General features: G+C 49.9%; 1 protein-coding gene and 1 pseudogene across 1 annotated transcript; both read left to right on the plus strand.

Moving 5' to 3' along the window:
* Positions 1-13,300: 13,300 nt before the first annotated feature.
* ERICH1 (glutamate rich 1) lies at positions 13,301-68,646 on the plus strand. The gene is made up of 6 exons (XM_012458688.3): positions 13,301-13,376; positions 27,190-27,336; positions 45,537-45,671; positions 61,901-62,590; positions 65,267-65,461; positions 68,166-68,646. The coding sequence occupies exons 1-6, from the start codon at positions 13,355-13,357 to the stop codon at positions 68,237-68,239; spliced, it is 1,263 nt and encodes a 420-aa protein (XP_012314111.2). The 5' UTR covers positions 13,301-13,354; the 3' UTR covers positions 68,240-68,646.
* On the plus strand, positions 68,392-72,645 carry LOC135271797 (uncharacterized; annotated as a pseudogene).
* The last annotated feature ends 70,419 nt before the right edge of the window (positions 72,646-143,064 follow it).

The raw sequence follows: 143,064 nt of genomic DNA on the forward strand, positions 1-143,064 counted from the left end.
GAAGTTTGTTCAGAAACCGTCAAAACATTACACAGAATGTTACAAAATGGAAATTATTTTTTAAAAAGCCAAGGTTTCATATTAAAGACCAAGAAAAAAGGTCTGTGCTTGCAGGGTGTCCTGTCTCGAGCACACACAACTTGGAAGCAGTGGGTGACATGCGGAGGCGGGAACGGAAGCCTCACGAGGAGCGACTGTGTGTGTTTATGAGTTCACACAACCTTCTATCCAGCGACAGGGACTGAAACCCTGCGGCAGGTGTGGGGATGCCCTCAGCACCCCTTCCTGCCATCTCTGCTACACCGATGACAGCAGGTGGACAGGCAGGGGAGGTGGGGGCCGGGACCCAGCCCCAGTGAGGAACTCGGGGGCTGGGAGCACGACGTCGCTCAGGCATCAGGGGCCAGGGAGGCAGCATTCTAAGTAGATTTGAGAGAACAAATATGAGGAAAACATGGAACAAAAAGCACTGTTAAGTGTGGGTGAAGCCAGAGTCTTGCTGGGGCACAATCCAGCCAGGGAGCAGGGTGTGACCGTAGGCAGAAGACAGCCAGCACCACGGGAGGGCGACATGGCTGGAGAAGAAGCAGGGACACAGGTCGTGCTGGGGAGTCTGCACCCCGAGGAGGCCTCAGCCCCTCTTCTGACCCCCACCCATTCAGATGGTTCAATGGGAACTGGGGCTAGGGTTCAAGGGCGATCAAGACCCTTCCTGAGTGGTTGTTCAAAAGCATCGAAGATGAGAGTGGGAATTACAAGGTGGTGAGAAGTGTCACCCTAACAGCCAGGGCACAGAGAAACCCGCCCGTTCAATCTCCTGGGTCAGGGAGGATGTGTGGAGAGGAGACGCTGCCTCTAAGCCTGCTGAGCAACCGAGCACTTCTTCCCAAAGCAAAAGGCGAGAGAGAAGAGGGAAGTGGTGATGGGTCTGCGAGAACCACTATGACGGCTCCGTCCACAGACTGCCACTGCCACCTGAACAGCAGTCACTTACCTTCCTCTAAAACAGGTTTCTGTGCATTTATGTGCAAAGACTCCTAGGAAATGTGAAGGCACATAAAACTCAAAACGATAGCTGTTGTCTGTAAGACACACAGCATGAATCCACATCTTCAGCCCGAAACCACAGTAGCTTAGTGAGTGATGCAGACTTGAAGACCTGGCAACAGAAATCATGTGCAAATACCAGCAAAAGGCCTGGCACAGTGGCTCATGCCTATAATCACAGCACTTTGGGAGGCTAAGGTAGGCTGATGGCTAGAGCCCAGGAGTCCAAGTCTAGCCTGGGCAACATGGTGAAACCCCAGCTCTACTAAAAATACAAAGAATTAGCTGGGTGTGGTGGTGCATGCCTGTAGTCCGAGGTACTCAGGAGGCTGAAGTGGGAGGATCGCTTGAGTCCAGAAGGTCGAGGCTGCAGTGAGCTGTGATTATGCCACTGCACTCTAGCCTGGCAGACAGGAGTGAGACCATCTCTAAATATGTAAATAAATACCCGGAAGAGATTATCAGTGTTGAGTGTAGGCTGTGCATGTACGTTTTGCTTTCAGTTTATTTCAAAGAAACCAAATCAAGACACAATCATTAAAAAATACTTCTGTATTTTTAACTGTTGTTATATGTGACATGACCCCAGCCCCTGAATATAAGCTCTACCCTCAGAACATCTGAGTTAGTGCTAGAGAAAATTTGTCTTCACCAAAAAGTGAGTATGCCGTGTCCATGCTGACAGCATGATCAAGTGAGGGTGATCATGGTTTCGGGGCTTAGGGTTTTTGTTGACTTGACTCCCTGGAAGCTCAGTGTCCAATGTGACGCCCAAAGAACTATGTTAACCCTCATGGCCACCACATTTGCTTCTTCTAACTTCCTATTTCTATTTTCTAATTAACATTTTTTCCCTTGTCCTTTTGTGGTTGAGTCAAAACTTTCTGGAAAGTGGTAAAAGAGATACACAAAAAAGTAAAAGAAGACCAGAAACAATAAGTAAAACAGTTTAGGGAGAATTCAGAGAGTAGCTTATCAGTTCCATTGTGGACTGGCTCAAAGTGGGCCTGGATTGCATCTTTTCATGATAAAAATAGTCAAGACTAATCGAGCAGTTACTACGTGCACCATTCCTCTCCCTTTATAGTCACCAGTTCATTTAATCCTCCATAACCCTATCAAGTTAATGTTGCATTGGTCCCACTCTTAGTGATGGGAAAACTAAAATATGGTGAAGTCAAATAAAGGGCTAAATGCAGCTGGAAACAGGCTCACTCCTGTAATCCTGGCACTTGGGGAGGCCAGGGCAGGAGGATTGTTTAAAGCCAGGAGTCCAGGACCAGCCTGGGCAACACTTCAAAACTTCCATCTCTACAAAAAAAAAAAAAAAAAAAAAGGTAAAAATTAGCTGGCTGCAGTGGTGTACACCTGCAGTCCAGAGAGGCCAAGGTGGGAGGATCACTTGTGCCCCGGAGGATAGGGCTGCAGTTAGCTATGATCACGCCACTGCACTCCAGCCCGGGTGACAGAGGGAGACCCTGTCTCTCAAAAGCCACTTGCGATACAGTGCAACAGTCACAGCACAAACATTCGTTACGCACAAGAGGATGTTTCTTAACACAGCCTAACTTAAAAGATACACTCTGTGGGCCCCTGGGGATCATTTCCATTTTCTTCTTTTGTGCAGAGCATGAAACATCATTTTAAAGACAATCATCGGTCAGATTCACAAGGTTACCTTTAAAATTTTAACACAATTTTACAGATGGGCTGGTTCCAAATGTTTATTCATTGTTTAAAATGGTTGATTTAAATTTTTCCCTTTTTTCCTGCTGATACACAAAAGAAACCTACCAGATAAAAAACACACAGTACCTGAAGATGAACAAGTGTTTCCCTGCAACAAGGGGTTTAACGTGGAAATGTTTGGAGAAACAAAAAGCCATATAACCCATTTGCTTGTCAGGTACAGAAAACTCAATTCAAAGAACCCTGGTTTACATAACTGAAAATTACGATGGTTCAGGGGTAACTTAGCTCAAAGCTTCCAACAGCGTCTTCGGGACAAAACTCTCTGTATAACAGCCACCCTTCTTCTCCTCCACAGACAGAAGATGAGGGTGCCATTTCCAGACAGGCCATCCCCACAAGGCTGTGCACTGACGCAGCAGCTCCAGGCCTTAACCTTTCCCGCCGTTTTCCCCAAAGCTTTCCTCTTCTTGAAAGTTTCCCCTCTTCACTGATCAAATTACTCTCAAGAGGGAGATGGGGCCCCATCCAGTCAAGAGCCACCGCTGATGGGAAGTGGGGTTCACCAAGCCAACCCCATGAAGGGCAGGTGTTCCCCAGGGGAGCTAGCTGCTGCCCAGAAGGGCAAGCACACAATGAATTGCAAATACACCAGAAGTCTGCAGTAATGGGTCTGGTAAGCTCAGCTCCTGAAGGTCCACCAATGAACACAGACAGAACAGTTCCAGAACTAAGGCAACTGGACATCCCACATGAAGACACTGCCAGTAAGTCATGAGAGGTATGTGGCTTAGAGCACCTGCAGCAGACACCCATGTGACACGGGGATGCCGCAGCAGCCAGGCACCTTTCATGGAGCTATAGGCAAGGGACTGCATGGCGAAGCCCATGACCTGAGGATTGGGAGAGGATTTTCCTAGTCAGACGAAGTCACTGCACAGAATAATGACATGGAAAAAGAAAAACAGAGGTTTACAGATGAACTCCTACTGCCTTTGCTGAGGAGATTAATTTGTCACTGCTGTTAAGCCCTGGAAGGGAAAGGTGGCTACCAGCAAATGCAGGATTTAAGCTGGAGTTTGCACAGCCCACAACCCCATGCCTGGTCAGTGCCAAAGCGCACATGCTTACCTTCCCTGGAAATTAAAGTGAATGAACACACATGAAATCACCATGCTCAGTTTTTGTACACACAAGTACCTAGGAAACAACAAAACATGTTTAAGTTGTTGGAGGCGCTAGGGAGCCTCGTATAATGAAAAATACTTGGTAAAACTACGGTTGATTAAGAATAATTTTTAACTGCATGGAATGTGTGCCCACTAACTTCCTGTATGGCAGCCTATAATTCTTTTATAACCAACATGCTGGCAATGCTCTAAATATGACTCCCATCTGGCCAAAATGATGAATCATGGTTATTTTTATTGTATCCAATGAATGGCCATGGAGCATCCGTCCTGAGGGTCAATAAACAGAATATTTAATTAACTTCACTTCAAAATCTATAACCAAAGTATACAGCATTCAACTCCTTGGACAACTGAGGAGTCATGAAGGTTTTCCTCAAATACGTCTGTATAATAAAAAATTACAGCACTTTCTTCAGTTTCAACATTGTGGAAGATAACGTGTTGAAAACAAACAAAAAATCCTCTCACGCTTGAAAAAAACATAAGAGCACTTTAGTTTCAGAATCAGTTGGGTTGCCAGTACACAGAATCCAGTGTAATTTAAATTCCATGAAGCCTATTTTTGCTTTTAGTATTTAATTTGGAATTTCTATCAATTTCAAAAATGAAGTAGACAAAAATTGGAGAAGAAACAGATTGCCACAGAAGAGTATGGATGTCACTGGGGAGAAATAATGCAAGGTGATCTGAATTCTGTAAAAACAAAAATTGTACTAACCCATTTAAATCACAAGTAACAAAAGGCATACAAAAAGTTGGTAAATAAATACATGTTTATTTCTGTCTCAAGCTGTACCACTTTGGACAATCTTAAGTGCAGAGTTCTTTTGAAGGATAACAAACTGAATCCTCTGAAAAGTTGACTTACAATGCTTATCTGAGAAAACACATTTGTGGTGAGAAAACTTTCATTTTAATTACTTCATCCCTTTGGATTACTTGACAGAGTACTCATTTTGATTACTAACCTTACCCTTTAACCTGAAATTATAATATACAGATCTGACGCGATAAACCAACAAAGGAAGCCCTTCTGTGTCTCTCGGCTTCTTACCCAGGAACAGAGAATAGTGTTCCACCTACCTAGGTTCGCTACCACCAAGGAGTGACAGCGAAGGGGCAGGAACGGCCTCAGAGGCAGGACCGAGTCCCAGGTCATCATTGAGAGAAGATCTCAGGTCCCAGGTCATCTCTGAGAGCGGATCCCACACACGTGAGCTGCAGCGCTGGAGAAGACTTAAGACAGAACCCAGGACAGGGCCAGCCCTGTGTTCCCTGGTTCCCTCCACACCTCCCCGTCCAGATGTGCTTGGACAGAGCATTCCCTGCAGCCTGCTCACCATGCTGCCAGATGCGAGGGATAAAATATTCTAATGTGTTCTCTCCCAAGCAATGAAAAAGTCACATCATCCAGAAGGAAATGGTACGCACACTCTACAATTACTATTGGAGCCAAATCTGTGAGTCACCCAGCTGCCGGCACAAGACGATTTGGCTACTGGAAAATCCTGATTAATGATATTTTTTTAAACCCAGAGTAACAACCTGACCTGCCAAGAATTACCATTTTTTTATCATTTCGCCATTTTTGCCTCGGTTATCTACTACCTTTCTCGGAGAAAATGAAGGGAGTAAAATGAACACGGAGTAAGGTGCGTTCACCTCAGGCCAAAATGTTCCTTCCAAAGTGCTCTGTGGCCAGGGTTTAGCACAGCCTCCGGACCTGGGGAGGGTCCTTGGAGAGCTGCCTGGACTCCTGGGGCGACGCGAGGTGCCGGGTGGTACCCTAACGGCAACAGAATTAATTCACCGGCTGTGAACGGGAGTCCTCCTGGCCTCGCAGATCGCCGGGCTCCTCGAGTCCCGCCAAGCGCTGGGACCGGGTCTCTGTCTGTGGCGCCCTAGACCCGGACCCCGCCGGGAGGTCCCCGCCTTCGCCCGCGGGAGCCACCTTCAGCCTCGGGTCCGGGAGGATGGGAGACCCGGCGGCGGCGCTCTGTAGGATATTCCCAGCTCCAAACCCCCACAGGCCGACTGGCAGAGTCCATCCCCACCAGGGAACCGAGGACGAATTCGCCGCGGATTGCTTTATCGTTAATCGATACAAACAGGCGCCGCCGATATGTCACAAATTTCGAATTCCCAGCCATGGCCGGGATCGCCATTCCCCGGAGGCGGCGGCATCGCGCAGGGGCTGCAGGACCCGGGTTCCGAAGCGCGCGAGGGCTGGACCCGGGGCCGCGAGTTTCCGACGCGCTTCGCAGCCCTGCCGCGCGCCCTCGCCCCCGCGCCCGCTCCGCACCTGCGAACCTCCGCCTCCTTCCGCCGGCGCCGCCTCTGCGAACTCCGTCTACCCGAGACCCCTCCCAGTGCCCAGTCCAGCCCCGGAGCCTCGAGCACCGCGCACGCTGCGCACCCAGGGAGGCCGCCAGGAGAGCGCCCAGCACAGCCCAGCCCCACCTGCGGAGGAGCCCGCGCCCGCCTCCCCCCAGCCCCCAGCGCAGGGCGGTAATAATTACATCTTCATTATTTCTCTTGCCATCGTTAGCAAAGGAGCCGGAGAACAGCAACAGCCGCTGCTGGGGGAGGCTTAGTTACAAAACCCCGCGCTGGGTAGCGCCTCGCTTAGCAACCACCCGAAAAAAGCCCCCGTGCTCCTCGCTCGCACTTGGAGAGCCGGGCGGCGGCCACCCCCTCCCTCGCGCGCACCCTCCACCGCGCCCGGCCCGGCAGCGGCGGCCGCTCCCGCCCCCGCGAGCCCCCGCACGCGCAGCCCGGGCTCCTCGGCACTCTCCATTCATTCCCGGTCCCCGTCGGCTTGTCCACCTGCGCTGGGGGAAGGGGTGCCATTAGCTGCCCGCCGCCCCCACGCCTCACCGGAGCTGGGCGCGTAGCCACGGCCTGCCGGCGCCCCCCAGGCAGTGCCCCCTCCGCTCGGGGAGCGGAAGCGGAGCATTTCACACCTCCGCGGCCCGTCCGCTCCCGCGCCTGGGAGCCCGGGGTCCCGGCGCCCACGAGCACAGCCGGTGCTGCGCGAAGCCCGGCGAGGAGCGCAACGCCCGACCCCCGAGCACAGGCTGCTCCTGGGGTCCCCGCGCTCCGGTCCCGGCGGAGGGCACGACCCCCACTCGGCCCCGCCCCCCGCCCTGACGCCCTCGCCGCGTCCCCGCGGCTCCAACACGCCGCCCCCTCCCCGCCTCGACGGTTCTGCCGCCCTGCGCCCGGCTCCCCGCGCCCCGCGGCCCCGGCGGTTCGCACCTTCCTCAGCGCGGACATCCTCGGGCGCTCCCGGTTCAGCAGGTGCGGGGCGACATGGCGACGCGGCCCCTCCTCAGGCCGTGGGCTCCTAGGGCTCGCCGGTCGGGGTCCGTCCGTCCGTCCGTCCGTCAGCCGCCGCCGCCGCCGCCGCGCGCTCAGACCGCGCTCGAGCCCGGCGCACGGTCGGTCCTCACGGCCGGCGCCTGCGCACTCGGAGCCCGGGGAGGCACCGGCGCACTGGGGGGCGGCCGGCGCGCGGCTCCCGCTGGGGAAGGGCCGGGCTCGGGGAGCGCGCGGACAGCCCGGCAGCGCCGGCCCCAACTGTTGCGCGGGTCACCCGGGGACAGCCCGGGCGCGGGGCTGCGGTCGGGAAACCCGCGGTCTCCGCGGCGCGCGCGGGCCACAATCCCCGCGCCCCGAAGTTAGCAGCCGGGCAGGAGGGGACAGGCGGGAGGCCGTGGTGACTCCGGCCGCCCCGGGGAGGGTCCGCCTTTCGTGGCCGCGACTGGGGACGCGCGGGCGTCCTGGAGCGAGGGACTCGCGTTCAGGGGAGGGTCTGCTAGGCGCCCAGGGGGCTTGTGTGGCGGGGAGGACGCGGGCGAGGGAGGCGCGGGGCGCCGGCGACGGGTTTGACTGCGAGGCGCGGCCACCGCGCGGGGGCCGGAGGCGGAACCTCCCCCGATTTCCACCGCGCGCTCCCCTTCGGTGGACGTGCCGGCGGCGGCCCCAGACCCCGGAGAGTCCCCTTTCGTGGCTGACCGGGTGCGGGCACAGGGAGCGCCTTCAGACGGCGCCCGCCGTCTGGGTTTGCTGCGAGCGGCCTCAGGACCGCACAGCGGAGGAAGAGGGAGAATCCACACGGGAGAAGCAGATTGACCACCTCACAGCCGGGAAGATCGGCCACACTGGCCACGTTTTCACCGACCCTCTCAGAGTCCTGGGTTTGCGCGTCCAGGAGCAGGAGGCGGGAGCGAGACGCGCGCGGGCGGGCGAGGCAGGGTCCATCCCGGGTGGGCACCGACCCCGGGCCAGTCTCTCAGCCCCGGTTTAACGCAAAGGCAGAAATGTACTTTTCAGCATGTCCAACTGCATGGTGATGGCATTTAAATGAGATAAAAGATGCGAAAACAAACCATATAGCAAGATGGATGGGAGTTAGAATGGAATCATGTCATCCAAATATTTTGAATGGGACAAACCTATCCTTTCCAGAAATTCCGAGATCTTTAAACAGAAAACAGGTTCTAAGAATTTTCCATGTAATTGATCACTCAAATATTCAACAGTTGCAGTTATTTCCAAAGCGGAGTGCTAAATGAGGAGGGGGTAGAAAGGTGGATGGTCCGGCCCTGTCCATTTCTTCTGAGTGTTTGGTCTCCACTGTCAAACACCGGTGGACTCAACGCCCAAACCTCAACCAGGAAGAGATTCCAGCCCAATTTATTTTCATTTCACAGTTTACTTTCCGTTTGCTTTCCTCCGCTCATTTCGTCCATATCCCTTCACCTTAAAAAAAAGTCTGTTTATTCTTTCATGCAACAGGAATAACAAAATCACACAAATGTACTGACGGCCTCTCATGTGTTCTCAGTGTGTGAGCAGCACAGAACGCCCCAGTCATGACCACATGAAGCCTTCATTCTGGAGAGGGGTCCACCCAGAAGTTACCCAAGGAACAGACAATTACAAGTTATAATTACTTCTCTGAAGGAAACATACGGGGTGTTATTGGTGAATGTGAAAAGGGCAACCAATATGGTTTGTGACAACAGGAAAGCACTTTCTTAGGACGTCGTTATTAAATCTTCCCCTGGGTTCTCCCACAAGCAGGTTTTGAGATGTGGATTTGGGTGCAGGTGGTTCAATTGGGAGATTAATCCCAGGAAGCTAGAGACAGGAAGTCGGGAGAGAGAGGCTGGGCAGGAGGGGACATTCCGGAGGCCATGGTAACACCCGGCTGTTCCTGTGGGCACTGGGCCCCATCCTACTGGAGGTGCTCTAAGGGGAGCAGCTTGGAGTACACCTCGGCATCGGGACGCTGGACAGCTTTTCAGCTTTGAGGGCCCGGTGACTGAGGGCTGCTCCCGCCCACCCCACTCCCCCAGCTGAGCACCTTCCAAAGCTTCAAACAGAGTCCAAAGGCCAATCAGCAGGGAATGCACCATGAGGGAGTCAGAGGGCGCCTCTGCCATGGCCCTGGGAACAGGATTTAGGGAGATAAGAGCAGGCCTGAAGACCTGGGAGATAGAAGGACTTGCTGCCTTTTTTTTTTTTGAGGCAGGGTCTCACTTCTGTTGTCCAGACGAGTACAGTGGTGTTGTCACAGCTCACTGCAGCCTCAACTTCCCTGACCCAGGTGATTCTCCCACTTCAGCCTTCTGAGTGGCTGAGACTACATACAGGTGTGTGCCACCACGCCTGGCTCATTTTTTGTATTTTTGGTAGAGATGGGGTCTTGTTAAGCTGCCCAGGCTGGTCTCCAACTCCTGGGCTTGTGATCCTCCTGCCTCTGCCTCCCAAAGTGCTAGGATAACAGGCACGAGCCACCATGCCTGGCCGCATTTTCTTCAGCTGAACAGTCAGAATAACTGAAATTGAGGGAGAAAAGAAGGACAGCATGATTGTGACTGGAGAAAAACTCAGGGGGTCTTTCAGGACATTGTAAGGGCTTTGATTTATATCCTCTATACAATGAATTATGATGTAGGATTTTGAGCAGGACAGAGATTTCCTTCGTAAGACAATCATGTCATTAGCAGACAAAGACTTTTATTTCTCCCTTCCCAATCCATATACCTTGTATTTCCTTTTCTTGTCTTATTGCATTGGCCAGAACTTCCATGTGACAGTGAGCAGCAGTGGTGAGAGGGGAGACTTGCCCTCTTCTGGATCTTACTGGGAGAGCTTCTAATTCCTCGCTGTTAAGTATGATGTTAGCTGAAGGGTTTTGTAGGTGTCCCTTAACAAACTGAAGAAACTATCCTCTAATCATAGTTTGCTGAGGGTTTTGGGGTTTTAAATCACGAATGGGTGCTGGATTTTGTTGAGTGGTTTGTCTGCATCTATTGATGTGAACGTGTGGTTTTCGTGTGGTTTTTCTTCATGGTCGTGTTGCTGTGATGGTCCACACTGAGTGATTTTTGGATAGCAGTGAGGTTTTAAAATGACGATTTGGGCTGCTACGAGAAGAGATAGCGGTAGGGTGGGAGTGAGGAAACAAGAGTGGGATTGGAGAAATCCTAGTGACAGATGATGAACACACAAACTTATCAGTGGAAGTAAGACATGTTGCAAGTAGAATGTGCTTGATGTGATTTTTCTGGATGGGTTATTCAGGAAGAGAGGAAGAGGAGCATCACCAGCAACTCCCAAGTTTGGCTCAGCAATTGGTTGACACTTCCGGGAGGCCTTAGCGTGTTACATGTTTACTGAGAACTGTGTGCTGGGGCTGGGGACGTGGATGCCCTTGGGGACTTTGGCAGGAGCAGGTACAGTGGAGGGGTAGAGAGAAAAGTTGAAGGAGGTCAGAGTCCATGGAAGACATCAAACTGGAGACTGGCTTTGTAGTCAACTCTTTCAACCAGTTTAGGTGTGGAAGAGATAGAAGAAACAGGGCTGGAGAAAAATACATATTTTCGGGGAGGATTCTGTTATGGGAGAGTCCACAGTGGGCTTGAATGCTGGTGAGAATGATGCAGAACAGGCTCAAGACACAGCCTCATTACAGGCATTGCTTCCCTCCTGCATCACTCAACTTCAATAGCAATTTCATCAGGTCACATTCTCTCTCTCTCTCTCTCTCTCTCTCTCTCTCTCTCTCTCTCTCTCTCTCTCTGTGTGTGTGTGTGTGTGTGTGTGTGTGTTCTGTCTTTGAAAACCCTCCAGCTATTGCCCCATTTGCATGGTCCCACCAGAGAATGGTGTACAGTCGATGTATTTAGCTTCTCCTCGAAATCCTATGAATTTCCACCAAGCTTCTACTTCTACTACTCCAACAAAATTCCTGTAACCAAGATTGCTGATGGCCCCTGCCCTTAACAGATCTGACCATCTATCACTGATCCTCCTCTTGCCCCATCCACATCATTGGAGATGAATGGTTTGTCCTTTGACTTGGCCTCAGGACCTTCCTTTTCTCCCTGGCCACCCTTCATATGTGACAACTGGGGCTTCCTCCTCCCCCCACCTCTCAAAGGCCAGAGCCCCTCGGGGCTCATTTGTGGGACCACTTTCTGTTCACACCTGCTCCCTTCATGATCTCTTAGCTTATGAGCTCTTCAAACTTGACCCGTGTAAAACTGCATACTATCACCCAACGAAGAGCCCCCAGAAGGCTCTCCACTCCCTCTGTGCACCTCCAGCCTTCCAGTTTCCAAATGAAACACTTAGAGCCATTCTGCCTTTCTCCTGTTCTATCACAGCCTGATTTGATCAATCAGAAAATCTCTCTGGCTTTACCTTAAAACACATCCACAATCCAACTAGCCCCCTAGAACCTCCAGTGCCACCACTTGGATGCGAGCTGTCAGCATCTCTTATTGCAGTGGACAAAAACTGGTCTGAGGCTGCCTCCCACACAACTCTATTCCTACCACAAGGCTAAATGACTTCTTCGTAATGTACATCAGGCCGCACACAGTGGCTCATGTGTGTCATCCCAGCACATTGGGAGGCTGAGGTGGGAGGATCGCTGGAGGCTGTAGTGAACTGTGATGGCACCACTGCACCCCAGCCTGGGCCAGAGTGAGACCCTGTTTACCCCCAAAATGAAGAAAGTGCATCAGATCATTTCACCCTCTGCTATGCATCCTGTAACAATTTCCACCTGCTTCTGGGAACATGCAAAGTTATCGAGCTCCATGCAGACCCTGCCTGGGCCTGGGGTCTCCTTTCCTCCTGATCTGAGCTTCCCTTATCCTGGTCTTACCTCTGGTCTCCAAATACAAACAGGGCGGCCTTTCTCCTGGGACATTGTCTCCCTCCTGCAGGCTCTCTTTCCCTGGGTACCCCGGTCTTGCTCTCCCGCCTACCTCACATCCGTGCCCATCACTCTCCAGTTAGGCCCTGCCCGCTTCATTTTCCTCCAAAACATCCATCTCTCTGGAGTCCCCTCCTGAGACTTCACACATGAGGAACAGCGCCTGGTACACACTTGGGAAATGTTTTGGAAGAAATGAATTCAAGGAGGACAGTCCTGAGGGAGTGGAGCGGGAGGGCAGAAGCCCTGGAAGCTGGAAAAGGGAGCCAAGAAGGGGTCCGGCAGGCCGGGGATGAGGTAGGGCCACTGCCCTGGCCACTCCCTGTAACCAGCACGTACCTGGGGGCCGGGGTCACTGCCCTGACCACTCCCTGTGTCCGGCACGTGCCCGGGGGCCGGGGGCACCGCCCTGACCACTCCCTGAGTCCAGCAAGTGCCCGGGGGCCGGGGGCGCCGCCCTGACCACTCTCTGTGTCCGGCACCTGCACGGGGGCTGGGGGTACCGCCCTGACCACTCTCTGAGTTCGGCGGGTTCCCGGGGGCCGGGGGCACCGCCCTGACCACTCTCTGTGTCCGGCATGTGCCAGGGGGCCGGGGCACCGCCCTGACCACTCCCTGAGTCCGGCGGGTGCCCGGGGGCCGGGGGCACCGCCCTGACCACTCCCTGTGTCCGGCGGGTGCCCGGGGGCCGGGGGCACCGCCCTGACCACTCCCTGAGTCCGGCAGGTGGCCAGGGGCGATGCGGGGACTGGGGACCCGCGAGTGCACGCGTGGGGCTGGGGCTGGGCGCATCTTTTCTGGAGCCCTCCGTTGCCCTCTTCTCCACAGCGTCCTTCCTAGCGTTCGCCCCCAGAGTTCTGCCACCGCGTAGAGCGGGCTCTGCTCGCTCTCCCACGGCGTCCTCAGGCCACAGAGAACCGGCGCCACCGCCCCCTCAGCTCTTCCTCCGCGCATGCTCCGCAGCAAGGCTCCCAGAGGCGGGACTGGAGCCCCCCGCGACACGCCCACAGACTCGATATCAGCCAATCCACGGCCGTGGCGTGTTGACTGACAGCCCGTGGCAGGGTCCCGTATCCGGATTGGGCATTCCTGCTGTTGTGGGCGGGCCCAGGAGGACCGAACCCGGAAGCGCACGTCGCTCGGGTCAGGTCCGGGCTCTGTTGGCGGCAGTCGGCGGCCACGGTCTCGCATGGCGGCGCACAGGAAGCACGGTAGGTGCAGGGCAGCGCGGAGGCCTTCTTCCCAGACCGCAGACCTAGCTCTCGGCTCAGACCGCGGTATTGACTCGGGACCCCGACCCCGGCCTCTCTCCAGGCCCCACCCCAGACCCCGACCACGGTCCGCGGCCCAACCCTCGCCCGCGTGGTTGCTTGCAGGGCTGCTGGCCGGTCCGGGAGTGAGGACAGGCTCACCCTGCCAGGCCGCACCTAGTGTCTGCGGGCCTGGGCTGCGAGCCCAGCCTGGGGTTCGTGTTCTCGGCAGAGCGCGTGTCAGTGAGTCAGTGGGGGCCGCTCAGCTCTTCAGAGGGGTCCCAGCCCAGGGCTCCGGGGTGGGGCTGCAGCTGGCTCCCGCAGCCTCACCAAAAAGTGTAGCAGTACCTCCCTGACCCTCGGCGTTCTCATCTGAGAGACGGAGGTCACGATGTTTACCTTCCGTGGCCCCTAGCTGTGGGGCGCATCCTAGTGCTTGTTAACTTCCGTGATAGTATTAATCAGTACCAAAGACAGGAGCAGAATAAATGGAACTGGTTAACCTGGCCTGGCCTCAGAACGGAAGTGTTAGGAAACAAAGCGTGCTTCTGCTTCCTGTAAACCCCAGCTCATCACCTTCACCCTGTAATCATCATTGTAATGAAAAGACTGGCGGTTTTCGATATGAATCTCGTGCTACTTGGATTAATTCGGGCCTGATGCGTTTTTCCTTCCCTGTGTTTAAAATTGATAATCATGTTTTTCCCTTTGAAATGAAAAGACAGTGGCAACTATAGTTATAAAACAATCGCATAAAAAAATTTCTCAGTGAGGCAGAACATGGAGAAAAACATAGTCTCAACTCGTTTGTAGGAAGCGGTGCACTTGGACTCCCCCTTGTCCTTTAGGGCCCGCAGGTTGTCACGTGCTCAGCTCACAGGTTAAAATGACTTACTAGTTTTTAAGCAATCAGATGGTAGGCTCCAGAATGGACATTCACGTGGGTTAATGAGCACCAGAACTACCTTGTTCCTGACCCTCTCCTGCAAGTAGGGCTGGCAGAGGGTTAATTGAGTGTCGAGGTTCTTAGGAGCAGACAGGACAGCTAGCTGCCTCCAAAGCTGTCCCCGCCTTCGTGGTGGGGGGCTTCTTGCTACTTCGGGCTTTCTCCTCGTTTTAAACCGTAGCACAGTCTTCTCTTACATTCCTTCAAGTGTTTGTAACTCTTCTAAGCCTGAAATAAATGCTCTTCTTTATTGCAAGAAATTATTATATCATCTGTAATGTACCTAATCAACTTAAAAAAAACCTTTCTCCACTCACTAAATTAAAGTGAATGAGAGTTGTTAATTGTTTTAGTCATTCACTAATCATCTTCCCTCGAAACAGCTTTCTTTTCCTATTGGATATGTGACAGAATGGTCAAGTACATTTACGTTGTTTAAGGACATTGTGGTTGGAAGGATGGGTCAATAAATCCCAAAAGTATAAAATGTAGGTGGAAAACAAAATACTAGTTTTCTGTGTGTCTTCCTCAAGATCGCCTGAAGAGCGCATCTGCTGAGAGGCACTTAGGCTCTGAGAAACACTGAAGGGAGGATTTCGCTGGAATGAAACTTCCCAACATTTGTGACCTGATGGAACAGGAAACTGGGGTGCGTATCTTATTTAGAGCCATTTCCCTTCTGTGCAGCTTGTGCCGAGTGAAGTTAGGGGAATGCGTGTCAGGAGGAGGGAACGGGGCTTGGTGTGTCCCTCTTCCAAGATGTTGCTTTTCCGATGGTTCAGCTCATGGTCGTGTGGTAGTTGTAGTTGGGGGTTGGGCACCATGGTTTATGGTGGGAGAGAAAGCAGGTGTGCCTCTCCTGGAGCAGACTCCACACAGAACTCTGACTTGGCATCGTTGATTCACCACCGGGTGTTGGCTGAGTGTCTGCTGAGCATGGCAGAGCCCCTCAGGCCCTGGCTGCAGCAGGGAATCAGGCATGGCATCCCTCCCTCCCTGAGCTAAGTGAAGCTCTGCTTTGCTTTGAGGCTGTGCCTGGGGTCAGGACAGTGGTTGCTGAGAGGACATGTCCAGGGGCCCGTGCTTTCCCCTGCCTGGCTCTGGTACAGACCAGGAGACATGAGGTGGGAAGGGTGGCATCAGGCTGAGGCAGTGATTCTAAGCATTTTTTTTTCCTGGAATTAGATTGTTTCTGCTAGGCAATGTAACCCGCTAATGCAACAGTTTCCCCGTAACCAGGTGTAGCAGAACTCTTCAGGATTAATAGGAAGAATGTGTTGCCTTTGAAGCAGCACTGCTTGAGTGAAACTTTGTCATATGTGCTCTATGTTATGCTAGTGTATATACAGCACTAGCTTTGCAAGCCCCTGAAAGGTGCTGTGCAGCTCCGACCATGAATGGCTCTCCTCATTGAAGAGGGTCCCAGGAAGGGGAAGGGCGCCGTGGCCGCCGTTCTACCTGGGGAGATTGGGTGATATCTGACCTGTAATGAAGTGCTAGCTCGGGTCGGACTGTTTCTGGCCTGCAGGGGAGCCAGTGGTCTGGGAGCCTGGAGTGGGGTTGCAGTGGACTAGGGAGATCCCCAGTGTCACAGATCCCCCAGGGGCAGCGTGCTCCTCAAGGAAGCGGCCTGCTGCGGTGGGTGAGGGCCCTAGGAGCTGCCCGGGTAACTCCTGCAAGGAGTGACTGCGCCCAGCGTTGGCAGATTGAACCTTGCTGCTTCCTCCTCCCTGGATGGCTCCCGGTGCCTGTCCAGGCCTCTTGTGTTGGTGAGCAGAGGCATGCGGGACCTTGCTCCCTTCTGGAGACGCTGACTGTATCACTGCTCCCTGGGTGTGGTGGTGGTGTTGGGCCTGCGGAGCCTCCTCCCTGGTCATTGGTCTTTATGTGGGGTGTGGCTCTGGTCCTCTCCCCAACTCCATATGTGCTTTAGGGATGTTTCTAGAGGAGGCAAAGCTTGCATGGGACTTACTGGGTGGAGGCGATCCTTGGCTGCTGGGGTGAGGACCACAGCCTTGTGGGGGTAGGAGCCCTGTCCTGGGCCCTGAGCAGGCAGAGGAGTGCCAGGCGGTCCTGCTGCTTCCTCTCTCCCGTCCTCACCGCCTGCTGCCATGTGTGTGGTGAGGGGATGTGCCAGGGGATTTAAGCAGTCCCTGCCCCGCAGTGCCCCCTCCATTTGGCTCACTGCACCCCAATGCCAGTCCTTTGACTCCTTGTCCTGCAGCTTCCCATGTAGGTGGTTCAGCAGTGCCAGCCGCTCATGTCGAGGAGAGAGGTCCAAGGGCTCCATGTTGTTGGCATGGCCTTGCTGGCCTGGTTAGGCCTTCTGTGGAGAAGGCCACAGAGCCCCGTCCCAAAGGCCTCCTCCCAGGAGGCACCCAGCCTGGTGTCAGCCTGGGGGGACGTGTGCTGGAGCTCAGGATGCTTGTTTGCTTTTTAATAAGAATTCATTCTTGCTGTGACTTCTGCCCACAGGACGGCCTCACTTGCCCTTGCAGGTGTGTCCTCCAGGGCCAGGGGGTTCTGCAGCAGGTGGGTGGGCTCTGTGTTCCTGAGACTCCTCAGATGAAGTTGGAGCTGCCAGCGCCTCGCTGTGAGCAGTCACACTTCCTGTTTGCCACCTCCCTGTCCTCTTCCAGTTTCTCCTGCCCCAACTTCACACACCAGGAATCGGTGGCGCTGTCCACAGTGCTGGCGCTGGTGCCAGAATTCCTGCAGCTCTAGTAGTCAGGGAGGGGTTTCTGTGTGTGTCTGCATGTATGTGTGGGTCTCTAAGCTTGTGTGTGCATATTGTCAATGTTCATGTGTGTGTGCCGCTGTTCGTGTGCATGTCTGATATTGTGTACATGCATATCTGTGTGCATGCCTGTGTGTGTACATCTGTGCAGGCGTGTGTGTGCCTTTGTGGTGTACGCATGTCTGTACATGTGTATATGCCTGTGTAGTGTATGTGCATGTGAGTGAATGCATGTGTTTGGTGTGTATCTCTCTGTGTGGTGTGTGTGTGTGCCTGCATGGTGTGTGTACATGTTGTTTTGCATGTGGTGTGTGTGTACATGGGTATCTGTTTGCCTGTGTGCCTATGTGTGGTGTGTATGTCTCTGTGTAGTGTGTGTGTGTGCCTGCATGGTGTGTATGATGTTTTGCATGTGGTGTATGTGTACATGGGTATCTGTTTGCCTCTGTGTGTGCCTGTGCATGTATGTGTGTGCGCCTCTGTATGATGTGTCTGTATAAACGTGTCTGTGTGGCATGTGTGTACATGTGTGTCAGGGTGTTCACCTGTGTGTGCATATATGTGTGCCTGTGTGTGCATATGTGTGTGCGCCTGTGTGTGCTGTGCCTGCGTATGTGTGTTTGCATATGGCGTGTGTACATGTGTGGGTGTTTACCTGTGTGTGTCTTTGTGTGTGTGCGTGTGTGTGCACCTGTGTGTCTGGGTGTTCACCTGTGTGCCTGTGTGTGTCTGTATGTATGCACCTGTGTGTGTGTGCTGTGCCTGTTTATACATGTCTGCATGTGGCATGTGTGTACATGCCTATCTGGGTGTTTGCATGTGTGCATGGACGTGTGCCATTGTGTGCATATGTGCATGCTCCTGTGTGTGCTGTGCCTATGTACACGTGTCTGCATGGGGCATGTGTGTACATGTGTGTCTGGGTGTTTGCCTGTATGTGCATGCACCTGTGTGTTTACCTGTGTGTCTTTGTGTATGTGCATGTGCCTGTGTGTGCTGTGCCTGCGTACATGTGTCTGCGTGGGGCGTGTGTGTACATGCATATCTGGGTGTTTGTGTGTATGTGTGTGTGCCTGTGTGTGCTGTGCCTGCATACATGTGTCTGCGTTGGGAGTATGTGTATATGCGTGTCTGGGTGTTTGCCTCTGTTCCTGTGTGTGCACCTGTGTGTACTGTGCCTGTGTACCCGTGTCTGTGTGCAGTGTGTGTGTACATGTTTGGGTGTTCGCCTGTGTCCCTGTGTGTGTGTATGTGTGTGCACCTGTGTGTACCATATCTGTGTACACATGTCTGCGTGCGGCATGTGTGTACATACATGTCTGGGTATTTGCCTGTGTGCCTGTGTGTGCAAACACGTGTGCCGTGCCTGCATACATGTGTCTGCATGGGCCATGTGTGTACCTGAATGTCTGGTTGTTTGCCTGTGTGCCTGTGTGTTGTGTGTGCCTGTGTGTGCCATGCCTGCGTACACGTGTCTGTGTGCGGATGTGTGTACATGCATGTCTGGGTGTTTGCCTGTGTGGTGTGTGCATCTCCCAGCCATACCTTACAACTTACCTGTGACGCCCGCATCTCTCTTGGAGTCTCTGAGCTGAAGGTGCCGGTTCGGATTTGTTTCCATTGGAAAGATGCCCCTTTTCCTTCTTACAGCCTGGCGTCAACCTGGTTGGGTACCTGGTGACTCTGTTGGGCTGACTTTCATTCTGGCCACTTGTATGGGGCTCTTTGCAGAGCTGGACAGGGATCATTGCCGCCCTGTAGGAGAAGCGATCTGTGTTCATCTAATGATTGTTCGGTGTATTTTCCCCTCCTATGTGAAGATCCCATGTCAGATCAGTCATGGTGTGAGGTTCTAGTGATGTCCCATTTGAGAGTTGTTTCTGGTTTGATGTTGAGCACTTGTTTTCTGTTGATGTTTCAGAAAGCTTGCCCACTTCTGCTTCAATATTAGCCAATTATTTTTCCATTTGTCATTCTGTTACAAAGCTCCTTAAGAACCTGCCACTCACCGAATTAACACACTGAACTTTTCTTTCTTGTGAAGTCATATAATGCTATTACCAGCTTACTCCTTTATTTCTAGATTATGGTCCAAGGCTAGATACCTTGCCTTATTATAGGGATAAAAATGAAAAATGAAAAATCCCACAGTGATTTTCATTTTAAAGAAAGCCGTGGCTGGGTCTGCATATTTTCATAAGGCATTTAAACATAGTTTTTACTGAAAAAGAAAATTCAAACTATCAGATTTTCAAGACATACAGTAACCCTAAGAAATGTTAAATTTCAAACGCCTGTTAAAACGAGATAGGCAGATGTAGGAGGAAGAAGAGATCAGCTAGAGCTGCTGTTTACTGAGAGAGCGGAATTTTGTTATTTCTCTAAGCTGATGAAATAATGTGGTGCGTGTGTGTTTTGTGGTTTTAGTGGAAGTGTTTTGGGCGATTTCTGTAACATGACAGGTGAAGAAGGCAGCAAGCAAGCACCTCAAAGCTGGCCAGGGCGGAAATTTCTACTAATGAATTTCTGGTCTTGTTTTCAGTTAGAAGTTTTTCATTTAAATATGATGTTAAAAGCCTGCCAACTCTTGTTTCAAAATCTAATTCACTTTTCCATTTATAAGTCTATTAAGTGGAAACTAAAAAGGAATGTTATAAACCAATTTTGTTCTGTATGAGTGTTACTCTGTTGTGCATTGCTGTCAAGGAATGCCTGAGGCTGGGTAATTTATAAAGAAAAGAGGTTTACTTGGCTCACAGTTCTGCAAGCTGTTCAGGGAGCATGGCACCAGCACCCGCTTCTGGTGAGGCCTCCTCGGGAAGCTTCCAGTCCTGGGGAAGGTAGAGCGGAGCCAGCGTCCCGTGGCAAGGGAGGGAGAGCGGGAGAAGGTGGAAGTCCTGGCCTCTTCACGCAGCCAGGTCTCCAAGAGCTCATCACCGCGAGAAGGGCACCAGGCCATCCATGGGATCTGCCCACACCCCAGACACCTGCCAGCAGGCCCCACCTTCAGCACTGGAGCGCACATGTTGCCATGGGATTCGCAGGGGACATGTCCAGACCACGTCGGTATGGTTTTCTCCTACACTGGAATATGAAAACGTCACATTTTAAAGTCACGCGGGAATATTTGTGGTCTCTTCTATTTTGTTGAATTCCTTTAAGTGTGTGGCCCTGTCAGTTTTACAGCTTCCCCTGAGCATCCATATTTTGAAATAGGTACTTTTGAACTGATCTGATTCCTCATATCCCCAAATAAGCTGCAGACGTATTCTCTGAAAGTTACACTTTTCCAAGAGACACCAGTTTATATGGATCATAGCAAAAGTTTTAAATTTTAGAAAATCACCAATTATCATTATTTCTAATCTCTTCCAGCACCAAGAGTTTTATATCCAACTGTTAGATTTTAAATTCAGCAACTGCATTTAGGAAGAGTTTAGAATTGAATAGGGTCACTTCCAGCGGTCAGACTTTGTTTCTTTTTGAGGTACATATATTTACAGATTTTCCTAAATATCTAATTTCCAAAGAACACTTTACTGAAAGATTTTATTGCTATTTGGCTACGTCTTTAACTTGAAATAGCTAGTGCAGGCAGCAGTCCTTTCTGAGAATTAAATCAGAGTAACTGAATTCCCCTGTGAGAGGACTCATTTCTGCAGGGCGTTGTGGCATGTTAATTTCCGATGGGGTGTTTTTCGTGGCCTTAGCCTCTGTTGTCGTGTCTCTCATCTCTCGGTGCTGATTGCTTGGCCTGCTTGGTAATTTGTTTTCCTGCAGGTTGTTTTTTTCGATTGGCATTAAACAGTCCTCTGCCTTATTATTTTCTGGTGATTGCTTTTTGATGGGCACTAGAGTTTCAAGTTAAAACTTGCTCTTCTGCTGGAAGCGGAGCACGTTGATGAGGTGCGGGAAGGAGAACAGAGCCAGCCTCAGTCTCTGACAGACGTGGAGTCGTGACCACAAAGCACTTTGATTTAGGTCCCACAGCACCCAGGGCCCGGGAGTTCCTGCTGCACCCATTCGTCCAGCTCTGTTTTTATGGGTTCTTTTGTTTTCAACACATTACTAATTAAACAGAAAAGAGGCTTTTAACCCCGAGTTTACCTAATTTACAATTTTTTTCACCCTCCATCTGCAACACATAAACGTATACACACTTAGGTAAAAATACATCAGGTCAAAAAGGAGCATTTCAACAAAGCAAAAATGATAAATGCTTCACTGTTATTCAGGAAGGAAAAAACCCTTCATTTATGTTCGGCTTTCAGTATCAGTCACCAAGTAGAGCTGGCCTGTTGGAAGACTGTGTTTGCAGAATTGTGTACACGTCTGCAGGAAACCACCAGCAGTTCGTGGGGTTCTCGTGTCATTTCTCTGTTGGTTCTGAGATCCAGCAAGGGTGTCAGTGCCACGTAACATGGTTTTGGTCTAAACTGCCAATTATTTCTGTGTAAATAAACCGCGTGAGCACTGGTGGTGAAGCCCTGAGTGCCTGGCCAGGTGTTTGGGGGCCGTGGAGTCCACACACGCGGCACTTGTCAGCTCAGACACTAAACCCGAGTGGCACCGTGGCCACACTAAACCCGAGTGGTGCCATGGCCACGCTAAACCAAGGTGGCACCATGGCCACGCTAAGCCCGAGTGGTGCCATGGCCACGCTAAACATGGGGTCTCTCCCAGGCCCCACCTCCACCCAGCCTTCTCCAGAGCTGGGAGGAAGTGAAACTCATCTATGAATCTGCCATAGATTAGTTGGTAGAAATTGATTATTAATATTTAATGGATGGAAAGTAATTATTAATATTTAATTTTGCTTTTTAAACCTTGCTCTTTTAAAATGATTTTTAAAAGTTAAAATTATATTTTTTAAAAGTACTTTATGATTTATATTTTAGCAGCTATAGGTATTTAGAGGTATATATTTGTCAGCAAAGTTATTTTTAGATACCTGGATGTTTGTATTAAATTGGATTAAGATTTATTAAAATTCTTGTTGAAGACAAAGACTCCTGCTTTATAATGAGATATCCATTTTGACATCTATTTGAGATCATCTGTTTTTGTGCCTATTTACAGGACGCTCTGTGAATAATTCAGGGGTCATGGATAATATGACACAGAACCAGCCTTTGCTGATATTTAATATCAAAGTCGTGCTGTAACTCCTGTCAGTGAAGCCCTGTGTGGGGGAGGCTCATCTTTTCTGTAACAAGGTTTGCAAGAAGTAGCAGAGGTCGGAGTGGCTTCGGGCTCGTTCCAGCGATGGAGCAGCCATGGTGGCTCCAGGACTGTGTGGTCCGCCAGGAGAGACATTTTCCTTGGTGAGATTTTAGAACACCGTGCAGGATGGCATCCCTACAGCCACTGGGGTTCGCGAAACATTTAAACCAGTTTAGAATACTGAAAGTTTTTCTTCTTGCTTTAGTTTTTCTTGATGACTGTGCTCAGGTTTGAATTTGAAAAGGAGCATTGTCTTTCCCATGGATGGAATGTCAGCTGTAGGACTATGTTGACCATCGTGAATAGCATGGCCGTGTGAAAACTTTAAGGGCTGAATTTCTATACCTTAATTGTGTTATTTGCTGAAGATTTTTAAGCACCATGTTTTCCTGCATTCTTAAGTAGTTGCAGCTATTCCTGGCACCCTGGTCTATTATCCCAGATTCAGCTGTGTGGTCCTGTGTGTCCCGGGTGATGCTGTCGCGGGTGTAGGTGCGCGTCCCTGTCCTTTGTCGCGGGGGTGATGCTGTCGCGGGTGCAGGTGCGCGTCCCTGTCCTTCCTTGTGGGGGTGATGCTGGCACGGGTGCAGGTGCGTGTCCCTGTCCTTCCTGGCGGGGGTGACGCTGTCGCGGGTGCAGGTGCGCATCCCTGTCCTTCCTTGTGGGGGTGACGCTGGCGCGGGTGCAGGTGCGCGTCCCTGTCCTTCCTGGCGGGGGTGACGCTGTCGCGGGTGCAGGTACGCGTCCCTGTCCTTCCTGGCTGGGGTGACGCTGGCGTGGGTGCAGGTGCCCATCCCTGTCCTTCCTTGTGGGGGTGACGCTGACGCGGGTGCGCATCCCTGTCCTTCCTCGCAAGGGTGACTCCGGCATGGGTACAGGTGCCCATCCCTGTCCTTCCTTGCGGGGGTGACACTGGTGTGCCGCGGGTGCACATCCCTGTCCTTCCTCGCGGGCACCTCAGCGTCCTGCCAACTGTTGTGTCTGTGTGGCCTGCATTTACCTCTTCGACGTTTCACTTGTCTCTGAGGGTGCCCAGGACATTCCTGTCCCTCCAGAGCCTCATTTGTGCAGAGTAGTTGGTGATTTTCAAGGACTGGCATGATTCAATTTTGTGTTCAGAAGGCAGGAGGAGCAAGGTGCCTACCTGGGCCCGGTCCTGCTTTCTAAATGTCGGGCTCCTCGGAGAAGGGGCTGGTTCCAGGCCCTGGCAGAGGAAATACAAGGTGAGCCTGAGGTACCTCGTGGGGCCTTGTGTGCTCATGGGAGGGCCGGGCAGCCAGAGGGCACTGGGTCCACGTTGCGGCAGGTGGGCCAGAGAGTGCTGAGTCCACACTGGAGAGTGCTGAGTGCACATTGCACAGGCAGGCCAGAGGGCACCAGGTCCACGCTGGAGGGCTCTGGGTCCACATTGCGGTGGGTGGGCCGGAGGGCACCAGTTCCACACTGGAGGGCTCTGGGTCCATATTGTGGTGGACTCTGTGGCCAGGGCCAGGACTCTTTGAGCAACAGAGTACATGTGGGCAGTACAGGGTGGTGGCCCTTGGAATAAATAAATAAATCTACGAATCCTTAAAGTATTGAATAACACAAAGATAACAATTCAATAAATGTGCAAGTGTGGGGAGTTCTTCCCTACAGAATTCCACACGATAAACATGGAAGGCACGAGGAAAGAAAGCCGCCGAGGAGCCCACAGCCGCGTCCGCTACCGCCAGGACCCCAGGCAGATGCCACATTAGCGGGTGAGATTGAGCAGAAAAAGGATCTCGTCCCGCGGCATCTCCTCCATGGTGTGTGTTCGTTATGAAGGAAAGAGAGTTGCGTTGCTTGGAGGGTTGAAACCCAGGAGACCTCACAGCATCTGCAAGCTATCGAGGCGGCGTCAGTGGAAGGAAGCATCCCAGCAGGGTGTGAGCCCAGCACCCATCTGCTGCTCTGCAGAGGGGAATGACCTCAGTGTCACCCTGAGAACATTGGCTCCAAGTTACAGCAATTCCAGAGAGTAACTGCCCCAAGAAATGTCATGACCATGAAGGACAAGGAAAATGGGAGAAAAGCGAGGCGCTGAGGGCAGATGGGGCCGGATTGGAGCCTGCTGGATGAGGGTTCACACAATCAGGGCTGGGGTGGAGCAGAAACCCGAGTTCTCACTGTTGAAACAGCCTCCCTGAGCCTCGTCGGGCCTGGAGCTTCAGTGTTGGCAAAGCCCTGAGGGTCAGGCTCTCAGCCTGGGCAGTAGCCCCAGGCCCTGGGCTCCCGGTGGGAGGTAAGTCCAGGACCTGCCTAGGTGGTCTTCGGGGAAGCTCCTTAGGAGGCTGTCGGCGCCTCGGCAGGTGGCCCAGACCCCCCAGCAGGTGGCCTGGACCCCCCAGGTCTGCATGGCCCTGGGAACCACCCCTCCTGAATCTGCAGGTCACTGCGGTGCCTGAGCAGGCATGCAAGGGAATTGCAGAAATCCCAGAGGCTGCAGACCCAGAGGCCTTGGGGCTCTGTGGGCCCTGCACTCTGAGCTAACAGATTGATTCCTGGCATTCAGGTCTTGAGGCTGGGATCATGTAAATCTCTTCCAAGAAGAGTGCCTTGTTGAGAAGGCGGAGCTTGTGACTCCCAGGGTGGCCTCTGCTGTGTCACTTATCCCTGAGAACCCCCCGCCAGCTGTCACTCTGTGAACTTACAGCCAGCTGTCTTTAGACTCTTCCTGGCATGTACTTCCATTTTAGAATTTTTATGACAGAGGCCATACACCTATATCAGAGATGTTCGTTTCAAATATGAAATTTAACCGTGTTTGTGGAGAGCCAGTGTTAATTAGGCTGTAAATGTAACTTATTTCAGGCACTGGATGGAACTCAGTGAAAATGCCCCTAACTTTCTTTTTTTAGGCACATTCTTCTTATGTTGCTTGTAGCTCAGAAATCTGCCTCAGGAAGCCTTGAAAGGCCGTGACCTGGGGCCAGGCTCAGTGCATTCCCGTCTGTACGCTGGTGTTTGGGATCAGCTGCCTTCTTTCAGCGAACTCTGTTATCCGACGTTTGGCTGGGTGCAGCTGTTTCCTCAGGGCCTGCCCTGGCTGCCCCACAGGACTGTCTTGTTCTTACTCAGCCTCAGGCGTTCTGCAGCATTGCCTGGCTCTGACCATCGCAGGGGCGGGGGGTGGGAGGATTTCTCCATAGCGTTTTCTTTGCTCCAGACACTCGCAAACAGCCGGGCCTGGGGAGGGGACTTCAGCTGTGGTTGCCGTCGGCTGCCCTGGGCCCAGCAAGGCTTCAGCTCCAAGCGCCCTGTCCCTGCGTGCAGAACCAGGTGGCTGGGTATGGTTTTATCTTAGAATCTGTTCTGGTTTGTGAAGATGTTGGCTCATGGATGATTTGTGGGTAAAGTGCATCTTCTCTGCCTGCTGTCTCCTCTGCTTGTCACCAGCTCCGTCATCTGGCATAGGACATTTTCTTCTTTGACATTTAAAGGAAATGTGACCATTTGATTTTTATCTGAAGTCTCGGAACCTTCTTTTGAACATACCTGGGAGCACTGCAGTGCGTTTTTAAAGCATTTCGCTGGCTGCCTGTTGCTCCCTGAGAGCCGAGGTGTCCCCTCTGGGTGGGTGCTGCTTGAGGCGAGGCCTTTCTGCAGGGGTGGGACCCGCTCACCACGGCTGGCTGTGCGGGAGCCATGCTTTTGAGGTGTCCTGTGCTAGTGGTGCTTTTACATCATATTCAGAAAATAGCATATGGGGCCCCTCTCATAGCCAGGACTCGTAAAGCCCCTGGGGTCTCGGTGATCGCACCGTTTCAGTTCATGTTTTCCACTTAGCTGGGGGTCGTCTCCCAGCAAAAGGAGGCTTTGCGCTCGCTCGCTGGGAGCTGTGAGGGTGCAGAGACTCGGGTGAGCAGCCCCCGTATTCGTGATCGTGCTGTGTCCCGCTCCCACTGAGCTCTGTGTGGGCTTTCCTGGTCCATCCACGGAGGACGCGGGAATTCTGGTGAGCGCTGGGTGGAAACCCTTGTAGTGTTCTTCACAGCAGGGCCTTCACAGGGTGATTTCTAACAGGTGTGAGTCCGAGAGGCCGGAAGTAGGATGGTGTGTGCCTTCAGCTATAGCGTTGCCATGTAGGGCCACGGAGCCTCCCGCCCACCTGGAAGCTGCCCCCAGTGTCTCCCTCAGGGGATCCATGACAGATCCCTACACACACCCCCATCAGGCCGGGTCCCCGTCTCCCTACTCCTGGAGGCATCAGGCACTTGTGTCAGGGGTTCTGATTTCTGCTGACACCCAGGACCACAGCCCCCACTGACAGGGGTCACAGTCTGTGTGTACCTGAACCTCACAGGGAGGAGCAGAGCGACCTGGGCCAGAGGCAGCACCTGCTGGCAGTGCACAGACACCTGAACGCAGGGTGACGCGCTGGGGAGAGGGTCATTGATGGTGGAATGGTGGGGTTCCCCTAGGGCTAGTGTGGGGGGCATCCTGTATGCAGGGTGACGCACTGGGGAGAGGGTCACCAATGGCAGGATGATGGGGGTCTCCTAGGGCCAGTGTGGAGGCATCCTGGATGCAGGGTGACACAAAGGGGAGAAGGTCACTGATGGCGGAATGGGGGGGTCCTCTAGGGCCAGTGTGGGGGCATCCTGGATGCAGGGTGATGCGCTGGGGAGAGGGTCACCGATGGCAGGATGGTGGGGGGTCTTCGAGGGCCAGTGTGGGGGCATCCTGGAGTGCAGCACCCAGCATGTGAGGACCAGGGGCTAGGTTCTGCGTTAGTGCTTTCAGCACATGTTTGTTTTGTGTGGAGTAAAAGGCATGTGTGATCCAGATAAACTGCCGTAACTGGTTCATTTTCTTCTTTTTCTTATAATCGGTTGTCCATACAGTGTTTGTTGAGAAGGTGCTACAGAGACTTTTTCCTAACGTTCCAAGCGGCCAAGAAAAGGAGGAGCCCCAGACGCTGGCCATCCAAACACCGCCCAAGAAAGTCACCTCTGAGAAAGTGAGACAGAAGCCTGTTCGACCTTTGACAGGTGAGGTTGTTTGCAGCTTGGATGGGTCTCGGGGATGGAAGTTAGTCACCCATCGTCACCCTCACTCGCCCTGGAGAGTGTCCTCTGGGCCTTGGGCTTCTGTCTGCAGAGAGTCTGCAGCAGGAGGGCAGGGCAGGCACCACTCCTCACACAAGCTCCGCCAAAGCCCCTGTGGACTCCCCAGAAGGCCAGGTCAGCGTGCTGCTTTTGGGGGTTCACTGACTCACATGCTCTGAAGATGGCAATTGGCCTGTGACTGGGGCTCAGCCCAGCTTTCCTGTCCTCTGAGGAAAGCAGTTACCTCCCCTGCCACGACACGTGACCCCAGTCCCTGTAGCGGCCCCGCATGGCCTCCTTGGCCCCGTTGCCTTGTGTCCACTCAGGGACAGGCTTCTAATATCTTGGCCCGTGGTCTTAGGCCATTGTCTGTCCCATGACAGCCCACATAAGCTCTCGTGGCCACAGGATCATCTGCCTTGAGAGTCCCCTCAACTCCGGCTCCCCCAGTGCAGCTCCGCTCACCTGTGAGACAGAGAGAGGCCCCCACGGAGAGACAGGAATAGACCACCTGGGTGCAGCCCATGTGAGCGGGTCCATTCGCTTCCCAGTAAACACCTAAGTCCACAAAGCCTGAGAGAGGCCAGGAGGGTCCATTCGCTTCCCAGTAAACACCTAAGTCCACAAAGCCTGAGAGAGGACGAGAGGGTCCATTCGCTTCCCAGTAAACACCTAAGTCCACAAAGCCAGACATGGGGTCCTGAGTGCCGTTCCTGGGGGTCTCTTTCGTCTCTCTTCAGCAGTGGTCTCTCACTGGGCAGCTGAGTGCCTGAGAGTGGCACGGTCTCCAGTTTTCACAGACCTTACAACAGCCCCAGTGGGATCTCAGCAGGCAGCCCCCATCATCCCACAGATCAGCTTCCAGGCCCACAGCTCAGATCTCCGTTCACTGTGAAACATTTTACCTCAGATGTAATGTTCCACATGGCGATTCCATTTCCAGGCCAGCTCAGAAGCCTGTCTGACCTGTGATGTGACGGGTGCCATGGACACCATTCTGGTCCAGGATAGAGACAAGTGAGAAGGAAAGTTTCCTTCACATCTTCTAGATACGGGTTACTCCAGGCACACTCTTCCTATGGGACCAATCCATGTTTTCTGTGTTCCCTTTCTGCATTTTTTCCCAGATGGCTTAACATTTGCAAATGTACAAGCTCCTGGTGTATTAGATAAGTTCTGATGAAGGAGTAAATGACTGCTGTTGGGCATAGTTTTACCTTTTAAAGAATATACCTGTTACAGGCTGGGTTGCCCCCACCACGGCCGCCACCAGCAAATTCTGTTGAAGCCCTGACTAACCCCCAGCACTTCCGAATGTGATTGTATTTGGAGATGGGCTCCTAAAGGTGATTAAGGGTAAATGAAGCCATCAGGGTGTGCCCTAATCCGCTATCACTGGTGTCCACATTCGAAGAAGACATCAGGACACATATACATACAGAGGCTCGACCCTGTGACAGCAGAGGAAGCAGCATCTGCAAGCCGAGGACAGAAACCAGCCCTGCTGAGACCATGATCCTGGACTTCCAGCCTTCAGGACTGTGAGACAACAAATGTCTTGTTTAATTCACCCAGTGTATGGGACTCTGTAGTGGCAGCCCTAGAAAGCTAATACACTACCCATTGTGCCTGTTAGAAATTGTCTTACTTTTTCAATCAACTTAAAGTTTTTAAAGAAAAAGCAGTTATGAAAATCTGAAAGAAACAACAAAAAACACTACTGGAACTAATAAAGGTTTATAATGGGTTGTGCTTTACAACAAGCTCAGTACACAGAAGTCACCTGCTTTCCTGTGTATCAGGAAAGAACAAGGGGAATTTGCAATTTAAAGCACCCAGCACAACAATAGTGCATAAAAATAGAGACACAGACCTTAAACCTGCCACAAAAATATCTTATTAAAAATGGATCTTACCAGCACTTTGGGAGGCCGAGGCGGGTGGATCACGAGGTCAAGAGATCGAGACCATCCTGGTCGACATGGTGAAACCCCGTCTCTACTAATACAAAAAAAAAATTAGCTGGGCACGGTGGCGCGTGCCTGTAATCCCAGCTACTCAGGAGGCTGAGGCAGGAGAATTGCCTGAACCCAGGAGGCGGAGGTTGCGGTGAGCCGAGATCGCGCCATTGCACTCCAGCCTGGGTATCAAGAGCGAAACTCCGTCTCAAAAAAAAAAAAAAAAAAAAAAATGGATCTTAGACCTAAGTGTTAAATGCAAAACTATAAAACTGCTAGAAGATAACATGGGAGGCAGTCTAGGTGGCCTTGGGTTCAGCAGTGACTCTTTAGATGCAACACCAAAGGCTTGATCAATCAGAGAAAGAATTCATAAGCAGATGTCCAGTCGATAACCTGGACATCATTAACTTAAAACCTTCTGTTCTGTGAAAGACACTTGTCAAGAGAAGGAAAAGACAAGCTACAGACTTAGAGAAAATATTTTCAAAAGATGTATTTGACAACGGACTATTATTCAAAATGTTCAAAGAATTCTTAAAACTTAATAAGAAAATGGGCCAAAGATGTGGACCTCACCAAGGAAAATATGTAGATGGCAGATAATCGTATGAAAAGATGTTTCACATCATATATCATCAGGGAAATGCAAATTAGGAGAGTGAGACACCACTGCACACCTTCTAGAGTGGACAAAATCCAGCACGCTGACAGCAGCAGGTGCTGAGGGAACAGGAGCTCTGGAGGAACAGGATCTCATCGCTGCGTTTCTTCCACAGCTAAACATACTCTTTACCTGTGTGATCCAGCAGTTATGCGCCTTGATGTTTATCCAAATAAATGGAAAACGTCAGTAAACCTGCACGTGGCTGTTTACAACAGCTTTATTCATAACTGCCAGCACTTGGAAGCAATGAAGATGTCCTTGAGCAAGTGAATGAATCAGGAAATGGTGGTACATCCAGAAAATGGGAAATTATTCAGGCCCAAAAAGAAATAAACTATCAAGCCATGACAAAACATGAAGGAACCATAAACGCTTATTAATAAGTGAAAGAAGCCACTCTGAAAAGGCTACATACTCTGATTCCAACTTTGTAGCACTGTGGGAAAGCAAAACTGAGGAGGCCCTAAAAAGATGAGTGATTGCCAGGGCCTGGGAGGAATAGGTGGAGCCCAGACAGGTGGTTTCACTATCTGACAGTTGTCTTCTGTAGGACACTGTTGACTTCTGTAGGACGGTGAAACCACCCTGTGTGATGATGCTGTGATGGTGGGCGCAGCTCATTCCACATTGGCTCCAACTCATAGGATGTACAAGAGTGGACTCCAGTGTGAACTGCAGACTGGATGGCAACAGTGTGTTGCATAGGCTTATTGATTGTAACACCGTACGGCTCTGACAGAGATGATGATGGGGAGGATGCGTGACACTGTTATGCCTTACAAGAAGCAGGCCATCCCTAGTATTTCCTGTTTTTCTCTGAATTTTACTGAACCAACATTTGTAATCTTTTTTAAAATTCTGTCTTTATTTTATTTTTGCTTTTTCTTTCCTCTAACCTAACGAAAGTTTCAACGGTGATTGTTCACCCGTAACATATCCAGTGGTCACAAGGTGAAATTACATGGAAGCAGTTGAAGCTGTATGCATAGATGGATGATGGATCATTTCTAAGTGAGAAAATAGTATCTGTAAATTCCGGGCCAGTTTCATTCTAGAAGATACATATTTTCTTGCCTAAAGTGATTGACTTTGCACTTTTAAAATCATGTTTAAAAATAAACACTTCAAGACCTCCTTTTCTCTCTGAAATTATCAGGAGACAATTCTTTGCATTGCTATTCATGTTTTATTTTACTAAGTTATGCACTCATACAGCAGTGGCATATGCGAAGCTTTATGTCAGGATGATTATTTCAAGTTGGTGTTGAAAGATGTCTTATTTTAAGTGGCTGGGTGCTTTGTGATTCTGACAAAGCACTTGGCCTTTGAAGTTGTTGGTGATCCTTTGGGTGATGTCTTTTCACAAAGCTTCAGCATTCAGCTACTTCATTTCAGTGGCATTTGTAAGATACTGTTTAATATGAAGATGTTGAATTAAAAGTCAAAATACTGATGTGAGTTGACCTAGTCTCAAAGGTTAAAAGATGATTTTTTTTAGGGAGCGAATGAGAAGGTTGGGTGCATGAACCTGTTGCTGAACATTGGAAGCCGTTTCTGGGTGGAGGTTTCAGTGCAAAGTCAGGACGGGTGGGCACACCCCAGAGAAGCAAGCTGTAGCCTGTGAGGGGTGACCCCACCAGGGCGAGGGTGCAGGCACTGCCCCTGCTTCAATTCCCTCAGTGACTTGATCGTCTCACATGTGTGATTTCGGAGGGTTCAGACTCTGGTCTAGTAACTCTGATGTCTTTGGGTCAGTTGTCTTGACAGTTTAGACCCTTAAATTACAAGCAACCAAAACCACTTGGCCCTGGCTTAAATGGGAATTTGTGATGATAAGGTAGTGTCACAAGGGCAGAGACAGATAAGTCTGCGTCCCAGAAAGGTAACTTGAAATTTACCATTTCAACTTAACCATTTCAAAGTATACAATTTAGTGCTTTTTAGTATATTGATGCTGTTGTACAACCATTCCATTACCACCATCTAATTCCAGAATATTCTTATCATACCAAAAAGAAACACCTTGGCCAGGCACAGTGGCTCACCCTGTTATCCCAGCACTTTGGGAGGCTGAGGTGGGTGGATCACTTGAGGCTAGGAGTTGGAGGCCTGGGAGATCAAGGCTGCAGTGAGCCAAAATTGTGCCACTGTACTCCAGCCTGGGCAATACAGTAAGACCCTGTCTCAAAAAAAAAAAAAGAAAGAAAGAAACTCCTTATCCCTTTACCCCTCGGCCCCCATTCCCCATCCCCTCTAGCCTCTGGAAACCACTCATCTGTTTTCTTTGTCTATAGATTTGTCTGTTCTGGACATGTCATATAAATGGAATCATGCAACGTATGGCATTTTGTGTCTGAGTTTTTTCATGTAGCATAATTGTTTAAAGGTTCATTTATGTTGTAGCGTGGGTCAGAACTTTGTGTTTTAAGGCTGAATAATATTCCTTTGTATGTATAGACCACATTTTGTTCCTCCATTCATCAGTTGATGAACATTGATTGTTTCTACATTTTAGCTATTGTCAGTAACGTTGCTCTGAGAATCCATGTACATGTTGCTGTGTGGTCTGGTATAGACGTATGTTTTTGGTTCCCTTGAGTTTATATTTAGGAGTGGAAATGCAGGGTCAAATGATAACTCCATGTTTAACTTTTCAGAAACTGCTAGATTATTTGCCACAGCAGCTGGACCATTTTACATTCCATCCAGCCTTGTACAAAGGTTCCACTTTCTCTACGTGCTCACTAACACTTATTTTCTTTCTTTTTTTATTTTTATAGGTAATAGCCACCGTAGTAGGTGTAAAGTGGTATCTCACTGTGGTTTTGCATTTTTCAGATGACTGAGGATGTTGAGCACCTTTTCCTGCGTGTTGTCCATTTGTGTATCTTCTTTAGAGAAATAGCTGTTTAAATCCTTTGCCTAATTGCATTGTCTTCTGTTGCTGAGTTGTAGGAGTTGGTTCTATATTCTCCATTCTCAGTCCTCATCACATACCTGACTTGCAAATATTTTCTTCCATACTATGAGTTATCTTTTCATTTTCTTAATGGTATCCTTTAAAGTCCCAAAGGTTTTAATTTTGATAAAGTCCAATTTATCCATTTTTCTTTTATTGCCTGTGTATTTTATATCATATTTAAGATATCATTGCCTAATCAAAGGTCAAAGATTTATGCCTAAGTTTTCTTCTAAGAGTTTCATAGTTTTAGCACTTATGCCTAGGTCTTTAATCCATTTCGAGCTGATGTTTGTATATGGTGTGAGGTTGGGCTACAACCTCATTCCTTTGCATGTGGATATCCAGTTGTCATAACACCATTTGTGGAAGAGATAATTTCCCTGTCAAGTGGACTTAGCACTCTAAAAATCAGTTGGCAGCTGGGTGTGGTGGCTCATGCCTGTAATCCCAGCACTTTTGGAGGCTGAGTTGGGCGGATCACTTGACATCGGGAGTTGAGACCAGCCTGGCCAACATGGTGAAACCCCCTCTCTACTAAAAATACAAAAATTAGTCAGGCCTGGTGGCGGGCACCTGTAGTTCCAGCTACTTGGGAGGCTGAGGCAGGAGAATTACTTGAACCCAGGAGATGGAGGTTGCAGTGAGCTGACATCATACCACTGCACTCCAGCCTGGGCAACAGAGCAAGACTCCATCTCCAAAAAAAAAAATAATCAGTTGGCCACAGATGCTGGGTTTATTTCTGGACTCTCAATTCTATTCCATTGATCTACATCCTTCCCATGTCTGTACCATCCACCTTCCTGTTTTGATTGCTGTAGCTTTATACTAAGTTTTGAATTAAGAAGTGTGGGTCCCTCAACTTTGTTCTATTTCAAGACCCAGGATCTCTTGCAATTCCATATCAGTTTTAGGATCAACATGTCTATTTCTTTAAAAATAAAAACCATTTGAAATTTTAATAGGGATTGCATGAGTTTGTAGAACAGTGGGCAGTATTGTCATCTTAACAATATTATGTTGTCCAGTCCCTGACTTTAGGGTGTCTTTTTATTTATTTAAATCGTCTTTAATTTGTTTCAACCATATTTTGTAGTTTTCAGACTGAGTTGTTTCCTTTTTTATCTTTTCCTTCTAGTACTTCCGGAACATAGAAAAATTTTACCCTTTTTTATAAAGTTTATTCCAAAGTGTCTTATTCTTTTTGGTGCTATTGTACTTAGTGGAATTGCTTTGTTTGTTTTCTTTTGGGATTGTTCAGTGTTTGTGTATAAAAATGCAAGGGATTTTGTGTATTGACCTTGTATCCTGCAGGTTTGCCGAACTAGTTTATTAGCTCTTACGGTTTTGTTGTGGATTCCTTCGGATTTTCCATATACAGTCGTGCGTCACTTAACAACATAATCCATTCCAAGAGATGCGTCCTTAGCAGATTCCATTGTTGTGTGGGCATCACAAGGTGCACTTAGACACCAGACAGCAGAGCCAGCTGCAGGCCTGGGCCGTGGCACAGCCTGTTGCTCCCAGGCTGCTTGTCCACGCAGCGCAGGCCTGTGCTGAACACAGTGGCAGCTGTAACACACTCTGAGTGTTCATATATCCAAACATTAAAAAGGTATGGGGAAACCACGGTGTCATCATCTTATGGGTTCGCCGTCCTATCTGCCATCAGTCTTTCACCAAAATCTTGTGTGGTGTGTCACCCTGCAAGAGCCTGTCATCTGCGGTTTCAGGTGGTTTTACCTCTCCTCTGTAAGGATAGTTTTACTTTTCGCTGTCTGGTCTGGATGCCCTTTGCTTCCTTTTGTTGCTATTGTTGACTAATTGCCCTGGCTAGAAGTTCTAACATGGTGTTGACAAAAAGTGCCATGAGTGGGAGTTCTGGTCTCGTTCCTGATCTTAAGGGGAAAGCATCCCCGTTTTCACCATCCTGTATGACGTGAGCTGTGTGTTTCATACATGGCCTTTATCATGTTGAAGAAGTTCCCTTCTATGCCCGGTTGATTGATTTGTTTTGTTTCATTTTATCATGAAACAGCAACATATTTTTTGAAGTGTTATGCCTTGGAAATTTTAAAGGAAAAATGTTATAATTTACTTGCACCTGGAAAAAGAGAAGTCTTGGCCAGGGGCAAAATGATGAAATCACAACAGAAAAGGTAAAAAGCATGGCTCACTTCTGCGCAGGCCATCGTGCAGCGTCCATTGAGATGTGCGTCTAGGGGAGGCCTGCCGGACATCTGGGCTGGGCCAAGTGGCATCCTCAGAGGGACAGGAAGCAGCTGGACGAGCAACAGCGCCCACATCAGTTCTTAGATGTGAGACAGAGGAAAATAATCCTGTACAGTCAGGACAGAGCGTGGTAATTTTGGCAGTGTGTTAGCCAATTGATTGATGTTTGTTCACTTTACACGATCTGTTTCTTCATTCTAGAAGAGCGTTGTTGATAATTCCATTTGTCCCAAAAGTAAGACTGATTTGTCAGCACCCAAAATAACCAGTGTGTGTGCATTTTGGTAAATTTCTTTCACCCAAGAGCCCATATTGAACGTTTAAAAATTTTTTTGTCAGTTATATCTTACATGTATTTTAGATCTAAAGAATTCTGCAGGAATTATTTTTAAAAACAGCAGTGTTCTGCCCGCCACTCCCAGCCACACAGCCCTCCAGCTCCGCAGCTGCTGCCCTTGGGTAAATCCCTCCTGTTTCAGACTCACACACTCACACTGCTGCTTCCGGTGTTCTTTTTTCTCTCTCTTTTGGTAGGAGAGAGGGGATGAAGTCTTATGTATTGACTTTGGAAACTAAGGATTTCGGATTTTTCAGCCCCTTCCCCCACCATAGACACATATTTTTTACGACCCTTATCCTCCTCATATAAGTTCTTCAAAATGTTTGTACATCAGTAATGTTTACATGTCGATGTCTCTGTAAACTCTGTTTCTTGCTGAGTCACATAAGAGGATTATTCCATTTGGTGTAACCTCTAGTGTAATGAGCGGAACTTTAGTAGAGAGTTAATAGTTTTCTTGGATTTTTAAATTTTCTTCTAAATACTTAATAGTACTGATTTCTCCCACAACATCCTGTCTTTGTTCTGTGGTCAGACACATCCAGGACTCAATGAGCTTCATCTTCGTGGCTTTTCCAGACCATTCCGCCCCCAATATGGGCTGCCCCAAGTCCTCTGACTGCCCCCAGGACACCTTTTGCTGTCCTGGGCCTCTGTCTTTTTCATTTTTTGGGTTTGCTTTCATTTTGTTGAAACACATTCCCTAGTAACTTCCTGAAACATGGTTTTTGGGAGATACATATTTTAGAGATCTTGAAGGTCAAGTATACCATAATTCTTGTACTTCAAAGTTTTCAGGGTAGGCCAAGCGCAGTGGCTCACGCCTGTAATCCCAGCACTTTGGAGGCTGAGGCGGGTGGATTGCCTGAGGTCAGGAGTTCGAGACTAGCCTGACCAACATAGTGAAACTCCGTCTCTCCTAAAAATACAAAAAATTACCTGGGTGTGGTGGCAGGCGCCTGTAATCCCAGCTACTCGGGAGGCTGAGGCAGGAGAATCACTTGCACTGGGGAGGCGGAGGTTGCGGTGAGCCGAGCACGCCATTGCACTCCAGCCTGGGCAACAAGAGCGAGACTCTGTCCCAAAAAAAAAAACAAAAAAAGTTTTCAGGGTATAGAATTCTAGACTAAAAATTGTCTCTCACACTTCAAGACTTTAGCATCCAGTGTCACTGTGAGAAGGCAGTTGTCATACTGAGCCTTGATTCCTTTGGCTATGAGCAGTTTTTCTCCCTCAAGACTCTTTGGGGTTTTGCTTCAGGCTTTCGTGTGGTGGACCGTTGCCCTGAGGTTTGAGTGTGACCTCTTTTTATCTGTCGTGGCCTCCACAGCCTGGGAGCACATGCCACTGTCCTGTTTCCATGATCATTTCCTCCTCTTTGCTTTCAATCTTTGGTTTATGAAATTCCTATCATTCAGACATTGAGTCTCCCAATAGATCCCCTTTTTTTCTTACATCTTCTCCCTTATTTTTGATTTGTGTCCACTTGCTGGGAAATTTTCTCAAATTTCGTCATCCACCCTCGTTTCTGTCATTGCGTCTCAGCGTCGGAGCAGGAAGGAGGAGGGCAGTGCCTCCCATGTTCTCTGGGGACAGGCTTTCCTTCCCCGCTTACCTTATGATGTCTTCACCTCCAGGGGTGGTGCCTGGGGCCTGCGAATGAATCCTGTCTCCTGCCAGCGGTGGGGAGCCTTCTGCAGCCCGCTCTCCTACACCCCTTTTCCTCCCCGCTTCCAGGCTCCCGGGCAGCCCCGCTGGAGCAGGTCTCGTTGTGTCTGTGTCTTGGCGGCCGTTGTAGGACTCGGGATCCCGTCTGCTTTGCACTTCAACACCGTCTTTTTTCATCTGTCCTCATGTGTCCTCTGTGTGTTGCAAACCCGCTGACTCTCATTTTGATGGGGCCTTGGGAGGAGGATGGGGTGTGTGCATTTGTTCTGTCCTGCCCTTCATCTGTATCTTGCTGACGTGTCATTAACAGATAGGGTGGTTCGTTTCTGTCCACTTGGCTGTTCCCACAGCTCCTTCCCGCAATGTTCCTGGTGACGGGGGCACGAGAGTCCCTTCTGCCTCTCTCAGAAGGTGGACATAAGCCCTTTTAGTTTCCAGCTCCTGGAGTGGAAGCTCATGTAGCTCATGTGCAGGGCTGCAGACTTGCTCCCTGCCTGGGTGGTGTGGGCAGCTCTGTGCCTCCAGCTCTCAGCACCTTGTTGACCCTCCTTCAGCTGACCCCAGGCCTGGGGGGTACCCAGACTGGGTAGGACACCCACTGCTACCATCAGCAGCAAGGACTGAGACAGGCTTCCTCCTGGTCCCCTGGGCATCCAACTCTTGCTCCTGCCTTTGACTTCTGCCCTGCCCCTCTGCATCCATCACCAGGACTGTGTGGGCTGAAAGGGTCCACTTTGGCGAGTCTTGGCAGTTGGCTGTGTACACAGTGTAACTCCTACACAAGATGTGAACCCTCCTGCCAAGCCATTACCGTCACCTGTCCTGGGGCCTGGAGCTTGAGTGTCATGAGAGTGAATCCTGCAAGTGTCGTGAGAGTCGTGAGAGTGAATCCTGCAGGTGTTGTGAGAGTCATGAAAGTGAATCCTGCAGGTGTCATGAGAGTCGTGAGAGTGAATCCTGCCGTATGTGCGGCGTTGTCTGGTCTCCTTCGCGTTTCGCTTTTGATCGTGCTTACTGTCCATTTGCATTTCTTCTTTTAAGTGTCTGTTTGAGTCTTTTCCATCTTGACTGGAAGTGGGAACTGCCCGCTCCTGTGGTTATAGCATCTTTCTCTGCTTTCTTTGTGTGTCTGCACTCAGGAGTTCTCCTGCACTTGTGAGTTTTCCTGGGGTGTGTGCCTAGAGAGGTGCTGGTTCTTGGATGTGTACATTTCAACCTAGTGACAGATTCCCAGCTTGTCTTTAAAGCAGCTGTGCCACTGTGCACTTGCACCACTCACCTGGTGTTCCTGCTTCTCCAGGCCCTGGTTAATACAGAGTGTTTGCAGTCTCACCAATCGAATGTGAGGTTTCTGTTTTTCTCCAATACATGTGGCCCATTGCTAAGGAAACTGGGCAGCCTTTCCCGCCTCCTGGCCATCTGCCTTTGCCCATGTTTCTATCGGGCTTGTCCTACTAATTTCTGGGGTTCTGTAGATATTCCAAAGCCCTGGCCATGGGTGTTGTATGTACTACAAACACCTTCTCTCTGTGGATTGCCTTTTCATTTTTAAAAACATCAGTGTCTTCCGTTGTTTAGAAGTTGATATAATGTGACTTGATCTTTAATTTCATAGTTTTTGTGTTTTGTAAATCTGTACCTAAAATCTACCCCAATAACAAATATATTTTATACTTTTTTCTAAGAAATACATGTGTCATGGTCAGACAGCATTTGCCCTGGCAGTTGTTGTCTGGTGGGAGGTGGTGAGAGGTGGTGGTCCGGCTCTGACTCCGGCTCCAGCTCTGGCTCCGGCTCCAGCTCCGATTCCGACTCCGACTCCGGCTCCAGCTCTGGCTCCGTGTTGCTTACCTGGGCTGTAGCTTCTTTAGCCCTCCGCGCTGGGCCCATCCCCAGGGCAGCAGCTCTGTCCCAGGCCCATGTCTGTGCCTTGGCATCCTAGCTTCTCTGGGGTACAGCATGTTTTCATCCAGCTTCCCAGCTGCTCTGGGGTACGATGGATTGCCATCCAGGCCCATGGGTACAGTGGTTCCCATCCAGCAGGGCAGACCCGTGGGTACGGAGGCTCCCATCCAGGAGGGCAGACCTGTAGGTACGGCATGCTCCCATCCAGCAGGGCAGACCCATAGATATGGCGTGCTCCCATCCAGCAGGGCAGACCCGTGGGTACAGCGGCTCCCATCCGGCAGGGCAGACCCGTGGGTACAGCGGCTCCCATACGGCAAGGCAGACCCGTAGGTACAGTGGCTCCCATCCGGCAGGGCAGACCCGTGGGTACAGCAGCTCTCATCCAGCAGGGCAGACCCGTGGGTACGGCGGCTCCCATCCAGCAGGGCAGACCCATCCGCCTGGTTCTTCTCCAGCCATTGCTCTGCTCTTCTTGTCCCTTGGCTTTTCCACGTGTATTTTAAAATCAGGTCGAGTTGCAGCAAAAAAAAATCTTGAACACGTGTTTGCATTTGTGTCATTGGTGGGTGCTTTGGGGACAGTCCACATTGTCCATGATGCTGCACTTCCTCTTGGCTTCTTTTCCTCCTTCATTTTTGGGCCAGGGTTGCCTTTGCCTTGAGAGCTGGGCTGTGCATTTTAGGCAGGTTTGCTCTGTTTTATCTGGCATTATTAAGTGTTTTGGGGGAGAGTTTTTCTTATTATCTTATCTGCCATCTGGAAGCCTCTGATAAAGGAGTATTTTACCAAGACTGATTAGCTGGTTAAGAGTCTGTGAAAGACAGCAAACCTCATCTGCGTGGGGGAGCCCACCCGATGGGGCTGGGACTTCCACAGCTGAGCACCTTCCCCAAGCAGCCACGAGGCTGTGAGACCTTTCACTGCACATGTAACAGCTGTGATGAGTTGTAGCTTGGAAGCTGGACAGCGAGGACTGACTGTGGAGCTGTCGGCATGTGCACACGTGCGGGTCTCTGCTACTTTTTGCCAGCAAAACTGACAAAAGACTTTTCAGGCCAAACCCAGTGGCCCACGCCTACAATCCTAGCACTTTAGGAGGCCGAGGCGGGAGGATCTCTTGAGCTCAGGAGCTCAAGGAGACAGTGAGCCATAATTGCACCACTGTACTCTAGCCTGTGCAACAGAGCAAGACCCTGTCTATAAAAAAATTTTTTTAAAAAATATTTTTCAGAATTGTGTAATTTTTCAATGACCACCTTGTCACTGAGTATTCAGGAAAATGGATACTCATAAATTGCTGGTGGAAATGTAATTCAGGGACAGGCATGGTGGCTCACGCCTGTAATCCCAGCACTTTAGGAGGCCAAGGTGAGAGGATCACATGAGACCAGGAATTCAAGACCGGCTTGGACAACATGGCGGAACCCAGTCTCTACTGAAAGTACAAAAATTAGCTGGGCGTAGTGGGGCGCGCCTATAGTCCCGGATACTTGGGAGGCTAAGGAATGAGAATTGCTTGAACCTGGGAGGCAGAAGTTGCAGTTTAGCTGATGTTGCGCCACTGCACTCCAGTGTGCGCTACAGCGCAAGACTCCATCTCAAAAAAGAAGAGTGTGATTTAGGGTGACCTATCTGGAGGGTAGTTTACAGGATGCATTAAAATATTACAGTGTTCTGTCTTTGGCTATTTCCCTTCTGCATGTTAAACTCACTCAGATCCACAGCCCCTGCACCTGGGAGACCCAGAATGCATGCCTGTGGCTCCCCTGCTACCACCCACTCCCAGCTCCAGCAGCTCCTGTGTCTCAGGTGCACACGTCTGTAGCCTCCGTGAGCTCTCCAACCTGGGCCCAGCCCCAAACGCAGGGACTTTTGTGCTTTGTGGCCCATCAGGAAGCTGCCTCATTCCCCAGAACAAAGCTCCTGGTCCCACGCTCCTTGTCTCAGGGATGGTCTCTCCCAGGGGCTCAAGCCCAGGTCACCCCACACCCATCACCCGCTCTGCTCTCTCAGACCCCACGCGCTGCCGCTGCATGTCCTGAATCCCCTGTGTGTCCGGCATCTGCTCACAGAAAACCTGTGCAGACCCCTGAACTCCCTTCCATCCTTAGAGGGGCGCCTGGGTGGGTAGCTGGGGGGGGGCAGGCACTGTGCAGCTTCCACAAGGGCTGTGCAGGGCGGGCGGGAGCAGGGAGACCAAAATGGCAAAGATCAGGCAGAGCCTGCCCTGACCCGTTACCCACCCTCAGCCCATGGGCTCAGTGCCAGGAGAGGGGACAGTTTGATGGGGGAGGCAGGAGGTGGGAGGAGGCAGCATCACCTAGGGCTGGGGGCCTGCAGGCCTGTCACTGGGAGTCTGAGCCAAACTTCTTTCCAGACGCCCTGGCGGCACCTTTCAGGTGTGGGGTGTAGTGGAGGGGATGAGGTGCACATGGCCCCTGGCATTGCCTCCAGCACTGTCTCCTGCTGATTCACGTGCCCGTGTGGGGCCGGTGTGCTCAGGCTTCTCTATTGCTGTGCAGAGAAGACAGACAAGGCCAGGCCTGCACCTGCAGGAGGCTGGAGAGTGAGTGGTGGCCACCCTGTCCCCTGGGACCATTCGCAGCTGTCAGGAGGGATGGGAGGGAGCCTCGGAGCCAGCACCCAGGCAGGCCATGGGTGAAAAAGCAAGAGGCCAGGAGAGTTAGCTGCTGGATTCATTTAAAAGGAAAGAATAATATGTGTGCATCTGTGTACACACTAAGAGTCCTGCCGGCACATGCAGCCACTGGTAAGGCTGGCTGCCTCCTGGGAGGAAAGTCACTGCGAGCCTCACGGAGGATTCCACAAGGAAGGAGAGGAGTGGAGGGTGAGGAGCCAGCACAGGCCTAGGCTGATGGGGAGGGAGGGGAGGAAGGGGGGTGGGAGGAGCCAGCACAGGCCTAGGCTGATGGAGAGGGAGGGGAGGAAGGGGGGTGAGAGGAGCCAGCACAGGCCTAGGCTGATGGGGAGGGAGAGGAGCGGAGGGTGAGAGGAGCCAGCACAGGCCTAGGCTGATGGGGAGGGAGAGGAGCGGAGGGTGAGAGGAGCCAGCACAGGCCTAGGCTGATGGGGAGGGAGGGGATGAAGGGGGGTGAGAGGAGCCAGCACAGGCCTAGACTAATGGGAGGGAGGAGAGGAGTGGAGGGTGGGAGGAGCTAGCACAGTCCTAGGCTGATGGGGAGGAAGGGGGGTGGGAGGAGCCAGCACAGGCCCAGGCTGATGGGGAGGGAGGGGAGGAAGGGGGGTGGGAGGAGCTAGCACAGGTCCAGGCTGATGGGGAGGGAGGGGAGGAATGGGGGTGGGAGGAGCTAGCACAGGCCCAGGCTGATGGGGAGGGAGGGGAGGAAGGGGGGGTGGGAGGAGCTAGCACAGGTCCAGGCTGATGGGGAGGGAGGGGAGGAAGGGGGGTGGGAGGAGCCAGCACAGGCCTAGGCTGATGGGAGGAAGGAGAGGAGTGGAGGGTGGGAGGAGCCAGCACAGGTGGAGGTTGTTGGGGAGGGAGGGGATGAAGGGAAGGGAGGGAGGCAGGAGCTGCTGTGCTCTCTCAGCCCGTGTTCAGGGATCTGTGTCAGATGCAGGTTCTGCTCACAGCTGGCCTTGTGGCAGGTGCCTGTGGAAGTCTCTGATTTCTCTACTTTCTCGGTGAAGCAAATGCAAGGGCTGTGAGGAAAGAGAGGATGAACTTTGAAAGATAGTGGGAGAGCCACGAGGGAGTGGATGAGGGTCCGGTCTGCACAGGACTGGGAGGTACCTGGCGCTCTCCTGAAGCGGGCCAGGGGCTGGCTGTGAGCCCCTCCATAGCTGTTGGCTGCCCTGAGCAGCCCACAGGAGCCGAGGGGAATGTGACGGGGAGAAAGGAGCCGGGTTCAATGGCACCTGTGAAGGGGTGATGTTGGTGGAACCCGCAGGGCACCCACTGCCTGTCACCCCAGGGCTCCGAGCCACCACGCTGCTCTGCTTTCCCGAGGGATGCCAGTGCTTGTGCTTTTCCAGCAGGGAGCTGGCATTCTGACCTAGTCCCAGGTACTCGGGAGGCTGAGGAACGAGAATCGCTCGAACCTGGGAGGCAGAAGTTGCAGCGAGCTCAGGTTGTGCCACTGCACTCCAGCCTGGGCGACAGAGCAAGACTCCATGTCAAAAAAAAACAAAGGAATGTGATTTAGGGTGACCTTTCTGGAGGGTAGTGACTGTTAGACGCCAGGTCCAGGAGAGCTGTGCTCACACACACCGCATTCTCTGCGTCGGGGGAATCCTCGCTGCTGCGCACCCTATAAAGGTAACCGGTCTCTTCCTTGCACCTGATCAAGACAGGTAATGTCCAGCTTGTGCAAGGCACCAGTGCCCTCACAGTAAACCATAACTTACCCAAAAGAACATAAAAAGTCAGAACCAGAGGCCATTGTGGGTTAACATGGTGACCGTGATTCACAGGCAGGCTGAGGCCCCGCGGGGTGCTTGCTCTGTGTCTGCCTGGTGCCTGTGACTGTGGCAGGAGGCCCCATGTGCCACTTAGAAGCCCAGCCGTGGCCACGGGTGCCTCACAGACCAGAACTGTGTCCCTGGCGTGGTACGTCCTGGACCTGTCTTCTTAGCTGTGTCCTTGTTTTCTCTGCATGAGTGGGGTGCTCCCTGCTCCTCCTGTGTCCATCCCAATGATTAAGTGAACAATGACATTTCTAAGTTCTGTTTAACTTTCTTATTAAGAAAGATTTAGCTGATTAAAAGCTTCCAAAAATATTCTGTGAAAAACGATCAAATGTTGATTTCCCCGACAGGGGACAGTGTGCTTGGCAGCCGTCTCCATCTGCCCTTGACTCTCGCAGTGAATAGCATAGTAATGAATCAGCTGCAGTGAATCAGATTAGTTTAAGAACTGGGGTTCTGGCACCCTACCTTCAAGAGAGCAGAATGTATTGACAACAGTAGAACCTGGAAAGGCTTCAAGGTTTTTACAGTTACATTCTATTGCATGTGTTAGTGATTTTGCTCAATATCTGTCATTGTTGTTTTTAAAATAAAAGGCATATTGTTTGGTGAAATTCCAGCTGGGATGTCCACTTGTGTTTGTCACCTGCAAGAGAGTCACTGCCATATTCTACATGCAAAACAGAAGACTAAACAGGCAGAGGCTGCCCAGCGTTGGACAACAGCTTGAGAGGAAATGGCCCTACTGCCTTCTAGACTGTGCATGAAAAGCCCAAAAGCTCCTGTCCCTAAACCAGCAGTTCCTTGTGCAGGAACCAAGCCGCCACATGCGCAGAGGGGCACACGCAGGGGAGGCCCCAGCAGCCGTCCATGGTCAGCTCCACATGACCATGGAGGAAAGTGGTTAAGTCCTGGTTACGATTCCATCGCCTGGGATGTGATGTAGCTGTTAAAAGTGTGCAGATTTGTTACCATAAGTCATTTTAACACACTGTATTCACTCTAAACGATGTTATACATGTAAGATACAAATGTACAACTTATGTAAGCATATAATAAAGCATGTGACATGACCCCCCCCGTGAAGGTGTTTGTGTGTCTCTGTCCACTTGTGTATTTGTGGATCTCCCTGTCTCTGTACATGTCTCTCTGTGTCTGTGTGAGTTGTCCCTGTGTGTGTGATCTGTATGTTGTGTGTGTCTGTGTGCCTCTGGGTGAGTTGTCTGTGTATTTGTATCTGTGTCTGTGTGTGTGTTGTGTTTTCTGGATGTTTATGTGTCTGCGCATGTGTCTTTTGTGTGTATCTCTGTGTTGTCTCTGTATCTGTGTGTTGTCTCTGTGTTTTCTGGATGTTTGTGTGTCTGCGTGCATGAGTGTCTGTTGTGTGCATCTCTGTGTTGTCTGTGTGTGTATCTGTGTATGTTGTCTCTGTGTTTTCTGGATGTTTGTGTGTCTGCGTGCATGTGTGTCTGTTGTGTGTGTGTGTCTGTGTGCGCGCACACACACACATACAGTGTATACATGTTGTTAGCATGTGTGGAGAAAAAGACCCAGAAATGTGTGTCGTAAAATCCCAAGGGACTCCTGGTGTGATGACAAAAGCTGTGTCATGTGGACTGTTTCTATTTACTGCTTGAGACCCATATATTAGTTATGTTTTTATATTGTATTACAAAAACCCAGAAGTTTACATAATAAGTAATTTAATGTGGATTTAAATAATCACGGGTAATTCCTTTTTTCTTGGCTGGATGTGTAGCTGACTTGCTTTTTTGGCAAAATACTTGACGTATTAAAATCAGTATTTATGACAGTGGTTACGTTTTATTGACCTATTTGATTTCATGTCTTGAATGAATTTAGTTAGAGAAATGATGCTGATGTAATCAGGGCAAATAAATAAATGTCTGACTGCGTTTCATGAAATTTACTGGTTCCTGTTATTTTCCTCCTGTGTAGCAGACGCTGGCTCTGAGACCCCGACGGCCAGGCGGCTCTACACGGCCCCAGGGCCTCCCGAGGGCTACATCCCCTCCTGGCCAGAGCCCAGCAGCTGCAGGAGCCCCAAGAAGGTCTCCAGTGGGGATGACACGGAAGGTAAAGTGTGGGTGGGAGGAAAGGCGGGCATCTTTGCGGATGAACTAAACTTATTTCTCAATTTTCCATATTGTAATACCTTTATCTAAGTTTGTACTGGGAGGGGTGGGTGAGCACGTTGTTACACTGTATAATGAACTGTACCTATGTATTTTACAGCCAGTAAAAATGATGGTTAAAAAACTTGCCAATGACAGGAAAAAAGGCTTTAGATGGGGGAGACTTCAAGTGAGAATGTGACTGTAGCCCCTGTTTAAGGCTTTGGAAGCACTCTGGAGTTACATGGTAAATACCGGTAAATAACTGTTAACTTGTCTTGGGTTAGTAAAACGTTATTTCCTTGATTTTCCAAGTTTTTCAAAATTTCTGAGATTGTACATCAACTTTGCAATCAAGGAAATAACTTATTTTGAATCTCTTTTGAAAAAAAATATTCGAATTGTTCTTGTTGCATATCTTATGAATGAAAGAGCGTGCAGTATCCTCTTACTTTATACAGTTCACTGTTGAGCGTGGAAAAGCTGAAGTTGCCCGTAACTTCTTTACCTTCAGGGGCTTTCCCTTTTTGTCGATCTTTTTTAAGGAGCACCAGAGGAATTTAGAATTTTCAAATAAAAGTTGGACCTAGATGATCTGTAACAATATAAAGTAAGAAACTCTATATTATAAACATTAATTAATTTGAATATCAACAAAATGTGTTTTTTGACTACGTTTATCTTTCTGGCTTCCTAATTAAAGGATCAGAAACCATAAAAACAAAAATGAGATAACTAGGGAATAATGGATTCATCCTTTCAAGCCGTGTTGAAAATCTTTGAAAAACAATCATTAGATAAATAGATTATTTAACTAGAAAATTTAATTGTGTTCTTATGAAGATAAATGACTTTGGGTGAATATGCTTCATTGCCTCCTTAATCTGTGGAATAAGGAAACGCGTTGGCGCTTATTCCCACCCTCCCTGTTGTCCGAGGTTGACTCTCACGCCCTGTTGTGCCCAGTTGTTCACGTGGCTCACGTTCCCAAGGGCAGGCCTGTGCTGGACCCCAGGGTAGAAGGCTCACTTGGCCATGAGCCAGCATTGCGTAGGCCGTGTCAGGACTGAGCCAGGGCAGTGTTCTCACAGGAAGTGGAAAGGTGGTTGCGCCAGTAGACAGGCATTTCTCTTCACAAGCTGCTTCTTGAGGATATGTGTCCAAGATCACTTGAGGAGTCATTCTTTCCCTGTTGTCCGGGTCCCCTTGCCACCTCCCCCAGGCAGGCTGTCAGGATGGCCTGGCACCAGTGACTTGAGATGGTGAAGTTGGAAAAAAGGCAGCAATGGCCACCCTTTACTCGTGATTCCTACCTTTGTTTTTCAAAAAGAAAGAGAAAAGGCCCAGAGCAAGCCCTGAGCACAGCCTTGCAGCTGGGGAGCTGATGCAGGGCCCTCAGCAGCCAGAGGCCAGGAGAAGCAAGGATGGGACCCCTCTCCCTCTGACCCTCCAAGGTTGGTGCGGCAAGAAGGAGACCTTTTGAGCTTTTCCAGTTGTAGGTTTTTTGTTTTTTGAGACAGGGTTTTACTCTTGTTGCCCAGGCTGGAGTGCAAATGGCAGGATCTTGGCTCACTATAACCTCTGCTTCCCGGGTTCAAATGATTCTCCTGCCTCAGCCTCCCGAGTAGCTGGGATTACAGGCGCCCACCACCACGCCCAGCTAATTTTTTCCATTTTTAGTAGAGGTGGGTTTCTCCATGTTGGCTAGGCTGGTCTCGAACTCCTGACCTCAAGTGATCCACCCGCCTCAGCCTCCCAAAGTGCTGGGATTACAGGCATGAGCCACCACGCCTGACCTTCCTTCGGTTGCAGTTTTAAGCACAGAGGTGAGAAGTGGAGCTGGAAAAGTAATGGCCAACATCGTCGTGGTCTCTCTTGGAAACACTCAGTTCGCCAGCTTTCGTTTTGAACACGTTGGGCTCACACATCCGTTACCTTGTGACTCCCAGGAAGCTGCAGAGAGAGGAAAGCACTGTTTGTTTTTGCCTTTGCTGTGCCTGGCACCAGACCCCTGGGTGTTGGCACTCAGGACCTTGCACAGCCCTGCCCTGTGGGGCGGCCCCTCAGTGACTTGGATCAGCTGCCCAGGGCCCTGTCGCCCAGGCAGGGGTAGCACACCCAGTGCTCAGCCCCTCAGCTCGGCCCCTCCTGGCTGTGCGGCCTCTGAGACTTGGTTTCCACCCTCGTTTCCTTACTTGCTGCGCCTTTGGGTCTGCAGGTCCTGACCCATCAGGCTGAGGCCCTGTCCTTTGTCTTGTCCTGGGTTCCTGCCACTGCCTTGTGAGAAATGGAGACTTAGTGCTCGTAACCCTATCAGTTAGGGCCTGTGTGTATTTGTCCTGAAGACAGGCAGGCTGTGCCCAGAAGCCAGGACAGAGACCTCAGCACCAGCACCTTAGGCTGTCTTGTCTTTGTTCTTTGGGTAGTCTCTGAATGCAACAGGCACAGACTCTGGGTGCTTTTGGGCCTCACAGCTTGTGGGCTGTGTGAAGTCTTGAATGACGTAGTGTCGGCTGTGGTTCTGGGACCTCTCCCACCTGGGTTGATGGGTCTTGGCTGTAGACAAAAACATGCATGGACTCCTCATCTTGTTGACGTGGGGCTGCGTCTTGCTCTCCAGAAGCTAGGAAACCTGTGGCCTGTTAGTGACAGAACAAGCCACTATAGATTATGCCAGAAGCAAGCTGTCCCTTTTGGCAGATTCTCCATGGAAAATGCTACCCAGACGCATTTAATAGGCAAACTCACTTATCTGGCAGGACACTCTTCTGCTCACGGTCCTGGCGCGTTGTAGGGACACTGCCCTCCATGAAGTTACAGAGTCTGTTACAGTGATGTGAAGATCCCTCTGGGCTGCTGTGATAAGTCATGTTGTCCTCAAAATATCCTTTATGTCCGTCGTCTCCTGCATGGACCGCATTACAGGACTGTGGGCCCAGCTGACCACTGTGGGGACAGTGAATGCACAGGAGACTCCGTGCCTTCCCCACAGCACGAGAGCCTGTCCCTATGCCACTGTGCAGGAAGCAAGCACAGCCATGTAATTTTTAGAGGAAAATGTCTGCAGTGCCCCCAGCATGCCTCTCTTCCCTGGGTTTTCCAGTGGCACACCCTGGCTGGCAACCTGCATGGTGGTGCACCTTCTCGCTCCTGCCACACACCTCCAGAAGGATACGAGGAGTGTGGGAGCACCGCTGGCATCTGAGAGTCTCACTCAGGGAACACAGGAATTTATCAGTCCATTAGGTTTCAGAAATGCTTTTCTTACATCAAATCAAGATCATAGGTGAGGCCAGGCACGGTGGCTCACGCCTGTAATTCCAACACTTTGGGAGGCCTAGGCAGGCAGATCACCTGAGGTCAGGAGTTTGAGAATAGTCTGCTCAACATGGCAAAACCCCATCTCTACTAAAAATATGAAAATTAGCCAGGGTGGTAGCTACTTGAGAGGCTGAGGAACAAGAATCGCTTGAACTGGGGTGACGGAGGCTGCAGTGAGCCAAGATCACACCACTGCACTCCAGCCTGGGCAACAGAGTGAGACTCTGTCTCAAAAAAAAAAAAAAAATGATAAGTGAGCTGTACACCTAGTTTATATGAGTGTACCTTTCCGGGAGGACATCATCTTAGAGTTTCACTTTTTATATTCATCTTTTATTGCAGATGAATCAAAAGACCTGGAGAGGGTTGGCATTTTTTCCTTGTTTTTGTAAAACTATCATTTAAAATCTTGTTCCTCATTCACTGCACAGTCACTAGCAGTTATGTAAAAATCCAAGTCAAAAGTATTCCCTTTAGAGTTCAGTGCTAGAAAAATATATTGTTCTTATGAACTGGTGTACTTCTTGTTGGATAAGAGAGGGACTCCTCATTGATACCCTTTTTGCTGGGGCTGCCAGGAAGCTCAGATTTCAGCTTTTCATTGTTTTTATTCAGTAGCAGTTGTTTCCTTTGACCACCGTTTCTGGTAGTTACCTTTCCTCACTTCTCAGCTGCTTCACTCGTTCTTCTTAGATTAGGTTCTTAAAACAGGGCTTGCTTTCTGAGCCAAATCTTTTCCTTTTTGGAAGTACACAGTAATCAGGGTTTATCAAGTAATTCACTGTATTAGATGCTTTTCAAACGATGGTGTTGGGCAGTGTGCTTGGGCCCTAGGAATGGGAAGAGCCCGGGAGGGCCCTGGCGTTGTAGGAGCTGATCCTAGCTGGGGAGGCTCCTGTGGGTGAGCCCGGCCTACAGAATGGGCGCAGAGCGAAGCAAACCCGAGGGAAGCGCCGGCTGAGGGGACGGGGGGCGGGGCCGAGGTGGGGTGGGCGGGGCGTCGGATGTGGGCGGGACCGGCGTGGGGCAGGGCATGGCGTCGAGTGAGGGCGGGGCATGGAACGGGGCGGGGGAGGGGCGTTGGGGCTGCGGGGCTCACACGGGTCCCTGGGCGTCGCCTCGCTGCCGGTGCGCTCAGCCTCCGACCCGCTTGGAAGACCTGGGTCTCGTATGGGCAGGAGCTTCCGAAGCCTGCGCTGGTTCCGCGCGCTCCGTTCTGTGGGGGGACGCTGGGGGTGTCGCTCCGCGCTTCTCCCCCGATTCCTCCATGGCCGCCCCTCGAGGCCCACCTGCTCCGGCCTCGGCTCAGGCGGGCCGGGCGCGGGGATCACCGGCCCGGGTTCCGCGACTTCAGCTCCTGGTCCATGTGTGCCGCATCCCGCCTCGCCTGGGCCGCCAGGGAGCTCCCTGCGCCGCCGTCGCCGTCCCTTCGCGCCCTCCATTCCCCGCCAGAGGATGAGTCCGACCTGCACGTGCGTGTCTGCTGTGCCCGTCACGCGGGGTTGTTGGCAACGCCTGTGCGCGCGGGAGCGGCCCCCGCCCGGCGCGGCTGGGATTGAGCCTCAGGTCAGCGCTCGCTGAGCGCCATGGAGTGACGGTGTCTAAACACAGCCACAAGGAGGCGGCGGCACCGATGCGGACGGACCCTGCGCCAGATGCAGCCTCGGAATCTGATGCTGTGAGGACGGTTCCCGGGGCCCGGGAAACGGAGCGCGCGGGGAGCGCAGGTGGATGCGGATCCAGCTGAGGGACCCGCTTCCCCTCTCTACCTGCTGGGACAGGACCGGCCCGTTTTGGGGTGTCCGACGTCCCCGTGGCGCGCTCTGCTCGCCGTCGCTGAAGGAGGCCTAGGCTGGCTTCTCAGCCCTTCCCGAGCGCGTGGTGGGTCCGCCCCAGCCCAGGTTCCTGCCTGACACCGCCTCAGGGGCCTGACAAAGCCACAGCCAGGCGGTTCCTTCCTGTCCTGCTGATTTATTGCACTGAGGCTTAACACAGTCAGCTGTGCCCAAGCCTGGTCCCAGGGGAGGGGCGTCTGCTGTTGGCTGTGCGCTGGCGAAGGCTGTCGCGCGCTCTTTCTCTGCCTGTCTCTGTCTGTGTCTCTCTGTCTCTCTCATCTCTGTCTGTCTCTGCCTGTCTCTGTCTCTCTGTGTGTCTCTGTCTCTGTGTCTCTGTCTCTCTCTCGCGCGCGCAGTCTTCCAGAGATCGGTTGCTTGGCTGCCTTTACCTACCCACAGTGAGATGACAGCTTTTGCATGGAGGTCCCATGCGTTCTGGGCCATGGGAAGAGGCGGTGATGGTTTCTAAAACGCCAGCTCTGCGTATGGCCATGCTTTCGTGTCTTTGCCATCTCCTGGATTCTTCCCAGACGTAATGAGGCAACGATCATGGCATTGCTGTTTGTTTGATTAAAGACAGTGGTGCAGGCATTAACTTTCCAATAACTAACCAGTAAGATCTATAAGGTTTTTTTAGCTTGCCTAGGAAGAAAGAAGAGAATGCATTTGTTCTGATTGCTGTTTATTTTCTTAAAATATAGTTACTTGATTTCCAAGCTATGGTTGGCACATACTCCTAAGCAGTTTGGATTAGAGAAATATCTAGATCTTGGTAAACCTTTGCACCACTTTAGCTTTAAGTGAATGTGTTACAAAAAATAGAGTGATTTATGAATATTTTACTAGATATTAATATTTATTCAACTCATAGAAGTTAAAGAATGAGGAAAAAAGATGATGATGATGATGATGATGATGATGATGATTTTGAGATGGAGTCTCGCTCTGTCACCCAGGCTGGAGTGCAATGGCACAATCTCACTGCAGCCTTCGCCTCCTGGGTTTAAACCATCCTACTGCCTCAGCCTCCTGAGAAGCTGGGACTACAGGTGCATGCTACTACACCCAGTTAATTTTTTTTTTGTATTTTTAGTAGAGATGGGGTTTCACCATGTTGGCCAGGCTGGTCTCAAACCCCTGGGCTCGAGTAATCTGCTTGCCTCGGCCTCCCAAAGTGCTGGGTGGGATTACAGGCATGAGCCACTGTGCCCAGCCAATTATTGAAGAAATAATACATGAATTGCCCAAAGCTGAAGACTCTCAGGAATAGAAAGATGAATGTAGTCCCTACCATGACAATGAAGAAAGATCCTTGAAATGTCAGGCACCAGCCGTCAGAAGAAGATGCTAAAATATCCCAGGGAGGAAAACAGATGTCTTGACAGAAGTTGGAATTAAGCTGCAGGCTTCTGAGCCTCCCTGTTCTCTGTGCTACCACTGAAAACCCCCGAAGTGAATGAGCATTTAAGTTTTCAACTCAAAAAACCACGAGTCCAAGTCAATGAAAAATATTTACAAAATACTTCATAGTTTCAGAGCCTCCCACAAATTTAATCTCATTTTAACATTTTTTTAGCATTTACTCTATTAAAATTTTCTATTTACTATAGCTTTATATTTATTGAATAATTCAATGCCTTTTTTCCTTGGTACTGTTTTACTTTCTTAACTTTCCTATTCTTTAAAAAATTTCCCTTCATCTAATTTAAATTTAATGACTTGCCTTGTGGTTTTGACAGTTTTATTTAGGGGAATTTAACACTTTATTGCCCTATTTTAAGCCTTTTATTGCTTATAAAATTTTTATCATTTTGTTGGCCATTTTATGGAAAGTTATAGAAAATTGATGACTGAATGTGAGTTGTTTTTAAAAGTATCTGTCAGGGCCAGGCATGGGCTCACGCCTGTAATCCCAGCACTTTGGGAGGCCAAGGCGGGTGGATCACGAGGTCAAGAGATCGAGACCATCTTGGTCAACATGGTGAAACCCCGTCTCTACTAAAAATACAAAGAATTAGCTGGGCATGGTGGCGCATGCCTGTAATCCCAGCTACTCAGGAGGCTGAGGCAGGAGAATTGCCTGAACCCAGGAGGCGGAGGTTGTGGTGAGCCGAGATCGCGCCATTGCACTCCAGCCTGGGTAACAAGAGCGAAACTCCGTCTCAAAAAAAAAAAAAAAAAAGTATCTGTCAAAGTGTTTTATGGGTGAGACACTACTCACTCTTCCACTGAGCACCTGTTAGTCAGTTTTTAAGGTTCAAACATGTAAACACGAAATGTAATAACATTTTCTTGAGTACATATAATACAAGCCTATTCAAAACTAACCTAGAATATTTGGAGATTATTTTGGTATCAAATCTGTCTCAGAGAAGAATGCAGGAACTAATCGTGTTGAAGATTGTGAAATAGTGTATATTTGACCACATATTTAATAAGCATTCCTAAGGCAGATACTTAGCTCAGCAGCGGATCACATCTCTTTCAAGAGCAAAATCAGTCTAGCCATTGGTGGTTCCTTATCACTGCCAGGCATCCAAATTCAAAATCACAAAAACTTTAGTATCTAGGTTGTTGTGTTTTAGCCCAACTCAGTTTTTGGTGACATTGAGGTCCCATATGTTCTTTATAGACTCAAAAGCTAAATTATGTCCTGGGGCTGGCATGGAGCCAGGCAGAGGGGGCAGGGGGGAGGCAGCCGCATTTCCAGCTGTGAGGCTGCCCCTCCCTTGCTGTCTTTGGAAATTACTGCTTCAGATTCAGATTCATTAAGAGAGGAGAGTGAGACTCCATTTTTTAAAAGTTACTGGGAACTCTTCAAGTCCTCTTTACTCAGAGGGCGTTCGGGCACCTGCTGACCGTCTTGGCTCACCCTGGAGGGGTGCTCCCCATCTCACAGGCAGCCCTTGGTGGCCGAGGCCCTGGAGAGAGGTCTCTGTCCCCACAGCTGCGAGACCCACCTCCATTCCCTGAAACTCTGGACACTGGGTCTGAGCTTTATTCTCAAAGGACAAACCAAATGCGAATTCCTCTCTCTCTGGCAGATCTTCGATGTGGAATGCAACTGCCACAGCCCACCTCAGTGACGGACACCGCTCATCCAGCCCTGAGCCGCCAGGGGTCTCAAGCCACCCGACCTGGGGCACTCCGCAGCTGGACATGCTTCTCAGCAGGCCCCCGTGTCCACGTCTGAGAGACCTCAGTGTTTCCTTAGCTGAATGAGTGTAATCTGTGTGTGTTACTACAAAATACTGTCCTGGATTTTAGCAAACAACAGACTCAGCAATTGGAAGCCTTTCATGTTACTACATTTTAAAGATCTGCTTCCACGGATATGGTTTAGATCAGCTTCATAAGGAGTTTACCACTTTCTATTTAGCACCTCAGGGACATTGGGAACCTGAAGGTAGTTATCAGATGCAATTTGTAGCCTAGCTTTGAATCTAGAATAAAATTCACATTCCCTTTAAAATGCCTGGCCTACTTTCATGTCAGAAGGTGCAGCTGTGCGAATTAGAATAATCTGAAGACTGTGGTTATTTTTGGTATCTAACTGTTTCTGCTCCAGCAGTTCATCAGAATGTAGGTGCCAGATAGTAGTGGAGAGAGTTTTGACACATTGTGACTCTTTTTAAAGTTACCGTGTCTGAAAGGTATGTTTGGGGATGGCAGCTTTTTGAAGTGCCGCTCAGATTATAAATAGCCAGGCCTCTGGTTCCCTCATATCACTTTCAGCTGCTGGGTGTAAAGGCCGTAGACAGTGGGGCTGTGACACCCTGGGAGGCATGAACATTCTGGATCTGTGGAGCTGGTTCTGAGAAGTCATATGAAGGCTGTGGCATGAGCGGAGAGGTCACAATTCGTCAGAGTAAAAGGAGTCCCATGTCGGAGTGACTGGGACTTAGAGCATAGAAAACATGCTCAGGGTGTCAGAGCTGTTTGGATGAAGCTTCAGCTGTCCTACCCTTGGCCTGCTGAGCCAGCTGCCTTGTTTTGGGTCATATTCCTTAGAGTCCTGTGTTCCTCACTAAATCTGAGAACGGAATGCTGGTGAAACTCCTCTGATGAGACTTTGCGAAGCTGGGAGAATGCGACTGTAATTGTGTCATGGTCAAGACGCCTGTCCCAGCGCGGTAAGGAAGACCTCGTTAGCACATCGCCGTAGCGCGGGGACCGCCACAGCGGCGTTTTGCACTGGGGGACAGAAACTGCGCCCAAGACCAAATACGATAAGGGAAAGTGGGAATGCACAGCCGAGGAGTGGGAGTGGGGTGCAGACAGAAAACTTCTGAGAGGAGACATCGAAGGCAAGGAGATTCTGACTGAACCAACCCACCAGGATTCCGGGTGAAGGCAGACAGGGCCATCAGACGTCACCGACGGTGGGTGAGGAACCCGGTCAGGTGTCAAGGGTGTAGTCCTTGCTAACGCGAGCAAGCAGGGGGCCTTGGAGAAGTGCACAGAGGTGCACAGGTGGGCCTCAGAGGAAGTTCTGCAGCCGGGCAGAGTCTCAGCTGGCCATCTTTTCACCCACATGTAAGTGCGGTTTCTGCTTAAGAAGTGGTTTCTGGCTTGGAATCCTAACAGCATAGTGAAAAACATCACTACAGAGAAACAAGTCTGTCTGAATGAACCAAAGCTCGGCAGTTGCAAAATGGCCGGCTTCTGAGGCCGCTGGTGGCAGCATCTGTGGAGGGCCCTCTGTCTAAGTTAAGTGGAGAGCATTGCTTTGCGCTTTCTTCCTCCAAGTTCCAATGGCTCTTGCATTCTTTGTATTAGACTCCAGTCTGCAAGGAAACTCTTCTCTATCTCATATGTGAACGTCATTCATAAACATCCTTTTTTCTCAGTTGCCAAATTCATGTGACCCCCGCTGGTGTGTCTCACCACAAGTGCAGGCAGGTGTTTTAAGTAAGTCAGAGGATGCTGTCTCTACAACCTAAATTACATGTAAGGTATTTTGTGTAGTGCTTCGTTATCTAGAAGTATGAGAAACTTTGAGATCTGGCTGTTGCCACTGTGGACTCGGCCTCCTCAGTCTGGGCAGCTGCGAGCTCTGGAGGTGAGGACTGGCGTGACCTGGAGGTGCTCTCACGCCCCCAGTCAACAGCAGGGGAGGAAGGGTGTGCAGAGCTGCCAGACACATCCATCCTGGCTCGATGGGCCTCGGAGAAGGTTCCGGAGCTTGATGAAGGCTCAGCCGGGCAGATTCTCAGCTGGCCATCTTCCCTCCCAGATGTAAGTGTAGTTTCTGCTTAAGAAATGGTTTCTGGCTTGGTAGGAAACTTAACAACGTAATGAAAAACATTGTTACCAAAAAAACCAGGTCTCTCTGAATGAACCGAAACTCAACAAGTGCAAAACAGGATATGATGGGATGTGACGTTTTTAATGGCTTTGGGAGGACTCGCTGATGTTCACAGTGTGCAGTTTCGTGAGTCTCCATGTAAGCCGGACCCTGGGACCATTGCCGCAGTTGAAATAATGAATGTGTCCATCTCCTCATGCCCCGGGAGGACCCATCCTCCCCTCTGCCCCATCCAGGAAGTCTCACAGGAGTGGGGCCAGGTCGTGTGTGCAGCTGGGGGTGGTGTGGTCTGGGCGCTCTCACGTACCTTCAGGACTTTGCACTTCACGCTGTGTGTGTTGGTGGCTCAGTCCTCTTTCTCCTGGGTGGTGACCACTGCATTCGTAACACATTCGCCTGTTGATGGGGTGACATCTGGGGATTCTCTTGGATTGTCTGTATTTTCAGGGATGGCAGCTTTATTTCTTCTGTTCCAGTTCTTGCACACTGTCTCCCTCTTGCCCTGCCCAGAGCCCCAGGGAGGAGGTGACCACAGTGACGTCACAGGACCTGTTTGAGAAAAGATTTCACCATCACGTGTGACCTTGGCTGTGAGTTCTTGTAGGTATCTTGTATCCAATTTAGATGTCTTCTTTTGAGTGCAGTTTGATTTGAGATTTTGTCATACGCTTTACGTGACTGGATTCTCGTGAATATTTCGTATGGAATATTCGTAGCAATGTCTGTGGGAGAGATGGTCCCGTGGCAGTCCCTTTGCAATGCACTTGTCAGGGGAGTGAAGACGCTGGGGGCTTCACCGAGCTGGGAGGGGCTGGAACTGTGATGGGTCAGGGCTGGGAGGGGGTCACTTGCTCTGAGGTATGGGAGCTGTGAGGACTTTTAGCTGTGAGGAGTGGTAGCTGTGAGGGGTCACTTGCCGTGAGAGCTGGTAGCTGTGAGGGGTGGGAGCTGTGAGGGGTGGTAGCTGTGAGGGGTCACTTGCCGTGAGAGCTGGTATCTGTGAGGGGTGGGAGCTGTGAGGGGTCACTCGCTGTGAGGGGTTGTAGCTGTGAGGGATCAAAGCTGTGAAGGGTCACTTCTGGGAGGGGCTGGAGCTGGGAAGTGTGGGAGGTGGGAGGGGTCACTCGCTGTGAGGGATGGGAGTTGGGAGGGGTGGGAGCTGGGAGGGGTCACTGCTGGGAGTGGCTGGAGCTGGGAGGGCCTGGAGCTTTGAGGGGTCACTTGCTATGAGCAGTGGGAGTGTGAGGGGTGAAAGTTGTGAGGGGTCGGAGCTGAAGCTGTGAGGCCAGAACCATAAGAGGCCAGAGCTGTGAGGCGTATCGGAGACATGAGGGCCCAGAGCTGCGATGGATGTCAGAATCGTCAAGGGTCATTGTCTTTTCTACTCTCTGGGAAAGGGTATTTAAGACATGTGTTGGTTTTTTCTTTTCTTTTGAGATGGAGTCTCGCTCTGTTGCCCAGGCTGGAGTGCAGTGGTGTGATCTTGGCTCACAGCAACCTCCACCTCCTGGGTTCAAGCAATTCTCCTGCCTCAGCCTCCCAAGTAGCTGGGATTACAAGCACACACCACCATACCTGGCCAATTTTTAAAATATTTTTAGTAGAGATGGGCTTTCACCATGTTGCCAAGCTGGTCTTGAACTCCTGACCTCAGGCAATCTGCCCATTTTGGCCTCTCCAGGCTTTTTCTTTAAATGTTTAATAAAAGTCATGGTGAACCTATCTAAGTCTTAAGTTCTTTCATGGGATTATTTTTAACTAGACTCATTTTTTAAAACAGATACAGGAGTATTGTGATTTTCTGTATCTTTGTGTGTCCGTTGGATAAATCGTGCTTTTCTCAGGAATCTGTGTCTAACAGATTATCTAACTGATTTGCATGGCGTTGTGTCCAGCATCCTTTTATTACCTTTTAACATCAACAAGACATGTCGGCACTTCAGTGTTCCCTATGCTGGTTTTTCAAGCTTCCTCTCTTCTCTTCTTAAACTAGACTTGAAAATCAGAAAAATACAGTGGGGGAAAAAGGCAGCCTTTACTTAGAGCACCCAAGGAGCAACCGCAGGAAGCATCCTGAGAAATGGATGTGCAGTCTCTTTTTTTAATGTATATTAAGTTTTCCTTTTCAAAAGCATGCGCACATACATTTATGTGGAAAAAATATGATAAACTTACCATTTTATGGCCTTTTTGCCTCCTTCACCTTTTAAAATTACTGTTTTATAGTCTTATAAAAATAGGTCAATAGCATGATCGATCTCAACAGGGCAACTATTTGTTTATATTGTAGTCTTAGGAGGGGAAGCAGACCCTGGATACGACGCTGGCGATGAGCTGCTGACTGTGAGAGCTGGGGCACTGGGAGAGCTGGCACTGGGAGAGCTGGGGCACTGGGAGAGCTGGGGCACTGGGAGAGCTGGCACTGGAAGAGCTGAGGCACTGGGAAAGCTGGGGCACTGGGAGAGCTGGGGCACTGAGAGAGCTGGCACTGGGGGCATGGGGAGAGCTGGGGCACTGAGAGCTGGCACTGGGAGAGCTGGGGCACTGGGAGAGCTGGGGCACAGGGAGAGCTGGGGCACTGGGAGAGCTAAGGCACTGGGAGAGCTGGCACTGGGAGAGCTGGGGCACTGGAAGAGCTGGCACTGGGAGAGCTGGGGCACTGGGAGAGCTGGGGCACTGGGAGAGCTGGCGCTGGAAGAGCTGAGGCACTGGGAAAGCTGGGGCACTGGGAGAGCTGGGGCACTGGGAGAGCTGGGGCACTGAGAGAGCTGGCACTGGGAGAGCTGGGGCACGGGGAAGCTGGGGCACGGGGAGAGCTGGGGCACTGAGAGCTGGCACTGGGAGAGCTGGGGCACTGGGAGAGCTGGGGCATGGGGAGAGGTGGCACGGGGAGAGCTGGGGCACTGGGAGAGCTGGGGCACTGGGAGAACTGGCACTGGGAGAGCTGGGGCACTGGAAGAGCTGGCACTGGGAGAGCTGGGGCACTGGGAGAGTTGGCACTGGGAGAGCTGGCACTGGGAGAGCTGGCACTGGAAGAGTTGAGGCACTGGGAGAGCTGGGGCACCGGGAGAGCTGGGGCACCAGGAGAGCTGGGGCACGGGTAGAGCTGGGGCACTGGGAGAGCTGGGGCACGGGGAGAGCTGGGGCACGGGGAGAGCTGGGGCACAGGGAGAGCTGGCACTGGGAGAGCTGGGGCTCTGGGAGAGCTGAGGCACTGGGAGAGCTGGCACTGAGAGCTGAGGCACTGGGAGAGCTGGCACAGGGAGAGCTGGGGCACTGGGAGAGCTGGCACTGGGACAGCTGGGACACTGGGAGAGCTGAGGCACTGGGAGAGCTGGGGCACTGGGAGAGCTGAGGCAGTGGAAGGCCTGGAGCATGAGGAGCACCCACTCACACTCAATGTTCTTGCTGGTGATGAGGGTCGCTGTGTGACTCGTGGCGTCCCAGAGGGGCTTCCTGTGGATGGTGAGGTACTCTGTGTGTTACTTATCTGCGAATTAATGAAGGCAAGCGTATTTTTTAGTAGACATCTATGAGGAGAAGCTTAATTTCACCTTTTTTTAACTGAACCTGGGAAATTAAAATGGATTACCTAGCCGTGGTTGGTTTTGAACATCAGTGTTTTCAGGGCGGATATAGGGACTGCTGTTCAGAGTCTGGACCAGGCTGGTTGGTCAGACCCGCACAGTGGACCCCAGTGGCAACAAATACTCGCAGATGAAATTATTCAAAGACCCACTGGTTGTTGAGGAGCGACGTGAAGGTGTTGAGGAGACTCAGGCTGGGCGGCTTTCATATGGCGGCTGTGCACGGAGCTGCTTCAGCCTGTGTCGCGCTGTGGCGGCAGAGGCTGTGCAGAGCGGATGCCAAGCACATCAAGACGGGGTGGGAACCCTCTTCCACAAAGTGGCGACATCGTCTTACAGTTACACAGCCGTGTTCAATGTGACAGTGAGCAGAATGGGGGCCGGGTGTCCACATCAGATGAAGAGGGGAGGCTGGTGCTTGGTAAACACTTCCTGTATTTTCGGGGTGAGGGAAACCGATGCAACTACTTAATTGAGTCATGGGGTGAGACTGCATCACAGCTCGCAGTGTCCGCAGCTGGAGAAGAGCCCAGAGCTGGGACTGCATCACAGCTGGCGGTGGGAAAGAGCCCGGAGCTTGCCTTCTGCAGGGTTCCCGTCCAGCACTCACGGGCCCTGGGCAGTGTGCTTGAGGCTGTTGAGGAGACAGGGGAGTAGGAAGCCGCTTTGAAGAGCTGCAGCGTGGAAGATGACCTGAAGAATTCTATCTAATTTCAGAAGTGAAGTGGAGCGCCTGAGTGGAAAACCTGCGTTGACACTCATGTTGTTCAATCTCGATTCCTCACAGTCTGTGATGGGGTACACAGCTCCGAAAAGTTAGACAGGCACTTCCTAAAAATGAGAACTGTCTGAACCCTGGCCCTTGGTGTGATGCAGCAGCAAGCTCTGTAGTTCCAGATCTGCTCGGGCAGGGCCTGGGAGCCATGTGCTGGCTACGACATAGATGCCTGTGGTGTAGACTTGACCCATCAGTATCTGGGCGCGGCTTGGGTGTGGGGCAGGGCGCGTTTGTGCCGTGTGCTGTCTGTTCTGTCTGCACGTGTCCTCGTGTGCTATTTGCTTCCTCTCTTCCCCCTGCCTGGTGCCAGTTACTCTTCCGAGACCTTCCTGTCGAGGAACAGTAGCGCGTGCACTGCGCCTGTCCTCACTGAGGGGTTGGGACCTTCCTTGGTTTATCCACAGTGCGTCCTGCCCACCCTCTTCCCAGCTGCCTGTTTCAGCCCATGAGAATTGACTGAACCTCTTCTTCTCTTCAGCAGCACCACGGGGGTAGTTTGAAATTGACTGTGGTAGAAGTATTTACACCAGGGAAATTAGCAGAGGGGATGACTCCGGGCTTTTCAGAGAGCTGGTTGTTAGCCCTTTACCAGCACACCACCAACCTATGCTGTCTGTAAACCAACTTCTGCCAACATAGAGTCCAGCTGAGCCTTCGTGTCAAAACGCAACCTGTTGCTAACTCAGATGGGCAAGGCATCATTACTTAATTTTTATTCTCATGCACAAGTAACTTTAGAAGGGACTAAACTGTTAAAAAGACCAGGCACAGTGGCTCACGCCTGTAATCCCAGCACTTTGGGAGGCTGAGGCGGGTGGATCACTTGAGGTTGGGAGTTCAAAACCAGCTTAATCAACATGGTGAAACCCCGTCTCTACTGAAAATACAAAAATTAGCCACGCATGGTGGCGCATGCCTGTAGTCCCAGCTTCTCGGGAGTCTGAGGCATGCAAATCGCTTGAACCTGGGAGGCAGAGTTTGCAGGGAGCCTAGCTCGTGCCACTGTACTCCAGCCTGGGAGACAGAGTGAGATTCTGTTTCAGGGAAAAAAAAAGAAAAGCAGTAACTTGTCCATCCTTCAAAACACCATATATTATGATTGTGGCATCTGTGAGTGTGTATACATCTAAATGAGCCTTTTATGGAAAAAACAGTAGGCTGCTAATTTATATTATTGTTAGTCCTAGGAACTTTGATGGTGTAATTACTGTGAGGTAAAGTTGAGAATCACCGAAGTAAATAGTGTAAACTCTTTTTCTACTAAAACTGCAAGATCCTGATGGAAAATATATTTAGTTTAATACGTTTCTTATGGTTTTGTTGTACTGAAAATTGTTGTAAAATTTGAATTTTTTTTAACAGATCCAGATCCTCATGACCAACCAAAGAGAAGAAGAATTAGGAAGCATAAATCAAGAAAAAATTTTAAAAATCCCAATAATGTTCTTGTAGAACAAGTAGAATTAGAGAAACAGCAGCATCTTTCACAGGAGAAATCTCAGCAACAGTACACAGATGGCCCCACAATAAGCAAAAATAAAAAAAGGAAACTGAAAAAGAAACAGCAAATTAAAAGGAAGAAAGCAGTCGGCTTGGTAACAAAGGCTGCTGGTATCAATTTCATGTATCAGCCGGAGGAGAGCAGCAGTGAAGGGGCAGATGTGGGAGAGGCTAGTGAGGAGGGAGGTGCAGACACCAACGAGGAAGACCTGACGCTGGCCAGGGAGGAAGATGTTAAAGACACCGGGGAGGAGGCGGGTGTGGACACTGGGGAGGAGAAGGATGGTGCAGAGGACAGCGAGGAAGCCCCAACATCAGCTGGGGAGGAGGATGGTCCAGAGACCAGGGAGGAAGCCCCCACACCGGCTGGGGAGGAAGAGGGTGCAGACACCAGCGAGGAAGCCCTGACACCAGCCGGGGAGGAAGACGTTCAAGACACCGAGGAGGAGGATGGTGTAGACGCCAATCAGGAAGATGATGAAATTACCAATGAAAAGGCAGATAGCATTCTAAATTTTTTGAAGTCAACACAAAAAATGTATTTCTATGATGGTATGTTTTTTACTGGTTTTCTCTTGCATAGTGACATCCACTTAAAAGTTTGTTAAAAGAAATAAATATAATGCTTAAATGTCAAAACATACGTTAAAAATATTCAAGGTAAATAATTAGTTATAAGGCAAAGATGAGAAGATGTATGTGCTTTCCACCAGTGATGTGGATGGCACATCACACGATGTGCCCCAGCATACCCAGAGACGTGGCACAGCTGTGGCAGGCTGTGACACCGAGGGCGGCTGGCCCCGTGTTCTCCATGCCTCTAAGGTCAGGTCTGGGAGTGTGTTGGCATCCAGGCTGTATTTCTAAACAAAAGTAAATCCAGATTGGAGGTTTTGATGGGCTGAGCTCGCCTTCATAAGCTGACCGAGAGCTGAAGGAAACACAGCTTGTGCCTTTAGGACAGATTTCATTTTCTCGTCCACATAGAATTCAGTTACGACTTCTCAGCAGGCATTTTTGTGCAGTTGTTTGTACTGATGTAAGATATGGGTGACAAACGTAGTCATGTTTATCATCCATGTAATGTCATGGATGGCACTTGCTTGCATTTGTACTACACTTTGCTGACAGCTGACCCAGGGATGCCTGGCTGCCCCTTACATCCATGGATGTAAGATATGGGTGATAAACGTAGTCATGTTTATCATCCATGTAATGTCATGGATGGCGCTTGCTTGCATTTGCACTACACTTTGCTGACAGCTGACCTAGGGATGCCTGGCTGCCCCAGAACAGAGGTGCTCCCTGTGGACTCTTCCTGGCTTTTTTCTCTTAATTGTTTTTATACTTTTTAGTTTTTGTGGGTACAGGTGTCTTTTCGATGACATTACCAGCAGGTTCAGGTTAATGTGGTGGGTTTAGCAAATCCAGATTTAAGCACAGCATTTGATGGTGCTTTTGTGAGCAAGATTGAGAAATATTAGCTATATGATAATTTGGGCCGTAAGTAACTGATTTAGACAATGATGCAGAAGTACCATTGTTAATAGAGTGATTTAAACACCAAGAGTACTCTAGCCTCTTCCTCTTTAGCGTTTTTCTCGGCAGATTGTATTGACAAATTGAAAACAAATAAACAAATATCCAAATGGCACATCAGGAACACATGGCTAAGACACTGCTCAGAGGTTAGAGCTGGGCGGGTGGGCTCAGGAGGCTCACAGGTCAGAGCCGGGGCTGGTGGGTGCAGAGGTCGGAGAACAGAACCCAACACTACATGGCTTCCCTTAGAGGCTTTGCCCAATTCTGAAGCTGTGGATGGAAGATGAGAAGCCACACAGAAAGCCTCAGAATAACAGCGGCCTCTTGGCCATCTTGAGGTGCTGATCAGATGACAATCAGCCTGACCCTCAAGCCCATCAGAGTAGGGCAGCCCAGAGGCAGATGACTGTGCCCCAAATGTGTGGCCGTCCTGGAGTCAGCTCAGTCCCCGCGTGGTCCAGGGAATCCACTCCTACTCTGTCTGCCTGGCAGAGCAAAGGGTGCGTCCTCTAAAGTATTGTCATCCTAGATCTCCGCAATCTTTCCTACGCATTCAGTAACAATTTACCAGGCGTGCTACGAGACAGGACCACAGCACCAAAAACCATTAGAAAGACAGGAGAGTCAGAGTGGGAGATACTGATGTTATCAGACAAGGAGCTTAAGATAAGGGGAAAAAAGAGGAAAAACTGGAGCATTTCAAGGTAGTTTGAATTTATTAAGATAATCAAATGGAAATTTTAGGCCTGAGAAATATCATAACTAAAATTCAGGCCTCAAAAGCCAGGTAAACAGCAAATGAGAGTTGGCATAAAAGAGAATTAGTGACTGGGAAGACAGGTCAAAGAAAGTCTCTAGAAGGCAGGGTGGAGAGAAGAGGCTGGAAGACATGGGAAAGAGCCCAGCAGACACGCAGCAAGCAGTCCAGTGTCCCCGAAACAGGCCCAGGTGGAGAGGACAGAGGACAGGTGGGAGTTTTACACAATTGTTAAGGGACACAGAGTCAGACATTGAAGACATCCTGCCAACTCCAAGCAGGGTTAATGCCATAACCACCACAGTGGTTATGACATTGCAGTCAAACTGCCGAGCAGCAGCCAGAGAAACAGGACCAGCAGCCGGACACAGGCTGCCGTTTCGATGGAAGCAGTGGCAGTCGGGGGCTTGTTTTCCATTTTCCCTGGTATCTTCTAAACAGGCACAGTCTGATTCTTTTTTTAAGCTATGTGACATGGACATGGAGAGCCTGATGTCGTTGTCTGGTTGGTCCTGCTGCTGTTCGTGACGTTGAGTCGAGTGTGGGACAGGGAAGGCATTTCACCGACAGACGTAGACGGGCCAGGTTTCCACAGTCGTTCATGCAGTGCTGTCTTCTCCTCATTGACTTTTCAGAGCTCTGTTCTGATTCTGTCTTCCGGTAGCTTCTTATCTCCCAGACGTCTCATTCTATGTGGAAGCGTAGCTTTGAGGCTTTCCTTAAGAGAGTAAAGCTTATCTTTAGTTTATAGAAATAAAAACAAAACTCTGTTTCCAAGCAAAACTCTGTTTCTGGTAGCTTCTTATCTCCCAGACATCTCATTCTATGTGGAAGCATAGCTTTGAGGCTTTCCTTAAGAGAGTAAAGCTTATCTTTAGTTTATAGAAATAAAAACAAAACTGTTTCCAAGCAAAACTGACTTTATGTAGGTGTCTCCAGGGATGCAGCTTCGGCCGTCCTTGCGGGTGCCGCCGACGAGCTGCTGGGGCGTCTTGCCTCGCACACCATGCAGCCCTCAGATGTGTCCATCCTGCACCACATGAAAACGCTGCTGCTTCTGCAAGATACGGAGAGCCTGAAGCGTGCCCTGGCAATGTTCCCAGAACGTTGCTCGATGCCTCCTGGTAAGTACCGTACGATTTATCCAAGGTCCTGCTCAAGATACTCTCATCAAGTCTTGCCTCTAAAAGACTGACGCACCACCAAAACAGCAACGAGTTGGAAAATATGACACCGCACATATGGCGCAGGAGAATAGAGAAACAGGCTTCCCGCATCTCTGCTTGATATAAAAATACTTCACGTAATATACGCAGAAATGCATGTGCAGTCTAATTTTCCAGACTTGGGAGCTATCAACTCTTAGAGCCAAATTTTCCTAAGTTTAAATAGAAGTGAGTTCATTTCTCCCTGTTTTCCTTCGCCTCTACTCGTGTGGCGGGTGGTGAATTTTGCTGTCCTCCAGCTGTCTTGTACCATACCACACTCCTGATTTTCCACAGCCTTCACTGAGCGTCCTCTTCGTGCAGACTGTTGTGTGCTGGAGCAGCCAGGCTCATGTCTTCCCAGTGCCGTGTGCAGTGACACGAGCTGTGGTGAGGGTATTCAGGCCACAGAAACCTGCAAATGCCAAAAATCAGAAATCCATGCCGTTTTCTGAGAGCCATTCACCTGCACTCTACTGAGTGCAGCAAAGCAGTGCTGGCCAGGGCCGGTGCCTGGACGCGTCTGAGACACAGAGTGACGGAGACTCTGGCCGAGTTCGTGGAGGGAGTTTCAAAGTCAGTGTCAGGTGCTGTTCCTGCCCTTAGAAACCCACAGGGTTGCTGAGGGGTCACGACCAGCATGTTAGAAAAGCAGTTAACGAACAGAGTTACGTAACCATGGTGTGATGATGCCGTGGCACGGCACAGGGAGCAGGGGACCGCTGGCACCTTGATGCGGAAGCGGGGCCCAGGGGTGACAGTGGAGGAGGGAGGAGGAGCCCCACTCAAAGCAGGCCGTGCTCCTTGAGGATGCGCCTGTGTGTGAGGGAGGGGCGGGCCGCGAACCTTATCTCTTTGTTCGTGGTTGGTTGTCAGGCCTCTTACAGCAAGTACTTAACAAACGTAGATTTCCACAAGAAGGTTTATCTCAAGCCGCAAAAAGCCAATTTTATTAAACTGATAGGAGGTCTTTATGAAACATGAAAGTAAGCCATTTTAAATTTTAAATTTTTTCAATTTTTGTTCTGTTTCTCACACTTGAGGCTTTTGTGAAATTCACCAGAAGAGTTTTGGTACTTGTGGGAAATTTAGCAGAACCCTCAATATTAAAATAACTTGTTTCTTATATTAAGATCATCACAGGTTTGTGGACATCACATTGTGTTAAGCCACTGATAGAACTAAACTCGTGCATGTAACCTGTTTTCTGTAAGAAAGGATTCCTTCGCTTAAAGTTTTCTACGTCAAACTATTTTATGAAATAAAATTTTATAAACAAGCTTCATTTTCACACACTGTATTTGTTGAATGCAGATGTGGCCTGTACGAGTCTTGAAGTTAAAGGTTTTTTCCATAAAACTAGCTTAGGAGTTGAGTTAGTCACTGTGTCTCTCACCTCTGCAGGATGAGCACAGAGGCCTTCACGTTTCAAAAGCAGCCGTGGCAGTTTCCTGACGGTTGCATCTCCTCTCCCTCCTCTCTGGTGCAGCAGTTACTTCCTCAGTCGTTGGGGCTGCATTCAGCTGGGATGCCAGCATTGGGGCAGAGCTCTCACGCGTACGTGAGATTTTATTACACACGCTTCTCATCGGTGGTAGCTCACACGTACGTGAGGTTTTATTACACACACTCCTCATTGGTGGTATCGCACGTGGACGTGAAGTTTTATTGCACACGTTCATCATCGGTGGTAGCTCTCATGCATATGTGACGTTTTATTACACACTTCATCGGTGGTAGCTTGCGTGCGTGATGTTTTAATGCACACATTATTCAGTGGTAGCTCATGCATACGTGACATTTTATTAGACACGCTCCTCATCAGTGGTAGCCTCCACTCCTTGAGTGTTTCTCACGCTCGCACTGTGAAGTGGGGATTTCTGAATATCATCCTCCTCTAACCCTCTGCGTGGTAATTCGATTTTTATCATCCTGACTGTTCGGGCTTTCAGAGCTCAGGCAACTTGCCCTGGGCGGGATGGAGCCAGCCTGGGGGAAGTGTGGATGGGGCTTCCGTGGCCTGTCCTTCGCTCTCTGTGGTTGGAAACTTTAGAGCAGTAGATTCCAGGTGCAGCATTCAGGACCCTGACAAGTGATAAAACTTGGGCGAGTCTTCACTGGCAGCCAGTGTCCACCCATGAGGCCCCGAGGGTTGGTGGTGACGTCACGACTGCTTTTGGCCTCCTGGCTTGGGCGCTGCACAGCCCTGTGGTGTCTTACTGAGGGTTCCGCTTCTGGCTTTGTTCTAGCTGTTCTCCCTTGACATAAACATCTATGTCCTTTGCATTTCAATTTGTAGGGGATTTTCTTTCAGGTCTGATTTTAAGCCTGTAGCATTGCACTGTGATGTTTTGAAGTTCAAGTGTAATAGGACCAGTGACCCAGGGGTTCATACCCAAGTGAAATGCACATACTCAGAATTGGGCCGCTCTTTTGCCATGTCAGTGATATAATGCGTGGTTAACAGTGTAACGTGTCACGGTCAACATCAGCTCTATACCGGGGCTGCATTTCATTAGATCATTTCAGAGTTCACTTTGGGCCCAGAGGCTCATGTCTACGTAACTTATAATTTTTTGGTCTTTGCTTTATTTTTGTTTTCTTTCTGTTTTTTACTTTCCAGACCATGCCAGAGTAATCTCAGCTTTCTTCAGTTACTGGCTCACACATATCCTTCCTGAGAACAGCAGTGAGTGAAATGGAATATCTCTTTAAGAAGAGCTCATCTTTAACAACAACAAAAAAAACATAAAAGATAAATGTGAAATGGGCTGAGAATGAGTTCTCTGGGAACTTGAAAGATGTTTCTGCCACATTATTTATTCATGTGTTTGTTCCTGATGGGAGAGATGCCATCTGAGGCTTCGGATGAGAAATTGGGGTAAAATTGAAATTTTTCACTTATTTGCAATTATATATGTCTTGAATTACTACATAAAACTTGATTCCGTTTTTCTAATTATTACAAAAGTTGAAAATGGACATTCTGTGAAGTTAAACTGTATGGTTTGAAGCTCTTATACTTTTATAAGTTTTGAATCACCTTGTATCTGAAACTCTCTGTTTTGAGAATGTTTTCTGCGTATTAAAATGTTCTAGTTTAAGTAGTTTGATTATAGTTGAATTTCTCTTTTTCTCTACTGTGCGAATAATATCAAGAACCGATTTTTCCTGTTTTGACTTTCTTTTCTGTCATAGAAGCAGGCATCAGTTCTTAGTATTACTAAGTTTGAAAAGCCTCAGTCAATTAGTACAACATTTTAAGAGGGCAATGGCTCTATGAAAAAATTTTTATTATGGTAAAATATACGTAACATACGGCTCCATTTTAGTCATTTTTAGGTGCATACTTCAAGGCATCATGTGCATTTGCTGTGCTGTGCGGGGCCCACACACTCGTCCTGTTTGTGGTGCGAGCGTGCCCCTGTGCCTTCCAGGACCCACGTGTGGACTGTCCCGCCTATGAGCACTGTGTCCCACATGCTGTGTGCTCCCCGTCTACCTCCCTGTCCCACTGTGAGTGTCCGTGTCCCAGATGCTGTGTGGGTGCCCCTCTCCCTCCCTGTCCCATTGTGAGTGTCTGTGTCTCAGATGCTGTGTGGGTGCCCGTCTCCCTCCCTATCCCACCTGCGAACACCATGTCCCAGATGCTATGTGGATGTTTATCTCCCTTCCTCTCAGGAGTGGAACCTCAGGGTCGCCTGGTGATGGCGACATTCTATGGGGCAGCCAGGCAGGCTGCTGGGCTCCCCATGACCCCCATGCTGGTCACTCCTCACTTTCCTGATCAGGGCCATTCTGATGGGGGACGTGTCTGCTCAGGGGTGCTGCCTACTTCTATCTGTCTTTGGAGAGTGCCTGCGCAAAGCTGATGCTCTGGTGGGCAGTGTGGAAGGAAGAAGCCCTGGCGTCCCTCCCAGCCCCCATCCTTCCAGTTCCCTCCAGGTCCCTAAGAATTTTCTCTTCCACAAGCGGGAACCTTCTGGAAGCAGGTGAAACAGGGATGTTTCTGGCTCTGGGGACTGTCCCCTTGGATCTGTTGGCTGTGCAGTGTCCCAGGCCTGACAGGCTGCTGGAGCACAGGCGCATGGCAGCAACTGTCACTCTTTGCAGCATCACCCGAGCACAGGGCGCAGCATGCTCCAGACGGGACTCCCAGGAGGTCACACTCGAAGCAGGAGCCGCAGGCGCCACTGCTCTGCAGTCTTTCAGCCTGAGGGGACCTGTGGTCATCTATGGGGAGTCCTGCCCAGCCCCCCTGCTTCCTTTAACTCTGGAGGCTTCAGGAGGCATCAGAGTGGCCGGGAGCCCCTCATCCCACAGGAAGAACCCACGCGGCTATGGCAGCGCCCACGCCGGACTCCTGCTTCCACCGAGAACCCCCATGGCCCCATGGAACCTGGGATCCCAGAGGCATCAGCCTACAAACTTTCTGTTTAAATGCTTCTTAATTAAAAGCATGTGCTTTGCTAATATGAACAAAAATTCAATATTGGCAGACTCTTAATTTTCATGTTGTTTACGTCCAATGTGTGTCTTTTAATTACGGAGCGTCTCCACCTTCTCCATGCTCTGAACGTGAATACACGATGGCAGGGGCGGTGGGTGATGTGCAGACCTTTTCCTGGGTTCCACAGAATCCCTGTAGACTTGCTTTGTGCTTTGATGATCCCCCATGGTTTTACTTTGTGAAACCTTCTGCATTCATTTTCCGGAGCCTGAGAATAGTGAGAACGGGGTGCATTCGAGCAGGTGGGGTGCTAAGGGTTAATTCGTTTTGCGTATCATTCTGACTCCAAAAAGAAAACAGCATCTTCTACAAAAGCAAATAGATCTTGTCTCTAATACATCAGCATAGATAAGACAATCTGTTTATTCCACTGTGTTTGAAGTTGGATAATAATTAGATCAATTTATCTTCTACAATAGTGCAAAATACTCAGTTCATGTAATTTATTTTCTGTAAACCATGTCAGTTAAGACAGTCAGAGAAGGAAGCACTAGGGAACATGAAGAGTTGTCGTCAGGTTGCTAATATTAAGACAATTGTGCCTAGAAGGAAAAAAACACAGAATTTCTGAGCCCATCCATACTGCCTGCACCCTGGGGCCTCCGCCTGCGTCTGCAGAGCCTGGGAAGGGAGGCCTCCCACAAGCCGGTCTCCAGTTTGCTTCCCAGGCAGAACTGTGCCATGTTTGGGAGATGCCAGGGCCCACAGGGCCAGTTCTGGGCTTCGCTTCTCTGTGCAGCTCTTGCCCCGAGTGCTCTCCAGGTCACGTGTCCTCATCCCGGGGCTCTTCAGAGAATCTCAGGAATGGGTTCCACCCGCTCCAGAATAAGAAGCGTGCACGCATCCACCCGCCTCACACCACTATTGGGTACAGCTTTGAAGGGGTCAGAAATTCCCCAAAACCTATTCAATAGGGTATTGTGGTGCAGTGAGTTCCCCACCAGGCTCCTTAGGGTGTTTGTCCACTGCCTAAACCCTGAAGGCTGAGCAGCGAACCAAGGCCACAGTGCCCGGCGGAGGAGCAGGCATCCCAAGAACCCTGAGCCAACCCGAGAGCCCCCCAGGAGAGCAGTACCATTGCTCACAGTGGCAACAAGGTGGGGAGCCCATGTGGAAGCAGCTTGGAGGCTGCAGATCTTAGCGCTGTCCCCAGGCCGCCCAGGAAGCCAGGGAGCCTGTGTGGAAGCAGCTGGGGCAGTGCTGCCCCAGGCCACCCAAGCAGGGCGTCTCCCCACCATTCTTTCATGTCTTGCTCCCTCCCAGTTGGGGCCAGGGCTAGGGATGGAGGAAACTGAATCCCAAAATTTCTCTCGTAACAAGGATTAATTAGTTGTCTTCTTCTGCGTAACAATGGCCGCAGGCACAGTGGCTTGAAAAATGACTCCATTGGCCGCCTCGCAGTGTCTGTGGATTGGGATGCGGTGTGGCCAGACTGGGCCATCCTGTCCCTGTGTGAGGGTGGGTGTCCTGCCGCAGTCCCGGCCCTGGGAGCCAAAGATGGGCCCAGCCAGAGGCCACTTGAGCATGGAGAAGGGCAGCAGCAGCCAGAGCTAAGAATGGCCTCTAGAAAGGGGCTGTGCCAGCCGCTATCTCAAACATGGTCCATGGGGATGGGCTGGGGCCCCTCCTGGATGCCCCTCGGGGGCTGGTGGGCCCAGCCTTGTATTTGGACATTGAAGGCAAATGAAATGCCAGCCAGTCAAGCCGCCTCTACCATTCTTCCTCTTCGGGAATGGCTGGGGTCGAAGGCAGTGCTCGCGTTCACATCCCTTTCTCCATGTCTGATTTGTCACAGGTCCAACAGCATCTGCGTTCTTCCTCTGAAAATCCCTCTCATTATTGCAAGGAATTCCTGCACATTACTCAGTCCTTCAATGTAACTTGGCATGGCATTTAGATCATTCTAACCTCCACCCTCACTCCTGAGGAAAAGGAGCGCATCTGACTTTCAGCTGATATACACACAGACAAACTTCATCATCAAGCCCCTATTCAAAATCCAGTGGCGAGTGATGCAGTTCCCCGTAGAGACCCAGACTGGATTCAGCCACAGGGAGGCGGTGGCACAGGAACATCACCATCTTAGACGAGCATCGCCATTTTAAGTTCTCCTTGATTAGAAACTGCCTAAATCCAGCCCCTAAACATCAGCCCAATGACTGTGAGCATGACCGTAAATCACAAATGACACCTCTGACCAGAGACATGCGAACCCCAGGATAACCTCCCCTCTGACCGGAGACATTCCAATCTTGCAATACAACTCTCCTCCACGAAGAAATATTCCTAGCCTGCAATAAGCTCCCCTCCCAGAACTCTTAAATACCTTTAGTCTGTAAGAGAAAAGGCTCCTGACCAAAAAATGTCAGCCAGAAGCCCCTCTTAGGTTTATTCTCCAAAATAAACCTGTCTTTGACCATTGAGCTCTTTTTGTGTTTCTTTCTTCTTTCTTCAACTCTTACAGTATCTATCACGTTTATTGTCATGGTTTCATATTCCACATTGCAACCAACCTTTAAAAAACTAATGTGTTGAGTTTTGCTATTGTATAAAAACATTCATATTTATTTGAGAAAGCTATTAACATACGCCCCTTTCCCATTCTGTTAAACATTTGCTAAATAATAGGAAAATTGTTCGCTGTTAAAAATTATTTTTCTCTGAAATGTGTTATTTATGTTAACCTATAAGGAGCTTATTGTTTATCTTAAATGAATTACTACATAATGTTTAAGTTTCTGCTTTGGCTTCTAGGGTGGAGCGTGCTGGGGGTCTCCCCAGGGCTCTTCAGAATGAGGGATCCTGAGGCCAGAAGTCCAGGAACCATGCTGTGCACCGTGTGGCACAACACTAGCCAGGGCCCCTTGCAGAAATCCTATCCCAGGCCTGCAGCAGGAAAGACATGGCATGGATGGGAATGTCCATTATTCCCAGAGGCAAGGAAGCCCCAAACTTCGACACTTGTCAGTGATAGGGAAGGCAGCGTGAAGCCTCCCAGGGGTGAGCCCTGGCTGATTTCAGCCTCAGCACGAACCAGGACATTAATAGGGGATGACTCATTACAAAGGGCAGCGTAACGCGTGGTGCATCACCTGTAGCACCAGGGCGAGGGTGGGGAAGGTTGGGAGGAGAAAGTTCCACTTCTCACAAACAACGCAGGGCAAACATAGAGATGACAGAATTAGAAAAGTGCATTGTTGTTCCCAAGAGAATAAGCGAACCCAACAAGGATGGTCCGGATGCTAAAATCACTGGGTCACATATTTTGGGGAAGAAGAGAATCCCGAAGCCTCCCCTTACCCCGCAGGTGACACAGATTTCAAAGGGGAAGAGCAGCTTTGCAGGGGGGATCCAGCTGTCGGCACTGAGCACCCGGATGGGAGGCTCTTAGGAGAAAACAGAAAAGGAACTGAGGGGTTTAGAAGATGCTTTGGAGTGAGGGGCATACCCCTCTGAGGACCATGCCAGCAGCAAGGCCACTTAAAGAGGATGTAAGAATGGCTGTGGTGGTCAAGGTCAGTTCAGGCCTGGCAGGCAGCTCTGCAGCCTGATTTTAGGGGAGTTCTCAGGCCGGGCCATGAGTCTGCAGGCACAGAGACAGGCCCTGCAGTGTCACCCGTGGAGGCCAATGAGGGGGCCCTGGTGTCCACTTGGGCAGGGGGAGAGTCCTGCTGGGACCAGGTGTGGCTGTGAGATCAGCACCGTGGGCGGGCGGGCAGCACCGTGGGCAGTCTCTGCACCTGCGCTTGTGGAGAATAAAGGAAGACAGGACAGGATGTGTCATGTAAAACATCGTCTTGAGTTAAAATGAGGCATATACAATAGCAATTCCGCAGGAATGTATTTAAATAATACACTGTCTGCTGTATGTGACTGCGCGTGAGAGAGGAGTGGAATGAGAGTGGGGCACAGAGGAAAGAAGGAAGGAATGCAGAGGACGGAATGAACGCAGATAAGGAGCGAGCAAGCCAGAGAAAAGGCTACACGCACACCCAGAATGATCCCTGTGATGAAGGTTGCTGCGGGATCCACTCAGCCCCTGGGTCCCAGCAACTGACTGCAGGAAAGAGGAAGAGAGGAGCTCCTGCGAGGCAGGTGCCAGCGCCCCGTCGTCCAGAGCACGAAACCGCACTTAGATAGGAACGTATGTCTATGTGAAGACGAGTGAAAGTCCTATTTATCCATCCTGGACATGCTGACATACAGAATTCTCGGCAGCTTCACTATTTGTGTGTTGGATTTGCTTACAACCTGCCTGTGGCATGAGGGTGTCTGAGCCGAAGAGTGAAAGAGAGTTTTAGAGTAAGTCAGACAGCGACTGTCTCCTGTCTAGAGAAAGCAAGTGCTTGCTCTTAGGAAGGGTTAGGCAAAGCTGAAGAAGCAAACCCAACCCGACGCCGCCACTCTTGCGAGTGCACTGGGAGTGGCTTGCTCTGAGGTGGTGCGTCTGGGCTCCCGCGGAGACTGCTCGAAGTCAGTTTTCCCTTTTGTTCTCCGTGGCTTTCTGTGGTGAGTTGGGCTGCAGGGAATTTGTTACTAAAGATAATTAAAGTGCCCAAGTGAGCACAGGGGAGAACTCCCCAGGGGGCTGGCATCCAGCCCGAGATGATTTGGTCACCACAAACAAAGCCATTGTGACCCACTGGCTCTCACTTGGCAGGTATTTCCACTCTGGGTCCCCACTGGGGGGACAGCAGCCACAGGGGGTCCTCTTCTGGGGCAAACCCATGGTGTAGCCACCTGCACTGACACCACAGACACTACTGCCCGCCCCTCACAGCCACAGGGACACTGTGGTGTCAGCCCAGTCCCTGTGGGGACACCTCTGTGGCAGCCTTGCGGGGGGCATCACCTAAGCCATCTCTGCTAGCTGCCGGTGGGTAGTTCCTTTCCATCTTTCCGCTCAGTGTGTGTCTTTACCTAGTTGCCAATACTGCATCCATAATATTTAGATTTATTTAACACTGTGGTCAACATTTTTTAATGTATAAGGCACATATAGAAAAGTACATAAGCCATAATGTCACAGCTCCTTGAATTCTCACAAAATGCCCAGCCCCCTGTAACCCACACGCAGATCGGGAGCAGCCCTCCCCAGCGCTGCAGGCCCTCTCGTCCCCTCCCGGCCCCACCTCTCAGGTCACTCCAGGTTTTCCCTTCCCAAGCTTCTGAAGGAGCTTCCTGACCTCCATCCTAAAGGTGGCACAATCTGCTATAAGTTAGCGGGCCTCAGTTAACTTAGCTATTCCTTTATTTGTGAACTGTTGCGTTGCCTTAGGATAAACAGAGTCTTAAAGCTGTTGGCATATTTTGCATTATTTTCTTATTTAAATGGAAAGAACTGGGGCTTTTGAGGCATAGTCTAGTACACTTTAAAAATATGTTTTTATTGTGATAAAATACACATACTGTAAAATTCACATTTTAAAATGTAGCGTTCCCAAACCTAAGCCCCGTCCCCATTAGACGGGAATTCCGCATCCCCTTCCCCGTGCCTGGCAGCCACATTATGCCTTCTGTCTCTGTGGCGCCAACTCCTCGGGGGCCTCCCCTCAGTGCACCCCTGCAAGACTCATCCTTCTGTGACTGGCTTATTTCACCCAGCATAACATCCTCAGGGCTCACCGTGTTCCAGCCTGGGTCCAGATTCCCTTCCTTTTTAAGGCTGAATCATATTCCATTTGTTAAAAGAAACACTTCAACTGAATTAAATTTAAAGGAATTTAATTGAGCAATGAATGATTCATGAATCAGGCAGCGCCAGAATCACAGCAGATTCAGAGAGACTCCAGGGATGCCTCGTGGTCAGAACAAACATATAGACAAAAAAAGGGTAGCGATGTATAAAAATCAGCAGTGAGTACGGAACAGCCGGACTGGTTGGGGTGGATGTCTGCCTTATTTGAACACAGTTTGAATGCTCGGCAGTCTAAGGGTGGCTGGAGTACGGCTGCTGGGGTTGGTCGAGACTCAGCTACTGTTACAGACACAGACTCCTGAGTTAGGTTTTCAATCCTGTCTGCCTGTTAAGGTGGTCACAGCTCGTCCGTAAGGACTCAAGCGTCCTTCTCTGGCCATGTTTAGGTCGCGTTAGCACACACTGTATCTATAGATGGACATTGTGCTGTTTCACCTTTCGGCTGTTGAGTCATGTTGCTGTGAACGTGGGTTCCAGCTTTCAGCCTGGGGTATGTGCCCAGGAGCGGAGGTGCTGGGTCCCTCAGTGATTACACCACTCTGAGGAGCTTACACACCATCTCCACAGTGGCTGCACCATTTCTCATGCCCAGCCGCCAGGCACAGGGCTGCTCATTTCTCCTCATCCTCACCAGCACTTACTTCTGGCTTTTAAAAGTATATGATAATCATCCTGATGGCTATGAAGTGGCACCTCATGGTTTTGATTTACATTTCCTCGCTGATGAGTGGTGTCGAATGTCTTTTCATGTGCTTGTTGGCCTTTTGTGTATCTTCTTAGGAGAAATGTCCGTTCCAGTCCCATGCCTGCTTTTGGGTTTTTTGTTTACCACAGTTTTTATAATCCAGTTCTGCATCATATGAGCTGTGGGTCCCTGGTCTCTCCAAGTAGCTTAAATTTTCTGAGCCTGAGGCATCTCCTAGGAAAGAAGACACCCCCTAAGCTCAACACTGTTATTCACGCCTAAGACAACTAACACCAGTTCCCTAGCTTGTGAGTGACCATAGGAATCATCACCAGAACATGACACTTTGGAAAGTGAATGAGGTGGCGTTAATAACATGCCGGAGCAGCAGGCGTGAGCCAGGACCGTCCCAGGCAAGCTCGTGTGAGCCAGGACCGTCCCAGGCAAGCTCGTGGTCACTTTATGTGATACCAACCGCACTCCGTTCCTATTTGGATGTCCCCACCATCCCCAACACGTCTTTCCAACCACCAGCCAGCAACGGTCGGGCTCTGCACGTGGTTGCTGGCCTGTGTAGTCACATTTATCTCCGTCCACTGCTTCCCACAAGGCAGTGACTCTGCCGGGGCCCGGCCATGGTCTTGTTCTTGTGAAACAGCTTCTCCCTCCATCACGTAACCTTTCCTTTGCCACTGCATTTCCTGCCACCAGAGGTGAGGTCTGCAGGCACCGCGTTCCGAGGGCATGTGGGTGCAGGATGGGCACATGGAAGGGATGGCAGGAGCGCCGAGGCAGTTGCTTGTCTGAAGAGGTGACTGCGGAGCCCTCGGTGGTAACCCAGGCTGAGAGGCCCAGGTGCCTGTGAACGCCCTGCCTCCAGGTGCCCCGATGCCTCAGCAACGGCCAACAGTCTTTTCCTAAATCAGTGCTTTCATTTGGGTTGCAAAATAGTCGATCTTCTAATTTTACCATTCCTTCCACATTTACTACCAAGCATTCTGTGGAAAAGGCCTTTTTCTCATCAAGACCTGAAACAGTTTCTCTTAGGAAAGGGGGAACCTGCTGCAGTCATTCTGTTTCCTCACCTGGTTCCAAGCAAAGAGTTGACAATGATGTCGTACTGGCCGCCAAAGGGAAATGAAATGCCTTCCCCCCACTCTGCCCCAGCCGCTCTGTCCCTCCACTCCACCCCGGCCTCTCCCTCCCCCAACTCTGCCTCGGCTGCTCCCTCCCCTCACTCCATCTCAGCCGCTTCCTCCCCTCACTCTTCTCCCTGACCCTGCCTGTCTCCCTCTCTCTCCAGCTCTCCTCTCCCTGCCCACCCACTCTTTCTGACCCTCCTGTCGGCCCTGCCCCTGGCTCTCTGACTCTCCTGTTGCCCAGCCCCTGCCCCACCCCTGACCTCTCTCTCTCTCTCCCTAACCCGCTTCCCACTGCATGGACTCACAGGTTCTTCTCTGGCCAGTGGGCGCCAGGCTCCCGCATCCTCTTCACCTGCCGCATTGCCCAGGGCACTTGCCTGCTCTGAAGGCCCCGAAGCCCCAGGCTCACCTCAAACCTTCTGTGCCCCAGAACTGGGACCAGCTGCTTCTCCAACGAGCCCTGGGATGATATTTTTAAAGACAGATTTCAAAATCAGAATTCGTATTTTCAGGATCCCTTTCCCCTTTTTCCCACTCCCAGCCACCTCAGTGCCCCACAGTGTCAGGTGGGTTTGGGAACTGAGGACGCTGTCCACCCACTGCCACTTTTCTTCCCGACCCTGGACTAACAACTTGAGCTGAACCAGACATGAACATAAGCCCAAAATTCAACTGAGTTGAAATCCAGTATCAGTGTTGCCCTGAATGCAGCCGTGGGAAGGGTGTGTGGTAAGCCGGGGTCTGTGGTTCCCCAGCAGCGCATCTTCCTTAAGCCATCGAACCCGTGCAGGGCCAGCACTGTCTCATGGCTGGACGGGGTGTTCTGCCTGGCTTCAGTTATTCATATCCCCCAGCGTTTGTAAACTGTTTATACACGGTTTGGCCACAGGACCCAGACCTGCTTCTCAGTCACACTCAGGGAGCTCCAGTCTCTGCGGGGATAACACACTCCAGGCCTTTCACTAGGACCTTTCACCATGATGGCTGCAGCCCCGTGCTCTCGCTCTGTCAGGTCAGGCCTCAGCTCTGCAGGCCTCGGAGCCCACAGCAGAAGAGACCCTTTCATCAGCGCGTGCCTCGGGGCGGCTGCACCCCTCAGGGTCAGGGTAGCCTGAACTTGCGTCCTGTGCTTCATGCCCTCATTCTTTCCTGCCGTACGGCACGGGCCCCGGTCTGAAATCTGAGCGCATTGGGACCGGTTCCTCCCTGGCCAGGCTGCCTGGCTGCTTCCCTTTCAGTGCCTGGGGCCAGCCTTGGGGGGCTGCAGCTGCTGCAAGCCCAAGCCCATGTCATCCTCACCATGGATGTGGCGCTGTCCTGCCGAGGACAGTAGGAGATGAATAGTGAGTTACAGCGACAAGGCTTCGTGGGTTTCACAGCTGAGCTGCCCTTTCAGAGGCATCCTTGAGTCAGAAGTCAGCCCCCAGGGCAGGCAGAAAGGAAATATGTTCTGGTGCATTCTCTCCTGAGACTGTGCCACTCAACTTGCAACAGGAAGGTCCAGAGAGGAAAGGGCCATGGAGTCAGACCCTGGGGACAAGGTGCTGACGTGGCCTGGCTGAGGCCAGCTTCTTCATCGACAGCACCGAACGGAAGCCGCTCCCTTGCAGAGTGCAGAGAGAGACGCGGCTCCATGCCGGACACACACACACACTCTACATGCATTCAGCTCTGCATGCTGCCAGCATGGAGCCAACACCGAGACCACACCCTGTGGGTCCTGTTCTTCTGAACATGCACCAAAGCCAAGTGCAGGACATGCAGGTCACTCACCCAGAGCAGGGAGGCCGCCCTCATCTGTCCCAGGTCACTCAGCACAGGGTGGCCGCCCTCGTCTGTCTCGGTCACCCACTCAGCACAGGGTGCCTGCCCTTGTCTGTCCCTGTCCTGGGAGCTCAGGCTCCACAGCCACAGGTGACAGATGTCCTGGCTGCCGCTTTCTCGCTCACGTCCAGCACACGCTTTCCAGGCCGAGTGCCGTCAGATCTCCTCCCAGCCTGGGGCCACATCTCCTCCCAGCCCTGATGCTGATTCCTGGAAAGCTCTTGTGGAGCCCAGCTGTCAGCTCACCTGCTCTGATACGCTGTCTGCCCTGTGTGGACCGATGGGGCCAGCGCTCCCGCTTACACTGCTAAGCCAGGGCCCCAGAGCCTTGGAGCTCAGTCTTCCAGCTGCTGCTCCCTGGAGTGGGTGCTTCATGATCTGAGCCCACCTTCCTGTGGGAAGGACTCGGAGCAGCTGGTGTGGCCCCCGCCCGCTGGGACAGGTCAGTAGGTCCTGGACATCTAAAACAGGTGACAACCAGGCTCCTCTCTGCCGTGTGGCTCTTCCCCCCGGGGCCCAGGGGCACTGAGCATTTCCACCATGCACAGGATACACCCACCCTGGAATTCTCTCTACTTGACCCTGGGGACAGCACAGAATAAAAGAAAACCCTGCTCTTAGCCGAGAAGTCAGTTTAACACACTCTGAGAGTAAAAGCCCTTTCGTAAACTCTGCTCTTGTCATTTTTAGGGTGAAATGCAAATAAATAGGAACGTGTGGCCAGACGCAGTGGCTCACGCCTGTAATCCCAGCACTTTGGGAGGCCAAGGCGGGCGGATCACAAGGTCAAGAGATCGAGGCCATCCTGGTCAACATGGTGAAACCCCGTCTCTACTAAAAATACAAAAAATTAGCTGGGCACGGTGGTGCGTGCCTGTAATCCCAGCTACTCAAGAGGCTGAGGCAGGAGAATTGCCTGAACCCGGGAGGCGGAGGTTGCGGTGAGCCGAGATCGCGCCATTGCACTCCAGCCTGGGTAACAAGAGTGAAACTCCATCTCAAAAAAAAAAAAAAGTAATGTGTGTTATTTTAGCTAAATATTTGGTTATTCTAAAGACAGCTCCAGTGGCACAGCTAGGCCAGCGTTTGCTGTCCATGGATGCTGGTGGGAAAGCATGAGCTTACAGTTTCCTGCACCCACCCCTACATCCATCCATGCGTAAAGCACGTCCTTGTGTGTCTGTGTCCGTGTCTGTGTCTGTGTCTGTGTCTGTCTGTGTCTGCGTCTGTGTCTGTGTCTATGCAGGCAGTAACTCGGAGCAGCCCTTCCACAGTGGCCACAGTCCCACAGAAGAGCCTGTTAATAATGGCATTTGAATGAATTTGGTCAATCACCCTGCTGAGCTTAACATATTTGCACTAGTATGCAAATATCCCAGAACACACCCACTGGAACTAATCCACTCAAAAATATACAAAGAGATTATAGGCAGGAAAATGTCCTGTACATGGATTTATGGGAAATGGCGGAACTGCTCTCCATTTTTGCCTTCAGAAAATGAGATTCCCAGTATTTTATATTTGAATCTACTATTGTTATGCAATTGTTCAATTTCCTCTTTAATTTTCATCTCTGAAATGTGGTTTTCTCCCAGTGATCAAAATATAAAATAACTTTCTTTTTTTTTTTTTTGAAAAGGAGTAAGAAAAAAGAGAAAGAGAGAGAGAAAATGGGGAGGTGGAAAAAGGAAGAGAAAGAGAGAGAGAGAATGGGGAGGAGGAAAAAGGAAAAGAAAGAGGGAGAGAGAATGGGAGTATTGCTTTCTTGCCCAGGCTAGAACGCAATTTAGTAATGGTTATTAAAAACCTCTTTTATAATGGTAATTATACTTAATGATGTAATCAGGAAGGAACAAGGGAAGAAGACAACAAACAAACAGCCAACCAATATTTCATTTAAACCTATGAAATGCTATGCGATTACTGAGGAGTGATTTACTTCCAATTATATAGTCACTTTTCTAATAGGTGTGAGGTGGTAATGTATGTTTTGTGTATTTGAAGTGGAGAGTTCTATAAATGTTTATTAAGTTTACTTGTTCCGGGTCTGAGTTCAAGTCCTGGATGTCCTTGTTAAGTTTCTATCTCATTGATCTATAGAATCGTTAGCTCTTCTTGTTACATTGATCCTTTTACCATTATGTAATATCCTTCTTTGCCTCGTTTGACTTTTGTTGCTTTAAAGTCTACTTTATCAGAGGCGAGAATTGCATCTCCTGCTTTTTGTTTATTAGTTTATTTTTACTCTCTGTTTGGTTGGTAAATCTTCCTCCTTCTCTCTGAGTCTTTGTGTAATGTTGCATGTAAGATGGGTCTGGATGCAGCATACTGATGGGTTCTGGCTTCTTATCCAATTAAAATATATATAAGTTTAATACTGGCGTTTGATGCTAGCTGGCTGTTTTGCCCATTAGTTGATGTAAATTTTTCATTATGTTAATGTTCTTTGCTTTTTGATATATTTTTGGAAAGGCTGATATTGGTTGTTCCTTTATATGTATAGTGCTTCCCTCAGAAGCTCCTGTAAAGCAGGCCTGGTGGTGGTGAACTCTCCAAGTACTTGTTTGTTCGCAAAAGATTTAATTTTTCCTTCGCTCATAAAGCTTAGTTTGGCTGGATAGGAAATTCTGGGTTGAAAGTTCTTTTCTTTAAGAATGTTAAATATTGATCCCCACTCTTTTCTGGCCTGTAGGGTTTCTGCTGAGAGATCTGCTGTAAGTCTGATAGATTTCCCTTTATGGGTAACCTGACCTTTCTCTCTGGCTGCCCTTAGTATTTTCTCCTTCATTTCAACCCTAATAAATCTGGCAATTATGTGCCTTGGGGTTGGTGTTCTTGAAGAATATCTTTGTGGTGTTCTCTGTATTACCTGGAGTTGAATATTACCCTTCCTTGCCAGGTTGGGAAAGTTTTCCTGAATGATATCCTGAAGAGTATTTTCCAACTTGGATTCATTCTCTTCATCACATTCAGGCACACCTATCAAACGTAGATTAGGTCTTTTCACATAGTCCCATATTTCCTGGAGACTTTGCTCGTTTCTTTTCATCCTTTTTTCTCCATTCTTGTCTTCTCATTTCATTTCACCGAGCTGGTCCTCGACTTCTGATATCCTTTCTTCTGCTTGATCAATTCGACTCTAAACTTGTGCATGCTTCGCGAAGTTCTCGTGTTGTGTTTTTCAGCTCCATCAATTCACTTATATTCCTCTCTATCTTGTCCATTCTCGTTAACATTTCGTCAAACCTTTTTTCAAGGTTCTTAGTTTCTTTGCATTGGGTTAAAACAAGTTCTTTTAATTCACAGAAGTTTCCTATCACCCACGTTTTGAAGCCTGCTTCTGTTATTGGAACACACGTGTAATCTATTAAGCCTTGTTCCGTTACTGATGGGGAACTGCAATCCCCTGTAGAGGGAGAGGCATTCTGACTTTGAGTGTTCTCTACCTTTTTACGCTGGTTTCTTCCCTTCATTATATATTTATCCATCTGTCGTCTTTGTAATTGCCGACTTTCTAACTAGGTCTCTGACGTCCAACTTGTTGATTCCCTGCGCCGAAATCTGAGCAGTCCACTGTGCCGGCCAAAACAGCGGTTTTAAGATTGATGGTGCTTTTCTGCCCGGGAATCTCCGGACTCTGCACCTAGAATTGGCGCACTGAGGCACCAGCAAAACCGCCGCGCCGGCCACAAGAGTCGCTCTGGCGACCCGTGGGGCTCCTCCACTGGGAATCCCCTGGTCCGTGAGCAACAAACATTCATCTGAAAGTGTGACGTCCTCTAGTTCTTTGCGCCCCCACCGGGAGGTACGTGCCCGAGCTGCTAGTCATCGGCCATCTTGGATCTCTCCAATAACTCTTTCAATCACTTGCACAGGAGCTTTCTTTCCAGTATTTTCAAAGCACAAAACACAGAAGATTGACTTGCTGTTGTTCTGCATTTAAGAGGCACTTTGGCAGTGGGGGCACCAGGCATGGCCACAGGGGAACCCCGTGACATTCCCCTCAGACACAGCAGCTGAGGGCAATGTCAGGTGAGGGACACAGACACAGCAGCTGAGAGGAACATCAGGTGAGGGGCACAGTCAGACACAGCAGCTGAGGGGAACATCAGGTGAGGGGCACAGTCACAGCAGCTGAGAGGAACGTCAGGTGAGGGGCACAGTCAGACACAGCAGCTGAGGGAACATCAGGTGAGGTACACAGTCAGACACAGCAGCTGAGGGGAACATCAGGTGAGGGGCACAGTCAGACACAGCAGCTGAGGGGCCCGTCAGGTGAGGGACACAGACACAGCAGCTGATAGGAACGTCAGGTGAGGGGCACAGTCAGACACAGCAGCTGAGGGAACATCAGGTGAGGTACACAGTCAGACACAGCAGCTGAGGGAATGTCAGGTGAGGGGCACAGTCAGACACAGCAGCTGAGGGGAACGTCAGGTGAGGGACACAGTCAGACACAGCAGCTGAAGGGGACGTCAGGTGAGGGACACAGACACAGTAGCTGAGGGGCCCATCAGGTGAGGGACACAGTCAGACACAGCAGCTGAGGGGAACGTCAGGTGAGGGACACAGTCAGACACAGCAGCTGAGGGGAACGTCAGGTGAGGGGCACACTCAGACACAGCATCATGACTTCATGTCAGCAGTGCTGTGCCCTTTCACTTCCTCTTGTCTCTTCACAGCCTGTTTCTATGACAGGCGCACCTTTTGCTGTCTGACATGCCATCGTTTGCAGCCGGCTCACTTTATGTATCCACTCCTGTGGCAGGAACCGGCTGTCCACATGCCCGTCCTGCCCTCCTTGTTTCCGTAGCTGATGCAGTGAGTTTTAACTCACAGGTGCCCACGACCGTGTAACTGTGCTCTGGCCAGGGAGGTCCTTAGGGAGCATAGAGCTGCCCCTTTGAGGCCTCTCAGGGGCTGGAGTGCTGTGGCGCGGCTGTGGGGACCCAGCCTCAGGCTAGGAGAGACACTATCCAGAAGCAGCAGAGCAAGACTGAAAGACCTGGAGTCAGCTGGCCCCGTGGGCATGGCCCGTCTCCCTGAACCCCACAAATGCAGCTCCCTTGACAATGACACTCCCCGATACCACAGAGGAATCCTGGGAACAGCCATAGGATGTCCCCTTGGGAGACCGTGGGGAGTGTTTCTGTGGCTCGTCCAGGAGATGGGGCCGGCCTGACTGCGTCGGGGCTGCCAGGCAGTTGCCGGGTCACCCGTGACCCATTTGTGAAGGGTCCATTTGTTTGAATTTTCCCCACCTGACAGACCCACTGTGCTATCTGCTGCCTTTCTAGTGGGGGTAGGTGTCACTCACTGTTTTCTTTCCAAATTTCAAGTCCTTTTTAAATTATCCTACAAACGTCTCCCCCCGTGCAGGTCCAGTGCCAAGTTCAAATTTACTCCAACTCCTGCCAGAGGCGCCTCTTTGCCTAATTCTGGATTTTATGAAGACCACAGACTCAGCATTCACTTGGTAAAGTTTACATGTCTTGTCGCCAGTGCCACCATCATTAATAACAATCGTGGTTGCGGGACAACCAGCGGTAAGAGAGGATTCGCTTCCTGAGAGGTAGGGTCCCTTCCCTTCGCCTTGTGATACAGAAACTGTTCCGATGACCCCACCTGTCTCGGAAAGCAGGGCGTATGACTGCTGCCAAGGGTGCTCTGGGGGCCTGAACATGACTACCCCCACCCGCATGGACAGGCTACGCCAGTGTGCTCAGCCTTGGCGTCCACACCTCAACACCAGGGTGACACTCGCCCTTAAGGGATTTTGAGGAGTAAATAAGGTCCCTGTATGAACATGGAGTGCTTAGGAGGTACTCAGCCCAGATTAACTGACGCTGAATTGCTTTGCCACATTGCTTCTGCAACGAGCCTGTTTCCCAGCAGGACCAGGCGTAGCGTGGGCAGTGCACGTCTGCAGTCCTGGGGCACCTGGTTCCCTGGACACTCACAGGAGGCACAGCAGGGAATGTGCAGAGGTCACGCGTTGCCTGTATTCTCGTTCACGGCAGGCGCCACCAGGCCCCCCTTTGCCGCCTTCTTCATGATAAGCAGGTGCCGGTGCAGGTGAAGCCGGGGCTCTGATGCCGCTCAGTGGATGTGGTTCTCAGAGAGTGCGGCTGCGGCCTGTACAGCTCCCTCAGCCAACGGCCAGCCTTGCGGCAGGCAGGGGCTCAGTTACAGGCCCCAAGGACAGGCTGGTGCCGTTGGGATGCGAATTATCCACTTGGCTCCTTCCATCAGCTCCCCCACATGCAGTTTTCTTACCTGGGAATAAAACGCAGTTTCCAAAATGGATTTCTGTTCTGTATTTAATTAAACATCAGTTTAGGCAAATTTTGCAATTTTAGTCTTTGTGAGAGCTAAAGATTTTTCCAGGACTTACACTGTTACTCTTGATAGGGTCATTTTTTTAATCTATGGAGAATCACTCTGAATGCATACGGCTCCTGCAGGCAGGGAAAAATGTTCTTTTTTCTCCTTTAATTAGAGCTTTTGAGTTGCTCTATCAGTTTTTCTCAAAGTCACTCTAGTTTGTGACATTGTGAAGCCAATTTGAGTGAGCACAACCTCTCCTGGTTGAGTCTCATAATATTTAGTTCATGGAGACTTCTTTAAGCTTCTGCTGAGGAGCGAGTGAGTTTTGATAACTTTCGATAATGGCTGCCATTTTGTAAGGCCAATGCCAAACGTTCAGAGAAAGGAATATAACAGTTCCTGCTTTAATTAAACAATCAGTGTTTCTCCACTGCACTTCATCATGGGGCAACCGCATGTGAAGACAGTGGGGAAATTTAAAAACGAGAGCAGCCTAGTGCCACAAACATGCATCTCAGTGCGTCTCAGGGACGTACAGATGTGGCGCTCAATGTGCAGAAATGCCTGATGGTCCAGTAAGCACCGGGTTCCATTCCACAGCAAAAGGAGCCCGTGGGGACCAAGCTTGGAGTGGATAACAGGGCTGCAGCTGCAGTGAAAGATACCAGGAACTGGAAGTTCTAGAAATTCAGATTTCTGTGCTGGGCACTGTGGCTCACACCTATAATCCCAGCACTTTGGGAGGCTGAGGTGGGAGGATTGCTTCCAGGAGTTTGAGACCTGCCTGGGCAACAAGGCAAAATTACAGAAATTCGAATTCCCACCAACTCCCAAGCCTCCGCCTCGCTTCCCTGACACCACAGTCAGCCACGCCCTGGACCTGGGCAGGGCTGGGGGAGCAACGGCAGGATGATGGCGGGTCTTTTATAGAATTCCTTCAGAAGAAAGGTGAGGGCTGAGGGGACAGGAAGGAAAACGTAATTATTTGCTATAAAGTTCAGGAGATTTACCTTCTCAAGTACAATATCAGGCATCCAGTGTTTTCCAAGTAATTAAAGCATCTTTTACATTAAAAATATCAGAATAAATCCTGTTTGTGTTAGTTCAGGGGGAAAGTTAGACTGAGAGGTTTTTCAGCAATAGGAATCATTTTGGGGCAAGGTCCACAAAGCCCAGGCACAGCCTCCGGGTTTCCAGTGGGGACTGAGCCGAGCCTCCCTGCAGGCACTTCCCAAGGCAAGGACTGCGCGTCTGTGCCGGTCACGGCTCCACATGGACTCCAGCGCCAGCCAAGGGAAAGGGGCCTTCCCCTCCGATGGCCGGCACCCGCCTCCTTCCTTTGGTGAGCGAAACTCACATTCACTTCTCTGTGCGGAATTTGCCTCTGAAATCCCCTCACCCTGACTCAGTCTTCGATAAAAATTTCATTTTTCAGAAAGCAAAGAGGAGAGACTATAGCAGTGACCAGCCAGTGAGAGGAGAAGGAGCTCAGTCCTGGTCCCAGGGCCCAGCCTCCTGAGAACGCTTGGCATCTATCGGGCTTGCTGGGAAGTGGGCGCAGGGCTGAGCCTGAAACGCACGAGTAGATGTTGCCAGTAAACCTTGCCCCACTCACCCCAGGTCCACTCAGGAGCCCCAAGACCTGCTGCAGGGAGAGAGGTGTTTGGATAGGTTGGCGACATGTCTGTCATGGGACATGTCAGGCTGGATGTTTTCCTCCTAAGACCAACACTGGGACAGAGAGGAGAGACGGGCAGTCGCCCATGCAGCAGGACTTGACTCAGAACAGATACCTTCCCTGATTTTTGTTCCTACTTAAAATGTAAGATCAGCTGGAGAAAACCCAGTGTGCCCCCCAAGCCCACGGGAGGCCTGATCCTGGAGAACCACCCTGCCCCTCAGGCTTGCTGTGGTGGTGCTCAGGGGTTCTGTGTCCTGCTGGGAGTTTGAATCTGGGCGTTTCTCCAGGCGTTGAGTCTGTGCCTCCTTTTTTGGTTACACATCTTACCGTCTTAAGTATAGCTTCTACTTTATAAGCATCATTTCCAAATCGGAATCCTGCTTCCTCACTACAATAAAAAGGAGACAGAAAAGGAAGATGAGCCCTACAGCCACCTGGACAGCGCTGGGAGCTGCCCGTGCCTGACGCCTCATCCCACAAGCTCCCAAAATCGTGGAAGGCTCTCAATGATGTCCCAGACGCCATCCCATCGGGCAAAGTCCCAAGACATAGACATGGACAGCAGTGCCATCCTTTGAGGAGGTCCTGGTGGGAATGTGGTTTTCAAAGGTGTGGGGGGTAGTTGCCAGGGCCGAGCCATCGGGGCAGGAGGGGTGGGGCTTCAGCTCAGGGCAGTGCACTGGTGACAATCAATGCCCCCATCACCATGACAGTCCTATCCCCAGTCTGTAAAATGCCCCCTGGATGGGGCCCCCATGAGAACCAGGCCCTGGAGAGGCTGGAATGTGCCAGACCCTGAGGCCCCCAAGGGGTCAGCCTTTCCCTCCGGTTGGTCCCTGGCACCTGTAGCCTGCACCCTGCCAGCTCCCCATCTCTGACCTCATCACTGCATCATCGTCTCATGCAAGAGAACTCGCAGAAATCACATCAATATTTAAGGAGGCAGGATGTGGGTGCCAGGTGTGAAGCAGTGCCGGCTGTGGACGGGAGACGGTCCAGGCTGTGCCAGGCAGGGCACCTTCACCTAGACCTTGAAGAGCACCTGGTGCCCTGAGGCCATGAGGGGCAGGGGCGCTTATCCATCTGTCAGGACTTTTCCCGTAGCCACAGGGAGGGCCCAGCAGAACCGTGCCGTGCGCTTCGGACCATGCTCCAGCAAGTGCCTCAGTGTCTCCCACCTGCTTCCAGTCCCACAGCCTGAGGGATTCCTGTTCATGACCTGGAACTGCCTGCCACAGTCACGAGGGCAACAGCTAAGCCACTCAGTTTTCCAGCCCCCAGTCCTGTAGACATCCTAGCTGTGCAGCTCACACTGGTTCCCTCACACTGACCCTCTGAGCTGGTGAGAACTCCACAAGGGGAGGGCCAGCGCCTCACAAAGATCAGTGCAGAACAACGCATTTGTGGGATAAAGAAGACCTCCTAACTGACATGAAGGATTACTGTGAAATACTCGACTGTGGTTTCTGTAACTTAAAAAAAAATTCTAGACCATGATATTCTTTTTAGGGACGTACTTTGCAGCAGTTCCCATGCTAAGATGAATTACAGCAAAAGCAAATTGCAGTTAGCAGTGTGCATCCCTGACCCAGGGCCCGGAAGGACACCAGGGCCTCCACCACCTGGACCAGTCGCATTAAGAGCTAGATGGTGGGCCAGTGTCTGAGGAGGGCTTGTGAAAACTTTGCACACCTGCCCCTTCTTGTATGTGCTCACCCAAAGTGAAATCATCTCTGTGGGCAATCCATAAGTTCTCCTTGAATCAGAAATCTGCAAGGGCACAGTCCACCTGGCAGGCCATTTTCACACATGGTCTCTCATTGCTCTGAGCAGGTGGCAGCTGCAAATCTATTCTTTAAACATTTAATAGATGCCTCTTTGCAAAAAGCTATTGACCTGAGACCAGTGGAGACTGGAGGATGAGATCGGGTCAGAAGGACCACGTTCGGCCAGAAACACCGCAGGGTTTGGCCGGCACAGCAGGTGGGGGCAGAGGGTTGTTGATTCTGCTGAGGTCTGGTCAGGGACCAGAGAGAGCTTCATCTAGGAGGGCCCATCTGAGATGAGCCTGGAGAACGCAGAGCAGAAGACCAATCGGCGGGGCGAGGGGAGGGGTCCTCCAGGAAGAGCGAAGTCACCAGGATGCTCAGAGCCTGAGGGCCACTGCGTTCTCCGTGGGTTAGATCACGCTCAGACACAGCCTCCTCCCAGTACAAGTCATCAAGAAAGATTAAGCTATAATTTGAATAATCTGTGGGAAAGGGTCTTGTAGATGTGGAATGAGAGAGACCTTTGAGGAAGAAGTTACGGTACAAGCTGTTAACCCTTCTCAAGCTAATTACAGCCAGCCAAGGTTAACGCTGTCAATGTGACTTTGCATCCGTTTCCTCAAGATGACTACTTAAGGGGACTTGGGATTTCTTTTTCTCTGTTTTAATTTTAAAAATGAGGTCCCATAAACCTTGCTTGTATTTGACCACTAAGGGGCCTCCTAAATGGCTGAGTTCCTTTTAAAGTATGAAAATTGTTCACCGCGGCATTAATTACACACAGATTTGTACCACTTTCCTTCACTAGAATTAAGTCAAGGAAGTTTGAAAAATCAACTTTTGGTCAGACTCCAGCAAATAACCCATCATTTTCCACCAGTGTCTCTGTTTCAGTGTAAAATTATAGGCTGGAGTAAATGCCAAGTCCTCTGCCTTTGCCTGTCCAGGGGAAGTAAGGAAACGTCAAGCCACATCCGGAATCGAGGAGCTGGGCGTGGCTGCGGGAGGGGTGACTTGAGTTTCCTCCTCATAAATGGGGCGAAGCATCAGGCAAATCCCGTGGGAGGCCGAAGAGTGAGCTGAACTGTCCTGGAGTGTTCTGTTGCATTCCACATCTCCCTCAAAACTCACTGACTCTGGAAGCAGTGGTTTTGAAGTCTTGATTGAAACAAAACTGAGATTTTTAAGAAAATTAACAATTTCTGGTATTGTCAATTGTTACGTGTTTCCAGCTTTTATTGGCTTTTGTCAAAATCAAATTGGAAGAACTTCGACACTCATGAGAGTGAATCTCCTCTTTCATGGTAAAATCTCATTAAAGAATGTTCCTTGACTTTGGCCATTTTTCAGGGTCACAAATAAAAAAAATACCTAGGCAGGCCGAGAGAGCTCGTTCTGCCACCTGGAGTTTGTGTGGCAGCAGCTGCAGAGAGGGACTGGAATGTGAAAAGTTCCGTCAAAATAGAAAGAATCCGTATTTGTGCTATTAAAAAAAAAAGATCCTGCTGTCTTTTCACGAGTACCTTCCCCACAGAGGCCCTGAGATTGGGTGGCCCACCACTCTCTCGTTTGCCTCCCAGTTCTGCCACCAGCTGCCTGCAGGTCTAAGGCAAGTAATTCAGCCCCGCTCAGTTTCTTCCTCTGTAAACAGAGATGATAACAGCTGCATGCTATAAATGAGCCACTCCCCATCAGGGCTTGGGACAAGTCATGGGCACACACAGGTCACATGTGCTGCAGCTTTTAGGGACCATTATTCTCCTTTGTTTCTGGAAAATCTTACCTGGAAACACAAGCTCAGGAAATAAGGAAATTAATTAAGGCCAGGTGGCTAGTAAACAACAGAGCTGGGACTGAAAAACAGGGCTAGCCCAAAATCCAGGGTGCTCGGTCACGTTTGCTGGATAGCTGCTAACTGGATTGGTGGCTGGTGACAGACATGCTCTTTGATATTGTGTGGTATGCCCAGAGTGATAGGTTGGAATTCATTGTTCAAAGTGCTTTCAAATCATCGCCTCATTTATTTCTCTATCACTTCTTCTAGGAAGATATTCATCCTGATCGTATATACTGAACTTTGCAGCCTGGGAAGAATAAGCCGTATGACCCTGGAGTCACAAAGACACTCAGTGACGGGGTGAGTGGGAACATGGCCTGCGCTTCAGACCTAGATCTCAGTGTTCTCATCTGAGTAGAAAAAGCAGGCCAGGCACAGTGGCTCACACCTGTGATCCCAGCACTTTGGGAGGCCAAGGCGGGCGGATCACCTGAGGTCAGGAGTTCAAGACCAGCCTGACCAACAAGGAGAAACCCCATCTCTACTTAAAAAAAAAAAATACAAAATTAGCCAGACGTGATGGTACATGCCTGTAATCTCAGCTGCTCAAGAGGCTGAGGCAGGAGAATCGTTTGAACCTGGGAGGCAGAGGTGGCAGTGAGCTGAGATCGCACCATTGCACTCCAGCCTGGGGAACAAGAGGGAAACTGCATTTCAAAAAAAAGAAAAGAAAAGAAAAGAAAAAGAAAAAGCAGAACCCAAGACTAGGGCTTTGGGCATTTCCAGCCTCCCCAGATGGGGAAGGCAGTACCAGGTAGCCACGCTGGGCATATCCACGACCTGAGCAACACGGGCTGTGTTCTTCCTGGAGGAGGCCTGCTGGAGATACGGCTTCGTCACAGTGCTGTGGGTGGGTGGGTGGGGCGGTCGTGCCTGGCAGGAGGGCACTTGTGAAATGCACCTGGGAAAGACAGGCATTTGTGGAAATTGTCTTGTCAGGAGGGAGCTGAGTACAGGTCAGAATGAGTGTGTGGAGGTGGTGTCCACCAAGCGGCAGCTGTGCACAGAGCAGCATGGCCGCCGTGGGCTTACTCTCTGACGATGATTAGGCCACTGTCAAAATGAGGCTTCTGGGCCGAGGCAGATGCAGTGAGAGAGGGAGGGACTTCAGGGATAAGCAGGTTCAGGTGGGTGAGTTACACACACTTCCTGTGGGGGATTGCGATGAGCTGTTGTGAGGCAGGAGACGCAACTGGAACTTAAATTACACACAAGCAACATCGTGAGCTGCTTGAGAAGGGGAGTCGTGGGGAGTTTCCATCGCAAGACAGTCTCTCTGTGTGTAAGCGAGATCCTGCTCAGTGGACGCCACTGCTGTGGCCTCCTTCTGACCCACACTCAGCTCTCTCCTGACAAGAGTCTGAACCCATGAACCTTCCCAGGTGCAATTCATCAGCTGGGAACGCCGTATCTCTAGCCGGCCTCCTCCCGAAGAACACGCCCATGCCCGCTGAGGCTGTGAATGCGCCCAGCATGGCCGTCTGGTGCTGGGCTTCCTGTCTGAGCCCCGGAATGTTGGAACTTTCCCAAAGCCCTGGTAAGCAAGGTCTTAGGACACTGAGATGCTCTGGACTCACAGATGTAAGTAAAAGATACGAAATGCCAAGGCCAGGGCCAGGCGCCCTCACGTGGTGAGAGCTCCTGCAGGATGCTGGCCCCTCCTCGGCAGGTGCTGTTCCCCCAGCTGTGCTCCCACAGCCTGACTGCTGCCCTGGGTCACTGACGCCAATGTCTCAGGACCTCCTGGAGAACAGGCTTCTGTGTAAAGTCATTATTTTGCTTCCTCACCAAATTCTGCCCCCAAAGCTCAGTCCACAGGATGTAGGGGCTTGTTAAAGACGCCTCTGTTAAATCAGAGTCTCCACAGCAAGGCTGGCCCTGTGTTTTGCTTACCTGCCTACAGTGGCCGAGGAGGCTACATGTTGAATCGAAGTCTCAACAGCAAGCCTGGTCCCTGCATTTTGCTCGCCTGCCTGCGGTGGCTGAGAAGGCTATACGTTGAGAGCAGGGCCCTGGCTGCTCTGTTCTCTCACGGCTAGTGACTACAGGTGGGTGTGGGCATCAGACAAGCACAAGTGTGACTCCCAGCTGCTCCACTCACCCACTGAGGGGCTGTGGTTCCTGTGACAGCAGCTGCTGGACACTCCCCAGCTCCCCACCTGTTCCTGGGCACACAGTGGGACTGTGCTTCCCTACCCAATGAGGTTCTGGGGCCCCGTGATGTTGTCCTCACAGCAAAGCGCCCCACACAGCTTCCCAGCTCTCTTTTTGTGAATTCAGCATCTGCAGCGGCCAATGAGCACAGCCAGACAGCAGGAGCTGGGTCCTGGATGACTCCACGGGAGCAACAGCCAGAACAGGCACATGGGGCTCTGCCCCTCGGCCAGCCGGCTCTGTGGGGACACAGAAATCAGCCCCAGGAGTGGCAAGTTGCCCTAGCAAAAACAAACCCCGAGCAAGCAGCGAGGATGGAACACTAGGAAGCGTAAGAGGAAACACACGGGGCAGGAGGAACGCCCGACCCAGGAGCCACGAACCAGCCACAGCCACAGCTTCCACCCACGCAGGCCACGAGGGTCCCGGGGCTGCAGCTCTGGGAAGTGGCTATGGAGGCAGACATCACCGAGGTCCTCGGGCTGCAGCTCTGAGAAGCGGCTAGGGAGGCTGGATGCGGGGGAGGAGGCTGCTGCTGGTGGAACATGACCGGGTGTTTCACAGAATGAGTGTGGCCAGATCCCGCCTGTTTCCAAGAAGGGCAGATGCAAGTACAGACTCAGAAGCTGTAGCCCCAGCAGGCCCAGAGAAGCTACTGCGGCTGCAGAGAGAAGCAGAGATGTGTCGCCACCCTGCAGGCAGCAGGAAGCGGCCCTGCTGCGATCACTGCACAAGGTGCTGAGTCGTGAGGTGGTTCAGACACCTTGGACACGCTTGGAGTCCGGCTGAAGGTCATGAACCAGCCCTCGGGCACCGAGGAAAGTGGGCTGCATGGGCTGGGAAACGCTGAGAAGGCGACTCCCAACATTTGGCCTGGATGTCATGGAGGGTTCTGGCCGGGAGGGCAGAGCCCATCCTGGGAGCACATCTGGGGCCTCATTAGGGAGCTGCCCACCTGCCAAGGCTAGCTCTGCCCCATTCCTGTCCGAGGCCGTGTGTCAGAGGCTGCGGGGCCACTGCAGGCAGCCAGCAACCCCTGCATCTGGCAGGGGCTTTTGCTGCAGGTCCTGTCTCTGCCATTCTGCATTTGGCAGGACAGGGCTGAGGGTCAGCGGGCGGCTTGGGTTCGGTGTGCAGGCCCCATCCATGAGGAGACTCTGTTGGGCCCAACATGGGCAGAAGCCATGCCGATGCCCTGATACTGAACTAAGCCGGGGAGGGGCAGTCACTCTGACTGTGTCCTTTGGGAAGAGCTGAATATATTTTCTCTGATGGAGGAAGGACAGAAAGCCCTCCGGGGACCAGAAGGATCGTCTCCAGCAGAACCGCCCCTGACTTCCACACATCGGAGGCTTGGCTCCCTGCACCCACTTCCCAGCTGATGTGCAGTCCCACGTGGCCATGTGGCTGAGCTTCAGGCAGGCTGTGCATGCCCAGCTCGGCCCAGAGAGGGCCATAGAGGTGGCTGGAGCACAGAGAGTCAGCCTCCTTAGAGCATACCAGATGTTAGCTCTGGCTGAGTGTTTTCCCCGGAGAATGTCATTACCAGATCCCAGCCTTTGCGTCTCTGAGGGACAGCAGGAAGGGGCCATAGCCTCACTGCACTGAGTGGCCCTGGGAAGGCGCAGCTTTGGGCTGCTCCTCCTGAGATGGAATCCTCCTCCCTCTGGTTGAGCGGCTTGCAGGGTGAGGAATCACTGCACCTGCCCTGTAAGAGTTGCGTGCAAGTTAAATGGGGTGAACCCCTGAGGGGCCTGCTGCTCTGTGGATCCAGAGTTGATTGAACCCAAGCTTTGGAGAGCTGACGGTTCCTGTTGTGGGGTGCAGCAGGCACATGCACACACCAGCACGGACACAGACACACGGACACACACACACACGCGCTGGGAAGCGTCGGCCCTGCCTGATGGTGACAGATATGCTCATACCCCATTGCTGGAGCCTCCAGGACCCTGCCCCGGAAGCCAGTCATGACAGGTGAGTGTGAGGGTGCAGGGTCAGGCTGCTGGAAGTCCCTGGACATGTCCCTTGGGGCCCTCTGGCAGGTCAGGGCCAGGCCGCTGGCCGCTGCATCCAGGTCGACCGTAGCTGCACCACCTGCGGGCTGTGATCTGGGCTCTCAATAGCACCCATGTGTGAGGGGGGACACATGGCGGGTCTGGTCGGGGACCAGTGCAGGCGAACCCCTGGGCAGCCGCACACACGGCCAGCCTTGGTCACCACTGTTGTTAGTGGCGCTGAGCCAGGCACAGACTTCGGAGGGAAGCTCAGGCTGGTCTCCATGGCCCTGGCTTGGCTCGCATCGTACCTGGGTAAACCTGGGTAAGGGACGCCATCACAGACTTAGACATGTGTTTTCTGTATGGGCCTGATGAGACTCAAGGAACACATGTAAGCTCAGACCTTTGCAGCATTTCCTGGCCCTTTCTTGAGGCTGAGGGACCTGTCCTCAGGGGGTTTCCTGAACAGAGGTCTCTGTGAAATGTCCACAGGGAGAGGCAGATGCGGCCACGACCCCTCTTGCTGAGCCACTTTTTTTTAGCTGAGTGGCTCCAGCAACCCCTTGGGTCTATGTCCCTGAGTGTCCAAAGCCTGGGACATCCCCCGGTGCACTTGGGAGCCATAGGTGGCCAGGCTGCAGGAGGGAACTCCAAGGGCCATCATGATCTCTTCACCCTCCTTCCTTCCCCAGAGCACCAAGAGGGCAGGCAGCCGCAGCCCCAGCCCCAGCCCCAGCCCCAGCCCCGGGGCAGCTCCCAAGGTCCTAGCGGGAAGCTGCCCTGGTATCTGATTCCTGAGAGAGTAGAGGCCGTGGAACTGGGACACACCTAAGAGACAAAAAAAGAACCTTTCCTTGATTTTCTTATTCTTGACCCGGGCTGCTCAGCAGGGCTGGGAAGTGTGGAGGCATCAGACACTGTGGTCATCCCATGTGGGACTCAGCATCACAGTGTCACCTCACACCCGGGACCAGCTGAGTGGGTGCCAAGGGCAGCCCCTCCCCCTGCCCATCCATGGGATTGGTCAGGCTGTTCTGCCGGCCATCCTTCCTTCTGCGCACACAGTGGGCATCTACTGCATGCCTGGCACCATGCTTAGAGCTGGAGTGAGCCACAAAGAAACCTGCTGTTGAAGGTGCCATCCCAGCAGGGCCGCCATGATCATGTGTGTTCGGATGTGTGTCTGAGACCTCGCAGGGCTACCGTGATCATGGGGCGTGCGGATGTGTCCTCCAGACCCCGTGGGGTGCCGTGATCATGGGGCGTGTGGATGTGTCCTCCAGACCCTGCAGGGCAGCCGTGATAATGGGGCATGCGGATGTGTCTTAGAGACCCTGTGGGGCTGCCGTGATTATGGGGCGTGCAGATGTGTCTTCTAGACGCTGCTTTCAGTGTTTTTGGTGGACACCCAGAAGTTGAATTGTGGATCCTCTGGTGATTCTCTGTTTACTTGTTTGAGTTTTACATTCCTGCCATCAGCGCACAAGGGTCCCAGGTTCTCTGTGCTCTCCACGATGCCTGTTACTTTCCATGTTTTGTGTTTATAGCAGCCGTCCCGGTGGGTGAAGTGAGCATGCTCCATGGCTTATCAGCTGTGTGTGTCTTCTCTGGAGAAATGTTGATTTGAGTCCTTTGCCCATTTTTGAATCAGGTTTGGTTTTTGTTGTGTTTTTGGAGTTCTCTATAGATTGTGGATGTTAACCCCCTAGAGATGCATGATTTGTCAGTATTTCCCCAGTTATGTGCACTGCCGTTTTACTCTTGGTGACTTTTGATGGACAAAATGCTTTCATTTCCACGCGGTCCTATTGTCTGCTTTTTCTTTTGTCACCTATGCCTTCAGTGTCACCTCCAAGAAGTCACTGCCAGATACAGCATCAGGACAGTTTGCCTGTGTTTTCCTCTGAAAGGGTTATGGTTTTGGTCTCATATTTGCATCTTTGATGTATTTAGCGTTAATTTTTTGTCAGCTGTAAGGTGGGGGCCAGTTTCATTCCTTTGCTGTGGGAGTCCTGTTTCCCAGCGCCATTGTTGAACACCTCTTTTCCTGTCAAGGGGTCCTGGCACCCATGCTAAAGCCCCTTCGACCTATGGTGTGAGGGTTTATTTCTGAGTCCTCACCTCTGCTCTGAGGGTCCGTATGCCGTCTTCATGCGAGGACCGTGATGCTTTCATCACTGTGGCTTTGCAGTAAAATTTTAATTCAGGAAACATGAGTCCTTCAGCTTTGTTCTTCCAGGATTGTTTAGGGTATTCAGGGTCCCTTGAGTTTCCTTATGAATTTTAGGGTGGGGTTTTCTGTTTCTCTGAGAAACATCCTTGAGATGTTCCCAGGAATATATATTGTTCTGAGGGCTTTCAAACTTCCCTTTGTTGTGCTTTAGGGCTCTTTTTCTTCTCTGCAGTATGTTTTTGACATTCACCCATTGCTGCTGCAAGCCTTGTTCAATGCAGCATTATACCACAGCATACAAGTGCATCACCATCCACTTCCCCACGGACGGACGTGTTCATTTTCGTTATGGCAATGCTGCAATGTCCACTTCCCGTGGACGGACGTGTTCGTTTTCTGTTGTAGCGATGCTGCAATGTCCATTCTCTGTGGAGGGACGTGTTCATTTTCTGTTGCAGCAATGCTGCAATGTCCACTTCCCCGTGGACAGACGTGTTCGTTTTCTGTTGTAGCAATGCTGCAATGCACGTTTTTAGCTGTGTCTCCTTGTGCTTGAACGTGAGAAGTTTTCTCAACCATAAAACTCAGAACAGAATTGCTAGGCCATACAGTACAACAGCCTCTGTCTGTCATGGGTGGTACCATGCTGGCTCCCCATGGGTCGTATGTTTCACAGGCCACCAGCAACATCCAAGAGCTGCCTCCCTCAATGCGTCCCGGTGTCTTTGTCTTGGCACTGCTGATGTTTCTGGCTAAATGGCTCTTTGCTTTGGATTGTCCTGTGTGCCGTGGGTTATCCTGCGTGCCATGGGTTATCCTGCTTGCCGTGGGTTGTCCTGCGTGCTGTGGGTTGTCCTGCGTGCCGTGGGTTGTCCTGCATGCCGTGGGTTATCCTGTGCGCTGTGGGTTGTCCTATGTGCCGTGGGTTGTCCTGTGTGCCGTGGGATGTCCTGTGTGCCGTGGGTTGTCCTGCGTGCCGTGGGTTATCCTGTGTGCCGTGGGTTATCCTGTGTGCTGTGGGGCATCCTGCATGCCATGGGTTATCCTGCATGCCATGGGACGTCCTGCATGCCGTGGGTTATCCTGTGTGCTGTGGGGCATCCTGTATGCTGTGGGTTGTTGAGTAGCATCCGTGGTCTCCACCCACAGATGACAATGACACCCCCAGCTGTGAAACCAGAAATTACTCCACAATTGCTAAGTGTCCCCCAGGGCAAAATCACCCACTGGAGCAATGTGTAGTCCACTGCTGTATCTGGATTTTTGTCCATTTCTTGAGTCTGAATGTGCGTATCTCTGAGCGCCGGTGGGGCTGAGCGTGTCACGTGGCTTTTGGCCATTCGTGCTTCTTCCTGTTTGTGAATTTTATGTTCATAACGTCTGCCCTTCCTTTGGGTTTTTCATTTTATTGTTATTATTTAGATATTTCTTAAGTTTTCTGGATTCTTACTTTTTATTCTATTCTAGCAGTCACTATCCCCAAAACAATGTTCATAAACATGTACTCATAAAGACAAAACATAGAAAACATTGAATTTTAAAACTCCATACATTTTTTAAAAGATGGGCTTTCAGAACCCTTGGTCTATTTGACCTTTCACTTTCTTTTAGCCTTAACAAGAAGAGACATTTTTAAACATTTCTCGTAGTCTTGGCATTCATTATTTTCTTACTGCTAATTGGAAATTGTCAGCAAGACTGGATGAAATCAATAATAGTTTTGAGAAAAACTATCTCAAAAGCAGATGTTATCAAGATAAACACGACACATAGTAGAAAAATAAGACAAGTCACTGCAACATCAAAATTCGAGACTGAGGAAAACTCTCAGCCTCCCTTGTTCATTTGTCCTGCAAAGGTTTCCCCTCCTGAGCACAGAGGTTTCGGTGGGACTGGCAGCCCTGCCAGACACCTCCAGGCAGAGGGAGCCGAGCCTGTGTCCAGGGGAAGAGACGACCAGTCTGAGTGTCTTCCGGCTGTGGAGCTGTGGGAGTTCAGAGCACAAAGGACATCTGACCCAGCCCAGGGAAGGACAGGGAGCACCTTTGGGAAAAGAGGAGGGTTGCAATTCCAGAGGGGAGCACAGGGCTTTAAATCTTCCTCTAGAAACAAGTGCGGCATTGACTGAGCAAAGGCGGGGCAGGGATGGGGGGCAGCCAGGCACCTGCAAACCTTCACATTACCCCGCAAGGTCATCGTAGAAAATTAGCCAGTGCCTGTAAAATGGCAGTTCTCGGGAAGATGAGAACATTCTGGAGGTGATGCTGTGGGCATCTGCACTGTGTGAAGCATGCAGTGCAACTGAACAGCACACTGAAAAATGGCTCGGGGGGTAAATTTTATGTTGTATATATTTTACCATGGTGAAAAAAACAAAACTCCCTTGCATTGCCCCCATTACCTGGCAGTGTCTATTGTGGGAGGTAAGACCAAAATTCGCAGGATACAGCCAGGCCTCAAGGCTTCCTCCCCAACCTGGCCACCACTTCCTGGAGCAGATACTGGACTGTTAAGGCTCCCCCACTTCCTGCTCAGGTCACAGACCACAGGGCACAGCCCTACCATCCCACCTGCCCAGGAGGCCACCCGCACGACCAGGCTGCCACCTCCCCACACACTTCCTTCTGAGCAGGCTCCTCTTCCATCTGGCAGCTGAGTGACCTCCTAACACTTTCACACTCACAGATGTGAAGCAGGGGCTCAGGGGCGGTCACCCCAGTGTGTGGGGAGCACCATGGCAGTAAACACAGCAGAGGATGGTGCAGGCCACCGCTTCGCCCCTCAGAGCCAGGCTTGAGACCACATCCAGCGAGGCAGGGTGTGAGTCAGCTCTGTGTGGGTGCTCATGGGAGGGTGTGAGTCAGCTCTGTGTGGGTGCTCACGGGAGGGTGTGAGTCAGCTCTGTCTGGGTGCTCACGGGAGGGTGTGAGTCAGCTCTGTGTGGGTGCTCACGGGAGGGTGTGAGTCAGCTCTGTGTGGGTGCTCACGGGAGGGTGTGAGTCAGCTCTGTGTGGGTGCTCACGGGAGGGTGTGAGTCAGCTCTGTGTGGGTGCTCACGGGAGGGTGTGAGTCAGCTCTGTGTGGGTGCTCACGGGAGGGTGTGAGTCAGCTCTGTCTGAGTGCTCACGGGAGGGTGTGAGTCAGCTCTGTCTGAGTGCTCACGGGAGGGTGTGAGTCAGCTCTGTCTGAGTGCTCATGGGAGGGTGTGAGTCAGCTTTGTCTGTGTGGGTGCTCACAGGAGGGTGTGAGTCAGCTCTGTTCATGTGGGTGCTCACGGGAGGGTGTGAGTCAGCTCTGTCCATGTGGGTGCTCACGGAAGGGTGAGAGTCAGCTCTGTGTGGGTGCTCACGGGAGGGTGTGAGTCAGCTCTGTGTGGGTGCTCACGGGAGGGTGTGAGTCAGCTCTGTGTGGGTGCTCACGGGAGGGTGTGAGTCAGCTCTGTGGGGGTGCTCATGGGAGGGTGTGAGTCAGCTCTGTCTGAGTGCTCACGGGAGGGTGTGAGTCAGCTCTGTCTGAGGGCTCATGGGAGGGTGTGAGTCAGCTTTGTCTGTGTGGGTGCTCACAGGAGGGTGTGAGTCAGCTCTGTCCGTGTGGGTGCTCACGGGAGGGTGTGAGTCAGCTCTGTCCGTGTGGGTGCTCATGGGAGGGTGTGAGTCAGCTCTGCCTCATCTATTTGGTCATTTGCGTGTTCTGACTGTATCTTGGGATAGTATGTCTGAATTTTTGTGGCATTAGTGTTGCTAGGAAGAGGGGGTGCCTGGTGGGGCCACACGATCATGTGTGCCTAGTTTTGCATGTGTGGTCGTCATGTGACTTCACTCACAGAAAGGAGCTTGTCCCTAAGGATTTCCACTGTGACCCCCACCTTTGGACTGTGTCCTGGCCTGGCCTCCAGCCTCCTGGCTGGAATGGGAGGAACTTGGGTGGCACTGGGACTGTCACACCCTCAGGACTGATCCTCAGCCGTCCCTTGGGGCCGCAACTGCTGATTATTTTGGAGGTGTGTCACGTTGTGTGTGATGCGGGCAATGGCCTGAGTCCCACTACCTGGGTTTTCATGGCCCCAGGAGCCCTTCTGAGCAAAGGACACTGCTGGATTCCAGCTGGCTCCTCCCTTTCATCTCCTTCAGTCTTTGTGTAGACCTTGAACTGGGGGATCCCGGGACCACGAGGTTGGTGAGGGGAAGGGCTTGCGGGAAGACACACAAGAGGGGAGCAGAGAGAGGGGCATGTTTGCCTCAGCACTGGGGGCGCCAGGAAACATGAAAGTTTCTGAAGGTGAAGCAGGAAGGATTTTCACCCCAGGACTGTAGCCAGGGACTGCGAGAGGGTGTGGGTGGGGATGAGGAGAAGGCCCCCAGGACATAGCACCTGTCTCACTGTCTCATCATCCTCCTTTGGCTTTACTTTGCATCACGTGGCCGCATCCTGAGGCCAACCTTGCCAAGTTAAGAAAGGCAGCCCTGAGCCTTGATCACTGCAGAAGTTCCAGCAGACACCACAGGGACATCTCAGGTCCCACACCCCTCCCGGCCCCTGTGGTTACCCGCAAGGGCCTGGCCAGGTTTGCCAGCTGCCTGGGGAGCAGCCATATGCCCTGTGCAGGGAGTGGTTGCCAGGGAAGGTGTGGGCGGAGGCCCTGCTCTCTGTCACCAAGGTCCTGTTTATGAGATCATCACCCTTAAGAGGCCACAAGTTAGGATCAAACTTCAAGAGAACTCCTCTTCAAGTAGAATTTTCACAGCAGACAGCTGGGACCAGCCCTACCACAGCCAGCTCTGAGCTGACACAGGGGCCCTGGCCAGGCTTCCACCTGCTCTGCCTGCCTGGGGCTCTGGCTGGCCTGCAGATAACATTGAGTCATTTCCACACACAGCACTTCCAGAGCCTCATCAGGAACCATCTAGAAGGACCTCAAGGCTCCTCCTTTCTTCCTCGTGGCACCTGCTTTCCTTCCTCTGAGTCTTGGGTTGGGGAGGAGAGGGGCCATCCAGATGAGATGGAAGGGAGTGGCTGCTGGCTTCTCAGTCCCCAGGAAGGCTCCCTGGGCAGCCCCTTGTGCTGGGCATGTCCTGCACTGTGGTCTCCACATGTTCCAGGCCCCACCCCCGCCCCGGCCCCTGTGTTCACTTCTGGTCTTTCCCTTTCCAAAGGACTAGGGAGGTGGCTGGGATCTGCCAGGTCCTCGCCCTCCTCTTCCTGGAATCCCCAGGCTGTCAGATCCTCACCATCTCTTTGCTGTGACCACACAGTTGGACAGAGGCTTCTACCAGGAAAAGGCAGAGCCCAGGGGCCAGCAACCCCCCTGCGAATGTCAGGCCAGGAGGAGACTTTGGGGCGAGCTCCAGCCCCATGGCCTTGCTGCCGGGTTCAGGTGGCGCAGGGAGGCGGCATGGGCCTGTGAAGGCCAGTGAAACGGGCAGGACATGTAGTTGGCCTGCAGCTGGAGAGCCATCTTCCCAGTCCCGCTCCCTGGCCGTGTAGCTCTGGGAAGGCAATGACACTTGGTAAAAGTTGCCTGGTGTGGAAAATGGTGGCAGTCCTGCACCCTACCTTAGAAGGCTGTGCTTGGAATTAGAGACATAATGTAGGTGCGAAGGTCTGACCTCCAGAAGAGGTGCAGTGAACGTTTGTTGACGACGGCACATGAAGCTGGGCTCTTGGTGAGGCGCAGACACCAAAGCAGACTTCTCCTGTCCAGAGATGGGAGAGAAGGAGCCGTCATGCATTCAGGCACTTTGACTGCGGGACCCTGGGGTGCTTCGACACCCCTTTTAAATCCTGCAAGTTAAGTGTTATCATCTCCAACTTGCAGGGGAGACGACTGAAGCTCAGGAGCCTGGGCCAGAGCCATAGGCCACATGGCTCATCAGCAGCTGCCTGTGAGCTCAGACCTGGCTCTGCCGCTGTCTGTCTTCTCAATAACCATGACCTCAACTGACGCGGGTGTCCAGTGATACCCGTCCCGCTGGAGCTCAGAGCACGGAAGCCTGGCCCTCTGAGGAGACAGAATGGCATGTCGGGCACCACAAGTGCTGGGTGAGTGCCAGGCTGAGCTGTGCTTTGCTCCTCCATGGCACAGCTGGGGTCAGAATTCCAGAGCGTCCCAGCTGGCCCTGGAAGGTACCTGGCTCTTGGCAAGAATTGGCAGGTCCCAACTGCTGGCAATTCCTTAGTTCTTCCTGTACAGCCTCCCAGATCAAGAGACCAAAAACTCCATGATGTAGTATACGTCAGCAAATATAAAACAGCAGAAAATCTTCACTCAGCAACCAAGAGACAGGACAGGAGTCCAGGGGCTCAGCACGAGGCTGGCATTGTGATGAGAGGTGGAGCCTGGGAGGACACCCTCTCGGCTTCCGTATTTAGGAGGATCTTGACAAGGTCATTCATAATAAAGTCACTCCCGGTGGAGCAGAACATCCGCTCTCGGCTTGTGTCCCGGGAGCTCTGTCCCGCGCTCACCTCTGTACCTGCAGCACATATGCTAGGCACTGTGGTATTTGTGTCTCAGAGCTGAGTTCATGTGCGTTTCTTCATCTAAGAACCTGCTCGGAACGACCCCCTCAGCCCCCACAGACCCAGCAGAGGCTGAGACTTGGCTCAGGAGGCAAGTCACGTCTTTAGAGCAGCCCCTGGGTCAAGCTGCAAGTGCCTGGGTCCTCAATATTTGGCTCTCTGAGTAGAATTGCCAGAGAATGGGATTTTCTCAAGCATCACAATTTCCCAGTAGACCCAGGTCTGACCCCCAGCAATTTGTACGTCAAACTCTACAGACAATTCTGTGCAGTCTATTTTCGCTCTTCTTTAAAACAATCACAAAATATGCAGGTTTCCTTTCCCTGAGAAAATGGCAAAGAAAATTCAGCACAGAAGGCCAAGGAGCGTGCATGGAAATGATTCACATGTTTGAAAGATTTATATGTATAGAGGAAAGCTGTGAAGTGTGAAGTACATTTTCTATTGTAGAATGGATTAAAATGAAATAAAGATAATATCCTTTGCTAGGCAGAACAAATAACTTCTTTTTAAAAAAATAATTTTATGGGATAAAAAAATCTGGACCAGTTTCTTAAGTGAGATTTCTGCCACAAACCTTTGAAGAATCATGTCGTCTTAGCCCAAGGTGAGAACTGTGTTGCGTAACAGAAAATAACTGCTCCCTGCATACATCCCGAGGCGGAGGGGACACAGGCCAAGGACTGAACGCTTTAGAGACAGGCCCACAGCTGTGCATGGCTCAGAAGCAGATTGAAGCATACTTGCTGCAGTGAGACTACATTTCTGTCTGAAGAAGATGTGTGAGTTCCGTCCTTTGTTTTATTTTTCATGTCTTATTAAGATATAATACGCTTACTGTAAAATTCACTTAAAGTGTGCAATTCAACAGCTTTTGGTATATTCAGAATATTACAACCATCACCATAATGAATGTGAGAACACCATTATTACCCCCAAAAGACACCCCATGCTCTTTAAACCTCAGCACACACCCACACCCCGCACTCTCGGCCCCAGCAACCCCTAGTCTACTCTCCGTCTCTGTAGATTTGGCCGCTACCCTGGGCGTGTCCTGTAGACAAGCCATGACTCTACATGGCCTTCCGTGTGGGCTTCTTTCACTCAGCATGGTGATTTTGAAGCTTATTCCCGCTGCAGCATGAATCACATCTTTCCTATTTGTGGCTACCATTCCACTGTTTGAATAGATCGTGCTTTATTTATCCATTCATCGGATGACAGACATTTGGGTTGTCTCTACTTTTGGGTTATTGTGAATGACTCTGATAGGGTTTGGATTTGTGTACTCACCCAAATGTCATGTAGAATTGTAATCCTCAAAGCTGGAGGAGGGGCCTGGTGAGAAGTGACTGGATCACAAGGGTGGATATTCCCCCTTGTTCTTGTGACAGTGAGTGAGTTCTCATGAAATCTGATTATTTAAAAGTGTGTAGCACCCCCCTCCTCTCTTCCTCCTGCTTCAGCCATGCAGGACGTGCCAGCTTCCCCTTCACCTTCTGCTACGATTTTGAGTTTCCTGAGGCCTCCCCAGCTGTGCTTCCTGTCCAGCCTGCAGAGCCATGAGCCAATTAAACATCTTTTCTTTATAAATTACCCAGTCTCAGGTAGTTCTTTATAGCAGTGCAAGAATGAACTAATACAGACTCTGCTGTGAGCAATCACATACAAGCTTCTGTGTGGATGTGTTTCTGTTTCTCTTGGGTCTGTGCTTAGGAGTGGAACTGCAGGGTTATGTGGTGACTCCGAGTTCACCGTTTTGGAGAATTGCTGAACTGTTTTTCCATATGGTTGCAGCATCTCAGATCCTCATCAGCAGTGTATGCGTTTCCTTGGTTCATTTTCTCAGTGGTTCTGATATCTTCACATCCTCATCAGACTTGACTTCACCTATCTTTTGCATCTAGCCATCCTCACAGGTTTGAGGTGATATCTCATTGCTGTTTCAATTTGCATTTCCTTGGTGGATAATCAAGTTGAACATCTTTGCGTGTGCTCATTGGCCATTTGCATGACTTCCTTAGAACCATGTCTATTCAGATATTTCACTACTGTGAAGCTGGGTTTTTTATTATTGTGTTGTAAGAGTTATTTATATATTTTGGACACAAGTCCCTCATTTGATGTGATACATGATTTGTAAATATTTTCTCTCATTCTGTGTGTTGTCTTCTTACTTTATTGATGGTATCATTTGAAACAAAAAAAGTTTTAAATTTTAATGTAGTCCAATTTTTCTACTTTTTTCTTTCATTACTACTGCTTTTGGTTCATATCTAAGAAACCATTGTCTGATCCAAAGTCATGAAGACTTACACCTGTGTTTTCTTTGGACAGTTTTATAGTTTTGGTTCTGACACTAAGGTCTGTGGTCATTTTGAGTTAGTCTTTGTGTGTAGTATAAGAAAAGGGTTCAGCTTCATGTTTTTACATGAAATCCACTTGTTCCAGCATCATTTACTTGAATGACTGTTCTTCATACACACCAAATGGTAATTCTGTGAGGTGATAGATGTGCTAATTAGCTTTATTGTGGGTAATTATTTCACAATGAACACATATATCAAAACATCCTATTGTACATCTAAATACATAGAATTTTTATCATTGATACCCCAATATACCTGGAAAAAAATTTTTAATTAAAAAATAGACTATTATAAAGTGTCTGTTCATATCCTTCACCCACTTTTGAATGGGCTTGTTTTTTTCTTGTAAATCTGTTTTAGTTCGTTGTAAATTCTGGATATCAGCCCTTTGTCAGATGCGTAGACTGCAAAAAAGTTTTCTCATTTTGTTGGTTGCCAATTCACTCTAATGACTGTTACTTTTGCCGGGCAGAAGCTGTGGAGTTTGATTAGGTCCCATTTGTCTATTGTGGCTTTTGTTGCCGATGCTTTTGATGTCTTGGTCATGAAGTCCTTGCCTACGCCTATGTCCTGAATGGTTTTGCCTAGGTTTTCTTCTAGGGTTTTTATGGTGTTAAGGTCTTATGTTTAAGTCTTTAATCCATCTGGAGTTAATTTTGGTGTAAGGTGTCAGGAAGGGGTCCAGTTTCTGCTTTCTGCATATGGCAAGCCAGTTTTCCCAACGCCATTTATTAAACAGGGAATCCTTTCCCCATTGCTTGTTTTTGTCAGATTTGTCAAAGATCGGATGGTTGTAGATATGTTGTGTTGCCTCCAAGGTCTCTGTTCTGTTCCATTGGTCTATATCTCTGTTTTGGTACCAGTACCATGCTGTTTTGGTTACTGTAGCCTTGTAGTAGAGTTTGAAGTCTGGCAGTGTGATGCCTCCCGCTTTGTTCTTTTTCCTTAAAATTGACTTGGCTATGCAGGCTCTCTTGGTTCCATATGAAATTTAAGGTGGTTTTTTATGGTTCTGTGAAGAAGGTCATTGGTAGCTTGATGGGGATAGTGTTGAATCTGTAAATTACTTTGGGCAGTATGGCCATTTTCACGATATTGATTCTTCCTAACCATGAACATGGAATGTTTCTCTATCTGTTTGTGTCCTCTCTTATTTCATTGAGCAGTGGTTTGTAGTTCTCCTTGAAGAGGTCCTTTATATTCTTTGTTAGTTGTATTCCTAGGTATTTTATTCTCTTTGTAGCAATTGTGAATGGCAGTTCGTTCTTGATTTGGCTCTCTTTAAGTCTGTTATAGGTGTATAGGAATGCTTGTGATTTTTGCACATTGATTTTGTATCCTGAGACTTTGCTGAAGTTGCTTATCAGTTTCAGGAGATTTTGGGCTGAGGTGATGGGGTCTTCTAGATATACAATCATGTCATCTGCAAATAGAGACAATTTTACTTCCTCCTTTCCTATTTGAATACTCTTTATTTCTTTTTCTTGCCTGATTGCTCTGGCTAGAACTTCCAGTACTATATGGAATAGGAATGGTGAGGGAGGGCATCCTTGTCTAGTGCCAGATTTCAAAGGGAATGCTTCCAGTTTTTGCCCATTCAGTATGATATTGGCTGTTGGTTTGTCATAAATAGCTTTTATTATTTTGAGATACGTTCCATCAATACCTAGTTTATTGAGGGTTTTTAGCATAAAGGGCTGTTGAATTTCTCTGCATCATTTGAGATAATCATGTGGTTTTTGTCTTTGGTTCTGTTTATGTGGTGAATTACGTTTATAGACTTGCGTATGTTGAACCAGCCTTGCATCCCTGGGATGAATCCTACTTGATCATGGTGGATAAGCTTTTTGATGTGCTGTTGCAATTGGCTTGCCAGTATTTTATTGAAGATTTTTGCATCTATGTTCCTCATGGATATTGGCCTGAAGTTTTCTTTTCTTGCTGAGTCTCTGCCAGGTTTTGGTATCAGGATGATGTTGGTCTCATAAAATGATTTGGGAAGGATTCCCTCTTTTTGGATTATTTGGAATAGTTTCAGAAGGAATGGTACCAGCTCCTCTTTGTATGTCTGGTAGAATTCGGCTGTGAACTCATCTGGACCTGGGCTTTTTGTGGGTGGTAGGCTCTTAACTGCTGCCTCAACTTCAGACCTTGTTATTGGTCTATTCAGGGTTTTGACTTCTTTCTGGTTTAGGCTTGGGAGGATGCAAGTGTCCAGGAATTTATCCATTTCTTCCAGGTTTTCTAGTTTATGTGCATAGAGTTGTTTGTAATAATCTCTGATGATGGTTTGAATTTCTGTGGAATCTGTGGTGATGTCCCCTTTATTGTTTTTTATTGCATCTATTTGATTATTCCCTCTTTTCTTTTTTATTAACTTGGCTAGTGCTCTACTTTGTTGATCTTTTCGAAAAACCAGCTCCTGGATTTATTGATTTTTTGAAGGGTTTTTTTGTGTCTCTATCTCCTTCAGTTCTGCTCTGATCTTAGTTATTTCTTGTCTTCTGCTAGGTTTTGAGTTTTTTTGATCTTGCTCCTCTAGCTCTTTCAATTTTGATGATAGGGTGTCAATTTTAGATCTCTCCTTTCTTCTCATGTGGGCACTTATTGCTATATATTTTCCTCTAGAGACTGTTTTAAATGTGTCCCAGAGATTCTGGTATGTTATGTCTTCGTTCTCATTGATTTCGAAGAACATCTTTTTTTCTGCCTTCATTTCATTGTTTATCCAGTCAACATTCAAGAGCCAGTTGTTCAGTTTCCATGAAACTATATGGTTCTGAGTTTCTGAATTCTGAGTTCTAACCTGATGGCACTGTGGTCTGGCAGACTGTTTGTTATGATTTCCATTCTTTTGCATTTGCTGAGGAGTGATTTACTCCCAATTATGTGGTCAATTTTAGAGTAGGTGTGATGTGGTGCTGAGAAGAATGTATATTCTGTGGATTTGGGGTGTAGAGTTCTGTAAATGTCTATTAGGTTTGCTTGGTCCAGGTCTGAGTTCAAGTCCTGGATATCCTTGTTAATTTTCTGTCTCGTTGATTTGTCTAATATTGACAATGGGGTGTTACAGTCTCCCACTATTATTGTGTGGGAGTCTAAGTCTCTTTGTAAGTCATTAAGAACTTGCCTTATGTATCTGGGTGCTCCTGTATTGGGTGCATATATATTTAGGATCATTAGCTCTTCTTGTTGCATTGATCCTTTTACCATTATGTAATGTCCTTCTTTGTCTCTTTTGATCTTTGTTGCTTTAAAGTCTATTTTATCAGAATGAGAATTGCAACTCCTGCTTTTTTTTGCTCTCCATTTGCTTGGTAAATCTTCCTCCATCCCTTTATTTTGAGTCTTTGCATATCCTTGCATGTGAGATAGGTTTCGTGGATACAGCACACCGATGGGTTTTGGCTTTTTATCCAATTTGATAGTCTGTGTCTTTTGATTGGGGCATTTAGCCCATTTACATTTAGGGTTAATATTGTCATGTGTGAATTTGATCCTGCCATTTTGATGCTAGCTGGCTGTTTTGCCCATTAGGTGATGCAGTTTCTTCATTGTGTTCATGCTCTTTACCATTTGGTATGTTTTTGGAGTGGCTGGTACTGGTTGTTCCTTTCTATGTTTAGTGCCTTTTTCAGGAGCTTTTGTAAAGCAGGCCTGATGGTGATGAAATCTCTGAGTACTTGCTTCTTTGCAAAGGATTTTATTTTTCCTTCACTTATGAAGCTTAGTTTGACTGGATATGAAATTCTGGGTTGAAAGTTCTTTTCTTTAAGGATGTTGTATATTGGCCCCCACTCTCTTCGGACTTGTAGGGTTTCTGCTGAGAGATCTGCTGTGAGTCTGATGGGCTTCCCTTTGTAGGTAACCCGACCTTTCTCTCTGGCTGCCTTTAGCATTTTCTCCTTCATTTCAACCCTGGTGAATCTGACGATTATGTGCCTTGGGCTTGCTCTTCTTGAGGAATATCTTTGTGGTGTTCTCTGTATTTCCTGGACTTCAATATTGGCCTGCCTTGCCAGGTTGGGGAAGTTTTCCTGGATAATATCCTGAAGAGTATTTTCCAGCTTGGATTCATTCTCTCCGTCACATTCAGGTACACCTATCAAACGTAGATTAGGTCTTTTCACATAGTCCCATATTTCTTGTTGACTTTGTTCATTCCTTTTTACCCTTTTTTCTCTAATCTTGCCTTCTCATTTTATTTCATTGAGTTGATCTTCGACCTCTGATATCCTTTCTTCTGCTTGGTGAATTCGGCTCTTGAAACTTGTGTATGCTTCTCGAAGTTCTTGTGTTGTATTTTTCAGCTCCATTATGTATGTCTTTCAGAAGACATACATGAGGCCAGGAAACATGAAAAAATGCTCATCATCACTGGTCATTAGAGAAATGCAAATCAAAACTACTTTGAGATACCATCTCATGCTAGTTAGAATGGCGATCATTAAAAAATCTGGAGACAACAGATGCTGGAGAGGATGTGGAGAAATAGGAACACTTTTACACTGTTGGTGGGAGTGTAAATTAGTTCAACCATTGTGGAAGACAGTGTGGCAATTCCTCAAGGACCTAGAAATAGAAATTCCATTTGACCCGGCAATCCCATTACTGGGTATATGTCCAAAGGATTATAAATCATTTTACTCTAAGGACACATGCACACAAATGTTCATTGCAGCACAGTTTACAATAGCAAAGACCTGGAACAAACCCAAATGCCCATCGATGATAGACTGGACAGGGAAAATGTGGCACATATACACCATGGAATATTATGCAGACATCAAAAACGATGAGTTCGTGTCCTTTGTAGGGACATGGATGAACCTGGAAACCATCATTCTCAGCAAACTGACACAAGAACAGAAAATCAAACACTGCATGTTCTCACTCATAGGCGGGTGTTGAGCAATGAGAACACATGGACACAGGGAGGGGAGTATCACACACTGGGGTCTGTTGGGGGGAAGTAGGGGAGGGACAGCAGGGTTGGGAAGTTGGGGAGAGATAGCATGGGGAGAAATGCCAGATATAGGTGAAGGGGAGGAAGGCAGCAAATCACAATGCCATGTGTGTACCTATGCAACAATCTTTCGTGTTCTTCACATGTAACCCAAAACCTAAAATGCAATTAAAAAAAAAAACCAATCCCATTTCTTTCTTTTTTTTTTTTTTGAGGCAGTTTCATTTTAATTTATTTAAATATTTTTTAAAAATAGACTCTTCTTTCTCTTTTGAGTTGTCATAGTATCCTTGTTTAAATCAATTGACCATAAACATAAGCATTAGGCTGAGGAAGTTTTCTTCTACTTCTAGTTTGTTGAGTATCCTTTTAGTGTGAAGGAGTGTTGAGTTTCCTGAAATTTTTTTCCTACGTCTACTGAGAAGCCACATGGTTTTTGTACTTTAGTCATATGGTGGTATCTATTACATTGGTTGTTGCTAAACCAACTTTGAATTCCTAGGGTAAATTCCACTTACTCATGGAGTGTAATCCCTTTTATGTATTGTTTTAAGTTGTTTGCTAGTGTTTGGTTGAGGATTTTTGTGTCTATATTCATAAGGAACAGTAGTCTGTAGTTTTCTTTTGATGTATTTGCCTGTTTTCTCTCTGGGTCATACTATTGTATAGAATGAGTTGGGAAGTGTTAACTCCTTTTCTATTTCTTTGCAGGATTGGTAAAGGATTGGTATTGATGTTTCTTTTATTTATTTATCTATTTATTTATTTTTTGAGACAGGATCTCCTCTTTTTCCCAGGCTGGAGTACAGTGGCACAATCATGGCTCACTGCAGCCTTGACTTCCTGGGCTCAAGCGATCCTCCCACTTCAGCATCTTGAGTAACTGGGACCATAGTGTGCACCACTACACCTGGCTATTTAAAAAAAATTTTTTTTATATAGAGACAGGGTCTCACTACATTGCCGAGTCTGGTCTGAAATTTATGGGCTCTACTGATTCTCCCACCTTAGCCTCCCAGAGTGCTGGGATTATAGGTATGAGCCATTGTGCCTGGCCTTTTAAAATGTCTGATAGAATTTTCCAGTGAAGCTGTCTGATCTGGGCTTTCAAGGATAGTCTGTTTGGACTGTGATATCAAAATACCTCAGACTGAGTACTTTTTAGATAGCAGAATTTATTGCTCACAGTTCTGGAGGCTGGACAGTCCAAGATCAAGGCACCACCAGATTTGGTATCTAGAAAAACTTTGTTGTCTGCTTCATAGATACAATGCCTGCTCACTGCATCCTCACATAGCAGAAGGGGAAGAAGACAGCTCTTGGGGGCCTCTTTTATGAAAGTATTAATCCTATTCATTTTTGCAGAGCCCTCATGACCTAACCAGTCTCCAAAGGCCCCACCTCCTAATACCATCACCTTGGTGAACGAGTTCCAATATGTAAATGGGGAGTGGATACAAACATTCAGACCATAACATGGAATTTATTTACCTATTTTTATTTTTCTGAGACAGAGTCTTGCTGTGTCACCCAGGATGAAGTACAGTGGCACAATCATAGGCCACTGTAATCTCAAACTCCTGGGCCCAGACAGTCCTCCTGCCACAGCCTCCCAAGTAGCTAGAAATACATGTGCACATGCCACCATGCCACCATGCTTCGTTACCATTTTTTTTTTTTTTCATGTTTTGTAGAGATGGTGTCACTATGTTTTCAGGCTGGTCTCAAACTCCTGGCCTCAAGTGATCATGACTTGGCCTCCCAAAGTGTTGGGATTACAGGCATGAACCGCCGCATTCAGCTGCAAGGAAGTTTTAACATTATTAATCTCTACTTGTTTTAGATCTATTTCCTTTTAAGTTGATTTGGGTAGTTTGTGATTTTCTAGGAATTGTGTTTAACTTTGTTGGCATATAATTGTTGATGTTATTCACTTATAATCCTTTTTTATTTTTGTAAGGTTATTATTTTTACAATATGTCCTCCCTTCTATTTCTAATTTTGGTAGTTTAGTCCCTCTCTTTTTTTCATAGTCTTTCTAAGGGATTGTAATTTTGCCAACCTTTTCAAAGAACTAACCATTGGTCTTGTTAATTTCTCTATCATTTTTCTATTCTCTATGTCAGTTATTTCTGCTCTAATCTTGATTATTTCCTTTCTTCTGCTTGTTTTAAGATTAGTTTGCTCTTCCCCAATTTCTCTTTTTAATTATTTATTTTTAAAGTTCATTAACATACAGTTGACAAATAAAAATTATATATATTTACTGCATATTTTTTGGTATATGTATACATTGTTAAATGGTTATATAAAGCTAATTAACATCACCATCACATTACATACTTATCTTTTGTTGTGAGAAATTTTTCTAGATTCTTAAGGTAGAAAGGTTATTGATTTGAGAACTTCTTTTTTAATATAAGCATATATAGCTATGATTTTTCCTCTGGGCACTGCTTTAGCTGCATTCTATAAATATTGGCATGTTGTGCTTTTGTATTCATCCTTCTCAAGGTTTTTTCTAATTTCCCTTTTAATTTCTTCTTTCATCCTTTGGTTATTTAGGAGCGTATTGTTTAATTTTCACATATTTGTGAATTTCCCAAGTTTCTTCCTATTACTGTTTTCTAATTTAAGTTCATTGTGCTCAGACAATATACTTTATGGTTTCAATCATATTCAAAGGTATTCAAGTTTATTTTATGATGTATGTATGATATTGTCAATTATGGAGAATGTTTTATGTGTACTTGAGAAGAATAAGTATTCTGCTATTTTTGGTGAAGTGTTTTGTAGATACTGGTTAAATCTAAGTTTAAAATATCATTTAAGTTTTTATTTTCTTGTGGATCTTCTGCCTATTTGTTAAAATAGTTAAAAGTGGGGTATAGAAGTCTATTAATACCATTGTTAAATTGCCCACTTCTCCCTTCAATTTCACCAGTTTGCTTTATGCATTTGGGCAGCCACTGTTAGGTGCATACAGGTTTATAATTGTTATATTGTCCAGATGAATTGACCCTTTTATCATTATAAAATGTTCATCTTTATCTCTAGCAACATTTTCTGCTTTAAAGTCTATTTTTTCTGATGTTAGTTAGTCTCTCCAGCTCTGTCATGGTTGCTGTTTGCATGGTTTATGCTTTTTTGTCCTTTAACTTTCAACTCATTTATATTTTTTAAAGCTACACTGGATTTTCAACAGAATCTAAGTAATTTTTCTATAGGAAGTCAGTGTACATTGTAGATACTATGCATACATACACACATACACACACACACACAGAGAAACACACACTTGATAAGTAGGTTTCTTGTTTTCCTTTATTCAATCTAATAATCTGCCTTTTGATTGACCTGTTGAATTGATTCACATTTAATATTATTTTTATTGATTATTTTACTGGGTTTATATCGACCATTATGCTTTTTGTTTTCTATATGTCCTTATTATTTCTCCATTTTCTTGTACTGAGTTTTGGTATTAAGTGGATATTTTATAATGTAACATTTTTTATTCCTTAAATGACTTTTTTACTGTATTGTTTGAGTTATTTTCTTAGTGGTTGCTCTGGGCCTTACAATGTACATCTTAACATCAACTTTTATTTTACATTTATACTGGCCTAATACCAGTGACATACAGAAACATATTCCTGTGGCATGAGTTCCATTTCATACACTTCATCCAACATAGTTTCATTCCGTAGAATTCTTTTTTGTGCTGTTAATTATCACCCCTATGTTTTACAAATCCAACAATATCTTGTTATAATTACTACTTTATATGATCTTAAAGCAAGTGTATGTTTATAAAGTTGGTTATATTAACCTCCTTGTTTACCACTTCTGATTCTCTTTTCTTCCCCCTGTGGATTCTGGTTGCTATCTGATGTCATTTCCTTACTCCAATACAGCTTTGTTCTAACCCACCTTCTTTGTGCTGCTATTTTCAAATATACTACATTTCTGTATGTTATAATTCAAATCATATAATTATATCAATATTCTTTTATGTAAGTATTTTTAAAATAAGAGAAGAAATATATTATACTGTCGTTTATAGTTCTCTGCAGAATAGCCTCATGTGTGATGGGTCTCAGCGGGGGCCCCTCGTGCACAATGAGTCACTTGCCCTTGCTGCGCTCAAGGCTTTCTCTTTATTTGTCTTTCAACATTTTAACACGGGCTGGGAGCTGGATGCACAAGTGGCCAGAGCCCCAGACTGGGAGTTGGGTGAGTAGGGACCCTGTTTTCTTTTCCACATCTGTACAGAGGAGAGCTCCTGTTTTCCTAAGATGGGCTTAGAAGGAGTGGAGAATGGGTCGAGGCTTAAATGCCACAGACTCTCACTGTTCTTACCAAAGTTCAGTGGATTTTCCTGAATAAATTTTTTTTCATTTTGTATATACCCTTAGGATAATTTCAGATACTTTAAATGATTTTTGAAACAATTTTCTCCAGTTAAATGATTGTCTTCTGGAGGGAGTCCACCACTCCCAAGGTGGTAGCTCTGTCCTTGACCTTTGAAAATTCCACCACTGATCTGCAGCTAGCTCAGGCGTTTGGGGAAACGTGCCTCAAGTGGCCCTCTCAGTCTGGGTACTGTAGTCTATGACACTGGCTTAAGCACAATTTTAATACGATATCCATTGTTCCAAGTGTGCTCTGTGTGATAATGCGGTTAGTCTCAACCATAGCCTGAGAGGAGGTTCCAGTCACGTCCATTTCACAGCCGAGGCCTGGAAGACTTGATGATGTTACCCAAGGTCTCTGTGAGAGAGTAGGGTGGGAGAGGGAGGCCCTGTTGGTCCGTCAGTCAGTCAGCGCATGCCCACTGAGCTTATGCCAGGCACTGCTCTGGGCAGTGAGGACAAACCGAGCACCAAGCCTTTAGAGGGCTGTGAGGACAGAACAAGTACCAAGCACTCAAAGGGCAGTGAGGATGGACCAAGCACCGAGTATTGAGCACTCAGAGGGCAGTGAGGATGGACCAAGCACCAAGCACTCAGCACTCCCCAGCGGGGGTCAGATGAGGAGCAAAGGGATAAACACACAGGTCGTAGATGACAGGGAGAGATCAGTGCTGAGAACAGTGAGGTACGCGTGGAGGCACGAGCAGCAGGCATGCTCTGGGCGTAGTGAGAAAAGCCCTCTGAGGACGAATCCTCTGAGCTGCCCTGAGCCACCAGGATCCTCCCAGTTTAGAAAGCACCCCCAGCATTTAGGGCTCTTCCCACTTTTTGTGGAAGCCCTTCATGAAGGCATCAGTGCCACCTGGAATCGTGTGGTCCTCACCTCCTGTGCCTGAGTGAACTCCTGCCTCCTTTCATTGTCAGTTTCCTAGCCTGCAAAACTGGAATCGTGTGAACTGTCATACAGTCATGGGTCGGCTGGGACAGATGAAACTAGAACCAGATTTATTGCACTGGTCCTGACTCATTTCTCTTCATTTTGGGTACTTACTAGCTTATATAGTCAATGTCTCCATCTCTGTCTCTGTCTGTCTCTCTCTCCCTCTCCCTCCCTGTCTTCCTCTCCTTCTGACTCCCTCTACTCCTGCTCTGTCCCTCTCTCTCCCTTTCTCTGTGTCTCTGTCTCCCTCCCCCTCCCTGTCTTCTTCTCCCTCCGCCTGTGTCCTTCTCTCTCTCCCCCCTCTGTCTCCCTCTCTCTCCTTCTCCCTCTCCCTCTGCCACTGTCCCTCTCCCTCTCTCCCTCCCTCCCTTCTTCTCTCTGTCTCTGTCTTCCTCTCCCTCTGCCTCTGTCCTTCTCTCTCTCTCTCTCCCCATCTCTCTCTCTGTCTCTCTCTCCCTCTCTTTCTCTCTGTCTCTGTCTTCCTTTCTCTCTCTCTACCCCCATCTCTCCCTCTCTTGGTCTCCCTCCCTCTCTCTCCCCCCTCTCTGTCTCTTTCTCCCTCTCTGTCTTCCTCTCCCCACTCACTCTTATTCTCTCTCCCTCTCTCATTCTCTTCCTCTGTCTCCAGCCCTGGCTTTATCTGCTTTCCAGCTCCAGTTGCCAGATGAGTGTGTTGTGGCCCCCAGATATCAATTCCAAATTCCTGGGAGTGGTGCTCCGGCTGTACCTGCCTGGGTTTGTTGTCCAGCCCTGAATCCGCCCACTGAGCCAGGAGAGCATGTCCTGTCCTGGGGGTGTGGAGCTCTGTCAGCCTCACCCACCTGGCAGGAGCCTCTCTCAGGGCACGGCAGCTGCCCACACTCAGCCGACAGGAACCTGCCTTCAGCACCTGCCCGTGGATGCCCTCCCTCTTGCTCCATGCTTGTCCTTCCACACACGTGAAAATTCAACGTTACAAAGATCTGTGCCCCAGACACCACTTGGACACAGAGAAACGGCCGTGAGCCTGTGTGACTACGCTTTTCAGGTTATGAAATTGCTTTAAGGTGTACCCTTGAGTTTAATATTTATAACTTATGAATAACTTATCAGTACAGAGGAAAAAAATACCAGAAATACAGTGTTTTTAATGGACTTTCTGCTCCTGCACATTTCTGGGCATGACGTGAATTAAAGGCACAGGGCGTCCTGATGGGCTGAGAATGTGTGTGTGTCTCCTCCAGCAATTCCCAAACGTCTACACTTTCAAGAAAACAGCAATCAATGTCATCTGGAAAATTGTAACTTGGTAATTAATTGTGATCATTTCCCTGGGTTCTCTGTACTGCATGAGACCACAGCATAGTCACTAAAGAGGAAAAGAGAATATTGACAGAAACAGGGATGTGCGTTTGTAACGAGATGTTCTATCAGAAAATGAAAAGCAATTTCCTGTTCTCTGTAAGCTTTTACCACAGAGCTCATAAGAACGGGAGTTTTCTCTGTCATTCCACTCAGTTCCTCAGTTCCCACTCAAGTAAACCTCCAAGCCATAGACTGCTGTCTTTCATGTTGAGACCAGACTGATGGCCTTTCCACAACAGTACGTTAAGTTGATTCCAATGGCAAAGAGTCAAACATGCCTCCTCGGCCAGTCAGGGACAGTTCATAGCATTTGCCAAATAGCTGTCCTCAGCCACAGCCGTCCCCTCCATAATCGGCATGGCCGTTTGCCAAGCCTGCCCTTTGTAGGAATGGCACCAGTACACCCAGGCTTCAGAGATGTCAGCCACCCCAGACACAACTGTGACCATTGCTTTTATCATTATCCTCGTGTTTATGGCTGAGGAGATCTAATCTTATGTCTTTGTCCCAGCAATTGGCACACATCTGTGAATCAATAAACATTGTATGAAAATGATGAACACAACTGATCTCCCTTAACCTGATTTTCCAGGAGTCCTAAGCAGGCCTAAGACTGAGAAAATAAGAGGGGGAAAGAGAGAGGCTGCCTTAATCAGCTGTGATGCTGACTTGGGCAATTCCAGGTCAAGAGGAATGATCTGCTTTTGACCTTGTTTGTGTAATAAGTAACTTCTTTTATTTTTGAAATGGAGTCTCGCTCTCTCACCAGGCTGGAGTGCAACGGCACAATCTCAACTCACTGCAACCTCCACCTCCCAGGTTCAAGTGATTCTCCTGCCTCAACCTCCCAAGTAGCTGGGATTACAGGCGCCTGCCACCACACCCAGCTAATTTTTGTATTTTTAGTAGAGATGGGGTTTCAACATGTTGGACATGATAGTCTCAAATTCTCAACCTTGTGATCCACCCACTTCAGCCTCCCAAAGTGCTGGGATTACAGGAGTTAGCGACCGTGCCCAGTTGTGATGAGTAAATTTTTAAACAATGGCCCAGGAACCCAAGACTTAGATACAGCGAGCTCTGCAAGGCGGGCAAGAGCCGAGATCTCCCATGGCTGACGGGCACAGGGCTGCTGGGAGCATCGCCAGGTCTGCTCCAAGGTGGCTTGAATGCAGCAGTGCCCGAGTCCTGCCTGGCTGATGTGAGCCCGCGGCTCTATCACACACTCTCCCTCTCCAGATACGTGTGATCTTCAGACAGCAGCTCCTCACTGTCAGCAGCTGAGGAACCTAATTGGCTGGGTGGGTTGTTCCTGTTCAACTTCCACCTGTCAAGAAGCATGCTTTTTTAGATCAACCAATCTCCACACCTACCATTGTGTCAGGCACAGAGCCGGGCATCAACAATTGTAGGCTGAATAATGAGTGGAATGAAATGAATGGAAAAACACTGACTCAGCATTCCTTCATACTTATTATTTAGTCCTATATGGGACACTAGAGGAAAATAAATCCTAGTCTTTATCCATGAAGAGCTTAGAATTTGGAAGGGATCATAGACACACTCACAGGACCAGTAGTGATCCTGACATCGTCCCACCAGTAACCTGACGAATCTGTAATAATAAATCCTGCGTTGCGTGGGCAGTGCCTGTGTAGACAGATGCCAAGGGGGTTATAACATTTGGAGTCAGATGAAGCAAAAGTGCAAATGTTAACACAATTCCGGAACTGCGAGGGGTTTAATATCCATAAAAGCAGAAAACTGTGCCCACTGGTCTTGGCTTAATGGAGTCGTATGTTGGTGTTCCTTTTGCATTTCCGAAAGGTTGGTCCCAAGTCTCAAAGCAAGAGAGTTTTCCAAGGGTCTGATATAAGGTTTCTCAGACTTTACCCTTGGTGGTTGGGAAGCTGTTTGTAGGACAGAGGTGATAGCCAGGACTTCAGAGGCTGACAGAGGAGGCCTCAGATCATTACAGAGGAATCTGAGATCTGGCCTATGGGCTTTCCAGAGCAAACAGCCTGTCATTTACAGGTGATTCATGTGCAGAAGTGCAGGAATTCTCAGACATTGACCGAGTCTCCCTGAAAGGTTTCCAGGGTTGTTTTTTCAAGGCTGTCCTTGTTGCCGTCACTCGCCCACAGTGCCAGTGCCTCATGGGGAATCCTGCTTGTGTCTTTGGGCAGATTCCAAAGGGAGGCAGCCTTTGTTACAGCCGCACCTGCCTCCCCCATCACCACCTGCCTGTCACCTGGGAGTCAGGCCTGCCGCCCTGGAGGTGGGGGCAAACCAGTACCAAAGCAGCCCAGGAGCCAGCCAGGGCCTTGGAGATCTCCCTCGTGATGCGCGGGCAGCAGGGGGACATTCCAGGGCTGACACTTCTGGGCACTTGCTGAGACCTTGGGGAAGAAATATCCACCGGTTCCGTTTTCACTTATACAGGGAACGACGATTGCTCTGAGTTCCTGGGAGTTACAGGAGAAACAGATACGGTGCTCGGCCTGTGGTCCAGAGCTTTAGGGCACTGGTCTTTCATTGCTGTCCATGAGACAGCGAGGCTTTGAAAGGAAGCTTGATGGAGCGTCCAACCCTGTGGGAATCTTCTCTTCTCAGCCAAAGAATGAATAAGTGAATTTGGTCATGGGGAAAATTACATGCTAGAGGCATCTTTATAACCACCATCTGTTTTTGTAGTGAAGCACTTGATAAGTATTTGCTAAAAGAATGAATGCCCAATAAATCAACTCAATACAGCTCTTAAATTTTTCAAACTAAGTTGAGACTTTGTGCAACTTTTGAAGCTCTTTCACAGATAATGCAACAAAGGCACAAAGAAATTAAGTCATACAGGGGCCTTAGAGAGCTTATTGACCAAATATTTTATGTGTTTTATTTATCAGTTTTGACTAGGATTTTATAATTTACTCATATAACATTCCATATATTTTCCTTTTCTAATATATTTTCTAGATTGAGTCTCATGAATATTGAATTTTGATTTGAAAAAATTTGGATCTGTCTACATATATGAAATTCAACCCATTAGGCATTCTTATAATTTAAACAAATGTTCTCTCATAAGAAGAGTAGTACATTTAAGATGCACCTTTGTCATAATTTCTGAACTCCACCTAATGAAAATTCTCTTTCATGTTGGAATATTTTCCACTTCAAATGCATTTTATCCACACAATGAGGTTTGTAATTCATTCTTTAATATTTTTATTTTGCATATTGTATGTATATTATGCATGCATATGCACAAATACTGTATTGGTCTCCAGATTTTATTCTCTGGCATGTCATTTTAAATAAAAATTGGAAGTTAAATGAAAATAAATCTTTTTGCTTAGCCAAGTTAACATTAATAAAAAATACAACACATTTGCAAAGTGTTTCTTCATCCATAGAAATGAGGCCCTGAACATTTTCAAATGTTGAAGCCTTTCAAACCCTGCTAGTTACTGTGTCAGACACTTGATTCATGTCTAGGTACCTCATACCCTCAGGACTCGCCTGACACCTTAAGAGCAGGCATTGCAGTGAATTGCTTTGTTACTCTACATTGTAACTGTCTTTGAGCCCTTCCTTAGAACGTGGAACTTGGAAAAGGCCAAATCTGGCTCCGTCCACGCACGCTCCGTCGGTGCCAGTACTTTGCTCTTCCTCTTCTCATGATAAGAAATTGAGTTAAAGGAGAAATAAGGAAAACCTATGTCTTTTATTTTGGGAGGAAATGATTTGTGCTGCAGAGTATAGAGATGGAGGTAGAGAAAGATAAGTGTGCTAGCTCCACTCAGGATGGATCCTTTTCACGTGGGAAGGAAGATGTTTTTTAAGGACAGTCACAGGAGCCTCTGGCCAAGAGTTAACCCAGGAATTTAAAATCCTCAGCATGTCATTTCCTTCCTTTGATGCTCTGGTGCATTCAAAACCAGCCGTTGGGCTCCATGGTACCCAAATCCCTCACTCTCACCACGATGGCTTGTTGCAAATGCAATTCATCCTTTCTTCAATTTATTTGGAAATAGCGTCTCGCTCTGACATCCAGGCTGGAGTGCAATGCTGTGAATAAAGCTCACTGCAGTCTTGACCTCCCAGGCTCAAACAATCCTCCTGCCTCAGCCTTCCTGAGTAGCTGGGACTACAGGTATGTGCCACCAAGCCCAGCTAATTTTTGTATTTTTGTAGAGACAGAGTCTCCCTATGTTGCCCAGCTGGTGTGAAACTCCTAGGCTCAACTGATCCCCTCCGCCTCAGCTTCCCAAAGCACTGGGCTTCTAGGCATGAGCCACTGCGCCTGGCATGATTTTCTATAATGAAATTTTTAGTGAGCACATAGCATCCTATGTTATCCATATGCAATAGTATGTATATAATTTTTTAATGTTTGCAATATTACCCTTTTTTGATCCTCTAAAAAAATCTTATATTTTAAAACCTTAGTGGAAGATGCAATCTAGCCTGAAATCTTGATACAAGGTTTTAGATAGGGTCCTTCTCCTCAGTCAGACCTCACAAACTCCAGTGTGTCTGTGCCAGCCAGGGCAGGGATATGCCTTACTGGTGTGTGTGCTCCAGGGTACTCTATACTGAAAATGGTGGGTCCCGGGAAGATGGTTTTACAGAAAATCTGAGATTCTCCCCACAGGCTGTTTTGTGCTTGGGCCCTACTCGTTACTTATCTGTGACCATTTTGGGAGCATAATTCTGGCGGCAAACTGCATTGTAGAGTAAAGGCTGTGTGGTAATTCATGACGTGATTTGCTCTAGTCTCCAGATAGTCACTCTTAGGTCTGAGTTTGGCCCACAGAAAAGAAACAAGCAAAAAATATCATTTGTCTTCAAGGTTGATGTGACCCATAAGACATCCATTTTCTCAAAGCTCACTTTGGGACACTTTCTCAATCTCTCAGAATAAGACTCATTTTCCCAGGTCTTTCTGAACCAAACCACGATGCCTTCTGGAACTTCCGTAGGATGTTGTGATGAGTTGATACTCAGTCTTTACAAATAAGAAAGCCAAATGTAGAGACAGCTCTAAATCAGAAGAGAGAATGGCTGCATCTTTTCAATTTAGGGTACTCTAAAGTTAGAAAAACTAATCCCCAGGGCTTAAGTGTGGCATATAATGTCACATCGTTCCACAGTAAGTCAGCATATTAGCTTCCTTTTAAAAATTCACTTGAAGATAAAATAAATGGAGTTGGTTTTCACAACAGTTAACTCCACTGCACTGGGCTCTGCACCATCAGCATGAAAATCCAATTGCAATCGTTGAATATATACTTAATTGCAAGGGACTTTATTTTAGGGAGTGAAAGCCATGCTTAGCATTTATTCCACTGGGAAGAAAGAGATAACTTACGGTGTTCTGGTAATTGGATACTTTTTGAAGAAAGATTTTGCATTATTTTTCCAGCATTTTTCAAACAGATGCTGGTTCTACATAAACAGAAACCATCCAGGAAGTTCAGTAAATCAGACAACTTGTGTTTAGTTAACAGGGACTGACCTCCTCCCTCACCATCTGAAGAAAAATGTGCTACTAAATATTTATTACACCCCATCAGATATCAAGTCATAGTTACATTTACAAAGACACATTTCACAAGGTCCCCGGAGCCCCTTCCAGTTACTCAGTGACTCACAGGCCTAGGACATCGTGCAGCTCTCGCCAGGAACTCACCAGACAGACCCTGCCTGACTCCCAGCAGCCCAGGATGCCGTCATTGATCAATGCAGCTTTACTGAGGCAATTGAGCTGTTCACTCTGAGGAGCTGCCATCATCCTCACAAGAGCCCCAGGGGGACACAGCATGGTCCCTCCTGGCAGGGGAAGTCCCTGCTTGGAAGTTGGTGGGGGTAGTTGTAGGGAATCAGTGGGGGCACCAGAGATGATGCTAGGGCTTCTGCCAATCAATCAGCCATCAGAATCAATCAGTTTTAGGTGTTCTATTTAGTCCCTCCCCTGAGACTTCCCCTCATCCATTCATTTTCATACCTGTAAGGACAGGTGAAGAAGTTTAACCTTCACTCAAGACAATGGAATATGATTCAGGGCTAAAAAGAAAAGAGCTTTCAAGCTGTGAAAAGAGATGAAAGAACGTAAATGCAGATTACTAAGTGAGAGAAGCCAGTCTGAAAAGGCTGCATGCTGTGTGGTTCCAGTTACAGGACATTCTAGAAATGGCAGAACTGTGGAGACAGGAAAAAGCTCAGTGTTGCCAGGGCCAGTGGGGAGAGGGATGAAGCCACGGAGCACAGATGATTTTCAGGGCAGTGAGACTATGTGTGACACTGTGATGGCTGGTATAGGTGATTATACATTTGTCTAAACCCACAAAATCTACATCCCCAACACTGAGTTCTAATCCTTCTAAATGATTGACTTTAGTTAATAACAATATACCAGTATTGGTTTATGAATTGTAGCAAGTGCACTGCTCTAATACAAGGTGTAAATAATGGGGAAACCTAGAGAGAGGAGGTACGAGGAAACACTGTACTTCCCGCTCAATTCTTCTATAATCTAAACTTCTCAAGTCTGTTTTAAAATATCATATTCAAAATTATTGCACACATAAAACATGATCTCAATTACATGTGGAAATATTGGGAAAATACACCAAAATGTTAATGGCTACCTGTAATAATGGATTATGAATACTTTGGTTTCTTCTTCATACTTTACTGAATTTTCTTATTTTTATGCAATGAAAATATGATTAGTCATTAAAAAAATGTTTCATATAATTTTGTTTAAATAAGACACACAATCTCACAAGTATAACTGTACTTCAGGGAAAATAGAAAAGAATTTTGAAATGGTTATTGTTTCAGAAAATCTAGGGACCATATTTTCTGTTATTACACAGACTAAGGCACAGTCCCCAAGGGAACGACACTAAAATAAGAACAAATGGACAATTTTATGTGTGTCTCTAGCTAGTTGAAGGCAGCAGAAGTTATATAAAAGTACTGGTGTACATTAAGACGAGGGTATGAGAAAGCATGTTGCAATTGTTTAAACTCCACTGTGGCAGAATGAGACCCAACAGGAAACCGGAGGTGAGGATGCCCTTGACTCTCTTAAATTCCACTCCATACTGGAGTGTGTGTGTCAGGGATGGAGTGAAGTTGGCATCCTCCCCACCTGCTAGTCTATCTGTAATTTTGCTGATTCTCTATTTTGCATAGAGCAGTGTTCCATGCATTTTCTTTCTGTCAAGGAACCAGAATTTTGGGAGGGTTAAATGGTTGGTTGGTGTTGTTTCATTGTTTTGGCTGGGTGGTGAGGGGTGTGAGGCAGAACTGTCTTTCATTTTTTGCTTTGGGATTCATTATGTCCTTTGGTTTTAGCTGCTCCGGAAGGTGTGACCTCAGGGCAGACAGCAGATGCTACTCTGTACCTCCAAACATGGGAATTTTCATGGCTGTGACCTCCTGGTGATCATGCTGAGCAGAAGGCTCTGGTTTTCAGGAAGTTCAAGTCCAGAATGGCTTCAGACAGCCAGAAACTGTGTTAGGTGTAGTGGGCAATGGTGGGGGCAGGAGAGGGTGCAATCCACAGGTGGACATTCTCTGGCCATCGAGGTTGGGGAGGGCCAGCTGTTGGGGGCTATGCAGCACCCTGAGCCACAGAAGGAAGACAGGCTTGGGGCTTCTTGGGGGTGGTGGAGGCAAATTTGGGGAGGGTGCAGGAAGGAGCTATCTGGTGAATAAAGTTGCCTAGTTGTGCAGGTAACAGTCTCTCTGGGCCAGGCTCAGTGGCTCATACCTGTAATCCCAACACTTTGGGAGGACAAGACAGAAGGATTGCTTGAGCCCAGGACTTCAAGACCAGCCTGGGCAACATAGTGAGACTCCATCTCTACAAAAAAGTTTTAAAAATTAGCTGAGCATGGTGGTTTATACCTGTAGTCCCAGCTGCTCAGGAGGCTGAGACAGGAGGATCACATGAGCCTGGGAGGTCAAGGCTGCAGTAAGCCATGATGGTGCCATTGCACTCTAGCCTGGGGGACAGAGCAAGACCCTGTCTCAAAAAAAAAAAAAAAAATAGAGTTTCTCAAGTGCTCTGAGGTAGAAGCTGTCTAGAGTAACTCCTCTCCTGGTACGAGATCTTTACAAACAAGCCTTTTCCTTAACACTGTCAGTTCCTTTACAAAAGAGAAAACTAGTACATTAATTTAGGCAGTTGAGGAGGCAAAGAGCACTCTTGTGTTGGCTCTCAATTTTTATATTTTTTTCACTGAAGCCTCCACTTCCCAGGATCAAGTGAGCCTCCCACCTCAGTCTGCTAAGTAGCTGGGATCACAAGCACATACCACCACACCCAGCTCTGTTTTTTTTTATTTTTCACTTTTGTCTAAAACCAGGGGATTCCCTATGTTGCCCAGGCTGGTCTCAAACTCCTGGACTCAAGAAATCCTCTGGCCCCAGCCTCCCAAAGTTCTGGGATTATTGGCATGAGCCACTGTGCCAGGCTTTCATTGTCTTTTAGCTCAAACTAATCAATATGCAAATGTTGCATGTTTTGGGGTGGCAAGTTCTGGACCCCTTCAAGTCAAAACAGATGAGGATCGTCCTAATCCAGCCACTAAACCTGTATTCTGACATTACACACGTAGCCTCAGCCCCTCACTCTCCACCTCCTCTTCTCTAAAGAGGAAATAATAATTATGCAAACTGCCAACCTTGCAGAGGTATGGAGAGGTTAAAGGCAAACGTCAGAGGTGAGGAAGCAGCATTTGTAAATTTAATTCAATCAACATCTGTCTGGCATCTGTTAGGAATCAAGTCATGTTCTGGGTACAGAGGGGAGCTCAGAGGTAACCCCACTGTGACCTCGGGTCTGATGGCACTGCCATGATCACCTCTGTACAGATGCAAACTGCTGTCTTCACTTCCAAACCAGAATATACAGTGAAGACATTCTTGAGCTCATGAGTTCAAACTGAAATCTTACAGAATGTAGAAGAAAATTCAGTGACATTTGTAAAGTTTCCACCCAGGAAGGATTTAATCTCAGATAGAGATTATAATATACAGAAAGCCAAAAATAAAATATTTACACATCCTGAAACATAGTGCTCATTTGTGACCCTTTATGGGAAGGATCCTCCAAGTGGATCTTTCAAAGTGATGGATCCTTTCAGCTCAACTTTCTTTCCTCAAAAATGAATTACTAGAATTTCCACTCATGGGAAGATGAGGGAGATGTAATTTTCTCTATTCCTTATACTAAGTTCAATTAAAACCCACACAGCATATAGAAAGGAAACTAAAAAGATTGAAAGATGAGAAGAAAGCAGACTAACTGGGGACCCCAGAGTTGAGAAGTGATGCAGAGTGAGCCAGTCTGTGGCTGCCTGAAGTCATTCTGGACTTGAACTTCCTGAAGACCAGAGCCTTCTGCTCAGCACAATCACCAGGAAGTCACAGCCATGAAAAAAAATGGGTTTTTCCTGGTGTTTTTTCCCAGACTTCAAGCTGAAGAAGCCAGGAAACTGCAACACAAGAGGTGCAGACAACAGGCCCAAGGGAAGCCTGCTCACACCAGCCACAGGACCAGAAGCCAGAGAGCTCAGAGAGAGAAAGTGTTCAGGCACAGAGAGCTGTGGCCACAGCTTCACCCGCACCAATCTTACTTGCATCAGCAAAGGATGTGGGAACCTAGACTCCTCCCCTCCAGATCTGCAAGGAGGCAACAAAACCAACAAAGCTCTGCCCAGGCTGACAACAAAACCAAGGAAGAAGGCACTGATCAGCATCAGGAATGAGATGGGGGCATCACTACAGACCCCACAGACATCCAAAGACATTCAGAGAACCACGAACAACTTTACACACATAAATTTGACAACAACTTAGATAAAATGGACCAATTCTTCAAAATACACAAACTTCCACAACTTACCCAATATGAAATAAACAATTCAACTATCCCTATATCTATTAAGGACATTAGATTTGTAATTTAAAAAGTCCTCAATTGATTTGCAGTAGCTTTGAGGGTCTCTTAAAAAAAAAGAGTCCCCCCAAAATAGCTTCAGGCTCAGATTATTTCTTTCAAGAATTCTAACAAATATTTATGCAAGAATTAACACCAATTCTACAAAATCACTTTCAGAAAACAGAAGAAGGAATGCTTCCTGATTGGTTTTATGAAGCTGGTATTACCCTGACACAAAAATCAGGCAAAAAGACAGTACACAAAAAGAAAACCATGAACCAATACCCCCCATAAATACAGATACAGAAATTATTAACATAATATTAGAGAATAGAAGTCAGCAATGTAAGATAAAATTATCCTCCCATGACCAAGTAAGGTTGTTTCCAAGATGAACACACAAACATCGATTGCATTTCTGTATACTAGGATGGCACACATTGATACCGAAATTAAAGATACAATACCATTTATAATTACTAAAAAGAAACGTGTGTGAATGTAACACATCCTCTCCAGGACTCACGTGCTAAAAACTAGACAACACTGATGAAAGAAACCAAAATCTAAATAAATAGAGGCAGCTTGTCATTGGAGTGGGAGACACAGTAAAGATACCTATTCTCCTCAAATTGATATACAAGTTTAACAAAATTCTTATTAAAACCCCAATAATTAGCTGGGCATGGTGGCTTACACCTGTTATCCCAGCACTTTGGGGGGCTGAGGTGGGCAGATCACCTGAGGAGTCAAGACCAGCCTGGCCAACATGGCAAAACCCCATCTCTATTAAAAATACAAACATCAGCTGGGCATGGTGGCGCACATCTGTAATCATAGCTACTTGGGAGGCTGAGGCACAAGAATTGCTTGAACCCTCGAGGCAGAGGTTGCAGTGAGCCTAGATTGTGCCACTGCACTCCAGCCTGGGTGACAGAGCAAAACTCCATCTCAATACCCAACAATTTTTAAATATAGACGAAATTATTCTAAAATTTGATGGAAAGGCAAAGGAACTAAATTAGCTAAAACAATTTTGGAAAGAATAAAGGGGAGGGAGCGCTCTATCCAGTTTCAAGATTTATTTTTTACAGTGACAGTAAAGACAGGGTGACACTTGTGGAGGGGCAGGCACTGGATCAAGAAGAATAGAGACCCAGAAATGAAGCACATGACCTCGCCGCACTGCTGTTTGATGAAGGAACACTTGCAGCTCAGGAGAGGAGGTCTCTGTCCACAAGCAGTGGAAGGCATGGAAACCCTGAGGCAAAAACAAGCCCCGACCCGAGTCTCACACCTCTTATAAAATTAGCTCAAAGTGGACCCTGGACTGCATGTCAGGAAAAATACAGGAGAACATCATCAGGGTCTACCAGGGCAAGGAGGTCTTACTCTTGACAACAAACACACGAAGGAAAATAATTACAAATTGGACTTTCGCAAAAATGTAAAACTTGCTCTGTGAAAGACCCTGCCAAGAATACAAAAGACAAGCTCCAGGCAGAAGCAGTCCACACAAATCTAACAGCAGACCAGCACCTAGGACACTCAGAGAACACTCAAACTCCAACCGGAAAGGAAAGCCAACAGTGCAATTAGAAAACGAGCAAGAGATCTGAAAAGGCATTTCACAAAGAGGACGTGCAGATGGCAAATAAGGGCATGAGAATGCTCTGTGGCATTAGTCATCAGAAAACCACATTGAAACCACTGTGCCCCATCCCAAAGGCTAACATAACAGACAGTGACGAAGTGAAGCCCTGGGTAGAGGAGGGGCCTCTGGCTGCTGCTTTGCTGCTGTGAACCTGAGACATAGACACCGTGGTGGGCAGCAGGCGGTGACTTTAACAACTAAACCTGCAACTACCCTGCGGCCCAGCACTCACACCCCAGGCACTCATCCCAGGGACAGGAAGACTTTACATCCACACAAAAGCTGTGCTCAAGAGATTATGGCAGCTTGTCCTTCAATGGCTGAAAGGTCAAACTGCATTATGTCCGACTGTGAAATTCTACCCCCATGCTAAGAGAGAGCTAATATGATACCATGACATGGATGAATCTCCAGAGAATTATGCTGAGTGGGGAAAAGAGTTAATCAGAAAAGGCTGTAAGACTGCACGACTCCACTTACATAACCTTCTTGCAACAAAATGGGAGGAGAGGGAGAGCAGAGGAGTGGCCGCCAGGGTGGCAGGGAGACAGAGCTAAGTGCGGCCACGAAAGGCGTGGCTGGTGGCGTCTCGGCAGGATGGGTGTTGACATCGGGCTGTGCTGAGGTGACATGGTTTTGCAGAACATCAAACTGGGGGGTGGGAGAGGAGGAGGTGAAAGTGATGGGGGAGCTCTGCATAATTTCTTACACCTGCATGTGAATTTACCGCTAACTTAAAGGGTTTAATTTAAAAGATGAATTACTAAATCCCTAGTTATGTAACTTGTCATCTAATTTTTAAAGAACTTGGATCTAATAAAAACTATTACATATACTTCATCTAAAAGCACTGAAATCTGGTTCTTTAATCTGAAGCTCCCAAAGTAACTTCAGGAGTCGCCACTGGGACATCAGCTGTCTCAGACCAATTTAAAAACAAAAAAACTTCAAGGTTCCTAGTGCCTTAGAATTCATGGAAATAAATCATATTCCCTTTTCTGTAGAAGAAACTACCGTTTATTTTTTCCATGGTGTCGTAGTTGCAGTCGAATAAACACAAGGTGAATCGTAATGGACTGCAGCGACGCTAAAACACCCTGGGCTTCCTGGCCTAGAACTGGCGGGAGGCAACTCCATCTCAGGAGGACACAGCTGTCGCCCGATCTGGGAAGGCTATCATATATGAGAGGGGTGAGGCTGCTGGAGCGGCAGAGGGCGAAGCGTGGGGGTGAGGCTGCGGGCAGCTGCAGAGGGCGAAGCGTGGGGGTGAGGCTGCGGGCAGCTGCAGAGGGCGAAGCGTGGGGGTGAGGCTGCGGGCAGCTGCAGAGAGCGAAGTGCAGGGGGACTCTGCTGGGGCAGCTGCTTTTCCTCAAGATGAGAAAACAGTGGCAGAGTTCGGTTCGTGTTGCAGGGCAGTGGCAGGGCCTGTGGGTCCTGGGTGCTGAGGCAGGGTGGGGTATGGGGGGTCCGGGCACTGAGATGGGGTCTGGCCTGTGGGTCCTGGGTGCTGAGGCAGGGTGGGGTATGGGGGGGTCTGGGCACTGAGATGGGGTCCGGCCTGCGGGTCCTGGGTGCTGAGGCAGGGTGGGGTGTGGGGGGTCCGGGCGCTGACGTAGAGGGGCATGTGGGGGGTCCAGCACTGAGGCAGGGTGGTGTGTGGGGGGTCTGGGCGCTGAGGTGGGATTGGGTGTGAGGGTCCGGGTGCTGAAGGGGGTCGGCCATGGAAGCTGATGTTTCCGTTTGCAGCCTGACTTCCCCTCACTCCTCGACCTGGGCCCTCCTCTGTCAGAAATGTTGAAAGTGTCTGAGGCAGCCGGCAGCATCCTGAAGGCTAGCCATGTCTGCCCTCCGTCCCCTCGCAGCTCCACGCTGCTTCAGGAGGAGGAAGTGGCTTCCCCAGGTGGAACCCACCTCTGCACCCACAGGCGCCATGCAAGAAACTCAGCAGAGCCCACTCACTGCCCAGATTCTCCTCCCCTGTGAGCACCAGTGCGGAGTAAGTGGATGGCGGGATGCTGAGCTCCTGGCATTATTTGTGGATGGCTCGTTTTAGTCCCTGCTGGGTGCTGACATAAAGCGGTTTTCTTGGTGTACTTTGTGGTCAAAAGAATTTGAAGCCACTGCTTTAGGGTCTGTATTTTCTTACAGGATATTTAAAGTGGGGCCTGCGTGTGCTCCTCCAGCCTCAGGGAGGAGCTTGCATGTGCCCATGTGTGCCAACTGGCCCACCAGACCCCAGCAGGTCCCAGGAACCCTCCTTGGGCTTGGGGCTCCCCTGCCCCCCTTGGAGGTCAGGGTGTTTTCAAAACCCTCCTGGCTGGACGTGATCTCCAGAGATCCCAGTCCTAGTGGTCTGTGTGGCTCAACCCTCCCTCCAATCCAGGGTCTCTGGAAGAGATGGTGAGCGCTGCAGATGCTTCGAGCTCGAGTCCACTGGTGTGTGGCATGTGGTGCAGCCCTGGAGAGGCATGCGGAGAGGGAGAGAGAGAATGAGATAGAGACAGATCCTGTGGGTGCATGTGGTACGTGCGGAGGCTGCCTGGGTTGTCAGCACAGCATGGCTTCTTCCCTGCTGGTCTCGGCATGGTGGCTGCTGAATCCATGTGGCTGCTCACACAGCTTGCACTGACCGCCCCCACCCCCATCAGAGCTCCTCCCACTTTGTCCCTTTCGCTGCTCCACTACCCAGCACCTCCCTTCCCTCTAGGCCTCCAGCAACTGTGCCTTCTGATCCCTCCTTCCAGGTGCTCTCTGCCTGTGTCTCTCTGTCTCTGTGTGTGTTTCTCTGTCTCTTCCTTTTTTCACTCCCTCCTGCTTCCTAGTAAACCTCGTCATTGGAAGGGTAACCACATGTCTTTCTGATCATGAGTTTGTCTCTGGGTGTGGAAATTCCCCTTAGTAAATATTTGCGGTTGGTGATTTGAGCAGTGGGATGTGCAAAGTCGTGCAGGGCTGCCCTCCAGAGCCACGAGGTTCCTGGTGCAGCATGAGTGGCCCTGGAGAGCTCTTGCCCCTGCTGGCCCCATGCTCCTGGCCAGGTGGTGGCTCCCGGCTTCTTGCTGCTCCCGGCCCCCTGATCCTGGCCAGGTGGTGGCTCCTGGCTTCTTGCTGCTCCCGGCCCCCCAATCCTGATGGTCACAGTCCCGTCAGTGCTCAGGGGAGGTGGGAGGGATGGCCTGTGCTGTCCAGATCCCCTGGAGAGTTCTGGGAGCCTGACCAGTCTCTGTGGAAAAGCCCTGGCATCCGGAGGACACTGAGAAGTTTCAGGACCTAGAAAACCCTGTGAGGTTCCAGCCAGATGAGACGTGGCGGTGCCTCTAAGCAGTGACTCCATGGCAGAGGGCACTGAACAAGGGGACTAGAACCCCGGCGGCATGGCAGACAGCGGCCCTGTCCCACTCCACCCACCACCCGATGCCTTCCACTGCGCCTATGTCTCCTCTCTGCGCCAAGAGGAGTTACCAGATGTGTTCCTGCCCAGCTGTCTCCTTTAGCTTTGCAGTTCCAGGGCTGAGTCACGGCAGCCACCACCTCACACCCACAGCACAGTGACTCCATGTTCCAGAAGAGCCCAGATTTGGCAGAAGGAAGCTTGGCTTGAGGCCCTATTCATCAGGTGACCTCAGATAATTCCCTTCATAACCCACAAAGTGGGCAAAGTGCCACTCGTGTCATTATGCAAAGACAATATTCATGACAGCACTTTACCAAGTGTGAAGGTACAAGCTTTTGAAAACATGAATACTGAAAATCTGTCCATCTACCCCTACTGGCCTATAAGGATCTTCACACGTTTTTAAGGCAGCTGTGTATCTGAGCATCTTTGTGCCAAGTCTGTATTTCAGCGTCTTCTTCCATCATTAGCATGGTAATATCGCAGCAGCAAATCATGGGTTGGGAGAGAAGCCTTAGAAGCCAAGAATGATGGCGCTTCATGATGTGTTTGTCCAGGTTCACGGGACTTGCCAGCACCGGGCACTGAGTTTTCTCGTGGATGCAGACTGTATCAAATTGGCAACCCTGAAATGGAAAAAGATGAGCTTGTTACAGCTTAAAACTTGCATCTCCCCTGTGACATGCTCTGTGGAGCCCTGAGCAGGACAGAATGAGCCAGTGAAGAGGAGTGGGTATGCATCTCATGATGATTCTGCGTGGAGCCTGAACTTACCACTGCTTGCAATGCCTCTCTGTGACGCTAAATGTGGAGAATATTCACATTTTGTTCATTGGAAAATGAGGGCTGGTAACAGAGACACAAGTGGTGTGAACTGCTCCTGCTCACATTTCACCCTTCATCCGCCTGGCAGCCTCCCTGCGGTGTGCCTTCTCACCTCCCCCACCTCCTCCATCACCTCCTAGCCTTTTCTCAATTCCTCCTGCTTTCTCTTCTCTTCTTCTCATTCCCTGTCTGTGTCAGGAAGCTTGGGCCATGCGGATTTACACAACTGTGTGCTGCAGGAACCACCTTGCTCCCTGCCTCTTGTAGCTTACGGCCTATGGTTCTTTTTATCTTAATTTACATTCCTCAGGTCTACAGTGCATGTTTGGTGCATGTCTGGGAGCATGTTTGGTTTACAAAGACAAGTAAGAGACTTTCCTCTTCAGGGACTCAGCATCTCAGCAAACACTGGGTGCTCTAAACTGGCAGTGCTGAGTGCATGTCTTTCAGGGAATCCGGCAAGGCTGTCTCACTCGCCCTCAGATGGAGAACCTGTCACACTGGTTGGGTAAGGAATGCGCCATGGCCACTGCCAGAAACTCTGTCAGCTCCTCCTAGATAAGTCCCACTGAAGGAGCGTTGGCGACCTCCTTGGTGCCACAGAGTCTCGGGCACCCGCTTGCTGGAGACCTGCGGCTCTAGTTCACTGCCTTTATTATGAACCCATTGCCCTCAGCCTCCTTCCACCTCTTGGTAGGCAAGTGTCACGTTCTGTTCATTTCGGCATCCCCCGTACCAGGCGCGGCATCTGGTGCATGGCAGATGCTCTGCAGATGTCTGTTGGACCCCTAACAGCAGAGTCTTGTGGGGTGGATGGGGAGGCCCATGGCACACGTGGACCACACTGTGCTCTCCGCCCTAAAGCAGCGGTCCCCAAGCCTGGTGGTGTGGGGCTGGTTTCAGGATGATTCAAGTGCATTAGCTTCATTCTGTACTTCATTTCTATCATGAGTACGTTGTAATATATAATGAGATAATTATACAACCCATCTCATGTAGAATCGGTGGGAACCCTGAGCCTGTTTTTCTGCAACTGGATGGTCCCATCTGGGGGTGATGGGAGACAGTGACAGATCATCAGACATTAGATTCTCATAAGGAGCCACAACCTAGACCCCTTATGTGCACAGTTCACAATAGCGTTTGTGCTCCCATGAGAAACTAAAGACGCCACTGCTCTGACAGGAGGCAGAGCTCAGGCGGGAACATGAGCACTGCAGAGCAGCTGGAAATACAGATGAAGCTTTGCTCACTCACCTGTCACTCACCTGCTATGTGCCTCAGTTCCTTACAGGCCACAGACCAGTACTGGTCCATGGCGTAGGGGTCGGGGGCCCATGCCTTGATGTGCCCTGCAGTGCTCTGATAGTGGAACTGGCTCAGTGAGAGAGAGGGGCTTAAAAAATATCTAAATAGAGAATAAAGCATTTCTCATCACATGTGGTTAAAAGTGGGTGTGTTTCCAGGTGAGAGGTTGTTTTGCTTGGAAGACAGGCTGGTACCCAGCCCAGGCCTTTCCAGGGGGCCTGCAGGAGAGAGAAGTTCCCATCCCAGAGTGCACCCCATTGAACAAGGATTTTGTGGAAGGGCAGCTGCAGGAGCAGCTCTGAGAAGTTGCCCTTTTGAAAGGGGAACTTGCCTCTGTGAAGGAATCTCTACCTGCCGGGCATCCCTCTGGGGTCTGGGAAGAGGAGGGAGACTCAGTTATAAGCGACACTGGTGAGCAGAAAGCTCTATCACAAGCCCACAGCAAGTTGCGCCCTCCGTCACCGGCCTTTCTGCTCACTGCCCTGCTGCCAGCTGCCCCCACCTTCTTTCTTTGTTTTAGTTGAAGATAAACTAGGGTCTGGGGCACCTCCTGCAGATTTGCGCGTATCTCCCTGGAGTCTCCCACCCATGCGTGAGGTGTGTGCGTTCATAAGCTTCTGCTTTTGTTCATCTGCCGTGGGTTACAGGTGCCCAGTTTTTCTTCTACAGGAAAACAATTTGCTCCACTTGGAAGAAGGGAAAAGGCCACAGAAAGGCAAGTTGACCAGAAGACCCCTCACAGTACCCCCACCCCCACCTCCTCTATCTCTAGGGAAGGCGTGGAGGCTGGTGGTGCGTTGGCCACAGGCTGGGATCACTGTGGAAGCCCCCGCTGCGTCAGGACTGAAGCCCCGCTGCCTGATTTCATCATCCTTTGTGTCACTCTGTGACCTATGACTTTGACCCTCTCTCCTAGCCGGCCTGGCCCAGTGGGGGTGGGAGCCACTTATTGAGGTCTAAGGACTCCAGGCTTTAGGGTTTTGCAGATGCAGGCAGATCTGGGGCCTGGGCAGGGGCAGGAATGGCTGGGAACACAACCCTCAGAGGTCCCGAGGTAGTCCTGGCCATGGGGTCCGTGAAAGGATGACATCTCTTTCCACTCTGCCATCAGTGCCCACACATGGTTCAGGAGGTGGAGGTCATGAGATGGCACCCATGTCCGTGCACTCGGCTCTTGTTCTGCTCAAGGCTCGTGGTATTACTGGTGGAAACAGAGGATGCTGGAAGCAGGGGGTTCATTTTGTAGCAGAATCACAGCATCTGTGGGCAAATATAGGGGTTTGGGCCCGTGTCCAACCAACTGGCCCTTGCAGTGGGCCCTCCACAGCCTCTGGCCTCTGGGAACTCATGGAGACTTTTCTTGACACAGCTCTAAGTTGTTCAGCTCAGTCTTTTTCAGCAATTCCCAAATTGCAGCCCATGTGTACTGAAAACTACCAGCGAAATAAAAAGCAATGTGTCCTCTATCATAATTATTTTTTCAAATAAAATTTCAGAAACTAATTATTGAAACTTTGCAAGCTGCATCTGCCTCGAATTCCAGTTAAGCCCTGTAGCCCTGCTCTGTTTAATACATCGACACCCAAATTATTTGTTGCTATTTAAAATGTGACTTTCTACAATTTTTAAGGTTTTGCTTGTAAATTTTATTACACTCATACATATAAAATTCTTAAACAGATAAGAACAAGTACTATCTACTTGATCTTAGCCAAAAGCTCAAGAATCACCCCATGCAAAGCCTTTAAGAGCCCAGCATCACCGCCCAGTCTGTGATGAAAGTGGCTTCCTTATTCCGCTCTTGGTCCCTGCGGATGTCACCGTCTCTCTTGGTGTTTGCCTCCCGTGAGTGAACGACATACTTGCGCTTCATGTTGTTTATTTTGGGGCTCGTCTACTGACTTCCTTCGATGATGGAGGAGGACCTAACCTTTCTGCTAAGCACCCCCATGAGTGCGCCCACACTGCGCCTCCCTCTCTTCCAATGCGACAGCTGCGCTCTGTGGTGACCTCCGCATTCCAGGTTGCCATCCATGATCACTCAGAGCCTATTCTCAGCTGTCCATGTAATTGGAAAATGGTAACATTTCCCTTCATGCACTCCTTGTTCCCTCTGGGGTTAGGAGCTGTTGCATTTTTGTTGTGATTTCTTTAGACTCCTAGGAAGGGACCACTGTTCTAGCCACACTTCCTAACAGAAATAAGAAAGACCCTTGGACGATCAGGCGTACCGACGGTCCAGCCATGGCTTCCCTGAGGCCCCCACTGCTCCAGCTCCCAAGGCTCTGGCCATGTCTCCCTGTCTGCCCCTGCTCCTCACCTTCAGGCCTCCCTGAGAGACCCTGTGTGGGAGGAACACTTGGAGACCTGCCATGTGCAGAGACTTCATCATTCTCTCCTCAATCTTTTCTTTATGGGACCAGGACTCGAAGCTGTGAGTAACTTCTCTCGGAACTGAGAAGGCCTCACTTCCTGCCCTGCAGACTCCAGTGTTCGGTAGGGATATTTCAGCCATTTCAGTTCTGCCACGAGAGTGCTGGAGACTGTGGCTCTGGCCCCTGGGCTGCTGGGGAGCTCTGCCTGCAGAGTCTTGGCAACGAGGATGTGGATGACATGGGTGTTTTCACTGTGTTCTTTCATGCACGCGCTGCTCTCTCCGTCCGGGCTCCTGTCTGCGGTTATGGAGCACTTGCTTGTGTTATTTCTCTGCTGGTCTCGCCTGTCTGACCCCTCTGGTCTCTCTCCTCATTAAATAGGTATTGGAGTTTCTGGGTTGATTCTATATTTCTTTTGTCCTCCCTCCGTAACACTTCATCTGCGCATCTTTTTATTCTATTTCAGGGAGATGTAAGTGAGTCTAACGTTCAACATTTCTGGTGAATTCTTTATGTCTGCTGTACTTTTAATTGAAAGATTCTGGGTGTAGTTTTGCGGTGTCGGTTCTTACTCACGGCCTCTGTTTCTCTGAGAATACCGTAGGTTTGCCTGCGTCCTACTCCCGCCATCCACCCTGCTTCTCCCACGTTTCTCTATGGGTCTGCCTCACGTTAGGGTCTCCTGGGTCTCTGCCCTGCACCCGCCACACAGACCCCCACCCCACCCCAACACTCACACGCAGGAGGGTGCATGGGGAGGAGCAGCAGCCAGCTTGTTCCTGGTGAGGTTTCCCCAGTCCTTTGCACTCCTCTCATCCCTCATCCCTGCTGTCCCACGGCCTTCCTGGGTTCCACTCACTGCCCAGCCCTGTCCTTCGAGCCTGGGGTTGTGCTGGCCGCAGGGTGCTGCAGCTCTCCTGTGCCTTCCCAAGACTGCCTGCACGTTTGCAGTTAGTTCCTTTCTGATTATTGCTTTTCATTAGCAGTTCCTTAATTAAACTTTTCTCAGTTTACCCAGCTTGAGCATGTCATAGATTTCCTGCTGGGACCCTGGCTGACAACAGCTCTGCAGTAAGCGCCCTCGGCTAGACCAAGGCCAAACAGCTGTAGGTGGCATCTGGGGCTTGTTTATCAGTTGGCCCTCACCTCACAGCGGTGGAGATGGCCCAGTTCTTCCACTGCGGACTCCTAAGTTCAAAGAGTCCCCAGTGGAGACTCTTTAGACTTTCCCTCCACAGCCAAGAGAGGGGTCCTTTAAGTTTTTGCCCTCCTGCCTGGGTGTATGAGCCTAGCCTTTGACATTCTGGGAGCTTGGGAGATGGGTGAGGCATCTCACTGTCCACAGTGGGGGGCTCACTCATGCTTCTCAGCACAGTGTCCTCCGCCCTCACTGCCCAGCTGCCCCTACATGCCTGAGGTGCCTCCCACTCACCCAGGCTCCCTGACACCTGACAACTTCTGAGGTTTCCTGAGCCTGGTGCAGACCCCCTGGCTGGTAGCTGGGCTTCCCTGGTGCCTGCTGTGCCTGGGAGTGCTCCAGACCTCCCATCTGGCTGACTCCTCCTGTCTTCTCTCTGAGTTTTGTTTTCATGCCTTTTCAATTACTTTATTGTCCTTTTGATTGATGGGGGAAGGAACAGAGATAGGAGATGTCTGTCCCTCCATCCTCAGCCCACTTTACTTTAGAGCAAAGGTATTGTTGGTTAAAAAAACCCTTATGCATGAGTGATGACCTGGTCCCCACCGCGGTGCTTATGAGCAGCTGTGGAGAGGAGAGTGACTTGCGTCTGAGCCCCCAGATGGACAGGTGGACTGGGGAAGCCGTCAGGAACTCCTTGAGCGAGGTCCTCTTGTTCTTGTCCCTGTCACACTTGGCTGAGGAAGAACCGAGACAGAGTCCCATGATGACCCAGGAGAGAACCACAGTGACTGGTGGGAGGTAGGGGCAGTGACCAGGCCCTTCTGACCGAGGACCCTTGCCTGGCCTCACAGGCCCCAGTCTGCTCCCACCACCAGGCCAGCAGACGCGTTTGCATGAGAGAGAGAGAGGAACACCAGCTTCTGAGGTACTGGATGACCTTGATGGTGACCAGAGGAAGGTTCTCCCTTCACAGTGCTCCACTCACATCCCTCCCCTCACAGGGCCCCCTCACATCTCTCCCCTCAGAGTACTCCCTTGACATCTCTCCCTCACATCCCTCCCCTTGCAGCACCCTCCTCACATCCCTCCCCTCGTAACACTCCCTCGCATCCCTCTCCTCGCAGCACCCCTCACATCCCTCCCCTCACAGCACCCCCTCACATCCCTCCCCTCGCAGCACCCCCCTCACAGCACCCCCTTCACAGCACCCCCCTGACATCCCTCCCCTCACAGCACCCCCCTCATATCCCTCCCCTCGCAGCACCCCCTTCAAATCCCTCCCCTCGCAGCACACCCGCACATCACTCCTCTCGCAGCACCCCCCTAACATCCCTCCGCTCACAGCACTCCTCTCACATCTCTCCCCTCACAGCACCCCCCTCACAGCACTCCCCTCACAGCAACTCCCTCACATCCCTCCCCTCGCAGCACCCCCCTCACATCCCTCCCCTCGTAGCACACCCTCGCATCCCTCCCCAGCACCCCCTCACATCCCTCCCCTCGCAGCACCCCCTCACATCCCTCCCCTCGCAGCACCCCCTCACATCCCTCCCCTCGTAGCACCCCCTCGCATCCCTCCCCAGCACCCCCTCACATCCCTCCCCTCGCAGCACCCCCTCACATCCCTCCCCTCACAGCACCCCCCTCACATCCATCCCCTCGCAGCACCCTCTCACATCCCTCCCCTCGCAGCACCCCCTCACATCCCTCCCCTCGCAGCACCCCCTCACAACCCTCCCCTCGCAGCACCCCCTCACATCCCTCCCCTCGCAGCACCCCCTCACATCCCTCCCCTCGCAGCACCCCCCTCACATCCCTCCCCTCGCAGCACCCCCTCACATCCCTCCCCTCACAGCACCCCCTCACATCCCTCCCCTCGCAGCACCCCCTCACATCCCTCCCCTCACAGCACCCACCTCACATCCCTCCTCTCGCAGCACTCCTCTCACATCTCTCCCCTCACAGCACGCCCCTAACATCCCTCCCCTCGCAGCACCCCCCTCACATCCCTCCCCTCGTAGCAACCCCTCGCATCCCTCCCCAGCACCCCCTCACATCCCTCCCCTCTCAGCACCCCCTCACATCCCTCCCCTCTCAGCACCCCCTCACATCCCTCCCCTCGCAGCACCCCCCTCACATCCCTCCTCTCGCAGCACTCCTCTCACATCTCTCCCCTCACAGCACCCCCCTCACAGCACTCCCCTCACAGCACCCCCCACACATCCCTCCCCTCGCAGCACCCCCCTCACATCCCTTCCCTCGTAGCACCCCCTCGCATCCCTCCCCAGCACCCCCTCACATCCCTCCCCTCGCAGCACCCCCTCACATCCCTCCCCTCACAGCACCCCCCTCACATCCCTCCCCTCGCAGCACCCCCTCACATCCCTCCCCTCACAGCACCCCCTCACAGCACCCCCTTCACAGCACCCCCCTCACATCCCTCCCCTCACAGCACCCCCCTGATATCCCTCCCCTCGCAGCACTCCCTTCACATCCCTCCCCTCGCAGCACACCCGCACATCACTCCTCTCGCAGCACCCCCCTCACATCCCTCCTCTCGCAGCACTCCTCTCACATCTCTCCCCTCACAGCACCCCCCTCACAGCACTCCCCTCACAGCACCCCCCTCACATTCCTCCCCTCGCAGCACCCCCCTCACATCCCTCCCCTCGTAGCAACCCCTCGCATCCCTCCCCAGCACCCCCTCACATCCCTCCCCTCGCAGCACCCCCTCACATCCCTCCCCTCACAGCACCCCCCTCACATCCCTCCCCTCGCAGCACCCCCTCACATCCTTCCCCTCGCAGCACCCCCTCGCATCCGTCTCCGCGCAGCACCCCCTGGCATCCCTCCCCTCGCAGCACCCCCCTCACATCCCTCCCCTCTCAGCACCCCCTCACATCCCTCCCCTCTCAGCACCCCCTCACATCCCTCCCCTCGCAGCACCCCCTCACATCCCTCCCCTCTCAGCGCCCCTTCACATCCCTCCCCTCGCAGCACCCACTCACATCCCTCCTCTCCCAGCACTCCTCTCACATCTCTCCCCTCGCAGCACCCCCCTCACAGCACTCCCCTCACAGCACCCTCCTCACATCCCTCCCCTCGCAGCACCCCCCTCACATCCCTCCCCTCATAGCACACCCTCGCATCCCTCCCCAGCACCCCCACACATCCCTCCCCTCACAGCACCCCCCTCACATCCCTCCTCTCGCAGCACACCTCTCACATCTCTCCCCTCACAGCACCCCCCTCACATCCCTCCCCTCGCAGCACCCCCCTCACATCCCTCCCCAGCACCCCCTCACATCCCTCCCCTCTCAGCACCCCCTCACATCCCTCCCCTCTCAGCAGCCCCTCACATTCCTCCCCTCACAACACTCCCCTCGCAGCACCCACCTCAAATCCCTCCCCTCTCAGCACCCCCTCACATCCCTCCCCTCACAGCACTCCCCTCGCAGCACCCCCCTCACATCCCTCGCCTTGCAGCACCCCCTCACATCCCTCCCCTCACAGCACTCCCCTCACAGCACCCCCCTCACATCCCTCCCCTCTCAGCACCCCCTCACATCCCTCCCCTCGCAGCACCCCCTCACATCCCTCCCCTCACAGCACCCCCTCACATCCCTCCCCTCGCAGCACCCCCTCACATCCCTCCCCTCACAGCACGCCCCTCACATCCCTCCTCTCGCAGCACTCCTCTCACATCTCTCCCCTCACAGCACCCCCCTCACAGCACCCCCCTCACATTCCTCCCCTCGCAGCACCCCCCTCACATCCCTCCCCTCGTAGCACCCCCTCGCATCCCTCCCCAGCAGCCCCTCACATCCCTCCCCTCGCAGCACCCCCTCACATCCCTCCCCTCACAGCACCCCCCTCACATCCCTCCCCTCGCAGCACCCCCTCACATCCTTCCCCTTGCAGCACCCCCTCGCATCCCTCCCCGCGCAGCACCCCCTGGCATCCCTCCCCTCGCAGCACCCCCCTCACATCCCTCCCCTCTCAGCACCCCCTCACATCCCTCCCCTCTCAGCACCCCCTCACATCCCTCCCCTCTCAGCACCCCCTAACATCCCTCCCCTCGCAGCACCCCCTCACATCCCTCCCCTCGCAGAACCCACTCACATCCCTCCTCTCCCAGCACTCCTCTCACATCTCTCCCCTCGCAGCACCCCCCTCACAGCACCCCCATCACATCCCTCCCCTCGCAGCACCCCCCTCACATCCCTCCCCTCGTAGCACCCCCTCGCATCCCTCCCCAGCACCCCCTCGCATCCCTCCCCTCGCAGCACCCCCTCACATCCCTCCCCTCACAGCACCCCCCTCACATCCCTCCCCTCGTAGCACCCCCTCACATCCCTCCCCTCGCAGCACCCACTCACATCCCTCCTCTCCCAGCACTCCTCTCACATCTCTCCCCTCACAGCACTCCCCTCACATCCCTCCCCTCACAGCACCCCCCTCACATCCCTCCCCTCGCAGCACCCCCTCGCATCCCTCCCCAGCACCCCCTCACATCC

Source organism: Aotus nancymaae, unplaced genomic scaffold, assembly GCF_030222135.1.
Source record: "Aotus nancymaae isolate 86718 unplaced genomic scaffold, 86718_ANA_hifiasm-v0.15.2.pri h1tg000090l, whole genome shotgun sequence".
Classification (NCBI taxonomy): domain Eukaryota; kingdom Metazoa; phylum Chordata; class Mammalia; order Primates; family Aotidae; genus Aotus; species Aotus nancymaae.

Coding starts and splice junctions, on each gene's coding strand:
- ERICH1 (XM_012458688.3), top strand. CDS start 13,355: ATGGCGGCGCACAGGAAGCACG. Junction 27,337..45,536: donor GCCTGTTCGACCTTTGACAG/GTGAGGTTGTTT, acceptor CCTGTGTAGCAG/ACGCTGGCTCTGAGACCCCG. Junction 45,672..61,900: donor CAGTGGGGATGACACGGAAG/GTAAAGTGTGGG, acceptor TTTTTTTAACAG/ATCCAGATCCTCATGACCAA.